This window comes from Adiantum capillus-veneris, chromosome 3, assembly GCF_014529385.1.
Source record: "Adiantum capillus-veneris isolate H3 chromosome 3, ASM1452938v2, whole genome shotgun sequence".
In the NCBI taxonomy this organism is placed as follows: domain Eukaryota; kingdom Viridiplantae; phylum Streptophyta; class Polypodiopsida; order Polypodiales; family Pteridaceae; genus Adiantum; species Adiantum capillus-veneris.
Window position 1 is genome coordinate 45,663,661 of NC_140933.1, and position 144,179 is coordinate 45,807,839.

A 144,179-nucleotide genomic window follows, 5' to 3' on the forward strand; every position below is an offset into this window, starting at 1 on the left:
AAAACCTTATTACTAGATGTAACCTTTTCGTAAGCGTAGCATAATTTTTGCCATAAAGCATAAGCAATTTCGCATTCTAACACTGAAAAGTACACCGACTAACCAAGGTGCAGTCTAGTCCTACACGTGCATAGCTCATCAAGCTCCTCCCACTGAAACTGAGTCATGTGCATATCTTCAGTTCTAACCGGATAGGCAATAGGTAACTTTTGCTTCTTTTGGACAAGCACATCATGCATTCGGTTCTTCGAAAGCCGAAAATTAGTGCCATCAAACTTCTTTATGTCATAAATGTCATGGTCTTTATTAGTAGACATGGTGACAAAACTACCAAAAGATTCTGGGAAAATTTTGGCAGAGTCTCCTTTGTATTTGGGACTATGTCAACCAAAATACGAGATAAAATGACCAAGTATGTCACTCACAAAGCATAAAAGAGGGCATTGCCTCTCAAAACCACAGTATATAGAGACAAACTGAGGTGCATAAACTGTCAAACTGATCATAGACCGCCAACTCGGCATCAAAAGCACCTATACCAGTCTATACATGTCCTATGGCGAGGCCTCCTAAGGGATGCTCTAGCTACTTGTATCACCAAAGGTATCTCCACCTTTGAGAATACCCGAGCTTAATGAAAACCGCATGCTATCGACCCTCAACAATGTAGGTTATACAACAAAACGTATAGCCAAGTCTCAGAAATGGCTATCATCCGAACCAAGTCTCAGAAATGGCTGGGACTGCCGTACTAGCCAAAAGATGGCTCCACAAAAGCGTACAATGGCCGTATCCACAAAGACAGACAAGTCTATTCATGACACTCAAACAGGCGCCAAAAGCATGTGCATGCAAAGAAATATCCTTGCGGGGAGTCAAACTGCTCTCAAAAGAGCTCAACCACTGTCAAAAGTGCCAACATATGCATGTACGAATAAAAATTTGCTCCCACTCGAACCAGAATATCGCAAGCATTGAAACATGTAGATTGTGATTCGATGCCGATGCCGATGCCGTTGTTGAAGCCGAAGCCGAAGCCGAAATTGAGACCGAGAAGCACAGAGGAAGCTAACCAAGCCGCTCTATGTACCTGTATCTATACTTGTAGTCGAAGAAGACAATGCCGTCAAACTCCCACTCTATGTGTGTGTATGAGGCCACTTCAAAAGAGGCTACACACTTTCGAATGAACCATGGGCTCTCGTAGATGGAAGAGACTGCAACAATGGTACTTGTAATGGCTATGGAAGCTCTACAACACAAACTACCAAAAGAGAGCTAAAAAATGCAGCTCCTAAACCGTAGCTCAGAGGAGGTTTCTGATGGCATGAATGGTTTCAGAATGCTGAATTTGTTGATGCCAAAGTTGAAACCCTGTTTGCACTCTTAAAAGTACGCGTGCGCACGAAATCGATTTCGAGAATGAAACAGCTCTGATACCAAATGAGGGAGAGGAGCCGGGAGCACAGTGGAAGAGGAAGATGAATACGCACACACATACCACCATAGCCACACACACACAGGTTGGAGGGGGATAGCCGACACACAGTGTGTGCCCCCTTTCTTTCTTTTCTATCTTATGCACTTAGGCACAATACACACTCTACTTTGTGTTAGTGGCTCACACAAGTGTATAGATGTACACTTAGGGTTAGTGGCAGTTAGCAATGGGCAGTCGGCCACATGGCAATTAAACCTAACACCTTAGATTTTCCATTCGGGTTCATTTCGACATCCGTTTCCACTACAAGCAGTACTACGCATGCAATTTTGTCATTTTGTGCAGAATTTTTGTCATTGTCATTTTTTGCATAATAGGTCCTTACATTCTCCTACGAGTTGTGCTAAATAGCATGTGTTGGTATTGCTTTGTTTCTTCTCTTTTCGGGTAGTTTTTACGTCAGGTGAAGGCATTCACCATGTCTGACAACAACACATATGTGTTCAAGCTGTTTGTTGCTGAGAATAAATTGGATGGGAACAATCACCCAATGTGGGCTTAGATGATGCAACATGTTCTTATGTCAAAGGGCATTTGGAATGTTGTGTAGGGCATTGATGTACGTCTTGGTTCTGAGGATGCAGACAATGTTGCAGGTTTTGGTGGCAGGGTTGTACTACGAGAGTTGTTTTGCCTACGAATGAGCAAGCTCGTTGGGACGTTAGAGATGCGCAGGCTCATGCATTATGAATGAAGCGCACTATTACTCCTCACGTTTGTTCAACTAAATGTGTAAAACAGGCTTAGGAGATTCTCACTGGTCTTTATGCAAGTCGCAATGAGGCTAAAATTGTGTTGTTGCATAAAGAGTTGGAGTCGAGGATTATGCACGAGGAAGATGAAATGGACACTTTCCTTGTTGGTATCAAGGATATTAATGAGCAACTTATTTTTGCAAGCAGTCATTTCTTACAGTTCCCTTGTGCATACTGTTCTTGATGCTTTGCTAGATTCTTACCAGAATTTTGCTAGTACTTGGAGACTTATGACCCAAGGAAATCCAGAAGTTGTCAAGTTTGATGCATTATGCACATTGTTGTTGCAAGAGTCACTTTCAAAAAAAAAACAAAGGGCTAAAAGGTATGCAGTTGAACATGCCTTCATTGTTGCTTAGAGGAAAAATTGTAACAACAATATAGCCACTTCTCATGGTTCTTTGGTGAGTGGCAAATCACCCCTCGTTTGAGAATTATTGTGAAAAGGGTTAATAGAAGATGCGTTTCCATTATTATAAATCGAATGATCACTTGATCAAGCAGTGTCCAAAATTGAAGGCAAAAGAGGCTAAGAAGAGAGAGGTTGTTCCACTACAAGTGCAGGAATTGTAGAGTCTTCAGTGAAGGAGATTTTAATGTTGATGTAGATGCAGAATGGGCTTTTAGTGCAAAGTGTACTTATGATCCTTCTGTTCATGATGCATGTATATCAGCTGCTGCTGCAGCAGATGCTCATGTGTGGTACTTTGACAGTGGTGCTACAAAGCACATTACCTCTCATCATAACTTGTTTTCCTCTCTCAAGGATATACCTCATGGGAATTCACACACTTGTGCCAACAATGCCTCTTATCTTGTCAAGGGAGTTGAAAAGGTTTTGCTGATTGCTGTGAATGGAAGTTCTTTCACACTTGTTGATGCACTTTATGTACCTGGGTCAAAAGAACCTTTTGTCTGTATTTGCACTTGCTAGACTTGGCCTTGTTGTCAAAGTTGTGGATGACAGATGTACAATTCATGATCTCAGATTTGGTGATGAAATTGTTGCATGTGGCATTTTATGATGTGGGTTGTATTGTATGATAAGTGTGGGCAAAATTTTGCAAATGCAATTGTGGATTCAAAGGCTGTTTCAAATGCAAAACTTTGGCATACACGTTTTGGGCATCTGAATTTTTCTAATTTGTTGTGTCTTCAAAAATATGATATGATGATTACTCCAAGCATGCATGGGTTATCCGCTTAAATCTAAGTCCAAAGTGTTTATGTGCTTCAAGAAATTTTTGGATATGACAAAAAATGTCTTAAAATGTACTATGAGCACCCTCTGTTCAAATCGAGGGAGTATATGTCTCATGAGTTTAATGCATTTCTGGCTAGTCGTGGGATAAAACACCAATGTACAATGTCATATACACCTTAGGAAAATGGTGTTGTTGAAAGGAAAAACAGGTCACTTACAAAGATGGCACGATGTATGGTAAAGAGTCCAGCTTTACCACATGCGTTTTGGCTTGAGGCTATCATGTGTGCTACTTATGTACTTGAGGCTATCATGTGTGCTACTTATGTACTTAAAAAGTGTCATACGAAAGCTTTGAAGTCTATGACTCCATATGAAACATGGCATGATAGAAAGCCATCTATTCATCACATGCACGTTTTTGGTTGTTTGGCTTATGCTTTGGTGCCGCAAACGCAACGCAAAAAATGGATGATAAAACTGTCAAATGCATTTTTGTTGGTTATAATACTGGAAGCAAAGGCTATAGCTTATACCATCCATAAACAAAGCGTGTCTTGGTTTCACATGATGTTGTGTTTGTGGAAGATTCTGTTCAGCCTTTGATGTCATGTACTAAAGAAAATAAGTAAGCTCACATGACATTAATGACAGTTTGTTGCCTCTTTTCAGTGGTGGAAGTTCGAATGCGAATTCAAATGAGGCAAATATATTGTAGCCTATGGGAGTTTTAAAAAACGCTACGAATTAGCCCATTATTGATGCATATGTATATGATATACTTGTTGTGAAAAGGGATGAGAATGAGCAGCCTAGACTTATGCCAAAATGGTTGGGGCATACTTTGTGTGACTGTAAGTTGGATGCACCTTTGTCTAGTCATACTCGTTCAGGTTCTTGCCATGCATCTTATGCATTAGATTGTTATGCGTTGATTGTTTCTAGATTATGCATTAGATTGTTATGCGTTGATTGTTTCTAGCACATAATTCAAAAAATCATATGGTTGCCATGCAATTAGAATATGATGCACTTTTAGAAAATCACCCATGGACTTGATGTGATTTTTCTCTTGGAAAAAAGGCCATTGGTACGAAGTGGGTTTACAGGTTGAAATGCAAGCCGGATGGTGAGATTAATCGCTATAGGGCTCGACTTGTTGCAAAAGGCTATGCAAAACAGAAAGGCATAGATTATGAAGAGACTTTTGCTCCCACTTGTTGTATGACTACTGTGCATTTCTATGTGCATTGGTAGCTCATTTTGTTTGGGATGTACATCAATCAAACATTGTCATTTCTTTTTAGAACGGTGACATATTTGAGAAAGTTTATGTAAAGTAGCCTTGTAATTTTGTCAAGAAAGGATAAGAGGATAAAGTGTGCAAATGTAAGAAAGCTTTTGTATGGGTTGAAGCAGTCTCCTTGTGCTTGGTATGAGAAAGCTGACACTCATTTGGTCAAACAAGGCTTTGGTAACAGTCCAACAAAAAGCACTTTGTATGTAAAGAGTGAGAGTAAAATACTTCTCATTGTTGTTCTATATGTGAATGATTTGTTGATCACTGGTCCGAATATGGCACATATTGCTGAATTTAAGGCCAATTTGAATGCTACTTTCAAGATGAAAGATTTGGGAATGTTGCATCATTACTTGGGCAAACAATTTAAGCACTGTGATGGTGGTATTGCCTTGTGTCAAACACGTTGCATAGAGACATTGCTATGTAAGTTTGGACTTGAGGACTGCAAGCCTTTTCCCACTCCTATGGAAACATGTTTGAAGTTGAGTCTTCATGATGCTAGTGATCCTGTCGATGTCACTCTTTACCAAACTACTGTTGGATGCCTTATTTATGTATGCAACACGAGGCCGGATATTCAGTTTGTGGTCTCACAGGTGAGCATATTTATGCATAGCCAAGGGTTTAAGCATTGGCAGGGTGTCAAGCAGACCTTTTGCTACTTGAGTGTCACTTTACATCTTGGGTGTTTTATCCCAAGGGGAGATCATTGCTGTCAGATTTACATGCTTTTTCCGACTCAAATTGGGCTAGTTGTTATGACACGCGAGTGTCCACAAGTGGTTTTTGTTTCATGCTCAACAATTCACACATATCATGGCTGAGCAAGAAGCAACCTACTGTGGCCACTTCCAGTTGTGAGACTGAGTACAGGGCATTCCATAGCCAAGAGTGTTGGTGTAGCCAACCTACTGTGGCCACTTCCAGTTGTGAGACTGAGTACAGGGCATTCCATAGCCAAGAGTGTTGGTGTAGGCTTTCACTCTCACAAGCGTGGAGAAGGAGGTGGTGTTCCTCAACTTTCACCAAGTGAGAATGGTGTACCAAATGAGTGTGTGTGATGGTGTATATCCCCCTAGCACCCCCCTTCCTTGCTTTGGGAAAAATTTCTACATGTTGCAAGCTCATTGGACCCCTCTCCCCCTAGCCAATCACATGCAGCATGTAGTCAAGCACATGGTAGTCTTTTGACAAGTGTCCTCCTTACCCCTTAGAGAGAGAGAGAGAGAGAGAGAGAGAGAGAGAGAGAGAGAGAGAGAGAGCTTGAAAATATCTAGATATTTGTTGGATGGAAGTAGAAGCTCATTGGACCCCTCTTTAGCCCAACCAATAACATTCAAGCACACCATGTGGTTAAGCTTAGTGAGAGTCTGACATGTGTCCCATGTGCTCTTTTAGAATTCCCCTAACTTTGATATTTTTATGCATAGGAAGTTTCTTAAGCAACTTCCTCATTAAGTGTGTAGGTTCTCTTTTTGACTCAAGCATCTTACCCCCCATGCATAGGAAGATTCTCAAGCAACTTTCTCGTTAAATGTGACAAGTACCTCAAGTACCTTAGTCATCAAGCATAACAAGCACCTTAGGTGGAGTTTCAACCTCAAGCACAGCCCTAGCTTGCTTACGTTTAAGTCGGGTTCCCACCTCAAGATCAGCCCTAGCTTGCTTAAGGTCAAAGGACTTTTAACACTAAGTATTGGAGGTCTTTAATGAAGCTAACCCTAAGGTATTTTAAACTTCATTAGTTAACCTTGCTCTTTGACATACCATATCTCATTTGGGCCCCTTTACCATTGGCCCCGTGTTGAGATAGATCCATAAGCACATATCTATATTCCAACCCTTGTTACCGTTTATTATCCCACATTAAATGATTAGTTTAATATGAGAAAATCATTTGGGTTGGTTAGATATTAGATATTTTATGACATTACCTCTCTCTTGAAATCATAGTCGTCTTCGACTATGAGGTGGAGAAGATAAAGCCTAGTCATTAGTCCATGTTACTTAGCGGGTAGAGGATCCCTTTTTACCCTTCGACATCATTCCAAGATGGATGACTAATCCATTTGGTGCTTGGGAGACGTAGCTGCCGCAAGCATGTCTGCTCTTTAGTCCATATCATACTTCCAAAGTAGAGTGACAAGTTCTACTTGGTGTTTGAGAGACATCGTCACCACAAACATGATTTTAAGCATGCATACTTCTTAAATTTGTGCACAATAAAAACAGAACTAGTTTTATAAGACAAAAACATTTTTCATTTAAAATGCATTTTTATATGCTTACTCTAGTGCAACTTTGTAAGCATTGACAAGGTTCATATTATCCTTAAGCTAAGTTCCTTGCATCCATTTAGCATCTTTAAAAGGATAAATTAATAAGATATTGTCAGATAATCTTAATACTTTGTCTTCATGTCATAGGATGGACTCCGGTTGAAGTACTTCTTCTTGATCTTTGATTTTTGGAGGGTCTGCAACTATTGCTTCTTTTGATGGTGCTCCTTTGTAAGGCTTATGTAGGTTCTCATGGAAAACATTGTGCATGAGCCAATGGTTGGGCAACTTCAATTGATAAGACATCTCATTGACTGGCTTAAGAATTTTAAGGACCATAGTATCTTTTTGCTAGTTTAGCATCATACTCTTGGTGGTCCGTAGAAATCTTGTCCGTAGTATGCCTCAGATGAGCCTGAGGAACTTTAGCAAGACCCAATCATTTTCCTTAATGGCTAAGGCTCTTCTGTGCTTATTAGCAGCAACCCTTTTTGCCTTTCCTGTGAGATGGATATAACCTCTTTAATCTTTGGAAAAGATTCTTGTAGGTCTCGGCTATATTCATCAGTAGCGAAGATCTTCTCATGTACTTTAAGTAGTAAGGGACTTTTGGATCTTCCTTCTTTAACCTCAAACGGTACCTTCCCCATAGAAGTATGTACAATATCATTGTACGCATACTCTATAAGAGGTAGGTACTTCTATCATTGAGAACATTGATCTACTTCCATGACATAAGCTTTTAGTAGATCAAGAATCATTAGATTAATTATTTCACTTTGGTCATCCGTTTGTGGATGATAGGCCGAAAGAGAAATTTAATCTACTTTCTAGATTCTCAAAGAGACCCTTCTAGAACTTACTGGTCATTCTAAGATCTTTGTCCGACACTATGGGTGTTGGAAATCCATGATGTTTGAAAATTTGAGATTTGAAGAGGGTTGCCATTTGATGTGCCTTAATAGTCTCTTTGACAGGCATAGAGTGTGTTTTCTTGTTAAGCCTGTCAATCCAAGTTGCTTCCCTTGATCAAATTTCAACTTTTGGTATACCACGCATTGCAGAACATACTCTTGTATGTTTACTTTCCATGGTAGACCAACAGAAATACATTTCTACTCCTTGAAGAGTAGATTATAGATTCTCTCTTTGCCCCGCATAAGGAGAAGTATGGGATTCATACATGACTTTCTTATTGTATGGGTAACACATAGCCTATTGCCGTTTGGAAGATAACCATCCTTCAAGGTGAATGGTTCTTTTTTTTTCTCTAATGTAAAGCCTCTAATTACATACTTAAAGTCTCAATCGGTAGCATACTTATCTATAAAAGATAGATCATTGTGAGTTGCTATAGACACCACATTTATCCTTGGTCGTTGTGAAAGTGCATCGACCACTTGATTGTGCTTGCCAACAATATGAGCAATATGACGTTTAAATTGCAAAAGAAAATTTGCCCACCTCGTTTGTTTGTCGGAGAGCTTGGTTTGCGTCATGAAGTTCTTTAGGCTTTATGATCCATTCGTAGGATGAATGGAGTCCCCAAGAGATAGTGTTTCCACGTGTTTAGGGCATATAGAATAGCTACTAGCTCTTTTTCGTATTTGCCTAATACACACGTATCGAAGTTGAGTCTTTGACTCTCATATGCGATGGCATGCCCTTCTTGAAGCAAAATAGCTCCAAGGCAATTACCACAAGCATCACATTGGACCTCAAATGGCTTTGAGAGATCTAGTAGTGTGAGCACACGTTGAGAGATAAGATTCTCCTTAAGCTTCTTCAAAAGCTTCTTGCACTTTTGCAGTCCATGAATACTTAACGTTCTTTTTTGTTAAGTCATGTAATGGGCTTGCTATTAGCAAGATTTTTTTAAAAATGAAGCATCTATAGTATACACACATACCTATGAAGCTTCATACCTCCTGTAGATTCCGTGGATTAAGCCATCCTTCTTATTATCTCTAACTTTGTTGGATCCATACGGGTGCCATCTTTAGAGATAATGTGATCTAAATATTGAATCTCTTGTACCAAAAATTCACTTTTCTTTAGATTTATGAAAAGCTTATTCTCTCTCGCAACTTGAAAGATTACCTGGAGGTGTCGCTTGTACTCCTCAAGAGCATTTGAATGGCCTGAAGATTTTTGTCCATCATGAGTTTGAATGGGTCTGGAGCATTTGTCATGCCAAAACTTGTAAAGTATTAAATAGATCTTCTACCCGCGGCACGGGAAATCTATTTTTGATAGTAATCTTATTTAGTGCACTATAATTGACACACATGTAATATGTGTCATCTTTCTTTTGCACTAAAAGCAATGGTTAACAAAATGGAGAGGAGTTAGACCTCACCATCCCTTTTTTTCACCATTCATGCACTTGCCTCATGATCTCCTCTTGTTGAGCTTGTGAAACTCAATAAGGAGGCTTGTTAGGCTGTGAGCTTCTTGGTAGGAGTTCAATTGCATGGTCATTATCCCTCATTTTAGAGATAGCTCACTAGGGATTTCGTCAATGAAAACATCTTGGAATCCATTTAGGAAATTAGACAACTCTAATTTCTCTTGATTCCCTTTATTGCAGGGATATGGTGTGCCCCAACTCATTAGCATCTATGTACATGCTCTTTTCCATGTAGGTGAAGTAGATTCTCCTTTCAAAGAACTTCATGTTGGAAGCCATGCGGTTAAACCGTGGTGCCCCAACGATAACATTCTCATGTTTAAGAGGGGAGATGAAAAAATCCTTTTTGTCCACATAGCTTTAGACATGAAGCCTTAATTTCCAATGAAAGAAGTAACTGAGACATCTTGTCCCTTGATAGCTCCATTGGCTTTCAATGCATCTCCCATCTTGTAGGCTTGTATGCCTAGCTTAGTGGTGAACTCCGTGGATATGAATTTGTGAGTTGAACTAGGGTCAAACAAAATAAAGGCATCATGCTCTTGCATCTTTTCCCAAGCATAGGAAAGGAGAAATCCTTGGCAATGAGCATCCTCTTTTGGAGCTTCAAACATAGAGGCTCTGGGAGTCTCATTGCGGGCAATTCTCTTGGGGCAAGGACGATAACCATGGCCTTGCTCCCCACACTTAAAACATTTGTGGTCCTTTAGGAAATCTTCTAGCTCTTTGGGAGAGAGTTTATATTTACCTTTGTAAACTCCCTTCTCCTTGGACCGATTGTTGTTGTTGTTGTAATAGCCTTTGTAATAATTTTGGGCATTGGGTTTCCTCTTGGTATCATTTTTGTCTTTATTTTCCATGGGCTTGGCATTCCGTCTAGCCCCTTGTTGGAAATTGATGCGCAAAGCAACCATGGTGTGGTGAATTACTTTGGTGATAGAACCAGGCCGTTGAGAGTTGACATACTCGGCCATCTCTTTGGGTAATCCTGTACAAAATTGTTTCTTTTTGCACGGTAAAGTCTTATCTTTTGAAAGACAATAGCCTTGAGATATAAATCCCAAAACTTGTCCACATATTTGTGGATAGACTCATGAGAGAGAAGCTTTAAACTTCACCATTTGGTAAGCACTTTGTTGTTTGCATCACTTGCAAGGAATTGCTTCATGATGGAAATTCATAGAGTTTTCCATGTCTTTGGGGCTTTGCCGTTGCCACGAAGGCTAGCCCACCATTGACGAGTCAATTTTTGAAAGTGCATAGCTACATGGTGTAGCTTGGAGGACTATGTGAAGCCCTCGTTTCCAAAGGCGCAGCAAATTGTTGGATGAAGGCCAATACTTTGTCGGTAGCACCAAAGGTGCTATCATAGGTGAGAAAAGAGATACTCTGTCCTCCCTCTTTGAACTTCTTTAGCTTTTGTGGCCTTCGCTATGCAGGGTAAGATTTGTGATGTCCTCCCTTCTTGTATTCTCTAGGAGAATAGCCATAGCTTTCATCGGTAGAGGAGGAAGGTGAAGAAGAAGGAGAAGAGGGTGACCTCTCTCTTGCCCTTTTCTTCCTTTGTTTTGTCTCTTCCCTTTTGGAGTGACGAGGAGAAGGACTATGGGTTAACCATTTCTTCTTGGGAGGAGTTGGCGATCATCTAGACCACCGTCTTCATGGAGCCACATCTTTTGAGGAACTTAGGGAGTCATTACTTTCTCGTTCTTTGGATTCCTCCTCTCATATGGGAGAGAGTATTCTTTTGGGGGTCTCACTAAGAGGCCTCCTAAGCTCTCTCTCCTCTTTGAGAGGAAAGGAAAGCCCATAAGCACGAAGTTGTTAAGTAACTTCGGCTTGGAAAGAGGGGTTGCCCATAGCTTGTTGCAACCTAGTAATAAGATAATTAACAAACATGGAGGCATCATCATTAGCACCTTCATGTGCAAAATCAAAGTTATCAATGTTCGTTCCACTGTCTTGGTTATTGTCAGACATGTTAATTAGACTTATGTGTTTACTTAGTGTATGCTTTGGCAATTCAAAACCTTAGTTGCTATTCCTCTTAGCCTTTGAAAATAGGCACTTAAGTATCTACACCCACGGCTCGAATTGGTTAATTATAGAGAGTAGTGGAGTGAGTCTAACATAGCGAAGTTGCCGAGGGATAGCTCCTTTCGATGGCTCAATAATGGTAAAGCCGTAGGCAAGTCTAAAAAGACTCCATTATCAAGACCAAAGCTCACGAGGTGTGCACCATATCCCACATAGTGGGCTCAACAAAACCAATAATAGATCCCAGTCCCACTTACCCTAATATAATTAACAAAATCAACCATTAATAGGCTACTTTAGGACCTCTCTTCTTAAGCAAGAAAAGAGAAACCAAATGCTATGATACCAATGTAATGGAAATGGCCTATGAACTTTGAGAGTAGTGGAATTAAGAAATTAGGTGAAGCACTTTTGAGAGATTACTTTGTGAGCATATCGGGTGAACTTAATTGATGGTAGCAACATAAACATGGTACTTAGTTAACTAGGCATGAACAATACTTTTGCAAGAGAGAGAGAGTTTAGAGAACATGACAATAGTTGAGGAACGGATTCATATGGAGCCGGTCCCCCCTCCAATAGGCATTGTATTATAGTTTCTCCCATCAAGAGAGACTTGGTACAATACAATTTTTGTGTTCCTTGTGACCTACGTGATGCAATGAAGATGGAAAGCTTCATGCATCACAAGCATAACATAAACTTGTAGAAAGCATTAACTATCCCAAGCCTCAGTCCCAAGGCCTCAAACACCTTCGAAGGTGGAGAGAGCTAGTGGGGAATGAGGATAGGGAAGAGGAAGAAGAAACATTCCATAGAAGAAAGAAATCGTTCCTCATTTATCATTACTCTCTTGCTAGCATACATAATAGCATAGTAATGAAGATGGAGAAGATGGCAAGCTTAAGCATTGAAGCATGATTCTTGGTTGGATTTGCATTCCATAGCCAAGAGTGCTGGTGTAGGCTTTCACTCTCACAAGCTTGGAGAAGGAGGTGGTGTTTCTCAACTTTCACCAAGTGAGAATGGTGTACCAAGTGAGTGTGTGTGATGGTGTATATCCCCCTAGCACCCCCCTTCCTAGCTTTGGGCAAAATTTCTACATGCTGCAAGCTCATTGGACCCCTCTTCCCCTAGCCAATCACATGCAACATGCAGTCAAGCACATGGGTAGTCTTTTGACAAGTGTCCTCCTTACCCCTTAAAGAGAGAGAGAGAGCTTGAAAATATCTAGATATTTGTTGGATGGAAGTAGAAGCTCATTGGACCCCTCTTTAGCCCAACCAATAGCATTCAAGCACACCATGTGGTTAAGCTTAGTGAGAATCTGACATGTGTCCCATGTGCTCTTTTAGAATTCCCCTAACTTTGAGATTTTTATGCATAGGAAGTTTCTCAAGCAACTTCTTCATTAAGTGTGTAGGTTCTCTTTTTGACTCAAGCATCTTACCCCCCATGCATAGGAAGCTTCTCAAGCAACTTCTTCATTAAATGTGACAAGTACCTCAAGTACCTTAGTCATCAAGCATGACAAGCACCTTAGGTGGAGTTTCAACCTCAAGCACAGTCCTAGCTTGCTTAAGTTTAGGGCGGGTTCCCGCCTCAAGCACAACCCTAGCTTGCTTAAGGTTCCCACCTCAAGCACAACCCTAGCTTGCTTAACGTTAGGTCGGGTTCCCACCTCAAGCTCAGCCCTAGCTTGCTTAAGGTCAAAGGACTTTTAACACTAACCATTGGAGGTCTTTAATGAAGCTAAACCTAAGGTCTTTTAAGCTTCATTAATTAACCTTGCTCTTTGACAGACCATCTCTCATTTGGGCCCCTTTACCATTGGCCCCGTGTTGAAATAGATCCGTAAGCACATGTCTATATTCTAACCCTTGTTCCCGTTTATTATCCCACATTAAATACTCAATTTAATATGAGAAAATCATTTGGGTTGGTTAGATATTAGATATTTTATGACACATTGTCTCGTGAGAAGTTCGAAGCTTTTCGCAAAGATTTGGGTTTACTCCTCTTTGTGGACCGATCCTATCCTCAAGGCATGGCACTTTCCTATACTCTATGTGCCATATCTCGTTCACCGTATCACTCCTAGGGGGGATTTGTTACCATATGTATGTGGTTGTGATGTGTGTGAACACACTTAGTGCCGGGGCATTTTTTCCTTTACTAGGAGATTTGTTTCCCGGTGCATTATATATACGCCCATATTCTAGGGCTAACTTATCTTTCAGTGCACACTAAGTAATACTACTCTCTGTTGTCTGCCTTGAGCTTTCTTCGTCTTCTCCAAGCTGTGTGTGTTTCCCTTCAACCCTATTTCCAACACCCGTTGTATGATTTGACGAAGAAGAATGTGAAATATATATGGATTGCAAAAGAGAATGAAGCGTTTGAAAATTCAATGGCAAAGTTTACCTCTCAACCGATGCTAATATTACCAAACATTTCAAAGTCTTTTGAAGTCTAGTGGGGTGCTAATGGACCAACTAATCAAGGCTTGGGACCAAAAGGGGAAGTCCATGAAAGAGCAAGGGTAATGCTAAGCAATTATCTCAGTCATAGGTACATGTCAAGGAAGGATAAATGTATCGTGGGCAGCCCTGATCAAAGGTACATGACAAAGGAGATGATCGAGTGCAATTATAGGAGTCTAAAAATAGAAAGTGACTGTGCTAAGCTTAAGTCATTAGAATAACTCTTTAGACTCCAAGTATGTATTCTGGGAAGACTTAGGGTGAAATTCCAACTTGCCACAACCTATCTAAATTTAGCAAGTTTTGGGAGTAACTTGGCGGCACGTCCAAAGCATTGTGCTAAGGTTTTGCACAGGAGGTGAAAGTTTTAAAGCCCAAATGGTGAGTTTCATTTTTGCCAAAGATTATCCTAATTTAGCAGGTCCTAAATTAGTAGGTAGATTGTAGCCCCAAGTCAGCTTCATAAGTCTCCAAGGTTTGTACAAAGGTCTTGCACCCGTGCTAATTAATGAAAGGATAAGTTAATGTTTTTTATCAATCGAAAGGAAAAAGCTAAAGACTAAGGTTGGATCAACTTTTTCTCATTTATTAAGTTGACTCTAGTCTTTGTTTAGTAAGCTTGACTAAGCCACATGTCCAAAGTAGCACATGCTTGCTATGAGTGAACTTAACAAGTGTGTGTGGTGTTTCCACTTGCCAAGGAATTTTAATTCTACCATGCAAGGCAAGGAAGCCGCTAAGTTGCTTGGGTCATGGAGATCTTAACCTCCAGATCGTATGTATACTTAAGCTTCTCTTGGTTATAAAGAGCTTCAAGAGCATGAGTAATGAAAAGCCTTTTAAGAGGGGGTCGGAGCCTTATAAAATTTTGCCATGATTCTTGTGTTGTTTCATGTTAATAATCGTCTCCTTAAATTTGGTTATTAGCATAATAGTTTGAATATGCATGTGAAATTGATGTTTGATTATACACTAAAAAAATGTAAACTATGCTAAGGTGAAATTATGCTTTAAAAAACTAAAGCTAGTTAAGGTAAGTCCTCTCTATATACAGAGAGTACGTGCCTTGTGTGGTTAGCTTTCCCTTAGCATTTTCTACTCCTTTGGAGTTGCTTTGCACAATGTTACATATATCTATTGAATTTATTTTCTTCATCAAGCCATTGACTACAATGTTTTGAATGATATTGGTTGATATTGGTTCAACTTCTTGTAACATTCTTATCATTAGTTTGTATGTATTCCTCTCATAGTAAAAATAAACTTGTGACACAAATTTAATTGGATCAACGATAAGTCTATGCTGCGATAATACTATATCTCATATCTACTTAGAGAGTTGTTCAATCAAGTCATTGGTAGAGTAAAAAGGGGACAAATTGTTTGCTTCCTTCTTCAACAAGTTACTCATTTCCACTTATGAACTAAATACAAAATGTTACAGCATGAAGCATAGTATCTTAAAGAGCAATCAGTTCTATTGTTGTGATGCTAATAGTTTAACAGCAAATATAGGTGGTCCACAAAAGCATAAGAATTTGAGAAAGAGTATTAAGAGGTTTCAATTTAAGGGGAAAATCCTCTTTTGACCGTCAAAACTTACCTAGTGATTCTCACGATTTACTAGGTGGTTGGATTAATTTGATAGCAAGAAATAACGGAAGTGTACGTTGACTTTCCCTCCAAAGATTAATACCATACAAATATTTGAAAATTTAAATGATCAAAAACACATGCTCCCTTTGTTCAAGAGGATCATCAGGATCTTGAGATTCGTTTTCATCATGTTTAACATGTTTTTCTAAACGACAGTCTTGAATGGACAACGGGGCCATCTTTACACATGGACCCCCCGAGCGCGACTAACTTCCATAGGGTCTTAAATCAAGTGACAATCATGGGATCGACAATGTTAAACTTGGCTAGGAATCGTGATAAATGGATAGTTGTAGGACTTTTTGAAAAGTAAACTTAAATGGGCAGAAGCAGACAAAGGGGGAGGGGACAATCACGTGAAGTTTAAGTTATATAGGGTAAAGGGGCCAACAAAAAATTGGGTCTGTGTGAAGTGACCCTGGCTCCCTAACTTTATGACGTTAAAGGACCAGATGTGGGACATCACAAGTCTCTTGGTGAGGCGGTTAGCTGAGTGCAACGTACCATCTACATCGCTAGATCAGGGCTCAAGTCCCACTGGCTGCAATGTCACCGTCGGAGTTCTATTCGCGGTGTGATTTTTAGGGGAGGTAGGCGGTGTTGCACTCTTTGGATCACGCCCATCTAGTCCGAAAACAGTCCAATGTGCCAACGACAATATAATGCCCACCTTAGGTGGCCCTAAGTTGGCCTCTTTACCCCTATATGTTTTGTTTTCCCATGGGCCCAATGTGCACGCGTAGAGAGATTGTTGTCATTTTTTAAAGGGAAAATTACCAAAATACCCCTCTAATTTGTGGAAATTCCTAAAATACCCACGATATTTCGTCATAAATACCCAAAATGCCCTTCAAATTTTCCAAATTTCCCATTTCTCCAAAGATAAAAACATTTCTTTCTTGTTATAAGGAGACTGATTGTGTATCAATACAAGATGCTAAAACTAGAATTTGAGCTGGTTACGTAGGCTTTGGAGATGAAATGCTTCAATGTTTTTTGACATAATTGCCTTTTTTTGTGAGGTAATTTGTGACAAATTACGTGTTAAGCACTAACAAACGGCTCTCAATCGTCAAAAAGGAATATAGATTAAAAAACTTTGAACTATCCAACCAAAATAGATACGAGGGTATTTTGGGAATTTTTGAAATTTGAGGGGTATTTAGAGAATTTTCACAAATTAGAGGGGTATTTTGGTAATTTCCCCTTTTTTAAACCATTTATCTTGCTCGACGTGGGAGGTTCACCGTCGTAGATTTCAGTGGCCCCATGGGCATTCATTCATCACGTTCTCTTATCACACTGTCTGACGGTGTTAGCAGCCAAGTGGCAGCAAGATGGTAAGCTTCCTGAAGCTGCGGCCCGCGGTAGCCCCCGTCTCCAGGCCGCCAGTGGCGCCCACTGGCTGGCAGCGACTACGCTGCTGCGGCGATCAGCAGAAATCAAGCAGCGAGGGCGCTTCTCCAAGCCCCCGGCTAATTCCATTAGGTGTGCATCGCTTCTTCGTCTTTAACGTTTTCTACAAAGCCGAGAGAGAGAGAGAGAGAGAGAGAGAGAGAGAGAGAGAGAGAGAGAGAGAGTAGATAAAGATTATCAACATGCTCACCGCTAATTCTTTTCATATAGAACAACCAATGTTATAAGGAGAACCCTACTACGGTAGGACATAATGTCATCCCTAAGTTCTACCATACGATCACTCATAAAGTTGTCATACTTTTTTATTTGGAATATATCTCATATATTGATGCCGATAACTCAGACATTCGTGTCGTCTCCTTGCTAAAAAGGAGTAGCATGTGTGGATGTATGTCAACACACTCTATGACAAGAGTGAGAGGGACCCTCATAGAAATGCGTTCCACACTGTGTTTATCTGGCTAAATTGAACTCTATGAGCTCTTAAACCATGTTGTCCACCATTTTGATTCATAAGAAGTGCCATAGAAAAGATCTACCTTTTTAATCATGTGATCTTCATAATCCTATTTTGATTTGGAAAACATGTACTGTACAGCATAAATATAAAAGCATTGATTCTTATAGCTACGTGGAAAAAATGCTAGTAGAGTAGAGATCCTTGTACACTGAATGTTATGCCTTCCCTTGGATGCTACCTTTGTAGCTATGCATGACTTTTTCATATCGATAGACATTCTATATAATAAAACCTTCATAAAGAATTCATCAGCTTGTCATAGTGATGGGTGTGCCTGTACACATTGTCTCACAGTTTATGCTCATTTCAAGCTTTTACTTACAAGTTTTAAGAACTTTGATAACTTAGAAGAATCATAAAAGCTCCACTCATACATAATTCCAAAAAAAATTCAAAACTCGTGTCTGTCGTGATTAAATGCTGCCTATGCTAGTTTCAACAACTGTAGAAAACCATAGCTTCCTCTTTAAAATCTTCGATGACATACATTCAAGGAAGCTTCAACACTTTCATTGGAAGCTTGCAAACTTATTTGAGGAGAGAGAGCCCTAATTTAGAACCCTCACACACTTGAATATTGAGAAGCAGCAGAGGCTCGCTCTTTAGTAAACCACAGTATTCATTCGCAGTGAGTGAATTTTTTGATATTCTGCCACAAGCAAGCACCCCCTCTCTTGTCTTCACGGCACAATGGCTGATGTGGCATTTTTAGCCAAATTTTACGCTTTTTGGTCATTTTAATACTTTTTTTGCCCGTTTTCTACTCATTTGAGCATTTAAAGCCCCAGACAAGTTTGGAAAATTCCCTTAAATTGTGAAAAAACTCCCTTGAGCTCAAAAATTATGTTGATCTTCATTTTTTCACTTGTCATGAACTTTGGAAACATCGTTGAAGGCTGCGCACGCTTGTTACTATTTTTGGATAGTGATAGCATGCGTTAAACTTTCTAAGCGTGCTCCATGATGCACTTGACACATGTACATTCTAAAAGTAAAGTACATAATAACAAACTGCAAACTGTTTTTCAAATATGTCACTGTATGTACATTGCAGTATCCATTTCCATATACCAAGTCGCGTAAGAGTAAGAACTTTTATTTTACATTATACACATTCCATGGCTCGACACTACTCTACATTGTGCATTCTCCTCCTTGCGTACTATTCGAATAATGCGATGCAAAGCCTCCCGATACAAGACTACAACACTCCCTGATCCTCTATTCCTGAAAGCTGTCCAAATCTCCACGCATTTGAGTGCAGGATTTTGTATCCCCCTTAGCCGCCCTAATGTTTGCACATCCTCTTGAACTGTCTTCCATGGCTTTAAACCTGTTTCCACATATGCAATGCTCTAGGTCTCGTCCTCTGCTCGTCCTCCAATGTTGCATTAACAATGGCTATAGGTGAAGGAAGTGTGAGCTTATGTTTGCCTTTCTTGGGTACGTGTATCCATTGATCGGCCTCCTCCACCTGTCTTTGCGTCCTCTTTAGCATCTCTACCCGTGAGGAGGTTTCCTCCTCCTCCATCTCCTTAGCTTGTAGGTGTTGCATGTCCTCCTGAATATTCGTCATCTCTTCCAACAGTGTCCAGGCTCTCCCTGAGAGAGAGAGAGAGAGAGAGAGAGAGAGAGAGAGAGAGAGAGAGAGAGAGAGAGAGAGAGAGAGAGAGTATGGCGAGGCCTTGCAACAACCCTAGCTGTGAGCTTTGCTGCAACCCTAGGCGCCTTCGGCCAGCCTCCAAGTTGTGGCCACATGCTATCGACACTTGCTGTTACTGCCTTGATCCCGCTTCGTTGTCATCAGGTTTCACACCGTCGTTGTCTACACATCGTCGCCACCTATCTGCGCTGCATCTCTCCTCGTCCTGCCCGTTGCCGCTGCATCTTCCCTCGCCCTATCCCGTTGCCATTGCATCTCCACCTGCCCTGTCATTGTTGCTGGTGCTACGCCCTCTTCTCACCCTGGTTTGCTGGGCATCTTGATGAGATTCGTGCAATGTTTGACAGGGTTTACCCTTCTCTCCTCAACTTTAAGATGCCTCAGCTTTCGGTTGACAGCTGCCTTGTCCTACCTCAGTTCTCAATAGCCTTTTGCCTACAGTCACCCGGTGCTTTCGACTTTGTTGGGTGGATTTTGCTCTACAGTGCATGCTTATCTAGAGCATTAGGTTGTGTCGATGCCAGATGGCCTTCTCCGTGTAGTGTAGAGGAAACAGCTTGGAGGGGCTCTGAGTCTTGTTTTAGTCGGACGTGCAACGCGAATCTTGCAAAGTGAAGGGCCCTACATCGACTCGGGTTTGCTGGTCTTTGTGGAGGTGCCGAAGTTTCTCAACGTGGCGAATATCCGATATAGGTCGATGGGCGGGGTGGTTTGTCTTTGTTGCGTTCTTGTTCTTGTTTTGTTTAATTTTTGGTTTCTTTCAGCGTACATTTCTTTACTCTGGTTTATATGTGTAAGGTGCAGCGGAAGTGAATGTTGAACTTTGCTCAAGATGAGTGCTTCGAACTGTGCTCAAGGTTCCTTTTACTTACGGAAGGGAGAGCCTTCCGTTCCTTTAATGAGAGAGTGCAAGTGATCACAAACAAAGTGGATAAACATTGTGAATGAAGGTGCTGAGACTGAGAGATAGAGAGAGAAGAATACGACACTTGTCAAACCCTCCTCCAAGGGCCCCTCTCTCGATGGCGAGAGAGGTCTATGCTATTGATTGCACAAATCTGGTACAAGATGCTGATGTAAGTTCGTGAGCTATGATGCATTGTGGATCTAGATTGTAGACCACGGCGATGATGAGAGCGGCGAAGACGACGGCTGGCTGAATTTGCTAGCTTCGTGCTGTCCTTTATCTGCTGAAAAACGCTGGATCTACTACTGATTTTGCTGCTGAAAACGCTGAAGTCTGCTGCTGCAAAAACGCTAACTCTGCTGGTTCAAAAACGCTGATTTGCTGCAAGTGCAAAAACGTTGAACTGCTGGCTTTGAATCGCTGGTTCGTATTACTGAAAACGCTGATATTTCAGGCTGAAAACGCAAATGTTTCAAGGCTGAAAATGCTAGGGTTTCTTGGGGGGGGGGGGGGGGGGGGGGGGGTTTCTTGCTTGAAAAGTTTCCAGAGGGCCTGCTGCAACTTGGTGCCTGTGCTCTCCTTTCTCTTCTGCCAGATTCCACTAGTGCTAGGTTTTCTTTTATATTTGCTTGGCTCAATTGCCCTACCCATTTCCCAACAAAAGTCACTTAAAAATAATAAGTGAAAAATGGCTAAAATAGGGAAATTAGGTTCTGTGCACTGGAAAATGCTCCCGATGGATTATGATGGTAATGCTGATGATCATGCTGTGTGCAACTAGAGGATATGCATCTACTCTAAGTGCCTGGGCATGCACGGTCCGCGAACAGACTCACAAAAGTGCCTGAACACTTCCTAAGCTAGGCTAACTGAACCCTTGTCTTGAAGTAGCTTGTCCACATGCACATAGGGTTAGATGTGCACGTGACATCCCCTCCTATTTAAAGTGAGGTAGTGGTACTGAGCTGCATGGCTTCCTTGTAGTCTGTCAACAACTCTGGGTAATCTTTGAAAAACTCTTCGTCGATCAACACTGTTTCTGGGTTCCTCGATCTTTGAACTTCAAAAAGTATTGTCTCAATTGCTTCTTTGAACCATGTCGAAATCGATGCAACAACACTTGCTCTGGCTCCATGACTTCTGCTTCATCGATGATCCCGGGTTCTTCTTCTTCGGAAATGTCTTTCGGAGGTGTGCCCTGAAACACTTTCAACCAATAAACATGGAAAACGTTGTGCATTGACCATGAGTTAGGCAATTGCAATTTTATCGAAACCTCATTTATCCTTTTAATGACTGGAAGTGGACCATACATTCTAAAAGACAACTTTGGATACTTCTTTTCAACTTGCTTAAGACGTTGCTTCATGATTCTTAATTACATCCAATCCCCTTCCTTGATCGAAACATCCTGACGATGCTTATTTGCCTACCGTGAATAAGATTCCCGAGGCTTGCTTAGCCGAAGCTTCACACACTCAGGAATCTCATCCAATGACTGATTTTCAGCATTGGCATCAAGCATTTGACTGACCGAGCGAGTCAAAAGTGATTGTAATGGACGACCAAAAGTTGCCTCATACGGAGTTCGACCAATGGTAGAGGAATAAGAGTCATTCAAAATAGCTTGAACCATTGGGAGATAGAGCTCCCAATGAGACCGCTTATCGTGCACATGATTTTAAAACATCAAAAGTCAATTGATTGTAAATCTCTGTCTGACCATCTTACTATGGATGAAAAGTCGATGGAAAATTCAATTTAGTGTCAATTTTCAAAGAGTGCGCGCCTAAAATTGGACGTGAACTTAACATCCCTATCTGAAACAATCGATTTTGGCAAACCATAGAGGGGTATGTCACGTGACACATCAAACCCTATGTGTATGTGGACAAGCTACTTCATGACAAGGGTTCAGTTCAGTCGAGTCAGTCTAGCTTAGGAAGTGTTTTGACACTTTTGTGTCTTTGCGCAGACCGTGCATGTCCTGGCACTTAGATAAGATGCATATCCTCTGGTTGCACACAACATGATCATCAGATTTCCATCAGAACATGAGGAGCATTTTTACAATGCATAGACCTATTTTTCCTATTTTAGCCAATTTTCACTTATTATTTTTAAGTGACTTTTGTTGGGAACTAGGTAGGGCAATTTTGATAAGCAAGTACATAAGAAACCTAGCGCTAGCACTGTCACGTGACACATCCAACCCTATGTGTCCGTGGACAAGCTGGGTTTAGTTCAGTCAAGTCAGTCTAGAATAGGAAGTGATCTGGCACTTTTGTGAGTCTGTTCGCAGACCGTGCATGTTCAGACACTTAGATTAGATGCATATCCTCTGGTTGCACACAACGTGACTATCAAATTTCAGTAAGAACCCATCAGGAGCATTTTTACAGTGCATAGACCTATTTACCCTAATTTTGATATTTTTCACTTATTATTTCTAAGTGACTTTTGTTGGAAATTGGGTAGGGCAATTTTGCTAAGTTTGTATAAATAGAAACCTAGCGCTAGCACTTTCTGGCAGAAGAGGTAGTAGGAACCAGTGTGTTCACAGGCAATTTCTGAGCAGGACCCCAAGATCCCTAGCGTTTTTGCTCCACAGCAGCTGGGCTAGCGTCTTTTGGACAAGAACTCAGATCAGCCAGTGTTTTTGCTTTTGCATCGGCCTGGCGACAGAACCACAGCAGATCAGCCTAGCGTTTTGCATTGCAAGACAACCGGCAGAAGCAAGACGACAAATCCCCTAGCATTTTTGCATCAGAACAAAGATCAGCCCTAGTGTTTTTTGATCAGTCTGACGTCTCGATGTTTTGCAGCTCCATTGCGACAAAACCTCAAATTAGCCAGCGTTTTTGGTTTGACAATAGCTTGGCGATAGCAAGAAGCAGCAGACTCCCCAGCGTAGCAGATTCTCCATAGCAAGACCATTTTCAGCCCTAGCGTTTTTGCATCTGCAAGACACTCTAGCGTTTTTGCAGATCTTCGCCACGGAATCTCCACAAGTCCCAGCGTTTTCAGTTTTCAGCAATCAAACATCGCAGTAGAACCCCCGAACCTCGCATATCTCACCTTCCCACAGCAGATCCTTGCCGCACGGTCAGATCGAGCGTAGTTTGCAGCTTCAGCCCCGAAAACGCAGATTTCAGCATCTGCGTTTTCAGCGCATCGTTGTCGCATCGTCGCCATCGACATCGTCACCGACATAGAGTAAGAATTCAGCAGATAAAGATTTGCAGATTTCAGCCATTAGCATTTTCAGGTTTCAGTCCGTCTCGTCGTCGTCCTCATCGTCGGCAAGTCCAAGCATTGTAGAGAATTGTGCAATCATAAGTAGACCGCTCTCGCTATAGAGAGTGGGACCTTCGGAGGAGGGTTTGACAACATCTTCAGTGTCGTATTCTCTTCTCTCTCTATCTCTCAGTCTCATGCACCTTCATTCACAGTGTTCATTCACTTTGTTTGTGATCGTTTTCACTCTCTCACTAAAGGAACAAAAGGTTCTAAGTAAAAGGAACCTTAAGCATAGTTCAGAGTACTCATCTTGAGCACAGTTTAACATTCACTTCCGCTGCACCTTACAAGCACTTTCTGGCAGAAGAGGCAGTAGGAACTTCGCGTTCAACAGGCACCTTCTCAACAAGATCCCCTCCGGCAATAAACCTAGCGTTTTCAGCCATGAGAAGGCCCAACGTTTTTGCATCAAGATCAGCCTTTAACGTTTTTGCATTGCAGATTAGCCCCGGCAGAGCACAACAACAGATCAGCCCTAGCGTTAGCAGATTCCACAACATGACAGTAGATTAGACCTAGCGTTAGCAGATTTTTCCGCAAGATCAGTTTTCAGCCCTAGCGTTTTTGCATCAGTCTGGCAGTCCAACCTTTTGCAGATCTATCGCGATGGAACCAACACAAGCATCGGTGTTTTTAGTTTTCAGTAGTTAGTCCCGGCAGCAGAAGCCCCAAACTTCGTAGATCTCACCTTCCCGCAGCATTGCAGTTGCAGTGCAGAAAATGCAGATGCTGAAATCTGCATTTTCAACGCGTCGTTGTTGCATCGTTGTCATCGCCGTCGTCACCGACATAGAGTTAGAACTCAACAGATAAAGATTTGCAGATTTCAGCCCTTAGCATTTCAGATTTCAGCCCGTCTCGTCGTCGTCCTCATCGTCGTCGACATCGTCGGCAAGTCTAAGCATTGTAGAGATTTGTGCAATCAATAGTAGACCGCTCTCCCCATAGAGAATGGGGCTTCGGAGGAGGGTTTGACAACATTTTGGTGTCGTATTCTTCTCTCTCAATCTCTCAGTCTCATGCACCTTCATTCACAGTGTTCACCACTTTGTTTGTGTTCATTGCACTCTCTCACTAAAGGAACGGAAGGCCCTTCCTTCCATAAGTAAAAGGAACCTTGAGCACAGTTCGGAGCACTCATCTTGAACAAAGTTCAACATTCACTTCCGTTGCACCTTACATTGGTATCAGAGCTTTGGCAGTGTTCTGTATCATTCAAGGAAAGAACCACATGAACCACATAATTTTTTTTGCTTGTTGCGGTGACACGTAACCCAAAACCTCTTGGGCGTGTCGATTTCTAATCGTGTTTTTGAAGAGTGACAGGAAACCCAAGAAAGAAGGGCTTGTCCAGCCTCCCCTTGTTTCTCTTTTCACTCATTGAGAACGGACCGTGCACTTAGTGGCTGGCCAATGGACGTGAGGTGGAAAAAAGCAACCTTGGTGTGAGCGCAAGGCCGCCAAAGGGTGTGCCCGCGGGAAAGAGAAGAGCTCGGGTGAAGAGAAGATCCTTCTCTAACATAGATTGCAAGCTAAAGAAGAACCTTAAGAACCTCAAATCTCAAGACCCTCAAGAACCTCAAGAACTCAAGAACCTTAAGAACCCAAGTTCCTCGTGAACTTAAGAACCCAAGACTTCAGTGGATGGTCATCACTAGAAGCGGCATGGATACTTCGCATGGAGGTGGTAAGCATGAAAGTGGCGAAGAAGAATTTTCTCCACCAGGAGGTTTTTCCGACCCTCTCCCTTCCCCATCCACGCCAAGGATTGCACTAACTCTTATGGAGGCTTTCGACACGATGATGACGGACAGGAAGTTAGAATGTGAAGCAAGAAGAAAAGAAAGAATGGCAGAAATTGATCGTAAGTTCCAAGAAAGAATGGCAGCCATAGCCCGTGAAAGCAAAGAAAGAATGGCAGCCATAGCGCGTGAGCGCGAGCAAGCACGCTTGGAAGCCAAAGTAAGAAAAGCCGAATTGGATCGTGAGCGCGAAGAAAGAGAAGCAGAATTTGATCGCGAGACCAAAGCAAGAAAAGCAATGAACGACCGACACATGAAAGAGATGTTGTGACTCTTTTCTCAAGTGCAGGCACAGATGCAAGAGATTCGGGAAAAGGAGACTCTCTCCGTCTCTTCTTCTCCCAAGCATGACGCACATGATTTGCCTGATTATGATAAGCATGATGATTTGAATGATAATGACAAGCATGATGAATTGCATGATAATGACAAGCATGATGATTTGTATGATCACGATGTGATTGTTCACAAGGATGATGGGTTAGTTGATGCTTTTTCTAGTGAAGCTAACCTCATTGCATATTCAATCAATCACGAAGAACCGATCTTGGCTCTCGAGACCATGTCTACAGAATTCCCTCAGAAAGAACCGATCTTGGCTCTCGAGCCTAGGTCCAGAGAACCCCCACAGGAAGTATTATGTGTTCGAATGATCAGTCAGCAGCCATTGTTCGAGTGTCTTATTCGTGATCGTTTCTTGTATTTTAGTCAGCGTCTTTATGTGATCCCTTTTCATAGGCATGCCATATTGTACATTGAGCACGATTCACTCATGAATGAGCACGGATGTATGCGGATTTCTCATGAAAAGCTGAAAGTATGAATTCAAGGAAGTCACATTCCATGACTCTTCCCTGGCATGACATAGTCGTAGAAAGAGCACAAGAAGGATTGAGCATCAAGCATCGGCATTTCCATTATGATTTGCCACAGTTGATTGATTTAGATCAGAAAGGAAAGATTCGATCTCATTGTTTGCATGTGTTTGATGAACGGTTTGGCACTCTGTCTCTTTGTTCATCTACATTGCATGCACAGTCTTTAAGGAAGACTAGAATTTTTCCAGTCACTTTACATGGAATGAGTATGTTCATGTTTTTGTGTTGGAAGTGGTTTCAATAATTTTCATCCTCGGAGATTCTTGAAGAAGGTAGAAGACGAAGTTGAAGCATTGAAGGAACCACAGATGACTTTGTCGCTTTCGGCGCGGCCCAAAGAAGCAAGCGTTGCAGACCTTTATGAAGTTCAAGTATCGCATGACCCACGCATCAGAGTGGGCCGGCAAAGAGTCCTTTCCAAGATTCCAGACGTTGTTGGCGATCTCCCTCGACGCCATACAGTTCGGTACCAATACCTCACTTTGAAAAGGAAGGGATGTCGTGTGACACATCTAACCCTATGTGTACGTGGACAAGCTACTTCATTACAAGGGTTCAGTTCAGTCCAGTCAGTCTAGCTTAGGAAGTGTTCTGTCACATTTGTGAGTCGCAGCCGTGCATGTTCAAACACTTAGATTAGATGCATATCCTCTGGTTGCACACAGCATGATCATTAGATTTCCATCAGAACCCATCAGGAGCATTTTTACAGTGCATAGACCTGTTTTCCCTATTTTAGCCAATTTTCACTTATTATTTTTAAGTGACTTTTGTTGGGAACTAGGTAGGGCAATTTTGCAAGTACATAAGAAACCTAGCGCTAGCACTTTCTGGCAGAAGAGGCAGCAGGAACTTCGCGTTCAACAGGCACCTTCTCAACAAGATCCCCCACTGGCTGTAAATCTAGAAGGTCCAGCGTTTTTGCATTGCAGATTAGCCCCGGCCACAGCACAACAACAGATCAGCCCTAGCATTAGTAGATTCCACATCATGACAACAGATCAGACCCAGTGTTAGCAAATTTCCCCGCAAGATCAGTTTTCAGCCCTCGCGTTTTTGCATCAGCCTGGCAGTTCAGCGTTTTGCAGATCTACCGCGACGGAACAAACACAAGCACTAGCGTTTTCAGTTTTCAGCAGTTAGACCCCGTAGCAGAAGCCCCAAACCTATGGTCAGATCCAACAAAGTTTGCACTTTCAGCCCACAAAACACAGATTTCAGCATTTGCATTTTCAGCGCGTCGTCATTGCATCGTCGTCATCGCCGTCGTCACCGACATAGAGTCAGAATTCAACAGATAAAGATTTGCAGATTTTAGCCCTTAGCATTTCAGATTGCAGCTCGTCACATCGTCGTCCTCATCGTCTCTCACCGTCGGCAAGTCAAAGCATTGTAGAGATTTGTGCAATCAATAGTAGACCACTCTCGCCATAGAGAGTGGGGCCTTCGGTGGAGGGTTTGACAATATTCTGGTGTCGTATTCTTCTCTCTCTATCTCTCAGTCTCATGCACCTTCATTTACAGGGTTCACCACTTTGTTTGTGTCCATTGCACTCTCTCACGAAAGGAACGGAAGGCCCTTCCTTCCGTAAGTAAAAGGAACATTGAGCACAGTTCGGAGCATTCATCTCGAGCAAAGTTGAACATTCACTTCCGCTACACTTTACAACGTACCAATGCTTGATGAACAACCATGCTACATCTTGTGCTGTGACTTTGGCCAAGGAATTAACATGCAAAACTTGCTTAAATGATCAACAATTGTCAAACATTGAGTGTTCCTGGAATGCAAACTAGATGGAAGGTTAGTCTTAAAATCCATGGAAATATCTTGAAAAGGTCCATCGAGAATAGGCAGCGGAAGCAAGAGGCCTTGCTGCTCACCCCGAGGAGCTTTTACCTTATGACATATAGTGCACTGTGTGACATCACGAAACACATCTTTCTGCATTTTAAGCCAATAAAAGAATCTTTCTATTTTTTCCAAAATGGTGTTCATGCCCTTGTGCCCACCCGTGAGAGAATCATGTGCATGATGCAATATGGTTGGCCTGAGAGAGGGCAACACACATAGATGTTGACGAAAATACAATAATTCATCACGAATGAGATAGTTGCTTGGCCCTTGGGAAGCAAAAGCCTGCAACCATTGCTTACCAAACTCGGAATTCGCATACTGGTTCTTCATGCTGTCGAAAGACACACCCTGAATAGAAACTGTGGATCTTGACTCAAGAGCCAAAATCTGTTCTATGCGACTCAACGTATCTACAACAGGGTTAGCTTTTCTAGGCACATACTCAATCAAACCTTTAAATTGCTCAAAAAATTGTGACAGCAGATTCTGGTGATCACTCCAATGTGCACTAGGCATAGACTGGAGCCACTTGAGGGCTTGGTGATCCATGTGAACTATAAACTCTCTACCATACAGGAAATGCTTCCAATGCTTAAGAGAGTGAATGACAGACAAAATTTCTTTATCATAAACTTAATAGTTCTTTTCTGCACTATTGAGCTTCCTACTAAGAAAAGCGACGGACGACCATGTTGCTGAAGCACAACGCCTATGGCGACATTGCCGCATCCGTCTATACCTCGAAGGGGTCATCCCAAGAGGCAAGGATAAGACATGATGCTTCTGTCACCGCAACCTTGAGAGTTGCGAAAGTCTCAATGGTTGCTTCGTGCAAGTCTACGCGTTGATGGCGAGACTTTACCCCTTTCAAAACATGAGTCATAGGTGCGGCATTGCGTGCAAAATTCTCTATGTGCGAACTATATGCTTGACATAAACCAAGAAAAGAACGCATGTCATATGCAGTTTTGGGCAAATACCAATTACTTACCTGTTCCACCTTTGCGGGGTCTAGCTTGACGTCTTCTGCAGAAATGATATAACCCAGATAAGTAATATCAGTGAGAAAAAACTCAGATTTCTTATCTGCAATGTACAATCGACACTCATCCAAACGGGTTAGTACCCTTTCGACATCCTTTTCTTGTTGTTCTCACGATGCAGAAAAAATGAGAATATCATCAAGAAAGATGAACACACATACACTAACCATATTACCGAAACGGCCTACCGTGAGACGATTAAATGTACCCCACAACACCTGTCAATCCAAAAGGCATAACAACATACTCCCATTGTCCTCGCTCTGTGCGAAAAGCGGTTTTGAAGATGTCGCCTTTGAATACCCGTACCTGATGGTATCCACTCTTGAGATCGACCTTGCTGAAAACCTTTGCCCCATTGAGCCTATCAAGGATATACTCAATGCGAGGCATCGGAAAGTTGTTCTTGACGGTCATCTTGTTCAATGCCCTCTAATCAACACACAAACGAAACAAACCATCTTTCTTGCAGACAAACAAAATAGGAGCAACAAAAGGACTTACACTCGGACGTATGAATCCTCTAGCCACCAACTCCGTGAGTTTCCGCTCTAACTCTTCTTCCCGTATCTTGTTCAAACGGTAGGGAGTCTTACTGACAGGCTGTGCTCCCTCCGTAAGCTCGATGCGATGGTCCTTCGGCTGCTCGGGTGGGAGACGGGGTGGACGATCATCCTGCAAAAAGAGATGCTTAAACTTGGTAAACAAAGCTAATTACCTGTCTGGAGCCTGAATACTCTTGGTGACCGGAGCAGCATAGATGAATGCCGCTTGTGCTCCTCGTCGTAATTCACGCTTTACCTACATATGAGAAATGAGAGGCAAAGAATGCAAACCCTCTTCAACATGAATGATCATGGGAGAGTCACTCTTGGCATTTAATGTGAGAGTGTTGACCTCCCAATCAATGAGAGGGTTATGCTCACGAAACCATCTAATGTCCAAAAGCATATCATATCCTGAGAGAGGAGCCACGAGAAATTTCCTACGGAAAGCAGCCTGTTGAACTGTAAATAACACATCAAGGCACTTTTTCGTGATGAGAGAGTCCATATTGGGAGTGAAACAAGATACCTCGAGAGGAGATTTGTGACTAACCTCTAGGCGGGCTCTCTCTACAAGAGAGGCACTAATAACATCATGCATACTACCTACTACCTGGATCAAACAATATGATGAAACGTTGACCGTTTACATGACCATAACACTTTATGAGAGACTCATCAATGTGTGTGTCAGAGACATGAGAAGATTCAACTTGGTTTATTAAAGTGCTCGTGGTTGCTGTAGGTGGGGCTGTCTTAGGACAAGCCTTCTTAATGTGACCCTTGACATGACATGGATAACATCTACCTTACTTAGCATAAATCACTTGTTCTTCAGCCGTTATGTATCCTCCTATAATTCTTTGAGCTGCTTTTTCATATGGGGTTAGCTTGGGTTTTGTAGGTGTTTTAGCTTTACCCTTAGATTCATTTTGAGAGTTCTTTTCCGAAGGATTAGAGGAAGATGTGCTAGAAGAGTTACCATTCTTACCGTTCTTACCATTCTGCGGGTATTGAGAAGTCTAAGAGGTTCCTTGAGAAGTCTTTTTCTCCTTAGGCTTTCCCTTATTGTGCTTCATCTCCTGTGCAAGAGCAATCCCTACCGGCTTGTTGAGATCGATTGGATCAAGTACCTCAACATCAAACTTGATATACTCGTCCAATCCATAAAGAAATGTCTCTTTTCGCTCCGCATCCGATTTGCGTAATTGAGTGCCGAGCTCCAAAACACGATTAGAGAAAGACATAACTGGCATACCATTTTGCTTGAGACTGTGCCAATCGTCCTTCAATCGTGCGAGCTACTGGGGTGGCATAAACCGCGCCTTGAGCTTGTCTTGGAAGTCTGTCTAATTGAAAGAAAGGGGCACGCCTTCCTCGGCTTCCTCTAGGTGTGCTGTCAACTGTGCCTCTTGCCATGCGTGATACCAATGAATGGCATCACTGGTAAGGTACATAGCTGCCATCAAAACCTTTCTATTTCCTGTCTTCTTAGTTGTCGCAAAATAAGCATTAAATTGATGCAACCAAGAATGAAGAATGAATAATAGTAGCATCCATCTTACCATCATACTTACTGAAAGTCAACTTCTCGGTGAGTGAGTTGTTGGAGTCTGAATCTTGGCTTGCGCTACTTGATGAACCACCAACATCTTTGGCCGGCTCGGGTTTCGAGGTGAGAACCTGTCGGACCAACTCTTGCACTCGTAGGTCTCTCTGTACCTCACGCTCTATCTCCAAGGCTCCTCGTCGGTCTTCGGACGCCAAGCGCTTGCTCCATAGCTGCCTTTGGTTCAACTTTTCTTTCTTTTCTTTCCTCGGCCGCCAAGCGCGCTTCGCGATCCAAGGATGCTTGTCTGTCTTGGTGTTCACGGTCCACGGCAGTGCGATTCGCTTCTTGTTGTGCCATCATGTCCATCATCGACTTGACCAAAGTCTCCATAGGATTTGGTGCAATCCGTGGCGTAGATGGGGAAGGGGGAGGGTCAGAAAAACCTCCTTGTGGGGAAAATTCTTCTTCGCCACTGCCATGCTCATCACCTCCATGCGAGGTATCCATTCCGCTTCGGGTAATGACCATACACTTAAGTCTTGGGTTCTTAAGTTCACGAGGAACTTGGGATCTTGTGGGTCTTGGGTTCTTGAGTCTTGAGGTTCTCTTCTGCTTGCAATCTGTGTTAGAGAAGGATCTTCTCTTACCCAAGCTCTTCTCTTTTTCGCGGGCGCACCCCTTGGCGGCCTTGCGCTCACACCAAGGTTGTTTTTTCCCACCTCACTCGATTGGCCGGCTGCTGAGTGCACGGTCCGCTCTCAGTGAGTGAAAAGAGAAAAAGGGGAGGTTGGACAAGCCCTTCTTTCTTGGGATTCCTGTCGCTCTTCAAAAACACGATTAGTAATCGACACGCCTAAGAGGACTTGGGTTACGTGCGACCGCAACAAGCAAAAAGAAACTTTAGTTCTTGTGGTTCTTTCCTTGAGTGATACAGAACACTACCAAAGCTCTGATACCAATGTAAGGTGCAGCGGTAGTGAATGTTGAACTTTGCTCAAGATGAGTACTCTGAACTGTGCTCAAGGTTCTTTTTACTTACAGAAGGGAGAGCCTTCCGTTCCTTAAATGAGAGAGTGCAAGTGATCACAAACAAAGTGGATAAACACTGTGAATGAAGGTGCCGAGACTGAGAGATAGAGAGAGAAGAATACGACACCAGATAAGTTTCAAACCCTCCTCAAGGGCCCCTCTCTCGATGGCAAGAGAGGTCTATGCTATTGATTGCACAAATTTGATACAAGATATTGATGTAAGTTCGTGAGGCTATGATGCACTGTGGATCTAGATTGGAGACGACGGTTGGCTGAATTTGCTATCTTCGTGCTGTCCTTTATCTGTTGAAAATCGCTGGATCTACTGCTGATTTTACTGCTGAAAACGCTGAAGTCTGCTGTTGCAAAAACGCTAACAAACGCTAACTCTCCTCGTTCAGAAACGCTGATCTGCTGCTAGACAAAAACGCTAAATTCTGCAGGTGCAAAAATGCTGTTATTCCAGGCTGAGAACGCCAACGTTTCAAGGCTGAAAATGCTAGGTTTTTTTTTTTGGGGGGGGGGGGGGGTTTCTTGCTTGAGAAGCTTTCTAGAGGGCCTGCTGCAACTTGGTGCCTATGCTCTCCTTCCTCTTTTGCTAGATTCCACTAGTGCTAGGTTTTCTTTTATATTTGCTTGGCTCAATTGCCCTACCCAGTTCCCAACAAAAGTCACTTAAAAATAATAAGTGAAAAATGGCTAAAATAGGGAAAATAGGTTCTGTGCATTGGAAAATACTCCTGATGGATTTTGATGATCATGCTGTGTGCAACCAGAGGATATGCATCTACTCTAATTGCCTGGGCATGCACGGTCTGCGAACAGACTCACAAAAATGCCAAAACAATTCCTAAGCTAGGCTAACTGAACCCTTGTCATGAAGTAGCTTGTCCACATGCACATAGGGTTAGATGTGCACGTGACAATATGTGTGTGTGTCGGGTGCGTATGCAGAGTTTGGATTTTGCATGCTTTGTTCTTGAAATCAACTTGTGTGTGTGTGTTTAAGTGGGTGCGTGAGTGTGTGTGAAGTGTGTTTTTAGAGCATGTTTTTCGTTTGATTCCTTTGTTTTCTTTTTTGTCTTCTTTCATTGTGTTCTTCTTATTCTCCTTGCTTTCTTGTGTTCTATGCATTGGGTCGTTTGAGTTTGCTCTTGATGGCTTGCAACTCTGCTCTCTACTTGCTCTACGAGGTTTCAACATCAGTCAGGTCTCCACAAGGTTGCTCTCATCAGAGCCTCCTTCCACTGCCTCCTTGGAGTTCCCTCCTTAGCTCTAGTTCTCAGGAGCCACCTTCAGCAAGTGGATTCGTTTCCATCCTGTCTGATAGCTCCTCATTAGCTCCATGCATTACTTTATTGCTCATCTTCTAGCGCACCCTCTTGCATTATCTTGGTGATTTCAGTTGCTCTCTCCCTTTTGTTTACATTGCCTTTTGTTGTTAGATCATACCAGTTGGTGGACAATGCCCGACGATTTTGCCACCAAATTCTAGGGCTGATCTGATGCAAAACACTATGCTGATCTGGTGCAAAAAGGCTTGGCTGAATTGATGCAAAACGATGGGCAGAACTGATGCAAAAACGCTGATGATGTTGGGGTGCTGGCGATGGAAATGCTAGGTGCTGTGGGCGTTGGGTGCCCATGTGATACTCGGATCTGATGTCCAAAAAATTGAAGGCCAAGTGACTCCTTTATAGGGTTTTTTGCTATTTGCCCTACCTACTATTTAAAATTGTCATGTCAAAGTCACTTATTAATAAATGACTTAAGTGACTGTTCATATACCTATATGCTTAAGTGACTACTGTGCAAGTGAGGGTGTGCAACTATGACCTGCCTGATCATGCACGTCCTTCTAGAGGCTCACATAGTGCTAGGCTAGATCCTAAGCTATACTAACTAAGACTGATACTGACCTGTAGCAGTAGCTTGTCCACGTGGCTCAAGTGCAATGCACACGTGACATCCCTTGGTAAAGGTGAGACACAACTGCTGAATTTCTGCATGTGGATGCTGTTTGTACTTTGATGCTGAATGCTTTCGATGTTTGCAGATGCATAAACCGATGAAAATTCCTTCAAACCGGTGCGTACTATGGATGTAGGGGTAGTGAGAAATAAGATAAATTAATTATTGGAATTTTAAGTGAGGGTTTTCCTCACTGGAGACATTCGAGTACAAATATTCCTAGTGTGTGTTATTCAGAGAAATGACGGAAGCATTGTGAATGGGAATATTTGTAAGGCCACCAGGAACGGGTACTTTTGATGTGTCGCATCGGATGGGTGACAAGGAGAATCGGGAAGAAGTATTCGACCATCCGGGAACGGATATCTCTGATGCGTCATAGGATGGGTGACATCGAGCATCGCGAAGGCGTAAGTTCGGTAGGAGAAACTAGGTGATGGGTATTCTTGATGCGGCTCATGGTGGGTGGCGGGGGCATTGGAAAGGGAATATTCCATAGTCAGGAGGAAATTCCGAATTGTGTTAGAATTGTGCACAAGCATGAGCAAGCACTTAAATGAAGATGGGTTCAGAGGAAACTTTGAGGAAAAATAGATATGCTTTCTAAGACAACAGGTTGTTGTTTGGAAAAGAAAATGATGTTCCGTAAAGAGGTGTATGTCTACATTGCATCTGTGCATGTGGTTGCATTCATGAACACCTGTGTTGTGATTGTGTAAGCATTTTCAGCTTATTAGGTTTTAAGAGTTCTTAGCAGGTTCATACCATTTTTAAAAGAGGCCGGCCACCCACTTTATAAGTGGGCAGCCACTTGGTAAAAAATGCAAGAAATCCAAGCGCCTTCACTCTCCCTCTCTTTTTTGCAGAAGCAAAAGCGATTTCTCTCTCTTCAGCCTTAGGCGCCCCCAACTGCCCTATTCCTGCCTAGAGGGACTCTTCTATTCTTGCTGGCTGCCAGGAGTTACAAAAAGCGAACTCTTCCCCTCTCAGATATAGAAAAAGAAAGCGCTAGCAAGAAGGAGACGCTACTGCAGATTTCAACTGCGAAGACGACACTACTGGTGATGCCCATGGCTGCCCCGTATGTACGTGATGTCGCCAAGACCATGTAGGTGAGTTCCATCGCAAAGAAGTGCCTATGGGGAGTGTTTCCATCGCGACAAGTTGCTGTTTTTCTCTGTTTACAGCCCATAAACGTTGTAGATGGGGCTCATTTACGAGAAGGAACCCGAGAGCACACCTCTTCTGTGTGTAGGATTGGAAGAGAGACTTCTCCACATAGGGATCTCTATGAGGGAGTAGGAGTAGAGGAAGGCACGAGTCTTTGCAGGAGAAAGACGCCGATTAGCCCAAGGGTTTAGCACCCTGAGTTTGGGAGTAGATCCACGGATCTGAAAGTGGTAGACTCTCGAGTTGGGATCCGCAAGTTGAGATTCCCAAGGAAGAACTAGGAGTTTTTTTCGGTTTTGAAGTGGTTTCCTTGGGCTAAATTTTGGAAATTGGAAGCTTTTGTGCATTTTTTGATGATGTGAACTTGATTTTTGATGTGTGAGGGGCTTCAACTTTCAAGGCCTTGATGCAACATGGTTGTGGCAAGGAAGCTTTAGGATTTTTAACAAGATGTGAAGAGTTTTCGACTATGCTACTAGCAATTTGATGAACCAATCTCCCGAGCCACTCACTTGGCTCACATACAACACCCGAAAGGGCATACATGAGGGCTCAGGACACTCCGGTCAAGTTCGATGAAGTTGTCTTTGCAAATGGCAATTTCTTAGAAGAGTCGAAAATGAGACGCGTGACCCAAACAAGTGAAGGGGATTGCGAGTACCTAGAGGTATACCAAATCTTTGCAAGGAACTGAAAACAAGATTCGAATTTAATTCAAGGCTGAGTTTTCCGAGATTTTTTTTTTTTCTCGCTTCTACACTTTGAGGAAGGTATTAGAGAAGATTCGGATCAGTTTGTCCAATAGGAGCATGAGCAAGTCACTGATTACGTAAACAGGTATTGGTTCACTCTTCCAAAGGTGGCTCCATCCTTGAATCTCTCTCAGGAAGAAAAGATGAAGAAGTATAATGAAGGACTTGTACCCGAACTTCGTAGAAGCATGCAAATATATATTTGCAAGAAGCTTTGTAGCGGATGGTGGAGTCAGCCATGCAAGCTGAAAGTGTACACTTCAGTGTACGAAGAATCTAATCCCCACAGTGGGATTGGAACCATTGAACACGGACACAACAAATTTTTGTTACCTCTCCTGAAGGATACATTGCTATCCACAGAAAGCTTTGGAGTAAGAGAATTCACTCTTTACTTCTGAGGTTTAGAACAGAAGACCCTCAACCTTAAGTGAGAGGGCAGGTCTTTGAGCAAAGCTACATCTTTGAGGAAATTATAAAGTGCGTTTTTTTGTTTCGCACGCAGTGTACATATGTCTAACCAGGACTGATCACTCTCGAGTGATAATGAGAGTAGAGTCAAGTTGGAACATTGTTTATATGACAAATTGGTTCGATCAACTATCTGGACGATCATTGATTGATCTAGTATATGGTAGTTCTCCAACAAACTACCTGCTACTGCTGGTAGGACATTATGAAGGAACCATTCCGAGCTTTCAAGCAAAAGAAAGCTTTCACTAATCTTGAATACCCTATGAGCCCATACCCCCTACCCTGGAAGGGCTTGGAATGGAAGATATGGTAGTGCTTTTTGCACAAGTGAATGAACACTCTCTATTTGAGGAAAGGAGCGATAGTTGGATACGGTCTGTGCTCAAGGATTTCCAAGATTGAAATCCCAGTTTTCTTGATGAGCGGGTTTGCTCTAAGAACGAGTCGAGGGATCATCAAGTTGAGCATTTTCGCTCTAAGGATCTTGAGAGGGAAGGAAATCTCCCGAGTTCATTGAAGCTCTAACATAGCATGAGTATTATGTACACCTTTGGATACATGGGAAACGCATAAGATGCAGACCTTGTTGTCAAGGTGACTCGACTACCAATTGAATTTTTTAATGCTAACGAGAATGAGATGAGCCAACTTCCTTTTCAGGAAGTGGAATGGCATGCGCACATGCCATTCCGAGACGAGAATCTCGATGTGAGATGTGTTCGATTACTCCGAGTTTCTCTACTGAGAAGGGGTTTTCTGATGGTCGTTGATCATCGAGTACGTGATGTGGATTGATCCCTAAAAGTAGCAAGTTATGGTTGCAGTATACGTGAAACCGGCCCTTAGGGCGGTGTCGTGCTGTTGCACGTGTACAATCTGAAATAAAAACATTCACCTCACTTTTGACACCTTTTAATGCATGGAAATAAAAGCAATTATGTACATATTGTGATATATGCTCAAGCGACTACTACGATCGCTATTATGTACATACCTATTCGGGGAGTCGTGGCCCTGGATGTGGTGCTATTGCGTGTTTTTCCACTTGCTAAGATGCCTAATTTGGTTTTATGATGTACATATTCCAAGTGATCTCTACAGTTAAGGACAACTGTCTATAAGTGAGAGGGATGTTGCTAAATTAGCTTTATCTGACAGAAAAATAATTCCAAATGAATTATTAGAATTCTAAGTGAGAGGGTTTTTCTCATTAGAGACATCCGAGTACATATATTCCTAGTGTCATTCAGAGAGATGATGGGAGCACTGTGAACGAGAATATCTGTAAGGCCACCAGGAATGGGTACTTCCGATGCGTCACATCGGATGGGTGACAGGGAGCATTGGGAAGAGGTATTCTACCATCCGAGAACGAACATCTCTGATGTGTCATAGGATGGGTGACATTGAGCATCACGAAGAAGATTGCACCGTAAGTTCGATAGGATAGGACTAGGTGATGGGTATTCGTGATGTGTCTCACGGTGGGTGACGGGGTATTGAAAAGGGAATATCCCATAGTCAAGAGGAAATTCCAAACTGGGTTAGAATTGTGCAACTTGAATGAAGATGGGTTCATAGGAAACTTTGAGGAAAAATAGATGCTTTCTGAGAAAGCAGGTTGCTTTTTGGAAAAACAAATGCTCATATAGAGGCCTATGTCTGCATTGCAACTATGCATGTGGTTGCATTGAGGGACGCCTGGGTTATGATTGTGTAAGCATTGATTTCAGCTTATAAGGTTTTACAGAGTTCTTAACAGGTTTATACCATTTTGAAAAGAGGCCGGCTGCTCACTTTATAAGTGGACAGCCACCTGGTAAAAAAAGCAAGAAATTCAAGCGCTTTCAAAGTTCACTCTCCCTCTCTTTTTCGCAGAAGCAAAAGCGATTTTCTGTCTCTTCAGCCGTAGGCGCCCCCAACTGCCCTATTCCTGCCGAGAGGGACTCTTCTGTTCTTGCCGGCTGCTAGGAACTACAAAAAGTGAACTCTTCCCCTCTCTCAGATATAGAAAAATCAAGTGCTAGCAAGAAGGAGATGCTGCTGCAGCTTTCAGCTGCGAAGATGACACCGCCTGTGATGCCCATGGCTGCTCTGAGTGTTCTGGATGTTGCCAAGACCATGGAGGCGAGTTCCATTGCGAAGAAGTGCCTATAGGGAGTGTTTCCATCGCAACAAGCTTCTGTTTTTCTCTGTTTTCAGCCCATAAACATCGTAGACGGGGCTGATTTACGAGAAGGAACCTGAGAGCACTTGTTCTATGTGTAGGATTGGAAGAGAGACTTCTCCGCGTAGGGATCTCATCCAGGATGTTTGAGAACCGAGTTGCATTCCCAATGTTGAGACTTCGAAGGTAACGTTTTTATGTTACGATCTCTGAGTGTTTGTTTGCAGGTGTACTTCCTCTTCATGAGAAAGTAGGAGCAAAGGAAGGCATGAGTCTCTGAAGGAGAAAAGCGCTCTGAGGAACTAGAGCAGGATCAGCCCCAAGGGTTTCGCACTCTGAGTTTGGGAGTAGATCCACGGATCTGAGTTTGTGACTCTCGAGTTGGGGTCCGCATGATTCCTAAAAAGGAAGGACTTCGCGTCCAAGAAAGTAGAGCTCTTTTGCAGGAACAGGACTCTGAGAACAGAGTAGGAAAAGAGTTGCAGGGATGCCATGCCCTAAGTCTGGAAGGTGAGATCCAGAGGTGAGAACCTTGGTTCTTGAGGATTAGCAATAAGGAATAGAAGTTCCTTCCAGGAAGGTGGTAATACGCTCGGTTTAAATACTTGTATAGACTTATTCCCAGTGATGAAGATACTTTTACGGGGGGGGGGGGGGGGGGGACCAGCCCAGCTTCTGGTCTCTAGTATTGTGTCGATCTTCTTACTCACTTTCTCTCTCTATTTCTCTCTATATGCTGTGGCTTCAGTATTAAGTGATAGATTCAATTTATCTGAGTATATTTTATATTGTTATGCGCTCCCATTTGTGATGATGGTATCAGAGCATGGTCTCCTCTCATTGTTTGCAAAAGAGGATGACTACGGGAAGATACGGGAAGAAGCCATGACAAGCCAAGAGAGTAGTAAGCAGCGGAACTCTTAAGACCTGCAAAAAAAGCTCGCAGAGTTTTAATTCTTTTTCTCTTTGCAGGAAGTCGACAAGACTTGGAATTCTCTGAGGAGGCGATAAGAGCATGATGCTCAAGAACCTAGAATCCAAGGAGCTGTGAAATGAACGCGGAGAAGGATCTCTCGGCTACACAGACTGCCTACAGATACGCGTTGGACGAACCACCCGACCATAGCCACCATCCGGCAGCTCCCTCGTGCTATAGCCAGCGTTCGAGGACGTAGGCGTGCACCTGTAAGACCGAGCGTCCCATACCCGGCCTCACCTCCTCGAGGTGACTCGCGCACTCCTAGCCTCGCGGGCTAACCACTGGCACTCTGCTAGTGGGAGTCGATAACTGTAAATGAGGCCTTGGCCTCCCTTTTATAATAATGGCCGGCCACACTGGCCGTGCTCACACTACGTCCGCCCGGACACTGGACGCCCATCTTGACGGCATTTTGGCTAGATCCACTCTCTTGTGAGCGGGACATAACATACTTCCCCCCTTAAGAACCATTGATGTCCTCATCAATGAAGTGGGGATACTGAGCCTTCAAAGCTCTAACAGGTTCCCAAGTAGCAAACCTTTTAGATTGATCCTTCCATTTAATTAAGTACTCGTCATAAGCCTTTTGACACGAATGACGGTGTCAGGAGTTTTTTGGAGCAAGGGATTGCGCATATGTACATATACATGCATGGTGCATCGAATAAAGGATTGCTCATTTTCTAGAGCCAGGTGGTTATGTGGGGCCCACATGTGTACAGGTAGGACAGCATGTACATAGTGCATCGATTTTCACTATTACCAGTACCACTGTGTTTTTCTACAATAATGAGGAGTTTATAGCGCGTAAAACTTCTCAAGGAAGCTATCCGCGGGCCGACGACATGAGGTAAGCAGGTGCGTCAGATGGCATCGAGTGGCGTCAGGAGGTTGAACGGGGTCAATATTTGCACGTGGATGAATACGGACACAAAGTGGTGTTTTCTTGTGAGAGTTATGCAGAAAGGTCATCATTAGGACCACTTTTTGGGGCCACTTCACGTGGTGGCGAGATGCATTATTGGAAAAAAGCTGAGTGCCAGATGTGCGAATGATGCAAAAAGGTGACAACTATGCACTGCGAGGTCAGTTTTTGGCCTGTTCGGGATCCGTTTGAGGTCATCTAAAAGGCCAAGGGTGCCCAAGTAATAAAGCTAAGAGTGGGAACTGAAAAAACAGAGAGAAGACCAGAAAAAACGTGGAGAAGAGAGGAGGAACAGCCGCAGGTGTGTTTTTGGTGTTTTTGGAGCCTGTTTTGGCCGTAAACTGCTCATCCGAGGTCGGATTTGAGCACTTTGACATTGTAGACTGGGGTTTTGGGCCGTTCCGGACGCGATGGTGCTGTCCATTTTGCCAAATTCCTCACTCTTTTCCTGCTGTTTTTCTGTGTAAGTTTCTCCTATGAGCGAAGTTTCTGCTCCAGTTTGTGATTGTATCTGGTATCTTTTACCCATATTGTGTGAGTTGTTTGCCCCATTGGTGTTGGCCCAAGCTCATTTGTATCTAAAAATCAGAAATTCTCCTCTTTTGAGCTGAGTTTTTTGGGTGTGTGTGCGTGTGTGTGTGTCTGTGTGGAGTGGGCAAGTGGATAGTCTCTCTCCTCTCACTCCAGAGGTGTGTTCCCTGCCTCGGCCAGGTGTGTTGTCTACGCCGAGTGGTGCCCCATAGTGTGTGTGTGTATCTTCCCAAGAGTGTGTGTCGGGTCGTTATAGAGGCGCTGTGTGTGTTTTCATCCCGCTCACATTCTTTACGATGATCTAAAACTGCTTCTGGTTCTCGAGGAATATACTGAGTTTGCATATCTTGCCATACATTTTCCTCGATAGACACAACAACGTCGGCTTCGCCTAATTTCACTTCAAGGCGGCTGACATGAAAGACTGGATGTACACTAACATCCGAAGGAAGAGCCAGTTTGTAGGCAACTTGGCCAATTTTCTTTGTGATCAAGAACGGACCACAATATCTAGCTGAAAGCTTATAATGCTTTCCTGTTCGCATAGTCTTGGAATCCTTGGGGATCTTCAGATAGACCCATTGTCCCACATCTAGAGTCCTTGGAGACCTCTTTTGATTAGCATAAGTAGTGACTCGATCACGAGCCATTCTTATACTATCCTTAGCCAATTCGAGCATTTCTTGCATGTCATACAGGAAATCACGAGCTTGGCGTTCCTTGACTTTCTCTAAGCCAATGGCAATTGGGAATTTAGGTTCAAATCGATACATCAGCATGAACAGGCTACATCCAGTAGCAGGATGCTTGCTACTATTATAGGCAAACTCTAACTGTGGAAGATACCTTTCCTAGTTAGACTGCTTATGAGAGACATAGGCTCTCAACATGTCCTCTAATGTCTGATTCATTCTCTCAGTTTGTTTGTCGGACTCAGGATGGTCAGAAGACGACATACTCAACTTCGTTTGAAGATGAGCAAACACATCTCGCCAAAATCGGCCAGTGAACTTAGTATCTCGATCACTGACGATATCCTTCGGCAGACTATACAGCTTATAAAGCTGATCGACAAATAAAACTGCCAACTCATGGCTTTTTACTGTCGACTTTGTTGGTATAAACTTCGCCATTTTTGTGAGTCTATCGACCACAACCCAAATAGCGTCATTGCCCTAACTAGTATTTGGTAAACCAACGATGAAGTCCATGGAAATACTCTGCCACTTGGCATTTGGGATTTCCAATGGATGTAGCAAGCCAGCTTTCCTAAGGTGCTTTGCCTTATTGACCTGACACTGAGCGCATCTCTTCATATAGCTCTCTATGTAAGAGCGCATTCTTGGCCAATAGAAATATCGCTTGACCAAAGCCAAAGTTCTCTGGATGCCTGGGTGCCCAGCGCTAGGAACATCGTGGCATTCGTACAAAATCCTTTGTCGAATCTCATCGATTTCCGGCACGCAGACTTTACCATTTCTGAACAATAGTCCATCTCTTATGGAATATTGTCGCTGTCTCGCCTCTCGAGCACAACTCACTTGAGTCTCTGGACCACCCAAGCTTGTATGCAAGTCGTGCCCCGCTTCGACCTCGTTCCATATCTTGCCAAAATGGCCATCGGAATGACATAGCCCTCGAAGAGAGAGATAGAAATCCGTTGAGATTTCAGCCATAGACAAGGCATTAACCTCAGGAGTCCTGCTGAGCGCATTGGCAACTCGATTGCTGGATCCTTTTCTATAACGGATCTCAAAGTCAAACTCTAGCAATAGCTCAACCCATCTAGCCTTCCGGCCTCTGAGATCACCTTGATCATAGATATAGCGCAAGGAGTGATGATCTGTCCATGCAACAAACGTAGAGCCATACAGGTAGTGCCGCCATTTCCTCAGGTTGTGGACTACAACATAAAGCTCCTTTTCGTACGTTGAATAACGCATTTCAGCGTCGGAAAGCTTCTTACTTTCAAACGCAACAAGACGTCCATCCTTGTATAACGCCGCACCAATAGCATAATCACTAGCATCCGTTTCAACCACAAATGGTTTGCTAGGATCCATAATGTGCAATATTGGCGCAGTAGTCACCAAGTGCTTTAGTGTCCGAAAGCTCTCGTCGAGACGCTCATTCTAGACAACAGGGGGATTATCTTTACGATGAGGACCCGAAGTCTTCGGCCCTTTCACCCCTCCTTTTAAAAGTTGCGTAAGCGGAGCAGCAACTTTAGAGGAATCCTTGATAAACTTGCGAAAGAATCCAGTAAAGCCTAAAAAGGACTTCACTTGGCGTACATTCTTCAAAATGGGCCAATTTCGCACTTTATCCAACTTTTCAGGGTCAACGCAAATTCCATAGCGAGTAATGATATGACCCAAATACAGAAGCTCTTTTTTAAAGAATTCACACTTAGAAGTTTTAGCGTAAAGCTTCTCAGTTCTCAATACTTCGAGAACAACGCGTATGTGCGCTAGGTGCTCAGACAAACTTCGGCTGTAGATCAAGATATCATCGAGAAATACAACAACGAAGTTGCCTAAAAATAGTCTCAGCAGATCATTCATCATCTGCTGAAACGTAGCCGGAGCATTGGTCAAACCAAAAGACAAGACCAAAAACTCGTATTGACCATAACGCGTATGAAAGCCTGTCTTAGGAATATCTTCCAGTTTGATCCGTATCTGATGATAGCCTGATCGCAGGTCTATCTTCGTAAAATACAATGCTCCATGGAGCCGATCTATCAAATTGTCCATGCGCGGGAGCGGATACTTGTTCTTGACAGTGAGCTTATTCAACCCCTTGTAATCCACGCAAAAGCGCATAGTGTTATCCTTGTTTTGAGAAAGTAGCACTGGCCCACGGGGATTTGCTAGGCCGAACAAAACCCCTGTCGAGATAATCTTTGAGCTGTCGCTGAATTTCGTCCTCCTCGGTTTTACTAAACTGATAGGGTTGCTTTGAGAAGGGCTGACTACCAGCCACAAACTCAATGCCATGATCTACTCCTCTCGAAGGCGGCAAGCCAGGAGGTAGATCATCAGGAAAAACATCCTTGAAATCAATCATGATTTCTCGGATAAGGTTGGATTCATCGGAATCCCCAAGTTCAACAGAAGAACATGAAACATTTTTACGAAATTCAGTGATAGAAGTACTAAGCACTAATGAATCAAACCAAACAGAGGGTACACATTGATAAAAGTCAACATCAGAAGACTTTATTTCTTTATACATTTCCAAAGCAGTAACAACTGGTATTGCAAAACCATTATTTACAGACTTTTGATTACAAAGTGACACAGATACATGAGGCGTTTCTGCTTAACAAAAACAAGAGAGTGATGTACATAGTCTATATACAATGAGTCTTGTTTATCATAAAACCATGGAATTTCTAAAATAACATCTGCTCTGTTCAGGCACATGATGTGGAAATCCAGGCTCTCTTTGTAATCAGCTAGCTTGAGCGACAAGTCTGGAAGCATCCGATTCCATACATCCGTATCCACGCCACGAGCCATCTTCACGTGATACTCATGGTCACTGTCCCGCGTCCGCAGGCTCAGTTTCTGCACCAATTTTGCATCCACAGAATTGTGTGAGCTTCCATTATCAAGGAGTAAGGTCACGTGGTGAACATTGATCTTCCCGAGGAAACGGAGAAGATCGTGCTTATCAAACACTTTGGTGCTAAAAGTACAATTAGTGCATGAATTGTGCGCTAAATGATGGATTTCAACTTGAACAACATCAGAGTTACCTGAGATCTCGTGAATCTGAACCGAAGGGCGACCTTGCGGTTTCTGTGTCTTCTTCTTCTTGGGACAATCCTTGATTTGGTGACCCATCTGGCCACATCTGAAGCAAGCCCACTTCTTCACTGCATTAGCAACTGAAGCATCTGGCTTTCTTCTTCTCTTGAGAAGATCTCGGCGGTGATTTGAATTTATGCTGGAATCGGGGTCGCTTCCTTGAAGCACCCTCACCGGATTGATGGTCTGCAGTTCTTTTCTTCTCATAGTTGGCTCCATTTATCAAATGGAAAGTCTTGGCCTTTGCCATTGCATCCTCGACATCAGTCGGGGCTTTGTCCTTAATTAAGGCCCAATGGTAGTCCTCATGCAATCCCAACAGATACATGTGCACTGCATGAGTAGAATCCATCTTGCAGAAGGTGAGCGCCTCTTTGAAAGCTGTTGTATATTTATCAAAAGACAAAGTTTTCATCGAAAGACTCTGCAGTTTAGCATAAGCTTTCAAAGGGTCCATTTTAGCGAAATCCCTCTTGAATTTCACACAAAAATCAGCCCACGTCGTAGGCTTCTCTGTCATGTCGCACCACCAGGTAAGTGTCTTACTGCGCAGATAGAGAGGAATCGTTTGAATCCTCCGTTCATCATGCTCCCCATGAAGATCAAAATATGTGGTCCACTGATGTAGCCAGTTATTTACGGCCAGTTCCGTACACTCCTCTTCACCCGAGAAATTTGTAGTTTTGTACGGAATTGTGGCAGTCGGACCACCCTGTGAACGCCCAAAAGAAGCAATCTGTATCCGCAATTGCTGGAGATGGGTTTCCTCCTCGGAAATACGTGCAGTCGTCGACTGAGCCATATTTTCGAGAGTAGAGAGTTGGGAACTGAGCCCCTGTACGACCCCTTCGAGAGAGGCCAAGCGAAGGTTCGTCAATACATTCATGTTTTCTAGAGCGGTAATACGCTGGTCGAAACTCTCGAAAGTACTTGTAATCCATGTGTAGAGAGCATGCGCGAATGGAATTTGGATGTTACTTGGCGCGTTGTCACGTTGCACATCTGAGCTGGAGGAATCCATGGTGAAGTGCGTGAAAAACTGGAAGTTTCACGCGAAACGGGCCTTTTCTGCACTTTTTGATCGCGAAAAAGTGAAGTTCGAGGAGCTCCACGCCTCGGCATAAGCGTGTGAAGGCGAGCAGGTGATGGCGGGGGCGCGAGAGCGCGAGCAGGTGAGAGAGAGCAGGCTCGGGGAAGAAGCAAGAGAGTTTAAAACTCAATTCTCTGCAACTTACAAGTCTCTGTAAGTGAGTTTTAACAAAATTCAGGTTTCATACTTATTGAAAAAAAACAAAGTGTCCTGGCCACTTTTAAATTAAAAGGCCCACTTAAAATTAATAAAATGTAACGAAGAGAGAGGGAAGCGTAAAAAAAAGTCCAGCGCTCGGAAAAAATTAGCCGTAGGCTGTGGACGCGTGGAGAGGAATTGGGTCCCTGCACTCAGCGTGCGTGCATGTGCCCCTCACGCTCATCAGCGCCAGCCTGGAGCTAACGCATAAGGCCTTTTTGACGTCGAGAACCAAAGTCCACGCTCCCCCTCAGAATCCCAACGCAGCTCCATGCCAAGCATACATACAGAGAGAGGTATCTCTCTCTCTCTCTCTCTCTCTCTCTCTCTCTCTCTCTCTCTCTCTCTCTCACGTAGGCGTGCACCTGTAAGAACGAGCGTCCCATACCACCCGGCCTCACCTCCTCGAGGTGACCTCGCGCACTCCTAGCCTCGCGGGCTAACCACTGGCACTTTGCCAATGGGGGTCGATAACTGTAAATGAGGCCTTGGCCTCCCTTTTATAATAATGGCCGGCCACACTGGCCGTGTTCACACTACGTCCGCCCGAGCACTGGACGCCCATCCCAACGGCATCTGGGCTAGATCCCCTCCCTTGTGAGCGGGACAACATAAGTCGGGTCCGTGCACTTAGCATGCGTGCGTGTGCGTCTCACGCTCATCAGCACCAGCTTGGAGCCAACGCATAAGGTCCCAACGCAGCTCCATGCCAAGCATACATACAGAGAGAGGTATCTCTCTCTCTCTCTCTCTCTCTCTCTCTCTATGCTTCGAACAGAGGAACTTACAGAGAGAGATTCGAAAGGATACAGCATGCTGAATTTTAATCTAAAACCTGCAATTTAATAGACAATCCTCCGATTTAATAAGTAACCCACTGAAAAATTCCATTTTTCTGCACTGTCACCTGCGAATTTGCTGAATCTTGTCAAAAATCAGCAACTGAACATTATTTTCATACTTGAAAACATGTTTTCGAGAAGAATACTAGGTAATTTCAGCAAATTAATCACTAACAATTACATGAAATTGAGGTTCCCCGACTCAAACGGATCCGTAGGTGTGCACACGGTCCATTCCGTAGCCAAGCCGGCTCTGATACCATGAAATGAACGCGGAGAAGGATCTCCCGGCTACACTGACCGCCTACAAATACGCGTCGGACGAACCACCCGGCCATAGCCACCATCCGGCAGCTCCCTCGTGCTGGAGCCAGCGTTCGAGGACGTAGGCGTGCACCTGTAAGACTGAGTGTCCCATACCACCCGGCCTCACCTCCTCGAGGTGACCTCGCACATTCCTAGCCTCGCGGGCTAACCACTGGCACTCTGCGAGTGGGGGTCGATAACTGTAAATGAGGCCTTGGCCTCCCTTTTATAATAATGGCCCGGCCACACTGGCCGTGTTCACACTACGTCCACCCGGACACTAGACGCCCATCCCGACGGCATTTGGGCTAGATCCACATAACAAGCTAAATGTTCGAGATCGTTTAAAACCAAGATGTGAGCCGAATTCTTCGGTTGTAATTCAGAGAAATCTGAAATTACTATCATCTATAGTTTCACCTCACTCCTCTTTCAGAATACCCATGAACACCAAGTCAAGAATCATAGCCAAGAAATCCCGTCATTTGGGAAGGATATGACGAAGGTCTCTAGACTTGAGAACACTCCGATTAAGTTCGATACATTTGACGGAAGGGGAGATGTCCAGAAAGCTATCGCTTTCATTTGACAGTTTGAAGTTGTCTTTGCAAATGACAATCTCTTAGAAGATTTGAAGATGAGACGCGTGACCCAAACACGTAAAGGGGATTGCGAGTACTTGGTGGTATACCAATGCTTTGCAAGGAATTGAAAACAAGATTCCGATTCAATTCAAGGTTGAGTTTTCCGAGAAAATCCCCCCCCCCCCCCCCCCCCGCCTCTACACTTTTGAGGAAGGTATGAGAGAAGATTGGGATCGGTTTGCCCAATAGGGGAGTCAGCCATGCAAGCTGAAAGTGTACACTTCAGTGTACGAAGAACTTAATCCCACAGTGGGATGGGAACCATTGAATACGGACACAACAAATTTTTGTTACCTCTCCTCGATACGTTGCTATCCGGAGGAAGTTTTGGAGTAAGAGAATTCACTCTTAACTTCTGAGTTTTAGAACAGAAGACCCTCAACATTAAGTGAGAGGGCAGGTCTTTGAGCAAAGTTACATCTTTGAGGAAATTATAAAGTGCGTTTTTCTATTTCGTACGTAGTGTACATATGTCTAACCAAGATTGATCACTCTCAAGTGATTATGAGAGTAGAGTCAAGTTGAAACATTGTTTATATGACAAATTGGTTCGATTAACCATTCGGACGATCAATGATCTATCTAGTATACGGTAGTTCTCCAACAAATTACCTGCTATTGTGGGTAGGAAATTATTGTTAGATTTACACCACTCTGTTGCTTCACAGGTCTAGGGCATACATGTACGGCTAGTGTGCCTTTGGGTTGGCCACCCTTTGCATAATGCATTTAGAGTGCACTGTTTGGCCGCCCAACTCTGGGCGGCCACGTTATCCGGCTGCCCTCATATTTCATTTATTTCTTGTTGGGTCGTGGGGGATTTTCTAGGCTTTGTTCTCCCTCCCCTTGGGCACCTATTTATGGGGCCAGGGGGATACCCACTTTCACATCTCATCACACAGAGATCATCTGATGTATTGATGGGGTCTTCTGCTCATGGTAGTCATGGGGGGCTGATTGCCCCCTCTTCACCATCTCTGGCGTCTCTCTCTCTCTCTCTCTCTCTCTCTCTCTCTCTCTCTCTCTCTCTCTCTCTCTCTCTCGCGTGCGCGCTTCTGTACACGGGCACTCTCACATGGTATTAGTCTCCAACACATGGTATGAGCAGCTTCAGGCTCTCCATGGACCAACGCTTCTGCAAAGGTTCTCTCCTCAAGCTTCAATAGCCAGCGTTTCTGAAAAAGGAGCACAGATCTGCCAGCGTTTTTGCATAAGCCAGGCACCCGATGGAAATTGGAGCGTTTTCATCGCGGAGGACCTCCCTCCACGTGTTTTTGCAGATCAGGCCAGCATTTTTGCTTCTGACTGCGAGCGCTACCTCTGTTGGGGACTTTCGTCGCCGGAACAGCCCTCCCTCTACTTGCGTTTTTGCAGCCCATCTGTGTTTTTGGGAGCATCAGCGTTTTCAGCATGGAGGGGCAACGCTTAGCTTTTGGACCCTACAAATCTTGCCTTCCCACCCAACCTTGCATCCGGTGCATTGCCGGTCCGATTCCTTTTCAAAATTTGCAGATTTCAGCCAGCTACCACTGCTGTCTTCTCTGTTTTCAGCCCACCAGGGGTTGTCACATTGATTCCCCGCCCTCCCTACACCCTCTCCACCGCTCCGGACCCTGTCGGGAGCGTACGAGCACGCTGAAAATCTCTGGACAGCAGTGTTTTCATCTCCTTGTAGTTGCATTTTTTGGTGGAGAGTACCATAAACTACCTGAAATTCCACATGTCAGATAGCAAAATACATAGGATGCTTAAAAGTCTACATATTACACACCATGTTTAAAACTTTATACACAAACACAAAACCATAGAAACTTTAGAAATTAGAATTTAGAGACTAGCTTGTTGCTCAATCTGCACACGACACAACGGATACACCAATCAGTCAATGACCATGTGTCAATGAGGCATGTAGACAAAGAACAAAAAGTGGAGAGATGGAAGCTCAAAGTAATAAAGTAACCTTCAAACAATAAGGATTCAGGAGTGTAGAACAAGCCAAAAAACATTCAGGAGTGTATTCTCCTGAATCCAAAACATAAGTAGAGACTAGAGGCTAGAATCTAAAGTGTAGAGTCAACAATGAACACCATAAGTAGAGGTCCAACACCATAAGCAGGCGGCCAGGCGCAGTGAGCTCTAACTTTCACCATAGCTCACATCCTCATCGTCATCACCACCATCCTCGTCCTCGTCCTCATCCTCATCCTCATCACCACCAACTGAGCATGATGTCCCAATCTGACTAGTACCAACAATGGAAATAGGCTCTATCGCATCTGTAGTACTCTCTGCAATGGCCTCCTGAATCTCTTGCAAGGCAAGCAAGCGGTCCTCATCTTTTTCCTTATTGAGCATTTCCAATGTGACCTTCATTCTCTCATAGCCACGCTCTTTGATTTTGGATATGAGCCTCAAGTTCGTGTGTATGTACACAAGCTTCTCTGTATGAGATGGGAGTAGCCTATTTATTCTCTTAATATGAATGAGAGAGAAGGTGCTCCAATTTCTCTCACATGGAGAGGCACATGTCCTTGAGAAAGCACCCTCAAAGCAAGAGCTTGCAAAGCAGGTGTGCAAGCCCCAAAAGTTTCCCATCATTTCACTCCCTCCTGCATCCTATTTTGATCTTTTGTAATGGGATGAGCAAATGAGTTGCTTTCAGCTTTATTAATGTCAAACTCATCAATTAGGGTGCCTTGCAAGGTCAAATCACCCTTGGTGTACCTGTCCAATGCGATCCGTAAGCTTGTACATAAGCCCCATGGTGGCTCCTTCCCTATCAACCAAACGGAGAATTTTCAAAATGGGAGCACAAATTTTTAAAATCAGTCCGGCCTCTTGTTAAAAGTATGCATTAAACACAATTTCCGAGACCTCGATAGCCTTTTCAGTCTTGGATCTCTTCATCTTCACAAATTTGTCATCAATCATAAGCTTGCGTATACCTTGCATGCATCTCTCATCCACAAGATTGGCCAACATAATAAAGTAGTATGCAAATTGAGTGGCTGACGGCTTCACCAAGTCCTTCTTACTAAGTTGCCGAAACAATGCCAACACAGTAGACTTTCTTGTCACAAATGTGACAGTCTTTGTTGCATCCTCCAGCACTTTTGCAACCCAAGCAATCTTGCCAATGTCCTCAAACAAAAGGTTCAAGCAATGGCAGGTACATCTAGTAAAAAAAATGTGTTTCCACTCCCTTTGAATCATCTCCCCAGCACCAACACAATTGGTTGCATTGTCCATGCATACTTGCACAGCATTTGCTTGACCAACCTCTCTGATAACCTGTTTGAGATGCTTAGAAATGAATTCTGATGTCTTTGTTTTCCCAAATGTGTCTACAGCTTTCACAACACTGACCTTTGAATAGAGCATGCAAGAAAGTTAATGATAGGCCTGTGCCTAGTGTCTGACCATCCATCACACACAATAGAGCATCCATATCTTTTCCATTTCGCATGTACACCCGTGATCTCAGTCTTTATGCTTTTGATCTTCTCATTCAATTGTGTGATGCGCAAAGCATCGTGCTTTTCGTACAAGTGAATGAACACTCTCTATATGAGGAAAGGAGCGAGAGCTGGCTACGACATGTGCTGAAGGAATTCCAAGATTGAAATCCCAGTTTTCTTGATGAGTGGGTTTGCTCTAAGAACGACTGGAGGGATCGAGTGTTTTCGCTTAAGGATCTTAAGAAGGGAAGGAAATCTCTCGACACAAAATAGAGTATTATGTACACCTTGGATACATGGAAAACGCATGAAGATGCAGACCTTATTGTCAAGAAAAGTTGACTACCAATTGAATTTTTTTCTACTAGCGAGAATGAGATTACCCTAATTCCTTTTAGGAAGTGGAATGGCATTTGAAATACCTCTCTTGAGCACCTTTTTGCGCACATTATATTCCGGCACAAGAATCTTTATGTGAGATGTGTTCGGTCGCTGTGAGTTTCTCTATTGAGAAGGGGTTTTCTGACGGTTGTTGATCATCGAGTACGCTATGTGAATTGATCCCTAAAAGTAACAAGTTATGGTTGCAGTATACACTTCTCCGTAAGCAAGTCAAGAAATTAACTCTTCTGTCAAGTCAAGAAATTAACTCTTGTGTTCCATGACGGAAAGAACTACCTTCGCCATATATGGGAGAACATCCCTGAGAATCAAAGCGGGTTCGCTCTATTGTGAACCGAGTTTGAACATACGTTCAAAGAATGCCATGGCTAGAATCTTATTTGCCTAAGATTTTGCAAGCCGTCATTGATGCTTACAAAGTGAAACATTTTTTTGATGACCTCCGCAATGAAGTAATGTCAATGGGTGTAAAAAAAAAACTGCTGGTGGTAACACACGTAGGAGGAAAATGCGGAAAGGAGTGCTCCCGTGCACAAGGGATCCTCAAATCGTAACAGTCGGCCTACCTTGAGCAAAAGCCCGGAACAAGAACTTTCTTTGATGAGATGGTAGACTCTGTTGCTAGAGGGAGACATCCTCACATGAGATTAATGCTCTATGATTTGGACATACCCTATGCGGGAGGATACAAGAGGCAAAATCAGCCTCAGACCTCTCACTCTGCAAAGCATCTAGACGCAGAGTCTGAGAGCAGAGGACCATTGGGAGTTGTCCTTTGCAGTGATCAATAATAAAGAAATACCAAAATGGACGCCAGTCTTTGGGGCCAGTGCTTCTAGGCGCCGAACTCCGTCGTGCCGCGTCGACTCTCTCCCCCTCTCTAGTAAAGTTCAGTGATTTTGCAGTTATTGTTCATGTGTCGCTATTGATTTCTTGCTTGCAGTGTCTAAGCTTGTAACAGTGGTATCAAAGTCATGTCAGATTCTACTCCTACAAAGGATCCGATCCCTTTTGCAGCGCACACAAGTTCTCGAGGAGAATCTGATAGAGCAGTCAAGATTTTGTTTGTCAAAGAATTTTCATGTCCCTGCCCCGGACTTACTGATAGAGCAGTTTAGATTTTGTTTGCCAAAGAATCTTTGTGTCCCTACGCCGAATATGTCCCTGCCTCGGACTTATTAGCCACCCCCACCCTTAGTCTTCATTGCTCCGACTTAAGGGCATAAGCCACAAAGAACCCAAGATCACACATGGGTTCTCGTGGAGAATCTGACGGAGATAGCACCTCTCAGGGTGGAGGCGAAGAAAAGTTAAAACCCGGTGCGGAAACTGAAGAAAAGAATAAAGAATTGGGCAAATTTTCGGCGGGGAAGTTTGCCAGAGCGGAGTACAAACGTCAACTGCAGGTTGACACATGGGTGAAAAGATTGATCAAGTACTCCAAAGACTTGAAATTTGCAAAACACTTGAAGAATTACCCGATAAATGAGAGTCACTCGAGATGGTGTAAGGCCTTCGATTCTCTTCTTAGGTCGGGAAGTAAGCTGAAAGGACAGACGAGTGCAAAAAAGCGAAAACTGTACTTGGAAAAAAAGGTATGGACAAAGCTCTTGACAAGAAGATAAACCAAATAATAAAAGGCTTGAAGCACTCTCAGAAGAAGAGGAAATTGGTGGGTTGGATGTCGACTTTCGAGGTGGCAAGCAGATCCAAGAAGCGTGCTCATTTCGAGGATGACTTAGATTTTTCTTCGTCTTCAAAGAGCCCACAATGGATGACCCAAACCAAATTTCACTGAAGCAGCCACATAAGATAGTACATGACCTGTGCCATTCAGAACATCCCTGATAAAATATACTCCTTTTTTAGCCAAGAAATACACCTTTCTAGGTTCTTGCAAAGCTAGAGGCACATCAAAGACTCTACTTCAATGGACGCTTTCCAATGCGAGCGAGTTAGGATCAGTTGGCATATGAGGAGTCCATTGGAGAAAATGCATAATCTCTTTCCAAGATAGAATAAACTTTATAGCGAAAGGACATCAAGAAATTTTGCTTGCAAACTTGCTAAAAACTGCATCCCAATGGGTAATGGTCCAATGCCCAAAAGATGAAGACGACATGTGAACACACATATCTGCCAACATGATAGCCCAGGGTTGTTTTTTGGGAGACGAAATCAAGTAGCAGCATTGATATCCTGGCCAGTACATGATAATGGATATTAAGATTATTCAAACCCCCATGCCGCTTAGGAGAGCACGCTCGATGAGTAGCCATAAGGCAAAGGCTCTTTTTGTGAATGGATGTTCTCCACAAAAGATCCATTGCAAAAGACATGAATCGAGCAAGCTCTGATTTTGTCCACATGACTAAGGGCAAGAAGAACTGAATGTATGCCATAATAATTGCTTGAACAATCCTTAAGCGTACACGCAATGGCCAATTAGAAAGCTTCCAATAATCAACCTTTTGCCTTATCTTCTGCATTACCCATCGAGCCATTTGCGAACAAGTGACCTGCCAGCCTATTGGGTAACCCAAGTGTCGGACCACCGTCGAGGAGTTGACGATCTCCCCGGGCCATATGTCCTTATGCCAGCAGAGTGCATTGAGAGCCAAGAGTTTTGATTTCTTAAAGTTCACAAAGAGGCCAGTGGTCAACCCAAGTAATTTTAAAACTTCCATTAACTTAACATCCAACGGATCATTGCGATCATCCACATATGCTTGTGCTATGAAAGACTTTCCCGCAGGCAAATTCAGACCATGAAGTTCCCCAATTCGCATTACATTATCCAGATACAGCAGCAAGGGATGCTTGGCCACCTCATAAAACAACGCACTCAATGAACATCCCTGTCTTAGCGATCTTGATAACTCCCAGCGCTGAGTAAGTTTGGAATCAAGAAGCGGCGAAGCATAACTGTCTTGATACAACCAATAGACCGCCCGCTGAAACCTTTCACCAAAGCCTAAACAAGCCATTGTCATAGCAATGTAATCCCAATTAATTGTATCAAAGGCTTTTGCAATGTCAACTTGCAGCACTAAAACATCCTGCTTTGTGTACTTAGCATACTCCATGCCGATGTATACATTTGCCAGATTATCATTGATTTGTCTACGAGGAATGAAACCATTTTGTGCTAGATGAATGCCATTATAAAGAAAACCTGTAATCCTGTTTGCCAGCATTTTAGCAACTATTTTGTAAATAACAGGCATAAGGGTGATAGGATGCCAGCTGGCAAATGATTCACATAACTGCTTCTTGGGAAATAGCTTGACTAGACCTTGTTTCCAAGAGTAGGGCATAAATCTGTCCACCCATGCCTTATTAAACATAAAAAGAAGGGGTTGTTCCAGTATAGGCTAGAAGGCGTGGAAAATTTTTTAGCGTCAGACCATCCGAGCCAGATTGCATAGCAGTATTCAGCTCTTCTTTTGTAGAAGGGGCCTCCAAAGCCAAAGCATTAGCATCAGAAATAATTGGGCACACAAATTGGAGAAGCTCTAGGCGAGCTTTGACGACATCCGAAACATCATCACTGCGCGCTGCAACAATGCCGAAAAGTGCTGGATAGCAGTGTCGGCAAGCTCCTGCATGTTGCGAGTCCAATGGTCATCAGACTTTTTTACTCTGCAAATGTTCTCCTTTTGTCTAGAATTATACAGACTCTTGAAGGATTATTTAGTAGAACAACCTTTGTCTAACAAGGCCTTATGTGTGGAGCGAGTCATCCATTTCTGTAATTTGCGTTGATGATTTATCTTAATGACGCGTTGCGCTTCTACCATTTGATCTTGCTTCATTGTTGTAAGAGGTCGGTGTTGCACCGTGTCGGCCAGCAGCTCACAAATATGTTTAGCTTCCGTTAGCGCCACACAAATTCTTGCAGGTAAGATTTTCTGTAATCTGCAGTGACTGCTTGCATCCGTTGAACAAATTGAAACCAAGCAACATCAACATCCTCAAAGACCTGAAGATAAAGAGGAATGGTTGCATGCAAAACCATTGATATTCCCAATGCAAGTGTCATATCCTCCCAAGCAGCACGCTCTGAGCCAAGCATGTGAATACGACCAGTAGAACTGTATTGCGGTGCACGAGTATTATTGAAATCCCCACAAAGAAGAGCATTGTGCAACCAAGAATAATGTAGAAGCTGTCGCCAAAGCTGTGCACGTTGTGTAGAGCTATGAGGTGCATATATAGTGGCGAATTCAAAGATCTGGCCATTGAGACAACATTGAACTACCAACCAACGGCCTGCTTGATCATTATGCGTCATGACCGGCTGCAGATCATGTCTGATCAGTATTGCTGTTCCAGAAAGTCATGAGTACCAGCATAAAAAATATCATATCCAGCAAAATGACCCGTCAAAACATGTTGATTATGCTCCTGTATGCAGACAACATACGGGTGCATAGTATTTACATAATGCCAAAATAGCCTCCATTTATGCGAATCACAGAGGCCTCTGACGTTGTATGAAAGACACCTTTTTGGAGCTTTAAACACGATAACAAAGCGGGTGGTATTTACAAGCTATTTACAAAAGAACTAAATTCTTTAAGCTTCTAACATCGCCTCCACCTGATCAGACTCTGAAGTTTGAATCTCAGGCATTAAAGAGCTATGCTGTGGAATATCAAAATTCATGCCCGAAGAGCCACCGCTAACAATATCTGACCATAACTTGGAGGGAGAAGCCGAGGAAGAAGTTGAAGCATGAGTAGATGCTGTCCAGTTTCGCGATAAGTGTTATTTGACGACGAGAGCGACGGCCTTCCTTGGGACATTCCTTGGGACAGACCCCATCAAAATCTCTTTGCCTTTGCCTTTGTCCCTGTGCATGGAATTGGAAGGGCCGGCATGTTCATTTGCAGAAACCACTTTTGCTTTTCCTTTTTCTTTCTCCTCTTTTTTGTTTTTGCCAACTTGTTGGAAATCCTCCTTGTCGAGCATCATAGTGTTTTTAGTTTCTTGAGGTACGGCAGAAGGTGGCGGGTGATGCAGCACTGTTGGACATTCGGATGCCATGTGACCAAATTTGTAGCAACTTAAAATACCGTGTCCCCATACCTTTGACATTTTCTACTTCAATCACCAAGACTGGTGGCCTTTCTTTATCTGTATCCCATAAAATGCAAAATCTATTTTTACTGCCGGTTGGTCCAGGAGGGCAGACCACTTTCCCCAGTGCCGCCGCAATTGATCACGTAAATATTCTTGAAAATCCACCACCTCAACCCAAACAGGACAAGGATGCTTTATGAGGGATTGATAATCTTTGGTAGGCAACCAGGGGAGGACATGCACCAATTGAAAACCAAACATGAGAGGAGACTTCAAGCATAGCCTGCTTATGATGGGCATCTGATAACAGCACATCATAAAAACCCCAGGCTGCAAAATGCACTCAATCCACGTAAGCACCACCCAAAAGGGATTGAATCCATTGCGCCACATTCTGTGCCAGCGGCATTTTGCCCAGAAAGAAAGTGATAATTCCTTGCTCGGAATACTTCCGAATACTATGGATGGAAGCTTTATTTTGAAGTTAAACGTAGGCGGGACATCATTCCACTTCTCCCTGCTATCCAGAAAGTCGTAAAGAGCATCAAACACAAATTGCGCTGCCTCGGAATCTTGGTGGAACATGTTGCCGTCATCCTCTTGCACACGGTGTCGTTTGCAGGACTCGACAGAGTTTTTGCGCCGTGAATAGGCCATTTGATTTGAAGACATAGATACTCTCACACTCACACTCGCTGTAGCACACGTACACACACACACACACACACACACACCACAGAAGAGAAAAAGAAGGGAGACCCTAAGCTGAAAAACACCTAATATCGCTGTACACACACACTGTGACGCACACCCACGCTCAAATGAAGGAAAAACAGAAGCCCACACACTCACACTCAGACCCACCCACACACGCGTGCACACACCTGAGTGCTGGGCTGGCAAAGGCTGTTTCGCGCTGTCGATACTGATGAGGGCGACTGCAGGAACAGCAGACAGCAGCCAAAGGAGTGGGCACGCGCCAAGAGAGAAAGTACACACAGTAGACACGGAGTGGTGGAAACCCACTTCCAGATGCATTGTCCCTAAAACCCTGGCGCCCCTTTCGGTATTTCTTTTATATTGATTTACACAAGGTACAATTGCCGAGAGGAGAGCTCTCTCGAATCTGCAACTATGTATTTTTTTAATATCGATTTACACAAGGTATAATTACCGGGAGGAGAGAGCTCTCGAATCTGCAAGTGCAAGTCTATCAAAACTTTTCCCCAAGGCTCATATTTAAAGGCCCCAGGCCCTGAAAAGCCTTAATTACAAAAGCTGGCGCTAATTCTAAAAGCTCCTGCTAGTTTAGGCGCCCAAAAGCTTCTCTGTAAAATCTGGCTGGCCTGCCACGTCATCACTTGCGATCTTGCCACATCATCACTTTTGTGACAGTGTGATTGGTTGCTCTCCCATGCTGTAGACTTTAGAGCAGCCTCTGGGCGATGCCCAGTCCAGTGTGAAGAATTGGGGGGTTTGTCTGGTACATGATATAACCCCTCGGCATTAGTACGCCAAACTGCAAGTCTGCAGGATCCTTAGTTTTGTGGGGGAGCCACTCCCAAAATCTGCATCAGGCGATGTTGTCTCTTTGCCATGACCATGCAAAAGAGGTCCCACTGTTGTGCTGCCTCATAAGCGCATCTCTTACATGTAGTAAGAAGCGTATCTCTCATCTAGCATGGTGGTGTGATATCTATCCCAAAAGTCTCTACTCTATGATAGGAAAGCCACACCTCTAGGAGGAGCTAGCTGAGGAGTCCCATACATTGCACAAAGTGGAAATGAGATAGGACCAGAGGAGCGCAAAAGTATTGGAAACTCGATACTCAGCCATGAGAACAGCTTGACTTCCAAATATATTAGGTAGCAGGGCAAATTATGACTTTAAATGGCTGATCTCAAGGAGTGGCTGAAAACTCAAAAGGGCTGATAAAGGCAGCATCTTCAGGCAGGTGTTAGCTGGAAATCAAGATCATCCACTTTCCCCCAAAAGGTAAGCAACGAAGCCAGCTGACTGTATCCCATGAAACATAGCGGGTATCCATACCAGCTCTGAAGAACGCAGATAGCTCTTGATACCAAATTTCTTTTTGTGTGTGTCTGTGGGTAGCACGGGGGGACTCCAAGGAGGACGCCTTTCTTAAAGTTTGACAAACGCTAAGGCTGCTTGAGAGGCATTAAAAAAAGATCAAAGTTGAGGTACAGGGAGGAGGGAAGAACACAATAAGAAAGGGTAAATTCAAAAAGGGATCGGATGGCAAAGTTCGGGGGGGGGGGATCTGTTGTCTTTTTTGTTGTTGTGCGTGTGCGCGAATTGCAGCTGCAACAAGCAACAGAGTGCTTAGTTAGACACTCACTGCTGGGACATTTGCGTGAACCTATCCTGTTTCTCTAAGTATTGTGTCCTTTCTTTTCCAAGTTGTATCTCTACGAGCTTTTCATTGAGGGATGACTCCTTTATTTGTTATTATAGTCTGTATTACATGTTGACAATTTTTGTCTGAAAGACAATTTTAAAGATTATCTTGGTAATTTTCAAGGATTTCCACGAAGGTGGCCCAGCATTGGCATAGCGCTTTCGAGTTTGGGGTTCATCATAGGCCCTGTTCTAGATGGTATTCATTCAAATGCACAACTACTTGTATACGATAATGGAGCAGTCAATATTGGGCCTCTACAAACTAATGTTCTGGTATACTTTTGGTCCCTGCATCGTCTTGCTTTAAATCTGAGCTTGTGAATAGACATTAGTACTCATTTCACCGACCTACAAAATGTTCCTTCTTGTGGTTTTACTTCGCATGTAATTGGAGGCATTCACTTCAGCCAGTATTGCTGCAAGTCCTCTTGCTCCTAGGAAGAGACTCCAAAATTTATACCGCTAAGGTTTCCTCATGTGATTGGTCCTTCTAGGAGCTTGCTAGGAACTTAAAATTCCTTGTAGTGGTGGCTGATATTATTGCTGCATTTCCTAACTTCATTGACAAAGTGGGAGCTTTCTTGAGACCAAATAAACATGATAAAATAGTTACGTCTTCAGCATGTGATCACACACCATGGACAAATTGGTGATGATGGGTGATGGGAAAAAGAACCGATGACCCTTTTTGGTATGTTCTCATGCTTTGACAAAGGACCTTATGGTGGTCTTTGAGCTCATTTTTTGTTAATGACTGAGGAAGCATGTTGCAGGTGTCATTGTGTAGCCGCATACGATGAGTTTTTGTGCCCATCTGCACAAGATGGACCAAGTGTGCCGTTAAGCCTTATCTTATCAGGAGGTCATCTCCTGATGTGGGTATCAGCCTCCTAGACTATGTAGGCTGGCCATCTTATGTAGGTTACCCATTATCCTGCAATGTGGCTGGAATTAGAATCATAGAGGAAAAAGGGATGGAAAATCGGGTCGAGGGCAGGGCTTGGATGGCACCATATCTCATTCCTTTTGACTATACAGTGACATGAAATGGGGAAAGAATCATTCTAGGGATCAGGAGTCACACAGAGGGCCACTCCATGCAAAGAGGGCTCGGATCGAGGATAAGGTACTTCTCTTGCTTGGGTTTTCCATATCTGCAAGGGATACGATATTGATGCTTCACTCTACGAAACGAGAGAAACCGGCGGTGTTGTGGCAACCTGGTATCAAAGAGGTAAACAATACCAAGCCTTGCCATACGGTTGAACTGTCAGCGAAGGTGCTCTTTGCCAGGCCAAGTAATAATTCTAGAGGTGGCAAGCACCTCAACTGTGAGAATTTGCTGGCTCTCTACAAGAGGGTTGATTTTAGTTAACAAACTTCAATACCTATTGCCATGAAGCACCAAGCATGTGAGCGAAGATGCGTGCTTACATTTGAACGGCCGGTTCGCATTTACAAAATAACACCAAAGTGGCTCTAGCAGAGTCTTACTATGCAGGAGACCTGTTTGGCTTATGAAATGCTCAAACAAAAACTCATGGCTGCATGAAACACACATATCTTGAAGAAGATTCCAACGCTTAGCTGTCATATGTGTCCATCGCCGGGTAGCTAAGTTGGTAGGGAAGAACCGCTGAAAGCATCTAAGCGGGAAATGCAAATAACTAGGTTGCAGGTTGTCATTTTGGAAATGGATGCATATGAAACTACATCCAAATTTGTTATTCCACCCATTCTTTTAGGGGTGGATAAGTGCTGCCATGAGACCCAAACCATCCTTGACTTGAGGTTATATTTCTTCCAAATCATGAAACACATGGGTTGAGTGATTTTTGATTTTTTTAAAGAATTCTAAGGTAGCAAAGGTATGAAATACAACATCATAGGAAGCATGATTGCTTGAGCTTACTTTTAGTCGCACATGAAAAGGCCATGGCTTCAATTTTCTATAAATAACTTACCCATGATCTTTCTAGAGACCAAGACAACAATTGATTGACATTCACACCCAATGGATAGCCAAGGTGCCTAAACACAATATCTTTGTGCATCACATGTCCCTGCCACCCTGAGGCCTCCAAATGCTCCTCTTTGCAACTATTAAGGGCAGATTTACACATGTTTATACACAAATTGGATGCTAGTGCATAGTAAGACCGTGCTTGCATTGGTTTTTCCATTTTTGCTTTGTCTGTCTTGAGGAACATAAAAGAATTATCAAGCCAATGTTTGGCCTATAAGTTGTCGTCCCGAAGGTAAGGAAAGTGCCACAATCTTATTATTCCTTGCCAAATAAGAAAGAAGCGTTAATATAGGGTGCGTAGCAATGGCAAAAAGTAAAGGGCTAAGAGGATAACCGTGCATCCCGAACAATCAGTGATATACTAACAGTGACACCACCATTCATCATGATGCACGAGAGGTGGATCTTGCACGGATGGTGTGTATAATATTTGACATATGGGGGTCAAAGCTCATAGCATGCATCAATGAAAGACCAACTAAGGTGATCAAAGGTTTCTCCAAATCTAATTGAACCATGATGACCTGTTGATTAGTATCTTTAATCGGTGCCCACCTGAACATTAAGAATATAATGCAAACTATTGTGGTCTTTTATAAATCCATGTTACGCTAGGTGAATGACTTGTGCCAAAGTTTGATGCAAGCGGTTAGGAATGAATTTTGTGAAGATCTTTTCGATTCCATTCATCAAAGAAAAATGTTATCATTGCTTAGGGTTTCATGGGGAGGGAACCTTTGGTAACAACTTTATAAGACTAATCTTCCAAGAATTGGGCATGGTGCCAAAAACTTAAACATGCTAACAAAGCATTGTAAGGGGCTCTGCTTCAAAGTGTAAGCATACTGAGAGAATAATTCATAAGTCCGTCCCATCGGAGGCTGTTTTCATGGGCAAGTGAAGCAAGACATCCTCATCCGCATTGTAACCGGCTTGGCATTGTCAAGGCGATAATCTCACAGCAACAAACGAACAGAATTGAAAAAATTCAATACTTGAACTTGAAACAAACAGTAGTCGCGTCATTAAGTGGCGGAGTTGACTCCCAAATGCACTGGCCCTAGGGCCAAAGTCTGGCGTCCCTTTCGGTACTTCTTTTTATAGTAAAAGAGTATAACTACTGGGAGTCACTCTGCAGATCTGCAACCATGCACTGATTTACCGAGTATGACCCCCTAGCACCTTTTAAAGGCCCCTAGCCTAAAAGCATAAGATACTGGCGCCCAAATCTCTTGTGCTGAGTATGACTCCCTAGGCACCCTTTTAAAGGCCCCTAGCATAAAAGCATCAGATACAAAAAGCATCAGATATTGGCGCCCAAATCTCATGTGCCGAAAAGCTAGTTCCACATCAGTGCATCGTACGGCCTACCCTGCATAATTTTGCAGCTTAACAATGTTTTGACGGGCATGCACGGGATGCAAACCGCGCTAGAAACAATGTGTTTGTAAATTATTATCGAGTAATAACTCGGTGATAGTTGCCAGCGTAGCTTTTTGATAGCTAGTCTTGCGCAAATAAACAATATATTTGTCTATGCATTCTGTAACGGAAAGCAAAGTCTCATTATTGGTATCTACAACAACCGTGGCACAAGTAGCATCCAACAAGGCCAATAGTAGCGTCAACTGTTGTAATTATTTCTTTATATGGATCCAAAGAATTTTTAAATAGAAAAATTTTCGGAGTGGCGCACCATACGTGGGATACCACGTGTTTCGGGCAATATGATACTAAAGGATTTGCCAAACATAGAGTAGAGTGTGCTAGTACAAACATATAGATGAAGATAGATTTCTATATATGCACAAAGATTTATTTAATATAATTTTGTTGTTTTGTCCGCACTTGGAATGCCCAGACACGTGTTTGCACATGATTTTCTTGTCAAATTAACTTTTTAGTGGTTTGGGAAGGTGAGAGCAGCTAAAGTGGTTCAATGAGAGTCAGTTTGGGTGTCTTGTAATGGGTGGGAAGGGGGGTAAGGTTTTAAAGCCCCGGTCAATATTTCAATATTTTAATTGTCCTCCTTAGTGTGAACAAGGTTAAAAGTGACCTTTCAGGGTTAAAAATGTGGAATGCTAAAAAAACAGCAACGTAGGTTGTTTTTAGTCATGCAACACCTCTTTCTCTATGCCTTCCACTCAACAACTCACTCCATACCACTTCGGGTGAAATCAACAAGGAAAGCGCTTCTTTCGTGGTGAGAAAGACAACACTAAGGTAGAATGGCCTCATCTAAAGAAGGATACACCTCCTCCCTCCTTTAACTCAGTTGTTGTGACCGATACACACACACTTAAACACACACACACACACATACATGAATACACACTTTTCTTGTTGAATATAAGCATTAAAGTTTAGTTTGGGTGGCATTCTTTGGGTGTCTGCAGTGGTTCGAAGTTGGTTATTAAAATGATCATATTTTACTTTTTCTTCTGCTAGGGATAACGTTTAATCTCTCGTCGAATGTGATATGGGTTGCATTCTCTGGTTGTCTGTAGAGTGCTTGAAAAGGTTTAAAGCTGGTTATTAAAATGATTACATTTTACTTTTTTATTTGCTAAATATTTATGATGACATTCCATTTTAATTACAAAAGAAATAGGGTACTCATGTGCAAGAAAAGCCTAAATATATTCATAAAGTGTATTTGAAGTTATTTGAGACTCTTTGCGAATTGTCCATAGAGTTTTTTTTTAAAAATTTTCTTGAAAAAACAGAATTTTAATGATTGCCAATATGAAATGCATACGTGTCTGATACAAGAATCAAGCAAATTAAGGATGATTGTAGTGATAACTAACCGAGAGAAAATTAAAATAATTAATAGCAAGTCAAATGACCAGATTGGAACACAGATCACCATGTGTAGAACCATGTAGGATTAGAGAATTCTTGCGTAGAAAAGCTAAAGCCTTTGAAAAACCTATCATTGTAATTGATCGTAAATCAAGATAGTAGGGGGTTGTTCGAGGGGATGTGACAACGATAACAAGTGACGGGAGTCACTTGGTACGTGTTTACCTATTCATTGTGTATTCTAATAAGCTTTGATGTTTGGATGGTGTTAGGTACGGATCTCTACTTCACCTACCAAGAGATACACCTACTCTTCTTCGATGGCCAGTTGTACTTTGTGTATTGATGAATCAATTTTTTAATTTATAGAGTTCGATCAATTTTTCATATTACGTTTTTATAATTGAGTTATTTTTTGAAGCTTACTTGTTAAGTTTAATAATATTTGGTACAATTCACTATATGATTTTGTAAAGATAGAAAATAAAGTGTACACACACTATGTTCCAAATGGTCCTTGGTTGGATTGTTACTATATAGTGAATTGTACCAAACAATTGGCATGCACTTAGTTTTTTGTTCTGTCATATCAAGTTGGATGGATTTCAAAAATTGACTAAAATCAGCTATGTCGACATCATGGACCTTTCAATTTCACCTTTAGACACTTAATGCATACTGTTTGTTTTAAAAGCCGCGACTTTCATAAAAAGATTTTAAACTTTGAAAAAGATGCCATTTTAAATCACTCTTTATCTTAGCATAACCTCTGTCAATGGTTAGATTTTGCTTTTGGTTGTAGTTACGAAGAACCTTCCCGTGCTTCTCTCTTCTCTATATAATTTTCTTCTCTTTTTGTTTCATTGATTTCGAACATCGCACATACTTGGAATTCTACTTTGCTTTCTCTCTACTATTGTTAATGAACTCTATCTCATTAACTTCTGTTGCTCCCTTTGAAATCAAACATAATGAAAAATTTGTTAACCTCTTGCTTGACCTTGATCTTCTTGACCTTGAAGAAAGAGAAGCCATAGCATCTTTAGCTATCTCGAACTCTGTTAAGATCGAAAAATCCATCTTTAAGGTCTTTTCAAATTCTATTCCTCTTCTCCCTCCTACGCAAGTCGAACTTGATGCTATTCATTTTGATAATAAACTCTGAGATTTCGAGCTCATTAATCATAGTGCCGCTTTTACTATCTCTGCTATAGCTCTTTTGTGTAGCTTTATCCCTAAAGTGGTGGAGCAATGTCAGACTTTAGCTCTTCAAGCCCTTTTTTTTAAATTTATCTTTTGATCTCCTTCAAGTTAAGCTTCCAGATGTGGATTCTAACAAACGCTTTAGCTCTAAGCTCATTGTTAGGACCTAAGGATTGGCATTAATTGACAAATTGAAGAACCTCAAGAGATTTCTAAAGAGCTGCTTTAATACATATCGACCTGTTGTCAAGTGCCAGTGTCGATATGTGTTCGAGCAGCTCTTTAAGAATCTCTTGTGGTCCTTTAGTTTGTTAGTTTTAATGTTAATTCTTTGGTCGTAGCAATGAGCTTAGAGTTGGAGTAAGTGTTAGAATCCACATGTGAAAGCTTGACTTGAAGGAGATCAAAAGGTAAATCAGAAGAAAGGAAGTGCTTGGCTTGAAGAGCTAAAGTCTGACATTGCTCCACCGCTTGAGGGGTAAGGCTACACAAGAGAGCTAGAGCAGAGATAGTAAAAGGGTCACTATGGTTAATGAGCTCGAAATCCCAAAGTTTATTATAAAGACGAATAACATCAAGTTCGACTTGCCTATGAGAGAGAAGAGGAATAGAAAAGACCTTAGAGATGGATTTTTCAAATTTATCAGAGTTCAAGATAGTTAGAGATGCTCTTTCCTCAAGGTCAAGAAGATCACAAGCTCAAGCAAGGGGGTGAACAAGTTTTTCATTATGCTTGATTTCAAGGAGAGCAACAGGAAAATTGTTAATGAGATAGAAACTTATCAACAATAGTAGGGAGGAAAGTAAAGTAGAATTCCAAGTGTGTGTGATCTTGGAAATCAAAGAAACAAAGAGAAAAAAGAAAATTATATAGAGAAAAGAGAAGCTTAAAAAGGTCCTTCCTAGTTACATCCAAAAGGGAAATCCAATCATCGAAAGAGGCTATGCTAAGAGCAAATAAAGAGTGATTTAAAATGGGCTCCCTTTCAAAGTCAAGAAGCTTTTTATGAAAGTCAAGACCTTAAAACAAGACAATATGCATTAGAGTGCCCAAAGGTGAAATCAAAAGGTTCTTGATGTCGGCATAGCCAAGTTTAAAAAAGGATGAAGTCCATCAATTTTGATATGAAGGAACAAAAAAGTAAGTATATGCTGATTGCTTGGTACAACTCACTATATAGTGAAAGCTCGACAAAGTACTATTTGGAACATCTTTACAAAACCATATAGTGAATTGTATCAAATTTTATCAAACTTAATAAGTAGACCCAAGTTTAAGAAAGGATGAAGTCCATCAACTTTGATATGAAGAAACAAAAAAGTAAGTATATGCTGATTGCTTGGTAGAATTCACTATATAGTGAAAGCTCGACCAAGTACTATTTGGAACATAGTGTGTATGTATGCGTTATTTTTTTCATCTTTACAAAAATATATAGTGAATTGTATCAAATTTTATCAAACTTAATAAGTAGACTTCAAATAATGATTCAATTGTAAAGACCCAATATAAAAAATTGATCGCACTTTATAAATTAATGAATTGATTCATCAAGTACAATTGGCAATCCAGAAGGAGAAGGTGCGTCTCCTTTTAGGTGAATGAGAGGTCGGTAACTGTCACCGTTCAAATATCAAAGCTTATTAGAATAGATTATTATGAATGGGTAGACAGGTACCCAGTGACCCTTGCCACTTATTATCGTTGTCATATCCCCAAAACAACCTGTTACTATCCAGATTTACGATCAATTACAATGACAGGTTTTTCAGAGGTTTTAGCTTTTCTACACAAGAATTCTCTTAGTTCTACAAAGTTCTACCGGTGGTGATTTGTGTTCCAATCTGGCCATTTGTAACTCTCTATTAATTGCTTTGATTTTCTCTGTGTTAGTTATTACTCTAATCCGTACAATCATCCTTAATTTGCTTGTTTTCTGTATTAGAGAAGTATCCATTTCATGAGAATTGACAGTTGGTCAGAATTCTGTTTGTTTTTTCAACAAAATTTCAAAAAAAAAACCCTACGGATAATTCACAAAGAGTCTTTAATAACTTATGAATATGTTTAAGTTTTTCTTGCACATCAGTACCTTGTTTCTTTTGTAATTAAGATGGAATGTCATCACTGGTATTTAGCAAATAAAAAAATAAAATTTAGTCATTTCAATAACCAACCTTACATTTGTCCAGCCACTCTGCAGACAACAAGAGAATGTAACCCAGATCACATTCAAAAAAAGATTGAACGTTATCCTCAGCTGAAGAAAAAATAAACTATGATGATTTGAGTAACCAGCTTCCAACCACTTTGCAGACACCCAAAGAATGCCACCAAAACTAGATCTTAATGCTTGTATTTATCAAGGAAAGTGTGTATTCATGTAATGTGTATGTGTGTTTAAGTGTGTGTATATCGGTCACGGTTAATAAATCCCAAAGTCCATCAACCAGTTCTTATTTTAAACTCAACGAATGTGGATAATGCGTTATAAAATCTACAGAGCGTTTTGTGTGTTTCACTTATGCATGCCATAAAGCACTGTAAGAATGAAAGACAGTACTTAGTTGTCAGCATATTAGAAGGGTCCCGATGATGTCCTTGTGTGTGTACTTATAATATCAAGCGTGATGAGTTCTTTATGTAGCAAGTGATAATGTGTGTGTGTGTGTGTGTGGTTTGTAGCATCTCTCTCTCTCTCTCTCTCTCTCTCTCTCTCTCTCTCTCTCTCTCTCTCTGTGGATAGTTTTCTACGACGTTAAAATTCTCTTCTTCTCGGGTGTGTGTGTGTTTTGGGAGGGGGTGTGTGTGTGTGCGCTAATAAAAAGAGGAAAACGGTATAACCTTTCTATCACTAAGTCTGGTAGATTGGTTATGCCATTTCCCTCTTGAATAATAGGTCTTGAGTTCAACTCTCCTCGTCAGATAGATTTTTAAGGTCTCTTGGGATAGTTTCCTACGACGTTAAAATTTTCTTCTTCTTCCCCTCTCTCTCTCTCTCTCACACACACACACACACACACACACTCACACACACACACACGCGTGCGCACGCGCACACACACATACTTGGATCACTGATTTAAAAAAAAGAATTACCTAGACTGAATATTTTTTACGAAATTCCTGTTTTTTTTCAAAATATATTCCCTCCTGCTCCTTTCTCATTACTAGGCTCTAGGTATAACTACAACCTTGCCACTATGGGAACCACCCTCGGGTAAATACTTATACTAATTTTGTGCCGTATTGGTGGGAACTTACCTTAAATAGATTATTTTACTTCATATGAGCCCATCTTGTGGGAACTCCTCTTACCAACTACCGCTTTAAATTCGGGGTACTAGGGTAAAGGGGCCAATAAGGGGACGGGTACCAGAACAAAGCTGCACCTCCCCCCAATTTAGAGCCAAAAAATTGGAATATGCTTGGAATCTTGGTGATGTGTCCTTCTTTGATTTGCTGAAAAACTGATTATTACTGAGTCTTGCCTGTCTCTAACACGTGAGAAGCTTCATTTTGCATTGGAAAATGCGCTACGCTATGTATTATTCTGCAATCGTAGGCAGATTGGGCTTAGATTTTTGCTATGAAACCCTCTCTTCAGCGCGCATCTTTTGCACCTCCTCCGTCTCAAATCTGATAACGAGGGAGGGAGCTATGGCCAACGCCTCTTAGCTGGTCCACCACTGGCCCCTTTACCCTAATGGTGATTATTCCTCTTCCCTCGTGCGGTGCATCTGTGCTAAGCCCCTCAGAATCCGATGCTTGCATTTGTCTCTGTATCCAAGCGTGATATTTTTCCTCTAGACCTAGATCTCTATCGCCCTTGAGCTATGACATTCCCTTCTCCTTCTCCCGCCGTGTTGAACTGATGCTGGTCTATCTCTGTTCCTCTGAGGCCGCTGATAAACTTTGAAGGCAGCTGGCTTACTGTACCTTTATGGGGAGTCCTACTATGTATAATTCTCTAATGCATTCACTACCAACCTCGGGTTTGACATTCCCTTCTCCTTCTCTATCTGTGTTAAAGTGATGTTGGTCTAGCGCTGCTCCTCTGAGGCTTTCAAGGCAGTTGGGTAACTTTTATAACTTATTGTACTTTGTTAGGGATTTCTACCATGAATATCTCCTGTTTTGTGGATATACACTCAGACTCACGAGGTATGGAGCAATAACCGAGGAGGGGGTTGGTGGTGCCCAACTGGATTCCATCCTTCGTATGCAACTATTTAAGTGGTACATTTCTCCCTCACTTAGACTCGCGATACTATTAAAGAGAGAGAAGGTCATGTGGTTGTTCTTATTCATTGTGCTTACAAGCTATTGATCGAGTTTGAATATAGAGATCATTGAGAATCCTCCCTCTCAGGTTACGTCTTAAGTTGCTTTTTCCTTTGTAGATGATAATAGGTCACTGTGCTTAAATATGTTTTGTGCTTGTTTAATCTACTATGGAGTACTGTGGTCTATTTTGTTTTTATCACTCAGAATGGTAATTATAGCCTACATGGCGGTCATAAATGGTTGATTTTTGGTTCCTAGCTTAGGAATATAACCCACTTTTCACAAGTAACTATCATAACCTTGGATGAGGAATGCTCAACCGTTTTTGTTTACAATAAATGTATCATAAAATCACCCCCATAGATAATATTTGGTGCTAAAAGCTGCTGAAATTTTCGATTGTGTCTTAAAATATCCGAGAATCTCGACCTTTGTTTGAAAATAATGATATTTTGGTAGTATTAGTTGAAATTACCGTTATGCCATAACTGTTTTGAGGCCAAGTATAAAATATTTTGAAGGATGGCATCTTTCCGTGTGATAGGCTGTAGAATTTAGAAATACTTTTGGGAACACCATATGGGTCTCGGATGATTGACTAGATTTTGTATGATTTGTTGATGCTACTTAGATGCTTCTTAGCATTCTATTGTTTCATGGAAAAGTTTAGATTTTAGTGCATGATCCTTACTGGTCTTTGGTTCATACTTCTCCTCTGGCACTGGCTGAGATATATTGGTTTGGTATGATCTTAAGATGGATTCTCGATCATTTAAGACTGTAGACTTGTCGGGAAAAAGATATGAGCTTACTTAAATATTGGTCAATTAGCCGATGCTTTACCCGAAATATGATTTTTGAAACTTTAAACTCTTGGTTCTAACTAATTCACTTTATACTTTCAATATTTGGGCTTGGTAAGGTGGTGGGCCTAGCTTTTGACCTAAAAAGTTATTTTTTTACCTTTTGGAATTTCTAAGCACACAATCACAAACATAATATTTTTCAGCATAATGTTTCGAGATGGTTTTAAGATGGGATTCTTGACCCTCAAAGACTATGGATCGGAAGGGAAAAAGATATGAGCTTAATTACTCACCTGTTATGTAACTAAAGACTGGCCGTTAGTTATGTAACTAAAGACTGGTCATTAGCAAATGCTTTACCCAAAAATTGCATCTCTAAAAACTCCTGGTTCTAACTAATTCTTTATATGCTTTCAATATTTGGGCTTGGCAAGTTGGTGGGCCTAAATCATGGCCTGAAAATTGAAAAAATTTGTAGTTCTAGGTACATAATAGTTTTTTCCTAATCACTTTAAACAAACATAGTAATGAAAATCTGCATAGATCTTGATGATACTTCTTGAAGAATATGGATTAAGTTGGATTATGCAAAACTTGAAAAATGCTTAAGAATGGATTACAATTTGCCACTTGCATGAAAAGGGGTAACGGCCTTCGGATGATTTAGTGCATTATATATTCAAATTTCTTTTTGCAAATAATACTTTTCTAGATGGTAGTTTAAGTAGGACAAGGATAACAATTGATAGGTTCGTAAACACTTGTAATATGTTTTCAAGGCTAACAAATCTGTTATCTTGTTTATATGGATGCAAGTGAGAATGTTATCTTTACGTAAAAGTATTTTGGCTTATAGCTACCGTCCGACTTTGAAGATTTTGGCTCTTTTCTTCTTAGATGACCTTTTAGCTCCACTATTTGCATAAAATCACTGAAATGATGCTTCATTCTTACTGTAATGTACAAAAATGAATCTAAGACTGAGTTATTTTTGTACTAACCATTGTCCATTTTTCTAAAGCCAGCTGTCTTTTGAACGTTATGTTCTTTTGTGTATAAGTATTAAGTTAATACAGCAACATACACACACACTCAACATGTAGTGTTTTCTCTCTCCAACAATTTGAGTTTATTGTGTTTTCTCTCCCTCTATGTGCAATCCATATTCTCTCTCATCGTCCACCCTCTCTTTGTAGTGTCTTGTGTTCTTGCAGGTTCTACACCAAAAGGGGTGGCCCTAGATGGTGTGCATTAGCATAAACGGCTGCCCATAGTACGGGGCTGATTCGGAGGAGGTTTTTTTGCAGCATCTTCGAGTTTTGGTGGCTGTTCTGATTGAGAGAGTCTTTCACACTAGTTGCAGGCTTTGTCCTGACCTGTCGATCCACTTTTTCTCTTGCCATTTTGACATGGTATCAGAGCCATGGTGTGTAGTCGGACATTGATTGGTGCAAGTTCTAGGTGCTGATTTTATGCAACCAAGAGGAGTGTATGGCTGTTTGCTGCTGTTTTTCACCTTCTTGAGTCTGAAGTGGTGTTGCTATGGGCTAATTTAGAGTATTCTCTTCATTTCTCCCTGACCTAGCCTATTCACACACACAAGTTCTTTTCAGAGACCATGGAGAGGGATGAAGGTTCAAACAAGGATACAACCTATGAGGAAGTACTACACGAGGATGGACATGATGAGGCTGGAGGTGATGAGGGATGGGGCGACTGGTCGTAGTTCTACTCCAGTGTAGCAGACAAACCAATCAAGATCCCTACTCACATTCCCGACAGATTGACAATTGAATGGTGACAACTATGCCATCTAACATGCGTCCATGAGAGAGAGAGCGGAGATTAGAGCACATCGAGAGATATAGGAGAAGTATTCACTTGTGCAGGGAGGGGATTAAGCCTCTATGAGAATGCTCAGCTAGTGAGAAAGGGGAGAGGGATATTATTACTTTGGAAATTTCTTCAATTCTTTTGATGTAATAACAAGAGATCAAACATGATATGTGGTTGCATAGACTATATGTGCACTTTGTTGCCCAAGAGGATTCTCAGAAAGTATTGCTAGGAACATTATACTTTCTAGGAACATTGGGGGTGAAGCAAGGCTCTCCACTGACTCCGACTCGGGCAATATATAGATGAGGTGGATGTTGTACCTGTCACAAGACGGGCACCACATGCAAATAGAAAAGAAGAGACTGAACAGACTTTTAGCACTTCAATAACAACCGAACTGAAAGAGGGAGAGAGAGCATGACACGAGACGGGGAGTGGCGAAGTTCCACCCCACAAGAGCATTGGCCCAAAACGCTGGCGCCCCTTTCAGTATTTCTTTATTATTGATGATTCACAAAGTACAACAGCCGAGGAGCACCTCCTCTACAATTTGCGCACTGAAGAGTGCCAAAGAGGGCCCCCAAGACTCATATTTAAAGGCCCAAAGCCTAAAGGCATCAAATATGAAAAGCTGACCCCAACAAAACATTTAACTAAAATTTTGGGATTTTTCTAAAAATCCATCGCGAATTGCGGAATGTGTGTACAGGTGCCACGTCATCATATTTTTTGTTGTGCAAAGTCTTCTGGTTGTGTTTTGCTTTATTTTTAATGCCTTTATGTCACTTGGGTCCCATCGGACGGGATCCCGTAAGTTGGTGGGAACTCTTCTTTACAAATAGGCCACTCGTCAAGACTTTGTAAGTCTATAAAACTTCTTCTTCTTCTTCTTCGGTTGCTATCGCTTCTTGGGTTTTGGTCCCTTGGCCGAGATCTAAAGGTTTGCTCCGTTCTTCAGTGGCTTGACACGTCAGCAGTTTGTGACATCCCTCCTCCTTGAAAGAAAGTAATCGTCCGCGATTACAACATATCTGCAAAACAACTCAAGTTAGCTAAAAAATTTCCAAGGGTCATTCCGAGGGACAATCAGTTTGGTCTTTTTTTTGTTAAGGAGTTGGCTTCTCCTTTCGTCCAGATCGGAACTCTTGATATTCCGACGTCGTAAAATTAGCCATCACACCCCGATCGTACTTATCTTCCACGGGTGTCTTGATGCACTAAAATTACATACCTAGGGAATCTCATCCAATTAGGAATATTCAGTGGTTGGCACATCACAATGCAACACAAATGCTCACGTATTCATGTTACAAGACATAGAAACATACAGTCGTCGATGAACACTCCCCCCGCAAATAACCATCCAGGTCTGAGCCATGAGCTGTTCAACGACTCCCTCATCACTCCTCCGCAAATAACCTAAAAAGGTCCGGGCCATGGGGTATAGAGACCGTTTACAAACAAACGCCCCCCAAACTGCAGCCTGCGTCGTTTGGAGGTGTTGAGAGTAACCATTGCTCAGACTTCTTAATACTCCTCCCACATAACCATCCAGCTCTGGGCGAGGAGTAACAACAACAATATTTTTCAAGCATACAACGAAACGCTCCCCAGACATCCGGTCTGCGTCGTTCCGAGGTTCAAAGAATACCAAAACAACATTTCTCACTACTCTACCCGGGAGTAAAATCACCAATCATTGAAACCAGTATTAAAACCAGAGTCAAACATTTCAAATCGACGCCAAGACAGGTTCAAAACAGATACCATCTATTTCAAACAAATTCCAAGCAGGATCACCAAACAAATTCTCAAACAGAACGCAAACTTAAAAAGAAATCTCGACATCAGTCGAGCTCGAAAAGTACAGACTGAACAGACTTTTAGCACTTCAATAACAACCGAACTAGAGGAGGGAGAGCACGACATGAGACGAGGAGTGGCAAAGTTCCACCCCAAGAGAGCACTGGCCCCAAACTCTGGCGCCCCTTTCGATATTTCTTTATTATTGCTAATTCGCAAAGTACAATCACCTCCTCTGCAATCTGCACACTGAAGAGTGCCAGAGAGGGCCCCCAAGAACTCATATTTAAAGGCCCAAAGCCTGAAAGCATCAAATATGAAAAGCTGACCCCAAAAAAACACTTCACTGAAATTTCGGGATTTTCCTAAAAATCCACCGCGAATTGCGGAACGTCCGTACAGGTGCCACATCATCATATTTTGTTGTGCAAAGTCTTCCGAGTGTATTTTCTTTATTTTTAATGCCTTTATGTCACTTGGGCCCAAATCGAACGGCCACTCGTCAAGACTTTGTAAGTCTGTAAAACTTCTTCTTCTTCTTCTGCTGCTGCTACTTCTTAGGGCTTTGGCCCCTTGGCCGGGATCTGAAGGTTGGCTCCGTTCTTCAATGGCTTGACACTTCAGCAGTTTGTGACAGTACCTAGGTGCACATCATGTAATATGCTGAAGATTTTACCTCGATCTTGGAGTCATGTGAGACAACAATCTATACTAGCATTGGAGATGTCTCTCCGTTTTAGTTGCTGGGAACGAAAACCCCCATACATTCCATTTTCACTTTCATTTGTAAAAGAAGACATTTAAAGCTGGGTGCTGCTTTGCCTCTTGAGTTTTGTGTATGTATATTCAAGGTTGCACACACCTCTTTCATGAAATCTCCTATGGCAAGGGATTCTCCAATGGTAGGTACTACCTCAATTCTCAAAAGTAGACGATTGTTAAAAAGCATGGGCTTTGACCTCCCAGATACCATCTGTCACAAGCAGTAATTACTGTACGGCTCCTATCAAATGAAAATCACACAGCCAGATCTCGACTTTGTGCCTTTTTTCCAGGTTGATTGCATGTGGTAAGCCTTCTCTTGGCAGCTTGTTTGGATGGAAGGGGGGAGGGTCATGTCCTCAGATTATGGGTTGACTGTTGCAAGAGACGCCTTTTTTAAAGGTATGTTTTACCACTTGTATTAGAGCCGTGAGTTAATCCTCTTTCAAATATTGCTCGTTTGAAGTAGCTGCTTTTGTTTTTCTAATACAAGATCTTGCTATTGTTTCTGTAATGGCACATTTTTATTTATTTTAACTTTTTAGTGGTGGTGTTGGTTTAAGAAACTGTTCTGAGTCATACTTTAGATTCCTCCCCGTTTCAGGGTCTTGTATGGAGATATTGCTCCTTTTTTTTAATCTAAGCAGATTGTGTTGTGTTATACCCTAGGTTCCTCCTTTTTTGGGAGTCTTCTACGGAGTAATTGGATTGCTACAGTTGGTGTTGGACAATCAGTTTGCATCAAAGGGTCGGTTACGTAAGACGGGCTCAAAGCGACTACTGTTCTCATTGATGTAAGAGTGCCTCATCTTAAAGATTATGTTTTGGATGCAAGGCCTATAACTATTTTATGGTGTTTGTATTCCTCTGTTCTCTCAAAAGCAGTTTTAAAATTGGGCTTTGGATGGAAAGCCTAATTCATTTTGAGTATATTTCTGTCCATTTCTTCTGAAAGGAAAATTTGAGAGCAAGAAACTTTCAACGTCATCATGTTTTTCTCTTTGTTCATCTTTGTGCAAGGAATAATTGATAGCAGTTCTTCTTTTTTTCTTTTTTGAGATTTGTTTAGCCAAAATAATTTGTTTAACTTCACAAGTTTTCTCTTTCAGCCACTCAATTATAGCACTGCCACTCCACCAGCGTCCTTGTTACCCTGGGCCTAACACACAGTAGACTCCCATCCAACAATCTTGGTAGTAGGTCCCCAATCTCCAAGTGGTTGTGTGCCTGGGTGTTTGGATGCCCATGAGCTTGCATAGCTTCTTTGTCTCCTCATCTATGTTGTCCTTCCTCTTCAATCCTGTCACCCTCACATGTGCAGCTTTTGCTCGTTTCCTTGGCTTCTCCTCTAGAGTGGCGTTAATAAATGATGTCGGGGGTATATGCTAGCAGCTGTGCTGTTACCCTTCCTGGCAACTGGACTTTTTAATCTACCTCTTTCATACGCTTTGGGGTCTTTTGGAGCATCCCAATCCAAAAGGTAGCCTTTGCAGCAGTCTTGTCATCTTTCTCATTGGAGAGGTTCCATCTGATCTTTAAAAGTTCATCCACATTGTTGGGCTGGATTCCCTAGTCTGGGGCTGATCCGTAAAATCTCCACCTCAGTTTTAATTCCTCATCCTTCTTTTGCACTGGTAGCCTGAATGTACCGCATTCTGATCCTATCTTTGTCCTGTCGACCAGCCCTGAATTGATGATGCTGATTGCATTGTCGGCTTCCCTATTCTGTTGAGTATGTTTTGCCTGGCCCACATGCACACCCCCATTGCTTCCTATGTATCCCACCCTTTCATTTTCACAGCAAGAGTGAGAAAGTGTTCAGCTTTTCACTGCCTTCAGGGATTTTGGTGTTGATTAGGTGCAGTTTTGGTGTTGGTCATTGAGATTTTTGCTGCAGGCTGTAGTAGCTGTGCTTTTGATACAGCGTATTCCATTGGTCACCTTTCATTGACTTTCTTGGGTTGTATTTGGTGCAGTATTATCATATTTGGAGGTGAGACAATTCCATTTCATAGATTCAGATGGAGTTTCCGTTGGGGTCAGACTTTCAGCAGATACTCTTTGCTTCGTTTTACAATGCAGCGATTTCTTTTGAGGACTGTTACTTGATATGCAAGGTAGTGGGATAAAGGCTAGACTATCTCTTGGCTACCTTAGTCAATAGTCCATCTGTCAGGATTGTAATCGTTTCCCTGTTGAGGAGAGGCTACTTCGTTGTTCAGTTTGAGACATTGGATTAGCTAGTCGAAGATCTTGTCTCCCCTAGATGCTGGTAGAGCTTACTGTTTTTCGTATGGATGGAGACTTAGGATTGATCTTGCTAGCTTCATCGAGGATCTTGGAGTTATAGATAGATTATGAGGCTATTACTAGAGTTTTTACAGCACCATTTTAATGATTGATAGTAGTTTATGTGTGGTGTTAAGTGAGGGTGGAGCACCGTCAGATGGTGCACACACTCCTACTCTGCGAATTATTCTTCACTCTCTCTCAGAGAGGGTTTTGGTCCTTTCTCTAGGGTCACGAGTTATGAGGATTAGAGATGTCTTGGGCTATATCTACTTGAGTTACACAGATATAGAGACACTTTACTGGGGAGAGATAGAGAGAGACAGTCCCAGAGACGGATTACAGATTTCTTTTCACTAGATATGGGACAGCCAGAGGAGCAATCATCATTGCAGAGCTCGGCCCACACTCATTCTACCACTACCGGCACTCTCATCGACCGAGCACTGGAGCTACGGAGATCTAGACGACCGCGATTGAGGAGAGGGGTTACACAACATCGACGGAGACTAGAGCAGAGGATTCGAGCCATACTCTCTCGATATCCAGAGTGCAGATGAGGATGGATTCTAGTAGTAGTATCTAGTTCTTTTGTACCTAGACATGGTATTAGATTCACCATTTTGTAACAGATTGGTCTCACAGGTCATTTTCGCCTTTTGAAGATGTTAATATAACATTTCATTTCATTTTCATTTCTCATGAAGAATCCTTCTCGCTTTACCTCTCTTCCTACTATCCATGGAGGGGATATTCTTGAAAGAGATTTCTTTATGCGGCTTCCACGACATTGTTTTGTACGTTGTTAGAGCAGAACATATTGCAGCTGGACGCATGTAGCATGTGGGGCGTCATGAGCATAGACAACCAAAAGGGACAGGAGACTCGACAATAGTTCTTATGTGTACATGTAGCAACAGATCAAAGGCAGTGAGAGGGAGAAGGACAAAATCCAAGAATGTAAGTTTCAAATCCAAATGTTTTCCAAAATATGCCTTGAGACTTTCAAAATGGTTTTCCTCGTGCCTCCCTTTTTCCCTCCAAGTCATACCACCAAAAGGTTGAGGTGCTTGTCGTGCTTGATGACTTAGGTGCTTGAGGTGGTTGTCATGCTTGATGACTAAGGTGCTTGAGGTGCTTGTCGTGTTTGCCGACTAGGGAGCCTGAGGTGCTTGTGGGAACACTACCCAGGCTTGAGGTGCTTTGTCATGCTTGCTGACTAAGGTGCTTGGGGATAAAGTGTGCAAAAGTCAACAATGATCCCTACAAGGAGGGGGCGATTCCTACAAGAGGGGGAATGAGAGAACACACACACCCTCACACAAGGTAAGCTTGGTACAAAGAAAGCAAAAGGGACACTTGTCAAGTTCCTCCTCATGTTGCCCTCATGGTGTGCCTAAAGCCTATTGGTTGGCCACCCAAGGGGTCCAATGATATTTTAGAAGATTTAATTAATTGTTTTCGCATTTATCAAGTCCTCTCTCTCAAAGGGGAAAGGGGGACACTTGTCCCAAGACTACCCTTGTTGCTTGTAATGCCTCCTGCTTGTGATTGGCTAGGCCCGGAGGGGTCCAATGAGCTTCAAGCATGAGCTACAAGGGGGGTCGACCAAGGAAGCTAGGGGCATGCTTGGGAGGTATACCCCCCCCCCCCCCCCCCCCCCCCCCCCCCCCCAACACACACACACACACTCATTGTGTGAAGTGCAAAGTGCAAGAGCTCCATCTCCTTCTCGAAGCAAGTAGAGCGGTTGAGAGCCTACACCAACACTCTTGGCTATGGAATGCAAATCCATCCAAGAGCCATGCTTCAATGCTTAAGCTTGCCATCTTCTCCATCTTCATTACTATGCTATTATGTATGCTAGCAAGAAGAGTGATGATAAGTGAGGAACTAATTCTTTCTCCTATGAAATGTTTCTTCTTCCTCTTCCCTACCCTCATTCCTTGCTAGCTCTCTCCACCTTCGAAGGTGTTTGAGGTCTTGGGACTGAGGCTTGGGATAGTTAATGCTTTCTACAAAGTTTATGTTATGCTCGTGATGCATGAAGCTTTCCAACTTCATTGCATCACCTAGGTCACAAGGAACACAAAGGTTGTTTTGTTACAAGTCTCTCTTGATGGGAGAAACTATAATATAAATGCCTATTGGAGGGGGGACCGGCTCTACATAAATCCGGTCCTCAACTGTTGTCATGCTCTCTAAACTCTATCTTGCAAAAGTATTTTTTTTTTCCAAGAAAAAGATCCTTCTATTAGTTAATGAAAACTGCCCATAGGGCTACATCCACCTCTGCAAGAGAGGGCTACAACAAGCATGATGGGGAGACTCTCCCAATGAAAAAACAGCATATATACAATGGGGCTAAATCAAGAAATGGGAGGAGGGAAGAGCCACACAGGTGGACAGTAGTGCCATCTGAGCACCCCCTGGACCATCGTGTAGAAAGGCCCAGGGCGCCAGAGTCGAAGGAAAGCCTCGCGGCGCTCCCGCATGCGGTCGGAGCTGCCCTGTAGTCCCTCAAGCTGTCCTCTGAGAGTATGGATCAGCTCTAGCCAAAAGTCACGAACAGTCTCTGCTGGTGGCACAGGGCGAGCCTCAAAGATGCGGAAACAACGGGCCCGCCAGATGAACCAAAGAGCTAGGCCGCTGATGAGCTCCCAGCACTCCTCTCTCTCACTGCACCACTCCTGTGGAGTAAGGTCTGTAGCAGGCTAGAGTGCAGGTCGCCCCCCCTGTATCACTATCATCCTGCTGGTGGAAGATAGCTCAAACTGTAGTGCCGGGCCCGTGAGGGTGGACCAAGCCGCTGCCCCCCAAGTGTACTGTCGAGCCGCGGAGAGGGCAAGTATCAGCCGAAGAACTCGTAGCCACACCTGCTGGGCCGAAGGACAGTCCCAAAGACAGTGTCGCTGACTCTCCACCAACTGGTCACAGGTTGTACATGCGGCCGAGAGACCACTATGCACAAGCCAGCTCCCTATTGCTGTGGCTCTGTGTGCAACCAACCACTGGAACAAAGTGACGCACCTCGGCTGTCTGGAGTCCCACAGCCTCTGCCGATCTTGCAAAAGTATTGTTCATGCCAAGTTAACTAAATGCTATGTTTATGTTGCTACCATCAATTAAGTTCACCCGTTATGCTCACAAAGTAGTTTTATAAAAGTACTTCTCCAATTTCTGCTACTCCCAAAGTTAATAGGCCATTTCCATTACATTTGGCACTGGCAAATCGTGGCCTCTACTGGTACTCTCCTAAATCTACTAGTCTCAATCTCTAGCTGGTGTGATGATGTGCACATCTGACCAATAGCACACCGATCCCATGGGATAAATGAGTGTCCACACATGCAGATCTGATCATATATCCCTCCTCTGTGAGCTGGAGAAGATTCTCTGTGTGTAGAGAGAGAGAGAGAGAGAGAGAGAGAGAGAGAGAGAGAGAGATGAAATGAAATGATATTTTATGAAATGTTATATTAAACGTCTTCAAAAGGCCAAAATGACTTAAGAGACCAAACTGATGCAATCTTGGTGGATCTAATACAATGTCTAGGTACAAAAATAAAATGAAGTAAAGTGAAAAACTAAAATCCTAACTGCTAGATGTGAACTAAGCAGTTCGCTGAAATTGTGTAGGATATGAGTAGGGGGGTGAAAGTAGTGACTGGGGGCTAATTCAACACAATGTGGGTGTGCATGTGGGAATATAGTGGGTGAGCTACAAAGGCTGATACAAGATGATGAGCAGGGTGTACAATCCTCAAAAGAGCTAAATCCATCATCGGTCGTTGGTTCAAGAAAAAATGTACCTAGACATCTCTGGTCCTCATAACCTATGACTCTGGAGAGCAGTCCAAAGCCCTCTCTGAAAAAGCAGTGAAAGTGGCCTCGTATCTCACAGTAAATTGGGCAGTGGCATGTGTAGTGCAACTCTGTCTTAGGCTCCATGTGACATAGGGGACATGTCCTAGCCTGTGCTGGTACTCCGCTGTATCTACTAGTCTCGATCCGAAACTGGTGTGAAGATATACGTATCTGGCCAATAGCACATCGTATCCCATGAGAGAGAGAGAGAGAGAGAGAGAGAGAGAGAGAGAGAGAGAGAGAGAGAGAGAGAGATGAAATGAAATGTTATATTAAACGTCTTCAAAAGGCCAAAATTACCTATGAGACCAAACTGATACAATCCTTGTGGATCTAATCCAACGTTTGGGTACAAAAATAAAATGAAGTAAAGTGTGAGACTAAAATCGTCAGATTGAAAATCGCCCTCTGTGATTGTTTCCCACTACCTGGTCTCCTCAAGAGACTTCCGTCTGTCTACGCAACTCTAGCAAAAACAACCCGAGACATCTCTGATCCTGATATCTCATAAGTCTAGCCATCAATCCAAAGCCCTCTCTGAATAGACAGTGGAAGTGGCCTTGTATCTCATAGTATAACGGACAATGACAATTGGATGTAACTCTATCTCTAGCTTTATATGGCATAACTGGCATATCCTAGCTTCTATTGGTACTCTCCTAAATCTGCCAGTCTCAATCTCTAGCTAATGCGATGATGTGCACATCTGACCAATAGCACATCGTATCCCATAGGATAAATGAGTGTCCAAATAGGCCGATCTGATCACATATCCATCCTTCGTTAGTTGAAGGAGATGCTCTCTATAGAAAGCCATCTTTGTGCCCAACTCTTGTACCAGCTGTATCTGAAACCGGTCTGTGGGGCGGTAGGTGTTGGCTTTCACCCGTAATTCTTTACTTTAGACACACACACAGAGCACTTTGCAAAGGAAACCTGCGACGGGAATTAACACTTAGTCACACACACGGCTCGGAAGCTAGAAAGCTCCGAGCAGACACCGACAACCTGTAGGCCCCCAAATTGGCGCCCCTTTCGGTATTTCTTTATTCTTTAGGAGGATAAATTACAAAGAAGAGTCCTGGGAATCCTTTATCTGTATCAAGCTAGATACCACTTGTTTTGGCCAAATTTTGGCAACATAACAGCCCCAAACCTTGCGCGAAATCAATTCCCCTGCTGGAACTCTCTTCCACTGGCATAAACCCTCTGATTCTTGCCCAAAAACAGTAAATTCAGCACGCTGTATTTACTGGTTTTTGCCCTGTTTTCAGCCCCAAACAGTCCCGTAAGTGTCCTCTGCCAGTGGGGCACTATTCCCAATGGTTCTAGCGTCCGTATGGCCGAAAAACAGTCAATTTACAGCGCATACACAGCGCTGAAAATGCACCTGTACGGTGAGGTTATGACCCTCACCGGTGCCTGCTTTGGAGTAGCAGTTAGCTATCCCTGTTCCTGCTCAAGGAGGCTCTTGCGTGAGCACAAAAGCATGAAACTACACAGCTGTACATCAGTCAAATGAAGAGCCCTCTTGTGGGGCATCACATAACTGCACGTAGGGGAGAGAGAGAGCAGTGTGTAGTGTGCAGGTCATCACTCCTAGCACCACATTGTGCGTGATATCTCCCTCCACAGAATGAAAACACAAAGATAGAAGACAAAGAACAACAGAGCAAGAACAGTATGACTCAATAGATCATGAACAACGCGAACATAGACAAACTCAAAGAAACCGATACAGACTCTGGCATGGCAACGCACTCAGCTCCATCCCAGATCTCATAGGTACAATGGGGGTGTCGAGGCTCAACTGTGCAGGGATGGTGCAGACGTGCTGTGTACAACTTTGATGATAGACTCTAGATGACTGACCACACAAAAGTAGATCATCCATAAAACCCAAACAACTACGCATATATACAACCATAACGAGCCACCAACGGCTCACCAATATGTAATCCAGCTAAGCCTATCTCTGAATTGTGGTGGTGGTGCGCTGGCCACAGTGTCGACTGGATCACCGCCCGTATCCCTGCCACGTGTCACCGACCCGACAAGAGAGTTCGTCCAGTGTGAAACCTGACCAACTGCAACTAACAGTCTGTCCGTGCCAGTGACACTATAGCCCTGCTACACCAAGGCAGATCTGGTGCACTGATGGATGGAGATGTATAAAGCGGCCTCTAGTCTCTATGATCTCTCGGAGATGATTCGGGCTAAGGCCTCAATGCCACATGAGATTATTTGAGCTGAGCTAGCTGCCCCTCCTCTCTGGTTGAGGCCCATACTAAATAAGTTTCCTTCATGCATAATTTATGGGACCTTCCCAGAGACAGATATGCTTGGCTAGCACTTAAGTCATACCTACAGCTAGAGCTACAAGGGGACATATCATGTTGGTATGGGCAGATGACATCATGGTTTCACTCACATGGCTTCAGCATGGATAGACTGCCTCCATTCTAGTACTCCTTGGATGCACCCTCCCTTTCTCTCACATGGACAGAGATCATTCGACTTATACGTTAGGATTTGATTCAATTAGATACCAGAAGCACATGGATACTGTCACGAGGACGTGGCAACTGCTAACCTTAGTTGTTGGTTTCTTTCCAATGATTTTTGTTTAATTTTTGAGACCCTCTTTTTGAAGTTGCAAATGGTCGGACATTGTATGGCCAATGTGAACGGTAGTTTCACCCGCAGACGGGAAGTCGGTTGGCATTGGAACTCGTAAAGTAAAAGGATGTCTAGGCTCAGTTCACGATCATGTAGGGCCCCCCGTTGCACTTAACAAGTTGGTGGATGCTAGGAAGTGAACTCAATAAAGGCATAAAGTCAAGGTGGGATCACCAACAGAAAGTATTCGACAGTTTGGCCACATTGCGCTTTTGGATGCAATCCCAATGAGGATAGATGGTCAGAAGACCAGTGTGAGCCCAATGGAAGCATTTCCTAAAAATTAGGGAACTGCTATTTTGGGCCGTGAAATGTGTTCGCGTCATTACCTTCGGTATGCCCAAGGGAACGTTTTATTACTCTCCTGTAAAGTCAAATGATGCACCAATTGAGAGATTTTTAAGCAGGAAGCCCAATGCGGGGAAATTGCATGTATGAGTGCCAAGTGGCACTTTTTGGCCAATTTACCAAGTTTGGGAGAACACAACTCGTAACTGACTTTTAGGAGCAGTTTTGGAGGCTGTTAACACTGATTTTCAGCCATTTCTCTCCATTTTTGAGCTTCCCATGACTTTGCCTAGGTCCACGGAGCTCATTTTCAGCATTGGAAGGCATCAAATGCGTGTTTTCAAGGCTGTTTTGCTGCGTTTTCAGCGATACGCAAGTTTTGGCAGCCAAATCTTCCCCTTTTTGCATCTATTTGTTCACAGATGCATTACAGGTCAAGGGCAGCAGAGGGGGCGCTCGATTTATGCGGGGGGATGCTTCATTGAGAACCGGTCACATGTTAAGAGCTATGGAGTGCTTTCTTTCCACTCTATGTACAGTGTGGTGCTAGGAGTGATGACCTGCACACTATACACTGCTCTCTCCCCCCCTACGTGCAGTTATGTGATGCCCCACAAGAGGGCTCTTCATTTGACTGATGTGCAGCTGTGTGGTTTCATGCTTTTGTGTTGAGGCAAGAGCATCCTTTGAGCAGGAACAGGGGTAGCTAACTGCTACTCCAAAGCAGGCACCAGTGAGGGTCATAACCTCACCGTACAGGTGCAAATTCAGTGCTGTGTATGCACTGTAAATTGACTGTTTTTCAGCCATACGCACGCCAAAACCATTGGGAATCGTGCCCCACTGGCAGAGGACAGTTCGGGGACTGTTTGGGGCTAAACACAGGGCAAAAACCAGTAAATACAGCGTGCTGAATTTACTGTTTTTGGGCAAGAATCAGAGGGTTTATGCCAATGGAAGAGAGTTCCAACAGGGGCATTGGTTTCGCGCAAGTTTTGGGGCTGTTATGCTGTCGAAATTTGGCCAAAACAAGTGGTAGCTAGTTGGATATAGATAAAGGATTCCCAGGACTCTACTTTGTAAATTTACCCTCTCAAAGTATAAAGAAATACCGAAAGGGGAGCCAATTTTGGGGCCTACAGGTTGTCGGCGTCTGGTCGGGGCATTCTAGCTTCCGAGCTGTGTGTATTCAAGTGTTAATTCCCGTCGTAAGTTCTCTTTGCAAAGTGCTATATGTGTGTGTGTCTAAAGTAACGAATTTCGGGTGAAAGCCAACACCTACCGCCCCACAGGCCGGTTTCAAGGTTCCATTGCTTTCCTCAAAGAGCGAGCCTCGGTTGTTTTGGGTAAAGACAAAGTACACGAACACGAGATTACACTATGGCTGACAAAGGGAAGGGCATTATGTCAGAGGGTTCCTCTTCAGTGGACATACAGGAAATTCCGCATGTACGCCCTGCTAAAAAGTGGTCAAATTAGGACCGATTTTCTGCTGTATTTTTAGGGTTTGCAAGTATGAACCAAGATGGGATAGGGAGAGGTCTCACGGTGGTAGATTGGCCACTAGATCTCCTGTGGGAGTGATGTGGGTCTGCCAGGTGACACGCTGCTTGCCGATTCTCTGAGGCGATTGCTTGGATTCTATGACGCATTGGTAAATCATCTCGAAATACATGTGAGTGAAATAAGTATGAATGCGTAATATGGCAGCGACAATCCTAAGCTAAGGAGCAGTGAGCTGAGAGGGTTGGGCACGCTGTTTGGGCAGGGCAGGTTCCATAGAGAGAGAGAGAGAGAGAGAGAGAGAGAGAGAGAGAGAGAGAGAATCTAAGTGTGTATGTGTATGGGTATGGGGATGCCGGTGTGTGTGTGTGTGTGTGTGATTGCTTCCTTTGTGTTTTCTACATTTTCTGCATAGTATGTCACCTTGCTGAGTGTGTGTGTGTGTGGCGTGCGAGAATCAGTACAAATAGTGATCTTATTAGAGCTTGTAGTGTGGATTTGTGAGTAGTGTGAAAAAGGCAGTGATAGTTTCATATGGATTCGACTGGGTCCGTCAGCTTCCGCCTCGAATGTTTATTTGCCCTAGTCACCGTCATGACTAGGGCGAATAAAGGCAAAGGAAAGCAATCACAATTGTAGACGCCTCTCTTGAGGCCTCCTGGTTCAGGTTATGCTACGTCTCCTCGTGTGCCCACTGCAGATGAGGATGTGGCAATGGGCACCAATGCTAAATTTCCTTTTCTGGTTTCCTCGGCCACTGTATATACTATACAGGATGCATAGTTCTTTAAATTGCATCTCATATAATGTGTGTGGGTTATGCAATCATTAGTGGCAGCTTTCCTGGCAGTATGTACATACATGTAAAGCAGACATAGTTATTCTTCAAGAGCATAACCAACATCATTTTGCCGGACTAACTTCTTACTTTGCGGGCTATTGGATAGCTTATGTAGGATCAACTGGCTTTTCTGGAGTGCTTATGCTCGTTCGACATGAGCTCTTCCCGACCTTGGTTTTCAATGACCCGGATGGGAGATGGATGGTTATCCAATGTATTGTGAATGGGAAAGTCTTTGAATTTGGTGGATTATATGCATACACAACGTTTGCTGATAGGGCACGGTTGTGAAGTGTCGTCTCCTCATATTCTTGGCATTCCAATGCATTTCTTTGTGGGGATTTTAATAATGCTCCAAATTTTGCGGACAATACTACTAGGCACTCTCACATGCTTCATGTCGAACACCAATCATGGTATCATTTTATGTTGACTTGTCGTGGATTGGATCTATGGCCCTTTCTGCATGCGGATGACCCAAGATTCACATTCCAACATAATGCTTGATCCATGTATTGCGCTCGACTGAATTGCTAGTATCTTTTCAATATGCAGCAGTATGATGACTTTATATGTGATATGAGGATTGATTATACCGTGTGTCTCTCGGATCATGCTCCCATTTTCTTGAAACTACACTTTGGCTCCTTATTGTTGATGACTCCCTCCCCAAGAAGCGACTTTTGCATGTCAATAGTGCTTATCTTAAGCATGACCTTTTTCACTCTATGATGCGGAAATCATCCCACCTTTGATTTCTCAGTTGCATGTTGATATGGACACAGATTGGTTTCGATTCATTATGCGTGCTCAATGTGTCGGCCAATATTATGGCAAGTTTTATCTGTCGCAATTGAGAGACCAAGTTAAGCAGGCAAAAGATACTTGTCAAAGGTTGATGCACTTGGCTAACACTTCCTCTCTTACTGAGACTTAGATGAATGAGTTACTATCCACTCGCACTATGTTACGACATAATGATGAGAGGAAATTGGCCAAATGGCAGACTCGCGCTTGCCAACATGCTTTTACAGATAAAGGTTGTGCTTCGAAAGAATTCTTCCAGCACTTGCATCATTCTAGGCAGGCTCAAGCTATCAAGAGAATTAAACTTCCATCAGGGGAGTGGACCTCCTCCTTACCGGAGCTGGCACCTGCCATGCACTCTCATTATGGCAAGATCTTTGAGGCCCCTTTACCTCCTACACGAGAAGCTCGCCAAGCGAGTCAATTGTTTCTATCGCATGGTACTCCCATTCTTTCACTGCAGCAGGTTCAAGACTTAGAAGTTGTTTTGACTGAGTCGGAATTTTATGCGAGCTTTCTTGACTTGGGTTGTTGGAAAGCTCCCGGTTGGAATCGTCTTACTATGGAATTTTTCTTGTCATTTTGGGATGACCTAAAGTTTCCATTGTTGATAATGATGAATACAGCTTCGGAGTAGCAGGAACTACCCCCTCTTGGAAACAAGGCCCACTCAAGTTGATACCCAAGCATGCGCCATGTGAAAAGTTCTCTCATTGGAGGCCAATTACGCTCATGTATATAAAATTGATGGCTAAAATCCTTGTTAATCGACCCAAGTGCTTTCTGTATGACTGCTTACCTCAATCTCGATATGGCTTCATTCCATGTTGTCACAAACGGGAGCGCATAGCAATATAAAATACATTCGGATAAATAGGATTTATCACTTATTACTGAAGCCAGAGGATATAGAGAGAGAGATAGAGAGTGAGAAGATCGACACAGTACTGGGGACCAGAAGATGGGCTTGTCCTCCCCGTAATGGTATCTTTATTACTGAGGAGAAGTCTATACAAGCACTTGAACTGAACGTATTACCACGTTCATTCTAGAATAAGACTTGATGGTTCCGGAAGCCTCAGCTTCCTATTCCTAGGGCAAAACCCTATTCCAAGGAACTTCCGTTCCTTATTCAAATCCTCGAGAACCAAGGTTCTCGCCTCTGGATCTCACCTTCCAGACTCATGGCATAGCATCCCTGCGACTCTCTTCCGACTCGGTTTTCAGAGTCCCCTTTGCTTTTCTGGACACGAAGTCCTTCCCTTGGGAATTTCAACTTCCGGATCACAACTTGAGAGACTACCTCTCTCCGATCCGTGGATCTACTTCCCAAACTTGGGTACGAAACCCTTGGGCTGATCTGGCTCTAATTCCTCAGAGCGCTTTCTCCTGCAAAGCCTCATGCCTTCCTCTGCCCTTACTCCCTCACTAAGAGGAAGCACACCTGCGAACAAATACTTAGAGATCATAACATGAAAATTGTCACCTTCAAAGTCTCGACACTCGAAACGCAACTCGTCTCGAAAAGCAATTCCTCGGAAGAGATCCCTACATAGAAAATCTTCTCTTCCAATACTACACAGAAAAGAGATGTGTTCTCGGGTTCCTTCTCGTAAATCAGGCCCGTCTACGACATGCTCCGTAGGCTCTTCTTCTCGAGGGAACTTGCGCACTAGGTCCTGGCGACATCTGGTACACTTGGGGCACCCATGGGCATCACCTGCAACGTCTTCTTTGCGGCTGAAATTTGCAGCAGCATCTTCTCCTTGGAAAAACTAGTATTCTCCCTAGGAGAGGGTGCGTGATGCTTTTATAGCTCCCTAGCCACGAGATAGCACAGCATTGGCTCCTCGTGTAGAGATCGCGGCCGTTTTTTGGGCTTTTTTTCTTGTGCTGTTCTGCCAGAAAGAGAGAGAGAAAACGCTCGCTGATCTAGTGCCTTATTTATCAGATGGCTGCCCACTTATTAAGTGGGTGGCCGGCGTATTTTAAAACATAGTCTGAATCTGCCCAAAAACTCAATAAAACCTTACAAGTTAAAAGCAATGCTTTCACAGCACTTCCCAGGCATCCCTGGATGCAATCACATGCACAATTGCAATGCAGACATAGACTTCCTCGCGGGAAAGCATCTGCTCTCCCGAAAAGCAATCCCGCTTTCTTAGAAAGCATCTATTTTTCCTCAAAGTTTCCTCTGAACCCATCTTCATTCAAGTGCTTGCTTTTCCTTGTGCACAATTCTAAAACAGTTCGGAATTTCCTCTCGACTATGGATATCCCCTTTCCGATGCACCCGTCACCCACCTTGTGACGCATCAGGAATACCCATCATCTACTCCTTTCCTACCGAACTTATGGTACAATCTCCTTCACGATGCTCTATGTCACCCATCCTATGACGCATTAGAGACGTCTGTTCCCGGATGGTCGGATACTTCTTTCCGATGCTCCTTGTCACACATCGGATGTGACGCATCAGAAGTACCCGTTCCTGGTGGCCTTACAGATATTCCCGTTGACAGTGCTCCCATTATTACTTTGAATGACGCACTAGGAATACTCTGTACTTGGATGTCTTCAGTGAGAAAAACCCTCTCACTTAAAATTTCAATAATTCATTTAGATTTATTTTTCCTTGGTGTTCCAAGCGAGAAAACCCTCTCAATTATAAATCCAATAATTCATTTAGAATTATTTTTATGTCAGATAAAGCCAATTTAGCAACACATGCCGTCAAATTACTAATAACGTGGCAAACATCATCATTGGCATGGAATATGCCGAAATACACTCGGCAAGATGTATTGGTCATGCAGATTGACATTGAAAAGGCCTTTGATACTGTTCTTTGGGACTACATTGCAAACACCATGCAACAGTTGGGTTTTGGGAATAAACTCTCCGGTGTGGTTTTTTTCTTATATGCACATAGTTCTTTGCTAGGTTTGTTGGATGGATTTCTCACAGACTCTTGGCCTCTAGGATGGTCCGTCAGGCAAGAATGTCCTCTCACACTGTCTCAGTGCTTTGCTTTATGCAAAGCACTGAGAGTGGCGATTGCTTGACTTCCACTAGTAGATTGCATGGCCTAGCATTACCATTTGGGAAACACTTTGCTGGCCAGGCTTATGCAGATGACTCTTTATTTATGCCTCGCAATCACTATGATGATGTGGAGAAAATTATGCATATTCTTAACTTGTTTGGATTGGCGGCAGGTCTAAATATTAAGTTTTGTAAATCTAAGCTGCTTCCTTTGAATGAGTATGATTGGCATAAGATGTTATGGCCAGGGAAGATTGTTCCTCCACACATCATAGTTCGCTATTTGGGTTATCCGCTCGCTTGGAATGCATCTTCTGCACAGGAAATGGATTGGGTTCTCCAACGTCTGCATTCCAAGTTAAATTATTGGAAATTGTCCACTTAGCCACTACTTGTGCAACTTAGAATTGTCCAGTGCATTCTCATGGCTTATGTGCAGTTTTACTTACCCTTGTTATCTTGGTCTCAATTGTGCTTGCAATCCCTCGTGTCTGGTATTTTGGAGCATTTATGGCGCACCTCGTCTTACAGAAAGGGTCTCTTGTTTTATCTATGGACAAATTCTGTTCTCCCAAGTGCCTTGGAGGGCTGAATATTTTGGATCTGCGAAGTCATGTTCTGGGTCAGAAAGCTACACACCATCCTTTGGTCATTGGCAGCCAACATATTGGGAGGTTATTTTTGGCAAGCTTGAAGGGCACATTCCTAAATGTCCCTTTACTTCTCCCATTGTTGATTGGAAGGCTATCACCTTGCATTTGGAGTGGCATGGCCGGCAATCCTCTCTTGAAAATTCCCTTCGATTGGAGAGCATGCAGTGGAGCAAGGCTTTCTCTTCGACTTCCAACGGTTTCCTCGCCAAGCATACTTTCTTTCTCACAAAGGAATATGCCAAGAACATTAGGTGGTGGATGACACGGGTCATGTTCTTTCGTTCTCTGATGCGGTGTCTCATTTTCGATTGGGACTTCATTATTCTCCTCTTTGGTGAGAGATTCGAATGATGCTTTCTGATCTCTCATCTATTCCCGTTGTTCCGATTGGAATCTTGCCAATGCCAGCCTGGAATGCATTTCAATTGGCAATGTTAATGCTCTCTTGCAATCTGATGTGTGGATTGTGCGTCACCGTCATCAACTGTGGTCACTCTCCAAGTCACCTTATGGTGGAAGCGAACATTGTCTAGCATTTGGCAGAGTCATCTCCCTTCAAAGGAACATATTTTCTTGGGGCGCTGCTTGGTGGGAGCTTTACCAATTGGCAGCATATTGCATGCACGGCATATTGCCCCTTCTCGTTGTTTCAGATGTCGTGAAGCTGAGGAGACTGTGCCACACTTATTGTGGGGTTCTCGCTACTCCAGATCCTTCATTCGGCAGGTGTTGGCTGCTCTTCAGCGATATTTTCCTTCCGGCACTTTTCACAGATGGTTTTGGCTTTTTGGGGTGCTTCAATCTCGGCAGTCTCAGTTTGCAGTCTTTTTTAGCTGGGTCAAATTTTGGGTTATGTGGGCCATCTGGCGACATCGTAACTTCTTAATGTTTCAAGGCACTAATGTTGATATGTTTCCCTATTTTAAACTGTCGCTTGGCCAAGTGCTGCATTTTGCTTATGATGTTGGGGACATTACTCTTGATGCATACAAGATTTACTTTTGACTGTTTCTAGCCCTTGGAGCCTCATGGTGCTCCATTTTTTGTATCTCTTCTTTTTTGTGGGTTTCCTTGCTTTGAGGTTTCCCAGTTATAAATTATATCAGAAAGATTTACAAAAAAATGTGTGTGTGTGTGTGTGTGAGGTCAAGTTGTGATTGTAGCTCTGTGTGTGGGGTTCAAGCACACCCCTTGCTTGAAGCAGGCTCCCCCTACTTGAAGCAAGGCCTCTACTTGAGGAAGCTTGGACAAAATTTAATGTAATTAGCTAATCGATGGACGCGCACGCGTGAGAGATATCAGATGGCGGTTGCGTGCGTGTTGTTGGGCGTGAGGTTGTGCGTGAGACAGAATACACGAAGCTGAGTGCTGTTGTAAGAGAGAGAGATTGCGTGTTGTTGAGAGAGAGAGAGAGAGAGAGAGAGAGAGAGAGAGAGAGAGAGATTTGTGAGTTGTGATTGTCTCCCCCCTCCCCACGTCCTTTGTAGGTGGCTATAGAAGTGTATCTCTGTGCCCCTATATCTCCAAGAGGTAGCGCCCCAACTGTCTCTGATTTTGAGAGTGCATGATCTCGCATAGGGTAGGCTTCGACTTTTACTCTCAGTCAGTGCTTGTTCCCTGGCAGGGACCACACCTGCATCGGGCGTCACAATGGTTGCTCACGCACCCTTCACTTGGGACATATGACTCGACTACGAAGGACCCGACCGGTATCGATGTAGCCACCAGACATTGCCTGGGCTGGACACTGGTGGTTGGGCGCATGGTGGGCCTCTCCCCTTCAAGCGGCACTGAAACCGGCCCGTGGGGCGGTAGGCGTTGGCTTTCACCCGAAATTCTTTACTCTAAGCACACACACAGAGCACTTTGCAAAGGAGACCAATAACGGGAATTAACACTTAATCACACACACGGCTCGGAAGCTAGAATGCTCCGAGCAGACGCCGACAACCTGTAGGCCCCAAAATTGGCGCCCCTTTCGGTATTTCTTTATTCTTTAGGAGGGTAAATTACAAGGTAAGGTCCTGGGAATCCTTCACGTTTATCCACCTAGATACCATTTGATTTGGCCAAATTTCGGCAGCATAACAGCCCCAAAACTTGCGCGAAACCAATTCCCCTGCTGGAACTCGCTTGCACTGGCATATACCCTCTGATTCCTGTCCAAAAACAGTAAATTCAGCACGCTGTATTTACTGGTTTTTGCCCTATTTTCAGCCCCAAACAGTCCCCTAACTGTCCTTTGCCACTGGGGCACGATTCCCAATGATCTTGGCGTCCGTACGGCTGAAAAACAGTGAATTTACAGCGCATACACAGCGCTGATTTTGCACCTGTACGGTGAGGTTATGACCCTCAACAGTGCCTGCTTTGGAGCAGCAGCTAGCTACCCCTGTTCCTGCTCAAGGAGGCTCTTGCCTCAGCACAAAAGCATGAACCCACACAACTGTACATCAGTCAAATGAGTAGCCCTCTTGTGGGGCATCACATAACTGCACGTAGGGGAGAGAGAGAGCAGTGTGTAGTGTGCAGGGCATCACTCCTAGCACCACATTGTACATGAGAGGGAAAGGAAGCACTCCATAGCTCTTAACCTGTGACCAAAAGCTGAAATGAGGCCTCTCCCAGCATAAAAATCAGCGCCCATTTTTCTGCAAGAGGAAAGTTCACGAAAATGTGACACTTGGCGCATTTTCAAGCATTTTTCCGTTTCGGGTTCGCCGCTTAAAAATATCCCAACCGACGCGTCAGTTGACTTCGCGGCAGAGTTATAAAGTGTTCCCCTAGTCATACCGGAGGTAATGACGCGAACACATTTCACGGCCCAAAATAGCAGTTCCCTAAATTTTAGGAGATGCTTCCGTTGGGCTCCCATTGGTCTTCTGACCATCTATCCTCATTGGGACCGCATCCAAAAGTGCAATGTGGCCCAACTGTCGGATACTTTTTGTTGGTAGTTCCACCTTGACTTTACGCCTTAATTGAGTTCACTTCCTAGTATCCACCAACTTGCTAAGTGCGACGGGGGGACCTATATGATCTTGCTCTGAGCCTAGACATCCTCTTACCATACGAATTCCAATGCCGACCACTTCCCGTCTGCGGGTGAATCTACCGTTCACATTGGCCATACAATGTCCGACCGTTTGCTACTTCAAAAAGAGGGTCTCAAAACAAATAAAATAAACCCCATTGGAAAGAAACCAACAACCAAGGTTAGCAGTTGCCACATCTCTTTGACATGGTTAATAACTGCCACGTCCTCGTGACATACCCCCCTCTTGAAATCGCAAACGTCCTCGATTGCATACCATAAATACACGCCATTGATGATCTTGTGCTATTAACACTCTTTTATCATCGCATGTATCCGCAAGAAAGGTCGTAACATACATAGATACAAATGACTTAATGAGGCCTTCATACTTTTGCCATTTTCATCTATGGCACTGAACTCATATGTACATTTGATGTACTAGCTCTATCATTACCCCTCCTTTGCACACGTTGGATTGGGGCATAAGTAGGCTGTAACCCAAAGGCTTCAAGGTAAAGCTGCAATACATTTGGTGACTCTTAACAGTTCATGCTCTTCCATTCACTTTGCATCCATAGGTGGATAGTTCTTGAACTTCACCAAATAGCGTCTTGCAACTTGTCCTTTAACTTTTCTGTCCTTATGTGCCAAAACTTGCTCAGGTACCAGGATCTCATCAAGTTCCTCAACTTTTGGCTGATCCTCAACTGGCATATCTTCTGGCACATCACCCACGAAGGGTCTTAGAAGACTCACGTGAAACGCATTATGAATCTTCCACGTATCAGGCAGTTTCAGCCTGTAAGCCACATCGCTGATCTTGTCAAGCACTTGAAAAGGCCCATAGTAACGCATGCTGAGCTTAGGAAACAGCCGTTCCTTGCCCTTCATCTTCTTTAATCTTGCCTTTTCGAACCTTAAGAGAACCCAATCACCAGGTGATAGTAGCAATTCACGACGGTGACGATCAGCAGCCTTTTTCTGTTTTGCCTGAGTCTTCTCCAAGGCAACTTTAATCTTCTTATACATCTCATCCATGTTCTCAACATATCGATCTGCCTCAAAGATCTTGTCCTTTGTGTGCAAAATGGGAGGAACTTTTTTGCCGCCTTCAACAATTTCAAAAGGTGCTTTGCCAGTAGACGAATGCACCGTATTATTGTATGCATACTCAAGCATAGGCAAATACTGTTCCCACTTGCCCTTATTATCTGACACATAGCATTTCAGCAGATCTAAGACAGTAGAATTGGCCTCTTCTGACTGTCCATCAGTTTGTGGATGAAACGAAGACGAGAACTTGAGCGTAGTACCCATGTTCTCAAACAATCCTCTCCAGAACAAATTGGTCATGCGAGGATCGCGATCACTGATGATCGATTGTGGCATACCATGGTACTTAAACACATTGTACATGAACAAGCGTGCCATCTGATCAGATTTTATCTTCTTCCTGACAGGGATAAAATGGGCCTGCTTGCTGAACCTGCAGATAATGGTCCATATACCATCATTCCCTGTTGGTGTCCTTGGAAGATCAAAGATAAAGTCCATAGCAATGCTTTCCCATGGCTTATCCGGAATCAGGAGGGTTGTAACAACCCTGGTGCCTTTTGCCTGTCAAACTTGACCTTTTGGCAAACTATGCATGCTCGCACAAAGGCATCCACATCTCTCCTCAAGGTAGGCCAATAGAAGAACGTCTCTACCGCTTTAACTATTGCATCAATGCCACGATGCCCTGCATACGGTGGGACATGACTCTCTTCCATGACCTTATGTCGCAGTGGCCTAGTGACACAAAGTCTGCCATGCATCATCATAAAACCATCTCTGAGGAGGTAGTGCTCGTGATGTTGCCTCTCTTGTAACTGTTCAAAGATCCTTGCAAAATCTTCATCAGCAGTATACTGTTCCTTCATGTCATCTAACTCATGATGATAAGGAATTGACACAGCTGAAATTTGTGGCTTTCTTGATAACGCATCAGCCACAACATTCTTCTTGCCTTCCACATGCATAATCTGGAAGTGAAACATGGAAAGAATGTTTGCCCATCGCATATGCTTTTCGGATAACTTTGACTGTGTCAAGAAGTATCGCAAGGTCTGATGATCTGTTTGGACAACAAAATCAGCACCTAAGAGGTAGTGCTTCCAGCTAGAAAGCGCATGAATCACGGCCAAGAGCTCTTTCTCATAGACTTGCATAGTCCTCTCTGGCCCTTGCAAAATTCGGCTTTCATAAGCTACTACCCGTCCATCTTGCATTAGCACTGCTCCGATGCTACTGCCACACGCGTCACACTGGACCACAAATGACTTCCTGAGATCTGGCAAAACAATAACTGGATCTGAAGTCAACTTTTCCTTTAAGAGACTAAAAGCTGAAATCTCTTTTTGGGTCCATCTGAAAGTGACCTCTTTCTTTTGCAATGCGTGAAGAGGTGATGCTATCTCTGCAAAATTTCTGATAAACCTTCTATAGTAGGAACACAATCCCAAGAAGCTTCTGACATCGTGCACAGTCTTCAAGTCTAGCCATGTCTTGATAGCTTCGACCTTTGCGGGATCCATTCTAACACCATCCTTTGAGACTATGTGGCCCAGAAAGTGGATCTCTTCGAGGAAGAATTCACTTTTCTTAGGATTGACAAGTAACCTGTGATTGCACAGCTCTTCAAACACAATGGTCAAGTGACGCCTATGCTCCTCTTCATTCTTTGAATACACAATCATGTCATCGAAGAATGTTCCAACAAACTGTTGATGCGAGCGGAAAATCCGGTCCATCATTCTGTTGAACGTGGCAGGAGCATTTGTTAGCCCAAATGGCATCACTAGAAACTCATAAAGACCAAATGTCGTTCTAAACGCAGTCTTGTACACATTCTCTGGCCTTATACGAATCTGATGGTACCCACTCTTAAGGTCTATCCTGTTGAAAATTGCAGCACCCTCTAAACGATCGAGAATATCATCAATGCGAGGAATAGGAAACCTATTCTTGATGGTATTCTTATTCAACGCACGGTAATCAATACACATGCGCCATGAGCCATCCTTCTTCTGCACTAGGAGCACTGGGGAGCAAAAAGGTGAAGAACTAGGCTGGATAAGCCCCTTCTCTAATAACTCCTCAATTTGGCCCATAATCTCTTTCTGCTGCGCCGCACTAACCCTGTAGGGAGGTTTATTTGGTGGGCTACACCCTGACACCAAATCTATCCGATGGTCCTCAGGTCTCTCTGGCGGCAATTGCGACGGTAATGAATCAGAAAAACAGTCACTAAACTTTTGCAAAAATGTTGACCTTTCTTTATCTAACACAGATAAATTTGACTGATCATTATCTGAGACATCACGTGCAAAAATCAGGTACACAGAAAGATGATTCTTTATTACAGAAGTGATAGCAGAAGCAGATACAATAGGGACTGACTCTCCTTTAAGCTTTACATCCAAGATGTGAGTTTTGCCCTATGCTGTACAGTGATCTTTTTGTTGTAGGCATCCAAGACTCCATGCACTCGGAACATCCACGGGATCCCCAACAAGGCGTCACAACCTTCCAGCAGCATGATGTAAAACTCTTCAGTGTCCACATACGACTGAATATGCAGACGCAGTTTTCCAATGATGGGAGTAACACACTCTGAGTGGCTAGGACATGCCAACCCTGCCTCTGCGGTGTACCCCATCTCTTCAGCTCTGATGCCCAGCTTCATAGCTAACTCTGGTGAGATAAAGTTGGCTTTGGCACCTGGATCAAAGAAGATGAGTGCCGTCTGATCCCTAACTTTACCCCATGCCCTGCATAACTCACTGGCATCTGTGCTGGGCCTGTCACCCACCATGTCTGGCACTAAACCTGCCGTGGGTTTAGGCTTCTTGCCTTTTTGATCTTCTTTATCCTCTGAGTCAGCTGGCCTTGTCCTTTGTGGACAATTGATAGAAATATGACCAGGCTGCTCGCATATAAAGCATTTGTTCTTAGCCATTAGGACCTTCTTTTCCTCGAGCGAATTGCGCACAAAAGGCTTCCTTTTCTGTTTATTTGCCTGCGCTCCAGAAGTCCCAGCTGAATCCTTATCTTTGGTGGCCTGTTCTGACCCCTGTGACGCATCAGGAGCCGTTTTCACAAAGGGCTTCTTCGCTGAATTTTTCTTTTGCTGCCCTCCTTTGTCACTGCTCGGAAATCCACTGTCCTCTCCTTTCAACAAGGCAAGACCAGTGTTCGCAACTTCCATAAGCTGAGTAAGGGTAGCTACTATGTTCTTTGTACAGTAATCGCGAAGCCCTTTAGGCAGCCCACAACAATACTTCTCTATCTGCTCTGTCAATGGCACAAATCTGTAGGAGGTCACTGAGAGTAATGCTTTACAAAACCTCCTATTGTACTCCAGCAAGATCTTGCATAAAGCTGCCGTAAGCTGGTGCCAATCTGTCAGGACATCGGCTTCAAATTCATTTGATAGCCAAGCAGATGCAAACATTTGTTTGAAGTAAACCCAAGTGGCGGGTGCCTGTCCTTGCATTAACAATGTCGTCCACCATGTAAGCGCATTGTCCTTTAAGAAAGTGGCAGCTTTCCTAACCTTCGAGGCCTCTGTAAAATTCCCTCCCGCATAAGCTGTATCAAACTGCTGGAGGAAAGTGAGTGCCTTTGTCTTGTCCTCGAAACCAATGAAGGTACTGAACTTTACCGCTGCACCACCTTCTTTGTAAGCCTTCGGCTTCTCTAGTGCCCCCAAGTTGTCATACGGAATGGTCTGCAACATGGGCACATTACTAGGCATGATCGGCATGCCTTGGCCATTCACATTTTGCGTCAGAGGTGCGATATTTGGCTGCTGTCCAGAAAAACCAGCCATGCCAAAATGACCCTGTGGCACCCCAAACTGGCCCTGGTTGCCGTGGAAACCTTGCTGCATGCCGATAGTACCATACATGGGGTTTGGCATAATGCCTTGCATACCCCCGAACACTGTTCCTGGCATGTACGGCTGACTTCCAGACGCTTAACCAGCCATACTTTGGAACACTGAGTGCATAGCCTGGTATCCAGCTATCTGTCCATTCAAGACAGCATGCTGGCTCTGAAAGGTGGCGGGCTGAACTGGCATACCTGTGGAATAGGCGTTTTAGCCACCTGTTCAAGCACGGGAGGAACCTGCTTTGGAGGCCCCGACTCCGCAACATGCGAGTGTTCCCTTTCCTCTTGCGCCTCATGAAGTACCTGGGCTTGAGCTTCAACAAGCTCCGTACGCGGTGTAGGTTGCCTATTTTGCTGTTGCACTGGTGGCGCTTGCAAAAATTCCATAAACCTCGGGTTCTGCACCAGCTACGAAAAGACATTCACCGCGGCAACTAACTGAGTCTTAAACACATCATCCTCAAGTTGCCCTGTCATAAAGCCCTGTACTAATGGAGGGACATTCACGTTGACAGGAGGTACAGACTGACGTGGCCGTGAGCTCTCGCCAATCTCAAAAACCATAGGAATCTCCTGCCTGTCCTTTGGAGAGGAACCCTCTTCCATAATTCCCTTCCCCTTGTCGGCCATAGTGTAATCCCCGCGTTCTTGCACTGTGTGTCTTTACCCTGACCAATCCAGGCTCACTCTTTGAGGAAAAAGTGATTGATGTCCCGGCAACGGAACCATGAAACCGGCCCGTAGGACGGTAGGCGTTGGCTTTCACCCGAAATTCTTTACTTTAAGCACACACACAGAGCACTTTGCAAAGGAGACCAATAACGGGAATTAACACTTAATCACACACACGGCTCGGAAGCTAGAATGCTCCGAGCAGACGCCGACAACCTGTAGGCCCCAAAATTGGCGCCCCTTTCGGTATTTCTTTATTCTTTAGGAGGGTAAATTACAAGGTAAGGTCCCGGGAATCCTTCACGTGTATCCACCTTGATACCATTTGATTTGGCCAAATTTCGGCAGCATAACAACCCCAAAACTTGTGCGAAACCAATTCCCCTGTTGGAACTCGCTTGCACTGGCGTATACCCTCTGATTCCTGTCCAAAAACAGTAAATTCAGCATGCTGTATTTACTGGTTTTTGCCCTGTTTTCAGCCCCAAACAGTCCCCTAACTGTCCTTTGCCAGGGGGGCACGATTCCCAATGATCCTGGCGTCCGTACGGCTGAAAAACAGTGAATTTACAGCGCATACACAGCGCTGATTTTGCACCTGTACGGTGAGGTGATGACCCTCACCAGTGCCTGCTTTGGAGCAGCAGCTAGCTACCCCTGTTCCTGCTCAAGGAGACTCTTGCCTCAGCACAAAAGCATGAACCCACACAACTGTACATCAGTCAAATGAGTAGCCCTCTTGTGGGGCATCACATAACTGCACGTAGGGGAGAGAGAGAGCAGTGTGTAGTGTGCAGGGCATCACTCCTAGCACCACACTGTACATGAGAGGAAAAGGAAGCACTCCATAGCTCTTAACCTGTGACCAAAAGCTGAAATGAGGCCTCTCCCAGCATAAAAATCAGCGCCCATTTTTCTGCAAGAGGAAAGTTCACGAAAATGTGACACTTGCGCATTTTCAAGCATTTTCCCGTTTCGGGTTTGCCGCTTAAAAATATCCCAACCGACGCGTCAGTTGACTTCGCGGCAGAGTTATAAAGTGTTCCCCTAGTCATACCGGAGGTAATGACGCGAACACATTTCACGGCCCAAAATAGCAGTTCCCTAAATTTTAGGAGATGCTTCCATTGTTCTCCCACTGGTCTTCTGACCATCTATCCTCATTGGGACCGCATCCAAAAGTGCAATGTGGCCCAACTGTCGGATACTTTTTGTTGGTAATCCCACCTTGACTTTACGCCTTAATTAAGTTCACTTCCTAGTATCCACCAACTTGCTAAGTGCGACGGGGGGACCTATATGATCTTGCTCTGAGCCTAGACATCCTCTTACCATACGAATTCCAGTGCCGACCACTTCCCGTCTGCGGGTGAATCTACCGTTCACATTGGCCATACAATGTCCGACCGTGTGCTACTTCAAAAAGAGGGTCTCAAAACAAATAAAATAAACCCCATTGGAAAGAAACCAACAACCAAGGTTAGCAGTTGCCACATCTCTGTGACATGGTTGATAACTGCCACGTCCTCGTGACAGGCACAGTTCGGGAGTGGTTTTAGTTTGTGCTTGCTCGGTGGCTTTGAGGGCAGCATGTAATGTGCAACAGAAGTGATTAATGGTGAATGCTTGACAAGTGTTCTGCATACTCAAGGTTCCTTTTACTTCATGAGAGATGTGCAAAAGATTAGACAGAGAAGAGAGAATGATAGTGTGAGTGAGGGTTCTGAGAGAGAGAGAGAGAGAGAGAGAGAGAGAGAGAGAGAGAGAGAGAGAGAGAGAGAGAGAGAGAAAATGAAATGAAATGTAATATTAACGTCTTCAAAAGGCCAAAATGACCTATGAGACCAAAAGGTTACATGTGGTGAATCTAATACCACGTCTGGGTACAAAAAGTACAAAGAACTAAAAAGAAAATAGTGGGTAGGGGTGGGGTGAAAGCTGATACAAAGGGAAGACAAAGGGTGAGCTGATACAATGGAGCTCTCTGATAGTAGAGGCATCATATATATATACATCAATATCCGGGACGGCTCCTATGTCGCACCAGTATGGTATGGATCCTCTGTCGCAATCTGCGTCAATATCGAGAGGGTCCTCTCATCCGTGGGCGACGGGACCGCCCCAACTCTATCGCCCGATCAAGCAGTATGCCTCTGGTACCTCTGGTGTTGTTATGCTGTGGGGACTGCTCGAACTCCTCTATCTATGACTAAAGAAAACTGTGATCTTCCGTTGTCACAGGATCTCTCTCATTGTGCCCCTCTTCAAGAGGTCCTCTCTATGTTTGCGAATCTCCAGTAAGTATAATCCGAGGCATCTCTGATCCTGGTATCTCATGACCATAGAAAGTGGCCCAAAACCCTCTCTGAATAGACAGTGAAAGCGGACTCGTATCTCATAGTATACTGGTCAGTGACAGATGTAATGTAGCTCTATCTCTGGCTCTATTTGGCACATCTGACAAATCTTGGACTCAGCGGGTACTCCTCTAAATCTACCTGTCTCGATCTCTAGCTAATGTGAGGATGTGCGTATCTGACCAATAGCACGTCGTATCTCGTGGGATAAATGAGTATCCATGTATCCTAGTATCCATGTATCCTGGTCTGATCACAAAACCTTCCTCCGTGAGTTGGAGAAGATGCTCTCTATAGAAAGTCATCTTCGTACCTAGCTCATGTGTAGGTTGTATCCATGTCCTCTTCGTATCCAACTGAATCAAGTCCTGTCTGATGAGCCTGGTAATCTCTGCTCTTGTGAGGGGGATGGAGGGTGCATCCAGAGAGTACTAAAATGGGGGTAGCCGGTCCATACTAAAGCCATGTAACTGAAACCAAGATGCCATCTCTGCATACCAACATGATCTATCGCCAGCTGTCACGAAGACTCTAGTGCTAATCGAGCATATTTGTCTCTAGGGAGAGCCCAAGTGCTATGCATAAATGAAACTGATCGAGTGAGTGCCTCCATTACCAATGAAGGAGCAGCGAGCTCCGCCCTAACAATGTCATGTGGTATTGAGGCCCTTGGCCCTAATTATCCGAGAAATCATAGACACCAATGGCTTCTCTATACATCTCCATCCATCAATACTGCCAGCTCTGCTATGATGATCAACTGAGGGGCCCCATATCTCCACTCCATACAGCATGGCCGAAGTGACCAAAGTGTCAAAGAGCCAAAGCTTTGTCCGAGGTTCTTGGAACTGAACCTGCGAACATATCCTCCCAAGTCTCCCCAATGTTGCATAGGCTTTGGCCAATCGCATATCTGCTCCATGCCTCAGGGAAAATACTAGACCACTGAAAACCGCCCCAAGATAAGTGTATGTATCTACATACTCCACAGTCTCTCGACCATATGTGAAAGTGGGGGCGGACTTCCTTACCCACTGCGCCATGGTGTTAAACACCATTACCTTGGTCTTACCAAGGTTCACAGACAATCCACTGTCCCGTGCAAATACATGCAGTGCATCAAATGACGTTGCATCCCTTCTAGAGAATCGGAGATCAGCACGATATCATCAGCATATAGTAGCAACGGAATCCATGTCCCTGCAAGCTGAGCTCCTCTATCACCCTCTGTATGTACATAATCTGAAAACTCATCTACATATATCCCAAACAGAGTCGGAGATAGGGGACAACCCTACTTCACCCCAATGGTGGAGTGAACCATGTCGGACATGCCCTGAGTAGTGCGTACCTGTCCTACCACTGTCCTGTATAAAGCTAAGATCCCCCAGATCATCTCTGTGGGTACCCCCATGTTTTGCAATCTGCGTATGAGTCTGGCTCGTGGCACTGTATCAAAGGCTTTGCGTAAATCCACAAAGCTACAATATATCCTCCTGCCATGGTGTCTACCCTCCTCAATAATGGCTCTGAGTGTCAAAATCTGGTCAAGAGTGGAGAAACCTCTCCTGAATCCTGCCTGTCTTGCTGCCCGTATGCCCTCTCTCTCTGCCCATCCACTTAACTCATGCTCAAGAATTGATGCATATAGCCTAGCCAGAGTGTGACCAACCATGATGGTTTGGTAATTGCCGGGAAGCATAGGATCGCCCGACTTGAAGATAGGCACATACATGGCTCTATTAAACATCATAGCAAGAGGCTGTGCAAGCATATCTCTGGCATGGACAAAGTGCTCTGCTACCCGACCATCATGATCATTTGCTCTTCTTGTCTTCATCTTGTCAATGGCTTTCCTTACCCTCTCAGTAGTAAAGAAAGTACATGTTTGTGGGCATGCCTTTGGAAAGCATAGGTGGCTGCCCCGATGCTGTATAGAGAGATGTAGCATATTCCCCCCATGTCTCTGTGAAAGGGTGGAGAGTGCTCGTTGAAAAGCCTCCATGCCTCACTAGAGTCCTGACTCATAAACAACTGATACAGACCACGCTCTAATTGAGATAGGTAAGCCCTCTTCTTTCGTCGCACTAGGTGGCGGACGTGACTGTCTATGTGTAGTAGTACCCATGAGCACCTCTCTCTGTAATCTGATCCTCGTCTCTCTACACTCCTCAGCATACCAATTGTCCTGAGGCATGCTTCCAGATCGTCTGCGTGTGGGCTGGCTGTGGGGATATGCCTCTGATGTTGCATCATGCAGCGTCTCTGTCAGAATCTCGGCGAGCTCATCTAGTGGTCGTCCTGGCTCCTGAGTGCATAGCTGCCTGTATATCTCATCAGTGTACATGTTATCCATCTTCCTCGTGAAGGTATACCGAGTATGTGTAGAGGCCTCTCCCAATGGAGCTGAGTTGAACTCGAACGATAGAGTGAAAGACAAGATAGCATGATCGACAGCTACCCCAACCGGTCTAGTTCCCACCACAAAATCCTGAAAGGAAGGAATGAGTCCTGGCGGAGCCATAATAATCCACTGTACTAGCGCCATGCCGATGTGGAAAGCATGTAAAATCACCAGTTGCAGGGAATCGCTGTAGGCCATTCAAAATGGCCAATCCATGTGCAGTCCCCATATCAATCAAGTATCTGTCATACTCAGTGTGCTCCTCATCCTGTGATAATCTAGGCAGCCCATTTCTGTAATATCAAGCTCCCGCATCAACTCCTCTGAGGTATCATAGAATATTGTCTGGTGGTGGGCAGTCCTAGCATTGAAATCCCCCAAGATAATAATGTCGCCGTCTCTGGAAAACTCCCATATATCATCATCTAAAATAGAGAAGGAGGATTGTCCTCTAGGTGATGCATATACTGACGTACTAGGAGGAAAATAGCAAATAGCGATGTGGAGATATCTGCCTCTCTCTGCCTTCAGTCTCACCCACATATACCTCGCATGCTCATCCCTCCGAGCTATATGTATCAAAGACTATAGCTCCTCCTTGAATAAGACTGCCACTCCTCCTGAACCTCGTCCTCTGCACTTTGATCGAGTCTCCTGTCTGCAAGTTGTCTCCCATCTGTATTCGCCCACATGGGGCATGGACTGCCCCGAGGCTTGATGCGTCTCAGAGTAGAAAATGATGTCTCTCCCTGTGAAACTATCCTCAAAGGCCCCTACATCAAGGCGCAAAGATCCATTACAATTCCATGTAGCCACTCTGAGTGTGGTCCCGAGGTCTCGCGCCGTCATGCGGGGAGCTTCTCCAGAATAACCACTCGTCCATCCCTGTAGAAGGCCACTTTCCCCTTCTCTCGAGCTGTCATTACCTCGGGCGTAACTTCTTTCATATGAGCAAGCTGTGTGAGTGTGAGGTCATCTCCTAGGAATATGCCCGTTTTCTTTAGTGTAGAACGTGTCTTCAAGAAGTCCTTTTTTGCCTCCATGGGTGGGAAGCGCATGATTAGAGCTCTTTCTAGAGAGAGAAGACTAACACCCGATGGGGTCCCAAACCCCCCTCCAAGGGTCCCCCCTCTCTATCGCTAGAGAGGTATTTGCTTCAGATTGCATAAATGCTGATACATTGGTCCTATATGCTGAGATGCTAATGGGATCTTGTGATAGATGCTTGGAGTTGCGAGGCTAAGGATTAGAAATTGAAAACGCTAGGGTTGATTTGGCTTGGAATTACGATCTAACGATGAGGCTAGGGCTGAAATCTAAAAATGTTGGGCTGGTTCTTCTACTAATACTCACGATGGGATGATGGCTGTATAATGTTGAAGATCCTTGTGCTGCGGGTACTTTTGATGATGGAGAGGTGACCCCTAGGGTCTCCTATATAGGTGCAAAAGTCTGGGTTGAGCAGTATTAGATTGAGTCCCACGACTTTATAAAATGATGCTAAAATGTTAGTTATTAATAATTTGATGAACTACTAATAAGAGGTGCTTCGTATGCAGGTTTTACCTAGGTTTGGTTCTAATGGTGTTGTATGGGAACACTCCCCAGTGCCTACACCTAGTAGACACTGGTTGTGCTCATGTGCAATCAGAGGGTATGCAACTACTTTGAGGTGCTTCAACATGCACATCCTGCGTCAGGCTCACAAGGGTGCCAGAACACTTCCTAGGCTGTCCTAAACTCTAGAAATAGGAGTTAGATTGTCCACATGCACATAGGGGTCGGCGATACTTGAACTTCCATGTAGTTTGCCAACAACTCCGGGGAATCTGTGAAGAAATCTTCGTCGGCCCACTCTGCTGCATGGGTTCTGCGATTCTTGAACTTCCAAGGACTGCAGTGCTTGCTTCTTTGAGCTGCACCGAAAGCGATGCAGAATAATCTGCATGGGTTGTATGCTTGCTGCCAATTTGTCTATGATCTCGAGTTAGAATCTTCTTTGGGGGATCTCCTTGAAAAAACTTCAACCACAATTTCATAGACACATCTTTTACTTTACAAATGACTGGAAAAGAACTATGCTTCTTAAAAGAATGTGGATGAAATGTAGATGAAAAATGTGACGGTGTACCAAACCTTTTAAAGAGTGCTTGCAAAAATTGTGATCTAAACTTTATATTTCTACCTAAAACTATCAACAAAACTTTACTGTTACCGTTTTTCTTGTTAGTCGCAAAGTAAGCGATAAGTTGATGCAACCAAGAAAAATCGGGAGTTATCAATTGTATAATGTTTTGGACAACTGTGGTTTCAAAATTTTGAATCTTTATCAATGCACACAAATTGTGTGTGTGTGTGTGTGTTTTATTTCTCATGGGGTAGGGGCAATTTTTGAATCTTTGCATGGCAGTTCCAAGGAACCCTCCAAAGGCATGAGCCATTTGAAGGCTCGAGATTGGATGATCATCAGGACAACCATAATCCATGACATTTTGGCATGCCCACGTTTTATATTATGCTTGTCTTGTTATTACCTCTTGGATTACTGGTTGGTGTGTGTGATACGCGTACAAGCTATTATTGCTCAATTGAAGTGTTCACACAAATGTTGGTATGCTTACTTTTCTGTTTGGCTGAATCTAGAGTGGTAATCAATTCTTAAATAATTTTGACTGGTGTGTTCCTTGCAAATGCTTTTTGCAGATTTCTCATACTGATCCTTGAACTTAGTGCTGAAATGTACAAAGCTGGAACTCCTTACAACATTGAGGCTTATGTTCTCTTTGCATTGGCAGAATTGAATTGGTATCTATTTGATGGTACTTGGTGGGGATTTGGACTCGCAGCTTTTGTTGGAGTATGCTGCCCTCTTGCAGAAATTCCCCTCATGAAGTAAGTGACAATTGCCTTCGGATTCAAGTACACACATATACCACATAAGCCAGCTTTATGTTTTAGAAACAGAAGTTCTTGTAAGAAAGAGCTTTGCCAATTTTTTTACTACATGTTAGTGCAAGTTTTTAAGAGCAAAGGAAACCTTTGCAGCTCTCTTCAGACTACTACCCTTTTACTTTCAGATAACAATATGCTCTTGCGCATCCAACATAAGGATTGCTGCACTGTATCATAATGAAACAGTGAGATCATTTTCAAGGTGGATAGATATGATAGATTATGTATGTGGACGCATATAAAGGATGGCCAATCAACATTTAGGTCGATAAATATTGAGACGTGCATGCCTATGTGTGCGCGAGCATACACACACGTGTGTGGTTTTGTACGTTTCTTGGGTCTATTCCAACTCCACAAAGCCTAGAGGAAGGATGCAGGTGGAAAGATGATTAACATCCAATGCTTCCATGTAGCAAGTTCACATTGCACCACAAGTCCCCAACAACATGCTGATAAAAGTGATGAGCTTGAGTTTTTTTTTTGGTTTTATCAATGAGGTCAAAGGACTGGCTGAAACTCTCTCTCTCAATCTTTTCCATGAGACATCATGACATCTTACCTTTAGGGTTGTTCACTTCCACCCTTCTGTGACTCCTCAAGGAGTCTAGGACAAAAACGGTCCGTCAAGAGAGCATTTCCAGGTAAACATGGACCTAGTCTTATGTGTATATAGCTCAAGACACATTCAAATTTTTGAAGGTTAAAGAAGGGTATGTCTCCACCATTACTGTGCGGCAAGCTTTTCTAATGATTTAAAGATTGGTACGTGAGTTTTGCAAATGGATCATACAGTATAGATAGATCGGTAAACAAATGCATTGCAATTGGATTGTTTAGTGGTCAGGTTGGTAAACAAGTTTATGGGATGCAACCTTGCCATGTTACACGTGCTCCGGTAAAAAATCTTTAAAATTGTTGTGTATAACAATCTGCAAGCTTAGCTGCGAGACGGACATGAGGGTAAGCAGCACATCCCTGGCAGAGTCCTACATTGTAGAAGCTGATAATTTGCATACATGCCATGTCAATCTTTCTGACAAAGGCGAGATGAGATTTGGTACGTCTTAATCCAATTGCAAGTCCGTTTAGAGTGCGAGTTGAATTTGCGTTACATCACTTGTTTTAAGATTTCAGAAGACACTTCCAAGATTCGAAATTAACCACTTGCTGATTTTAATCTGTAGATATTTTGACCTTTGGCATTACCCCAAAGCTAATGTTGCTATCTTTGATGAGGTTGGCTCTTTATACCTTCGATATACCTGTTTAATATTGATTTTAATAAGGGCCCTCGATTAATGTTGCATTTCTGTGCAGGGTCTGGTAACTTGGGTCCTTGCCTGCTACTTTTCTTATGTACCTTTCTTAGCCAATCTGGCACGGTGGCTTGATTTGCAGTTGAAGTCACAAAAATATGATGCTATCAGAGATTGAACTCACTTGTTGCAACTCATATCTCATTCTTTCCATATCACCAGCTTGTTTATTGTGAGTAGTCCTTGCGATCCTCAATCATGTAAAAGTATTTCTATGTTTTACCATAAGATTCGCTGTCCATACACCTGCCTTTTCCCAGCTCTATGGTAATCCCCTTACTTTCTAACATTTTTTTCTGATATTGCCTTGTGGTGGATTGTTCGCTTGGATGTGGTTCTCTAGCTATACAAGTGGGTGGCTAAATATTCTGTTGTTCCATTGGTTTGCCGATTTTTTCAATTACTTCTTTATTATTGGTACTTTGCCATGGTGATTAAATATATTTTTCAAAAAGAGGATTCTTTTTGGAGTTGAAAGCACACCCTAAGATGCCACAGACGTTCCCTGCGCTCGTACTAGCCATGGAGTGTGTGCATTAGCTGGGAGCATAAGGGGTCCATAGGTTCAGGAAGAGGCAACCCCTTGAAGACACAAAAGCAGCAAGCCCTCCAGATCTACCAAAGAGTACGGTGGCCCTCGCTCTGCCGTATCCAGAAAAACACCTTGCTGTGCTATCACAATTTTCCTGTCCCAATCGAGCTATATATTGGATGAAGGGAATCCAAAGAGCAGTGTAGGTGTTTTTCCAAAACCATTCAGCAAGGAAATCCCTCTTCCTCCTAGTTTGAAATACCCTTCCCCCACTTCAGGAGTGCAAATTGACATGGCAGCCATTCAATACATGCCTGCAATAGCGATAATTGCTCTATTGTAAGCTATCTTGTCACTTTATGCAAGATCCTTGCCATGAAACTTGAAGAAGCTCAAACTACTTCTATGGTTTACCAAACCCAATGAGGATGTCATTTGTATTGTATGTAGCTGCTCCATCTGCAAGACCGCCAACAATGGATGGTCGGTGTGCTGTCAATTACAGGGTAAAGCTTGTCTTAGGGTCATGTTGAATTTGGTCAGAGGATCAATACCTTAGTGCAGTAAACTCATACTTTTTGAAGTCTACTTACCTTCAAAAGGAAATACAGAAGACATAGCGACAGCTGCATTCGAAGGTATATTGCGTCAAAAGATTGATTCAAGAGGTTTTGTCTGTGAACCCAACCTGTTTTTTCTTCAGCCATAAGTAATATTGCATTCTATTGGCTTATAAAGTCTGACCAAGCAAGTAAGCTAGAGCACATTGATGTGAAGTATCGCTTCTTTTGTGACATCATTGGAGGTAGCCAACTTTATTTGATGTACAAAGGCAGACAAGTCTGGGACCATTGCTCCATATGATTGATGGTGTGATAGTGATATAGAATGCCATATAAACAAGACAGCTGACTTCATTATTTGTTGCAACAAAAGGAATGGATTTCTTAGGTCGCCAGCCCACATTATGTTGTATGCTTGTAATATTATTTCGATCCCTTAGTCTCGCAGATGCAACTATAGCTTTGTCTTAAATCAAGCCATGACTACCACATAGAGGGGACTTACCAAAGCTACCTTGAGAAGACTAAGGTCATATCTCACAGTAGATCGGATGACCTCCAATGACAGACCCATGCTTATTTTAGGAGAGACCGATAGAGGTGGTAGACCCATATGTTTACTCAGGGATTATATTTTTTACTTTACTAGACCGCTTTACTATGGCACAGGCAGCCAAGAACAACCAGGCCAAGATGGTATGCAGCTATGGAGTGCGCGTCATCCTGATACCAAGAGGTGGGCATTTCACACTTTGGTCACGCACTCTTTGACGTTTGTTGCAGCAATAGGGACACCTGGGTTCACTACTTCCACATGGTCTCAAATAGAGGCGGTTTGTTCTCATGCTTTAATGGTTGATGCACAACAATCCCTTCGTCCAACATGACATTTATGATTCTTTCAGAGGAGTTTGCTGTAACTCCTTTATCAGTATAGGCTCTATTCCAAATGATCCCTTCTTTTAAAGGATCAGAAACATGCCTTCTATCACCCAAGCGTGATAGATTGGTTATCCCAGTTCCCTCTTGAATAGTAGGTTGAGTGATACCACCAGACTTCATTGGCTTGGCCTTCCTACTCATAGTGATGGCCACTATCTTGCCAACTCAAGTGTAGAGGGTGCTTCAAATTTACTTTTCTAGTTGGCCCTCTACATTATGACTGGTTGCTGTAGGTCCACCTCACACTTTGACCTCTTACAAAAGGTTTCCTTTTTGCCTCTTCTCCATTTTGCATTTCCTTATGATGGGTTGTGCTTAAAGAGAGCTAGGTTGCAAGGAGGTCTTGGAAGCAGGTCCCTTCTTACAAGAAAGAGAGCAGCTTGCCGCTCTCTCTTGTAGGAGATCGGCACCTACATTTGCATATGGCCAGGATACAGTAGAGTACACAGATGCATACACATACCTTGGTGTGGTATTTACAGGACCGAAGTTTACTCTTCAGAAAGCAGCGGATGCTAGATTGTCCAGAGCCTCTGCGGCCTTGGGAGGGTTGGAGAGGATGTGTTCACAAGTGCAGTTTCAGGAACCATGAACAAAACTTTGGCTCTTTGATACTGTGGTGGCTTCGGCTATGCTTTATGGGGTCCATATTTGGGGACCATCTGTGGATCAGGATAATTGGAAGTCAATGGAGAGACCTTTGGTATCCATGATTTCCCGAATGATTAGAGCCAAGGCCTCCGTACCACACGCAATTACCCGAGTGGAACTAGCTGACCCTCCGATAGAAATTGAAGCTCTTACCAGATCAGTGTCCTTTATACATGGTTTATGGGATACAAATAATTGACGATATACTAGATTGGCCCTCGAATCCTCTCGACAGTTAGCAATGAAAGGAGATACATCATGCTGGTATGCGCAATTGTCCTCATGGTTTCAGAGACACGGGTTCAATATGGAAAGATTACCCCCCCTCCAATAATCTCTTGAGGCTCCATCACTGGCAATCACACGAACGGAGAGTAATAAAATCATCCGCCAGGATCTTATACAGTTGGATACTAAGAGGACATGGGTAGACCCTACACAAGAATTGGGCACGAAGATGGCCGACTACAAAGAAAACTTCCTACAGCTATCTGAAGGTGGTTTTGCGATTCGCCCGAGCTACATGGATACCCACCTGTCTCATGGTTTGAGATGTGCTGTTGGTCAGATTCGTACATCCTCACACCAGCTGGAAATTGAATTTGGCAGATTTAGGGGAATCCCACCTGAGAGCAGAATTTGCAAGTTATGCGGAATGGAGCCGGAGACAAAATTACTCTACATATGCCACTGCACTGTATACTATGAGATACGTGGGCGTTTCCATTGCCTATTTAAAGAAGGCTTTGGACCTCTAGATAGAGTCATGCAATACCAAGATCAAAGGTGCTTAGGCCTGTAACTACTGGAACTACATCGGCACAGGGATAATCTAATGAGAAGACAAAGAGCACTACAGCCTCAGAGGCAGATCACAGATTTCTTCGGATCGAGAGAAGCAGGAATGGAAGGAGAAGCAAGAGGCCAGCAGCGAGCACAAAGGAGTACCCACATTCATACCAAAGGCACCCTCATTGACAGGGCGATTGAGCTTAGGAAATCGAGACGACCACAACCGAGATGCAGAAGCACACTTCACCGGAGGAGACTACAACAAAGGATTAGAAGCATTCTAGCCAGACACCCAGAATGCTCCTAAGAAGTTTATCTAATACATTGTATTTAGTTTTTCGCATTTATTTTCACTTTCACACTTTTCAGACATTGTAACAGACTCACCACTTTTGTATCAGTTTGGTCTCATAGGTCACTCTGGCCTTTTGAAGACGTTAATATAACATTTCATTTCATTTCATTTCTCTCTCTCTCTCTCTCTCTCTCTCTCTCTCTCTCTCTCTCTCTCTCTCTCTCTCTCTCTCTCTCTCTCTCTCTCTCTCTCTCTCTCTCTCTCTCTCTCTCTCTCTCTCTCTCTCTCTCTCTCTCTCTCTCTCTCTCTCTCGCTCAGAGATGCTTGGGCTTGTTTTTGCTCGAGCTATGCAGACACAGAGAGAGTCTGATGAGAGGAAGGCTAGCCAGTCTCAGAGATAGATCACGGATTTCTTTAGAGCTGCCACTGGACACCCAGAGGAGTTACTACCACAACAGAGCTCATCGCCTCACACCAGAGGCACACTGATCGACCGAGCGACTAAGCTGGGGAGATCAAGACGCCCACGACTACGGAGGACTACACGGCATCGACGGAGGCTGCATCAGAGGATTCGGATCACTTTGGCTCGACATGCACGACGCCTGATCAGATTACTAACCATGGAGGAGATTGATGAGATCCGCCAGTGACCGATGCTGGATCTCTTGTGATCTAGCTATCCTAGCTAGCTGCTTAGTTCACACCTAGCAGTTTAGGACTCCATAGTATTTTATTTTGACATTTGTGATTTTATTTTTGTCATCTTGTTACTCTGACCTATATCAGATCCACCACATTGTAACTTTCTTGTCTCATAGGTCACTTTGGCCTTTTGAAGACGTTAATATAACATTTCATTTCTCTCTCTCTCTCTCTCTCTCTCTCTCTCTCTCTCTCTCTCTCTCTCTCTCTCTCTCTCTCTCTCTCTCTCTCTCTCTCTCTCTCTCTCTCTCTCATGATTGGACACACATTGGCACGGTTGTATGCATCTATTCTTGAGCAGCAGCTGAGTAGATGGGCAGAGAGGGAGGGGATACGCGCAGCCGGGCAGGCAGGTTTCAGGAGGGGTTTTTCTACTCTTGACTATCGCACTATCATGATTGGACACACATTGGCACGGTTGTACGCATCTATTCTTCAACAACAGCTGCGTAGATGGGCAGAGAGGGAGGGGATACGCGCAACCGGGCAAACAGGTTTCAGGAGGGGTTTTTCTACTCTTGACCATATCTTGACACTCAGAGCCATCATTGAGGAGGGAAAATCGCGTGGGAGACGGATCTATTGTAGCTTTGTGGATTTTTGCAAAGCATTTGACAGAGTGCCCAGAGCTAGATTGATGCGCAGATTACAGCAGATGGGAGTACCCACAGAGCTCATTTGGGGGGGCATGGCATTATACAGGTCAGTAGTGGGGCATGTACAGGGTCTATCCACACCGGTTTACTCCACTATTGGGGTAAAGTAGGGCTACCCGCTCTCTCCTACTCTATTTGGTATGTATGTAGACGAGGGTTCTAACTACATTGAGAGAGATCGTGATAGAGGTGCACAGCTGGCAGGGACTTGATTCCACTATTGTTATATGCTGATGATATTGTGTTGATCTCCGACACCCCGGAGGGGATGCAACGTCACTTGGATGCTTTGCATAGGTTTGCCCAGGAAAGTGGTTTGTCCGTCAACCTTGGTAAAACCAAGGTCATGGTATTTAATACCACCCCACAGTGGATCAAGAGGTCAGCGCCCGCCTTCACATACGGCCAGGAGAAGGTGGAGTATACAGATGCTTACACTTACCTTGGAGTGGTTTTTAGTGGGCCAGCATTTTCATTGAGGAGGGCAGCAGAGACTAGATTGACCAGAGCCCATGCAGCATTGGGTAGATTGGAAAGGATGTGTTCACAAGTTCAGTTTCAGGAGCCTCGGACGAAGCTCTGGCTCTTTGACACATTGGTGGCTTCTGCATTGCTTTATGGAGCTGAGATTTGGGGACCTTCACTGGATCATCATGGGAGGACAGGCCGCACTGATGGATGGGGGGACATGGAGAAGCCTCTGGTCTCTATGATCTCGCGGCTCATTAGAGCTAAGGCTTTAGTACCACGTGCTATTGTACGAGCAGAGCTAGCTGCCCCCCACTGGTGGTTGAGGCGCTCACGAGATCTGTCTCCTTCATACACCGCATGTGCAGATATGCACGCCTTGCACTTGAGTCCTCTCGACAGTTAGCCATGCAGGGAGATACAGCATGCTGGTATGGAGAGATGACATCATGGTTTCAGGCACATGGGTTCAGCATAGACAGATTGCCTCCCTTCCAGTACTCTCACTGGATGCCCCCTCTCTGACTCTTACATAGTCCGAGATCACCAGGCTCATTCGCCAGGACTTGACTCAGCTAGACACCAAGAGGACATGGATACAGCCAGCACAGCAGCTGGGCACGAAGATGGCTTTCTACAGAGAGCATCTCCTCCAGCTTACGGAGGATGGTTTTGTGACGAGGCCCAGATACATGGACACCCGCTTGTCTCATGGGATACAATGTGCTATTGGCCAGATACGCACATCGTCACACCAGCTGCGGATCGAGACTGGGAGATACAGCGGAGTACCAGCAGAGGCCAGGACATGCCCCCTGTGTGACATCGAGCCTGAGACAGAGTTGCACTACACATGCCACTGCCCCGTCTACTATAAAATACGAGGCCGCTTCCATTGCTTGTTCAGAGAGGGCTTTGGACCATTCTCTAGAGTCATGCGGTACAAGGATCAGAGATGCCTCGGTTTGTTTTTGCTCGAGCTGCGCAAACACAGAGAGAGCCTAATGAGAGGAGAGGCTAGCTAGTCTCAGAGACGATCACAAACTTCTTTAGAGCTGCCACTGGACACCTAGAGGAGTTACTACCACAGCAGAGATCGTCACTTTACACTAGAGGCATACTGATCGACCGAGCGACTGAGTTGGGGAGATCCGGACGCCCACGACTGCGGAGGACTATACAGCATCGACGGAGGCTGCATCAGAGGATTCGGGTCACTTTGGCTCGACATGCACGACGCCCGGTCAGACTACTGACCATGGAGGAGATTGATGAGATCCGCCAACGACCGATGCTGGATCTTCTGTGATCTAGCTATCCCAGCTAGCTGTTTAGCTGCTTAGTCCACACCTAGCAGTTTAAGATTCCATAGTTTTTTATTTTGTCATTTTGTCATTTTGTCATCTTGTTATTCTGACTTTATATCAGATCCACCACATTGTAACTTTCTGGTCTCATAGGTCACTTTGGCCTTTTGAAGACGTTAATATAACATTTCATTTCATTTCATTTCTCTCTCTCTCCCTCAATTTCACCAACCGTACACTCGTACACGTGCATTCCATGCAAACACACACACACACACACACACACACACAAACACATCTCCTCCCCCACCTCTCTCTCTCTCTCTCTCTCTCTCTCTCTCTCTCTCTCTCTCTCTCTCTCTCTCTCTCTCTCTCTCTCTCTCTCTCTCTCTCTCTCTCTCTGTTGAGTACACAAATGCATACACTTATCTTGGGGTAGTCTTCACTGGGCCAAAGTTTTCTTTGAAGAGAGCAGTAGAGACTAGATTGACCAGAGCGTATGCGACCTTGGGAGGATTGGAGAGGATGTGTTTGCAGGTGCAGTTCCAGGAACCCCGAACAAAGCTGTGGCACTTTGATACCTTGGTAGCTTCAGCCATGCTCTATGGGGTTCATGTTCGGGAACCCTCTATGGGTCAGGATGGTTGGAGAGGTATGGAGAGGCCCACAGTATCAACGATTTCTCAGCTAATTAGAGCCAAGGTGTCCGTGCCACACGAGATAATTAGAGCTATCAGGACTAGAGATGTCTTGGACTGTATCTACTTGAGTTACATGGACACAGAGAAAGTTTACTAAGGAGATGTGGAGAGAGACAATCCTAGAGACAGATTATTGATTTCTTCACACCAGACATTGGACGGATAGAGGAGTAGCCACCATTACAAAGTTAAGCTCATACTCACACCCACGGTACTCTTGTTGACCGAGCATTGGAGCTAGGGAGATCGAGATTCCTGCGATTGAGGAGAGGCTTCACAACATTGATGGAGACTACATCAGAGGATTCGAGCCATACTATCTCGACATCTAGAGTACATATGAGGATGGATTCATCACACATTGTATCTTTCTCTTGTATTGGGCACCATCAGTGATCACACATACCCCACACAGTTCCAGCTAGTAGCACTTCTAGATTCATTTAAGTATCTCTTTTTTGTACTCAGACATGGTATTAGATTCACCAGTTTGTAACGGATTGATCTCATAGGTCATTTTGGCCTTTTGAAGAGGTTTATATTGTGTGTGTGTGTGTGTGTGTGTGTGTGTGTGTGTGTGTGTGTGTGTGTGTGTGTGTGTGTGTGTGTGTGTGTGTGTGTGTGTGTGTGTGTGTGTGTGTGTGTGTGTGTGTGTATACATATATATATATCACGAACACACAGATATTCTTCTGGCTCGGCTAGAGGAGTTGTACAAGCTATTATTGAGCCAGGACGGAAGAAGTTGACTTACCTTGCTCGGCTAGAGGAGAAGTTGTACAAGCTATTCTTGAGCCAGGACTTAGCCGAGGCACAAAGATTTTTTCATAAGCATATACCCCCCCCCCCCACGACTATCACATCCAGTGAGATTTGGGGCGCATATATAGCATCTCTTTACACGGTTCCAGGGTAGCAGTCTCTACCCGACCTTGAAGCCTCTCATACAGACATATACTTTCTTTACCGCTTAGATGGTAAAGAAAGCCATCAACAAGATGAGGACCAGGAGAGCTTATGATAATGATGGATTGATGGTGGAGCACTTCATACATGTTAGAGATATGCTTGCAGGGCTTCTTGCAACAATGTTCAATTGAGCCATGTATAAGAGTTTTCCGGATATTTGGAGCATGTATACTATTGTGCTTGTCTTCAAGGTAGGAGATCCCATGATTCCGGGGAATTATTGTACTAGCATGATTGGGCACACACTAGCTAGGTTGTATGCATCCATTCTTGAGCAGCAGCTAAGTAGATGGGCAGAGAGAGCAAGCATTTAAGCATCAAGGCAGATAGGTTTCAAGAGGGGTTGTGCGCGTATGTCGCACGTGTCAATGCAAGGAACTTGCCAATACACCGTGTGCGAGCCACAAATGGCTCCAAGCACACAACAAGCCTAAACTAGTAAGCTCAAAGATGGCGTTGGTGTGTCACTCACCGCTCTACGCTTCCTGTCGTGGAGGATTCCTCGCCGCGAAGAAGAGGGAGACGCCACTACGCCGCTCTCAACCGCCTCGCCGCCATCGTGCCGCGGCAATGCTCAATCGCGCGCACTCTCTCTCTCTCTCTCTCTCTCTCTCTCTCTCTCTCTCTCTCTCTCTCTCTCTCTCTCTCTCTCTCTCTCTCTCTCGCATACACACACACAAGGAGATGAAGAAGAAGAAGATGGAGATGGAGCAAGAGCACTCTTCAATTGCACAAATGAGAGAATGAGTGAATTTTAGGTTTAGTTGACTTTTATATGAGCTCACCCCATTCACACTTGGGCGCCCATGCTTAGCCAACTAATCCCTTGAATGTTCCAGTTAGAGTGCACCTCTCATCGGCGATCACTCTTACCCTTTTCTTATTGGACCGACCAGCCTGGTACCTGACTCTACCAAGTAAATAATACAACGTCCGTTGTAGGTGATAGGGTGTCCGTGAGCCATGAGGATTAACAGAGGTTTTTCTACTCTTGATCATATATTGATACTTTGAGCTGTTATTGAGGAAAGTAGATCCAAGGTAGGAGGATTTACTGTGCCTTTGTGGATTTTCTCAAAGCATTTGATACATTTCCCAGAGCGCGACTGATGCAAAGATTACAGAAGATCGAAGGCGACAAAGAAGCACAACTAGCAGGGGCATGGATCTCATTATTACTGTATGCAGATTATATTGTGTTGATCTCAAATTCGCCAGAGAGATGCAACGACACTTGGATGCATTGCACACATTTTCAAGTGATAGCGGCTTGTCGGTGAACCTTGGCAAGACCAAAGTTATGGCGTTCATTTTAGGGGTAGCCCCTCATTATTTCATGCTCATACCGTACATTGGGGTATGGGGGGCTCTACATACAACTACCTGGTCACCTTAAATACAATGGTTTTATTGAACAAATTGAACTAGTACACAGGTAATACACTTACTAGACATTTACCACTATCTAGAACTCTCTTCTTCCCCTCCATATCTTGCCCCCAAACCTCATCCTCTTCCTACCCTATTGTGTTCTTGAGGTTGATTGTTTGATGTGGTTTTTTGAGAGGAATGGGGTGTTATGATTCCAATCGAACTACCGAGAGACATGTGGGTGTTGTCGAGTGTGTTTCCCTTTTCCCCCCTTCCAATGTAGCTATAAAACACACATACATGATGGTAATGAGTGAGTTTTTCTAAATATTAGTGCATTGCCGTCTTCGTGTTTATAAAAAGGTGTTGATGAGGATGAGTATATTTGCTTTAATGTCATTTACAGTGATATATAAGTATTGGCCATGTCTCCAAGAAGATTACAATTGCCACAGTTTTTCTTTTTCCATATTTGTTTTCTTTAAATGTAGGTATGTATCAAGGGGGACATGAGTATGCCTAGATCTACGTCCAATGTGGCATCTTGTCATGCAGTTCAGGAATTCTTGGGCTTTGTAGTAGCAAAAGGTGGAACAACATACTTCTTTCAGCAATATGTCACTACTAATGGGCGCTAACAACAATCAATAACCGATGAATGAGGAACTTGTGAAGCGGGCTAGTTGGCTACCATAAAGGGGGGTGGGGCTAAGTGTTTGCTCGAGTTTTGTCTTTTTTATGTGGCATGGTCTATGGAAAAAGTAGTGCAAAGATTCATTATACTTGCCCCTTCTTGCGTGGACTCTCTCTGTTGATTTTAAAAATGGAGTGTATCTCACACATCATTCAACGAGTCTCAGGCTTCATTCTTGCAGCAGCTTGATATCCTCGCTGCAGAGGCCAACATGAGTGAGGTGCATGTAGGTGAGAGCAACAAGACGAGAGCGCACAAAAGAAGAAGCAAAGGGGACACTGCCCCTTTGTCATGTATCCTTCTAGGTTTTTGCTTCCATTTAAGTTTCGTGTTGCTTTCCTACAGCTTTTGTAGAGCTAACTTCTCTCAAAATACCACGCTTTTCCTTCTCAAGAGAAGATAGAACATGATGACGCTCTTTTATCTAGTACATTTAAATGTGGACCTTATCTTTTAATCTTCGCGTTTTTTATGCCCCACCTTAGAGAAGCAAGAAAAAAAGAGAAACTTTTAAGATCGTCTCCTTTCTCTTGTTGTCAAGTGACAAGAGACAAAATTTGTTATTTCATGTATCCAAAGCACAAGTATGCAAGTTGTCTCATTACAGGGGCACTAGCTTGTTAGCATTGTTTACGATATGTTTGTGAGTTGTATGTATTACATGGTGTCTTTGAAATGTTTCTAAGTGCGCTTGTTTGTCTAGTCTTAAACTTTTGTGATGGTTGAAATTCTGGAGCTACACCTAAGCCCGGGTTGGTCATGCTTAATCTCGTAAGTACTTAGTTTTGATAAATGCTTACATTGACAGTGTTAGTAACTTAGATTAGAGTGTATAGTCCATGTAGTGGATTATTTGAGATGTTCTATAGCTCTTTCACATCCAGTCAAAACGCTCAAAGCAAGTAGGCTTGCTCTCCATTGAACATGTGTGCATGTTTTATGAGACACATTTTAAAGCAGGCTGAGGTAGTCATGGAGGAGTTGTTGCCAATGATCAAGTGAGTTGGAGTTCTTTTGCAGATTTATGCATCATTTAGCTTCTTTTCTAAAGATCATGCTTTCAATTGCTGAGAAGAGCTCTCATTTCACAAAAGCTGTGCTATGGACATTAAATACCAGCTAAACTAAACTGTTTATGGTTGGAGTAGACCAGAGAAAGATTTCAACATGTAGCAAGCTGAGAGTTCGAGATGCTTGGCCTCACAGGTTGAGTTGGGCAAGAGAGGGACTGGAGAAGAATGGCAAAGATATGAAGAGAGGGACGACACTAGCAACTTGCATTGCGGACAAGAGAAGGAGTGTACGAGCAATGTATATCTGTTTAGGTGTGTGCACAAATGTGTGGGGGTGTGAGAGTGTAGCAACATAAGAAATAGGAGGAAAAGAGTAATGTGCATGCACACACACTTGTTTTAAAAGACCCTTATGGTGTAGGATAGTAGGTTATTAACAATTGTCGTGAGTACTTTTACTAAGTACTCTTGAAACTTTGAGTGGTCACGTGTACAATTCTAGGTTTCGGATACTAATGAGCTTAGCAAATGTTTGCTTAGGTGAAACGTCAAAAGGTGTGCATCTTTCTTTTGTGTTGTGCATGTAGCTCCTCGCTAGTGGCTATTGTTACTTTTACATTGTCCATGAATTTGGCATGTTATAAATGCCTAATATAACATAGGATGCTCCTTGAAGATCCAAATGTTTTTTATGATCAAAAGCACATTGCATTGTGGAGAAAAAGTCGATTGGTAGGCCAAAAACATGTCAAGGAAACAAGCATTAGGAGTGAATTTGGTAGACTTTATTGCTCACTTTATTGGTGATACATGTAGCGACTTCTAACCTCAATTAGAGACTGTGATTATCAACATTTTGAGTCGTGTTTTCCTTTTAGGAGAAATGGATCTATTATTAGAGGGTTAATTGTGGGAGCTCCAGCTTTGGAAGAATATGTTATTTGGATCTAGTGAGGAGGATAACCACATAAAGCTTCTTACTCTTGAAGGTATGATTGCATGTATTGCAAAGCCCATCTCTAATGACTTTCTCTTGCAAAGCTCACAAGGGTTTCTTTCTCGGCCTTAGAGCATAATCCATCGGGTAACTCCGCAACTAGGGGGTACGTCTCTAAAGGATCCAATGGTCACTTTAATTGGAAGCTTTAAAGGAACTTTTTAACATTATCATAGGTTTGGTAGCATGTATAGCCATGTTCATAATCAACAATTTGTGGCTTTTACTATGACAAAGATGTTGAAAAGAGAGCACACTGAGGGAAAATGAAGTTAGTGGCTATTACTCTGACAATGGGGATGGTGAGGGGGATTTAACGAGCCACAACATAGCAATGGTCATTGGGAGGAGTCAGACCTATGTAGAGCAGACTCTGGCAACCAATGTGTTTTGAATAGCTTCTAAAGATCTTAAAAAACTTCACATCAAGATACACCCACGAACATAGCACCCTAGCATGGAGGTTTTGTGGGTTCAATTAGGAGCACAGGCATTGAAGGCGGTTGGTAATTTTGGCAATGGAGTGGTTTTGAAGGGACCAAAGGAAAATCGGATCAAGGCACATATCAAGGGATATTCTTGTTCCAAGAAGCTCTTGCGGATGGGCTGCAAATAGGCTCTACCTATTCACTTTCCCATTTTGGTAGCACAGTGGGTGAGGTGGAGTAATTGGCGTTGGTGTCTAAACTCCATGATCTGTCGTAGGGTGGGCTATCCTGTGAAAAGAGCTTCATATCTATCTCTAATACTCTCATATGCTCTACATCTACACACAAAGTGCTCCTTGTCCTCAATCACCCAATTTGTTTAGCCATCTTGGCTTTTCCCTTCTTTGCAACCTCAATCCACTCTTTAGCTTCAGAAACCTTCTTTTGCGTTTTGGCAAGGACATTCGCTCATGAAGCGGTTGTTCTCGACTTTTGCTCTTCCTCTTCCCAGAGAGTGTCACCTGTTCTTTGACCTTCTCGAGCTGACTTTTGCTCTTCCTCTTCCCAAACAGTTTCACCTATTCTTTGACCTTACGATTGGAGCAGCCCAGTAACGTGGAACCTTACACAAACAATTTGAGATGGGGCGGTGGAGATGTCGCTATCGCTGGCAGAGATTCATTGAAATGATTTCAGCTTATGCCTTTGTCGCAATTGGTTTTTGCCAATTTTTGTGTTGCATTCTGCCCATGACGAAGGCTCTTGGTTGCATACGGGGTTGCACCCTCTGTTGCATACTGTTGTTGAATCCCTAATCGTGCCCTCTTCTACTTAATTCGTCTACAAAGAGAGAGTGAAATCAATTGTTGGCACTGCCTGCTGGCAGGTAGTGACATAGGAGTGGTGCCTATCAAATCTTGTACACATTTTTTAGGCTTTCTTTTAGGCTATTTGTTAGGATTAGTAATAAAAATAGCTTCTCTCTCTCTCTCTCTCTCTCTCTCTCTCTCTCTCTCTCTCTCTCTCTCTCTCTCTATAGCAGCAGGCAGTGCCATCGTCTATGCGTTAGTGTCAGCCTTGTTATATTAAATGTCTTCAAAAGGCCAAAATGACGTATGTGATACAATCCTGATGTCTCTTATACAATGTCTGAGTATAAAATAAAATAAAGTAAACTAAAGGCTAAAATGAACATCAGTGTCCGACAATGTCAAACCCCGGACGTTGTTCGAGCATGTACTACATTGGTAGAATATCGTCAATGTCCGTGCTTGTAAATAGACGAACTGGATGTCTCCCATGCCGTGCTAAAATAGTCCTTATACTCTGATGGAGCCTTTGTTGATATCATGGTGGCCCTCGCAGACATGGGAGTCTAGCTCTCCCAAGCTCAATGGCTCTGTTAGTCAATATACCTCCGGTATAGGTGGACTTTGAAGTTTGTTGTGAACTCGGGGGATTCACTATTACCTATAAGGGGACGTCACCTGCGTGCAACCCTTTTGCCAAAACTCCCCTATATATGGAACCATGCATACTGATCCAACCCCTATCTACGGAGATCCTATAACTTACATAAACCCCTACATACGAGTTTTTTAGTATTTGCAAGTCCCCCCTACTTTACATGTACTAATCTTATTTCTATCTTAAATGTAAAGGATTGCCTATTTTGGTTTCAGGGTTGCTCCCTGGTGATATCCCCTCATAGATAAAAGTAAATCCCCCGAGGAGGAGTAGCCTTTTTCTAGTGATACATAGACATAGAGAGACACAACTTGCACTTGTAGCAGCTTTACAGAGTAACAGAGAGTCACCGTTTACAAACTTCTACCAAAGGACCACAATCCTGTTGGCACTCATGACACAGACATAAGAGGGGTCACCCTATAGCAAGCTAAGACGGTCAAAGCTAGGAGACACCCCCGAGCTTGAGGATGCATAGCTTCGAGCCTCCATCGCGTGCAAATCGAAGAGATTCAGACACATTGCCACCAAGCAACCCATGAGAGATTTGCTTTGATGCTAGCAAACCCAGCAACGATCATACACGCAGCCCTTACACCACACCGACCATGTACTAGATCTTACTCCCCCAATTTCAGATAGGATGGAGCTAGTCAGCTTGATGCACTTCATGATTATACTTCCTTGAGCATATAGATGTCACCCATACCCCCTAGAGATAGAGCTCTATCCCCCCTCGTATATTGTGTATCTTGTGTCCTACTTGACCACAATTTGTTACGTGGTACTTTTGTTCTTTCTCAATATATAGAAGGACACCACGTATGTACATTTGATTTGTCTCAGAGGTAGACTTCGGCCTCTTATAGACCTAAAAAGATATTCCTTGCTTTCCTTACCTACTATGAATGGTGTATCGGTCTCCTCTTTTAATGAGAAAATTTCTTTGCCTAAGTCACATGAGCATGGGAGGGTGGGCTCAAAGGTCAAATGAATTATAGCCATAGGTCATGTTGCCAACCAATGTAAGTATGTAAGCACATTTTTGAAAAAAGGAAAGACTTGTGGCATCTGTTGAGATGCTGTGTGTGTGTGTGTGTGTGTGTGTGTGTGTGTGCGCGCGCGCGCTCATGCACAACAATGGAATGATGGCCAGTGTCGCTTTGAACGGGAAATCCGGGCCCTCTCCTTGTTGTTTGCTTCGGTTGTGAGGCGGTGGGCAACGTCGGACATGTGTCTATAGTTGGGTTCACATCAAGCAACGGAAGCTCGACTGTGAAGGCTCAACCAATCAAAGCTTAGGAAAAAAGAAATGGGGTTAACATCAAGTGGTGAAAGAAACAAAAGTTTTTTGCCACGTCATGGAAGAAAGAGATTTTCTTTCTTCCACCCCCCTCTCACTCTTGCGGGCTCCCCCCCGCCCCACCCCATCCCAAACTCTCTTCCACCCCTGATTTAGCAAAAAGGAACCAATGGGATGCCTCCACCATCTCTGGCCCACACTAGCAGGGTAGCAAAAAGAGAATTCATTGATTTCCTCCTAGAAGAGGCTTCTGCTGTGTTTTCTTCCACCCAATTGATGTGAACTCTCTCTCTCTCTCTCTCTCTCTCTCTCTCTCTCTCTCTCTCTCTCTCTCTCTCTCTCTCTCTCTCTCTCTCTCTGATTTCTCCAACTCGCTCTCTCTGCCTCTCCATCCCTCTCGAATGTTGTGGCAATAGCATCCACCTTCCAAAATAGCATAGCTTGCATTGTATGCTAGAGGAAAATCTTGAGGCAATGCCTCTCTCTCTCTCTCTCTCTCTCTCTCTCTCTCTCTCTCTCTCTCTCTCTCTCTCTCTCTCTCTCTAAAACAGATCGAACTCAAACTCACAAATGCAAAAGAAGAAGTAGAGACGACCGTCAAAAAGGAGGTCAAAACTCAAGTACAAGAGGTAATCTCTCGCAGGGTCGAAGATCGTGTGGCTTTCACGCTACGTGAACGGCAACGACAGGAGGATATCGCCCTCAACGTTCGCATTGGTGGGCTTCCAAGCGATTGGAAAGGGGAGGGGGATCCCAAGTTTAGCGAGTCATTTGCCCGCATCCAATCCGCAATCCCTATGGTACAGTGTGATCCAGCAACAATCACTTCTCTTGCACACGAGAATCGCACCAATCATGCAATCTACACTTTCAAAACCAAGAGGGACCGGATCAAATTTCTTGAGCAATCAAGACTTCTAAAGGACACCAAAGTGTGGTTTGCAGAAGATCTTACACCCGCTCAACTCAAGCAAAAGAAGGCAGAACTACAGAAGATGCGAGAAGCGCGCATAGCCAGAAAATGGGCAGTCTACCGAGGAGGTAGAGCCATTATTCAAGAGTTTCGAACTCCCAAACCAGTTCCCTCCTCACCTCCTTCTGAATAGATTTTGTTCATCTTATCTTATCTTAACTTTCTTTTTGGACCCTCAATCCTTAACTAAGGTGTATCCCACAATTCCCTCACGTTTGTAATGTTTTGTTTTTGGTCCCATAGGTCATATCTGACCTCCATGGACGATAATACAATCTCTCTCTCTCTCTCTCTCTCTCTCTCTCTCTCTCTCTCTGTGTGTGTGTGTGTGTGTGTGTGTGTGTGTGTGTGTGTGTGTTTGCAAGGCAGGGACTGTTGGATGAAGGTGCAAGGGCATGGAGCAACAGGGGAAGGCTAGGTGCAGGAGCGTGGTTTCTCTCTCTCTCTCTCTCTCTCTCTCTCTCTCTCTCTCTCTCTCTCTCTCTCTCTCTCGTGGAGCTCTGGTTTGCAACAACTGGTTGCCAACCAGTTTGGTTCCCGTGAGGGGTTGCAAACTGGTTGCGATGCGGCTCTTAGGAGAGGAGGTGGAGCAGGCTCAAAACTACAAAAAAGGACAAAACTATTCACTTTTTAGCTTCGCAGTGGAATGCATTTTTGAAATTTGTACTATTTGTGTGGATTGAGTAATTGTTGGTTGTTGGTTGGCAATCGGTTGCCATGGATCGATGTGAACTGGCTAGCTCTCTCTCTCTCTCTCTCTCTCTCTCAAAAAACGCAGCCGTTTTTTGACCTAGTAGACAGCAGTCCACTCTTTTGATCATAACTTCTTCATCCGAACTCCGATTTGGGTGATCTATAGCCTCAATCGAAGAGCACGAAGTCCTCTACGCATTGATGTAAAGACAAAAATTTTCAGAGTTATGGAAGGCATTTCTGTAGCAGCATTTCCGAAGTGAACAGGTTCAACAAAATTGATTCTCATCTCCTATTTTACATACAATGTCTTCCGGCACTCGCAAGGGTTCTTCTTCTTCTTCAACAAGGTCCACAACCATTGTGGAAAATGATCCAAAATCTCCTAAGTGTGGAGATAGCAACACAACCACCCAACCAACGACATCAGAAACCATGATCATGGCGTACTTAGTATCATTGCAAGAGACCGTAAACAAACAAAGCGAAGACTTACGAGCACTTGCAATGGAGAATGGCACACTAAGGGTACTTGTGGTTGAGAATGAGAATCTCAAGAGGACACTTGAGATGCAAACAACACGTTTGATGCAACTTGAAGAAGAAGTCAAGGAATGTAAATGCTCTCTTGTGGACTTGAATGCTTTGAAGGAGCAGATGAGCAAAGTAGAGCATGACCATGTATTGAAAGAGGAGAAATTTGACACTATGAGCCGGAATGTATGCGACATGAAAAATGTATACACAAACAAGTCTTGGGTTGATGTATGTGGTAGCAATGTGGTTTCTAATTCCTCACTCATGCAAGCTATGGTTCAAACAAAGAATGTTGAGAATGTGGATGCGGAGGAGTTGAAGGAACGGGAGCGACGTTCCAAGAACATTGTTATTCATGGAATTCCCGAAGAGAAGTTAGAGACACCTCCTTCTCTTGCCATTGTTATTGAAGATTTCTTCAAAACCCACTTTGGCATGTCCGGAGTTATGGTCTATGGAGCACATAGAGTGGGGAAGCAAGGAGCTCCTCGCTCGGGAGAACGGCCAATTGTATGCACCATGCCGGATGAGACCAAGCGAAAGATTATCCTTGATAATAGTTGGATCTATTTGAGGGATACAAAATATTTTGTATGTGAAGACCGCACTATTAAGCAACAAAATATGCGTCGCAAAGCATATGAGGAAAAGAATAATAAAAACAAGGAGATCTCTCATGAAGATAATGTGCCCAAGGAGAAGGCAAGTCTCTCAAGCAAATAGGGATGCGTGACCTATGAGACCGAGTTACAATTGAAAATATGCTTTTGGAATTGTAATGGATACCCATGGAATGCGGGGGTTGGCATTGATGAACTAACAAGCAAAGCCGATGTTGTACTTCTTGTTGAAACTTGGGAGCATGATACACAAAGGATTAATGGCTTGGAGGATTACAATGTACATTCATTGATGTGGTCAAAGAATCTCAAGCAACGAAGAGGAGAAGGAGGGTTAGCATGTATGGTTAAGAAAGGATTGGAAGATTTTGTATCAATTGTGAAAGATGACAAGTACAAACGTTATGTATGGCTGAAAATTATGACACCAAAAAGAGCACCCATTTTTGTAGCCGGTTGCTACATTCCTCATCATGATTCTCCCTTTTATGCTTGCATGGATAGAGATCAACCATTTTTTGATTTGGAAGAGCACATTTCTTATTTCAAAGGTGAAGGTGATGTTATTGTATTTGGGGATATGAATGCTCGCACAAAAACATTGCAACATGATACTCAACAATTTGATATGCCATACATTTCAAGGGAGTTGGAGGAAGTTCACTTGTATGATCGTACTTCAATGGATGAGAAAGAGCCGGATCACTATGGAAAGTTACTTTTACACATGTGTAATAGCACGGGTATGCTCATTGCCAATGGTGTATCTTTGTGGAGTGGAACCAATGGATTTACATGTAGGAGACATAATGGGGATAGTGTGATTGACTATATGCTACTCTTTGAAGCCATCATGTATCGCATAAAGAGTTTTATGTTTGGTCAATGGACCCCGGAATCCGACCATCGCACCTTATGTATTGACCTTTCATGTGGAGAAGCAACTAAGCATGATAATCTCAGCCAAAGAAAAGAGAAGTTATCACTATGTATGGATTTCAAACGGGCACCAATGTACATTGAAATGGTTGAGCAAAAATTATGGATGACAAAGCTTCAATGTGATGCACCATTGGAAACTAAATGGGAAGCTTTCAAGAAAGCTATTTGTTCTTGTGCGGAAGAATGCTTTTCCATAAAGCATCTCCATGGTATCAACAAAGATAGATCACGCAAAAGGTGGTTTGATAAAGAATGTCAAGATGCTCGAAAGTCCTTGATAAAGCTTGATGCAACTATGGACAAAGACAACTATCAAAGTCATTTGCATACATACAAGGCATTGATTCAAAAGAAGAGAAGAAGATGGGAAGTAAAGCAACAAGAATTTCAAGTCCAAGAAAAGGCACATGCATGTGGAAGATTTTGGAGAAACTTGAGAGGCAAGCGGGTTGAGAATTTTGGTAACTTGAGTCTAGTGGATATGTACACACATTGTAGGCAATTATATGAGCAAGCAAATACTGAAAAAATACCATTTTATGGTTCACTCCCATGTATGCCGTCTTTTTTTACTATTGAGGATGTATGCGGTGGGCTTGAAAAGTTGGTCACTCGCAAAGCAGGAGATCTTCAAGGTATCAAGCCGGAGATGATCAAATGGACGGGAGATTTTACCCATGAGTGGATGTGTGATATGTTCAAGCTTGCACTTCAACATGGTATGCCTTATGATTGGAGTACTAATTGGGTTAAGCCTTTGCATAAAGGAGGGGATGTAAAGAATGTAAGCAACTACCGGACTATAATGATTGGGTCTCTTATGGCAAAGTTGTTTGGGTGCATAATGGAGATGAAATTGAGTGATTGGGCTGAAGAGAATGACAAGCGTGCAAAGGGACAAGCGGGTTTTCGTCGATGCCATAGCACCATTGATCATCTTGTCACTCTTTGTGTTCTCATGGAGGAAAGTCGGTTGAAAGGCAAGCGATTGTATTGTTGTTTTGTGGACTTTAAGAAAGCCTTTGATATGATTCCATGTAACAATTTGTGGAGAAGGATGGAAGAACTCCAAGTGCCAAGTGAGTTTATGTTTGCGGTTTCTCGAATCTATGAGAAGGTGATTCGTCAATTGCGCATGGGAAGAGAAATTTCAGAAATTTTGTTAAGCACTATTGGGGTTAAACAAGGATGTCCATTGTCACCAACTCTCTTTGGTCTATGCATCGATCAATTGGAACAAATGGTACTTGACTTTATACAAGAAGAAGGCATTGAAGAGGTCACTATTTGCAATGCGGTAATCATGCTTTTGTTGTATGCGGATGATGTAGCGCTTCTAGCACACACTTTAGAAGATGCACAAAGGCTTATGGTTGTCCTTGAGAACTTTTGCTTGCATAGTGGGCTGATTGTAAATGAATCCAAAACAAAGGTTATGCTTGTGAAAACCAATCATAAGGAGAAGCCATGCATTGTGTACAACAACGAGACACTTGAAGTTGTTGAGAGCTTTAAGTAACTTGGCCTTGAGGTTCCATCCAATCACAAGTGGCATGAATGTGCTATGCGTCGTTTAAAAGCGGGAAAGAGAGCATATTATGCATTTGAGAACATGTGTAATGCAGGAAACATCAAGTGTTGGGTTCTCAAGAAGTATCTTTTTGATGCATTGGTGACACCGGTTCTTCTTTATGGAGTTGAAGTGTGGGGCGGGAGCATCTCAAAGTCTACTTGGAAAGAGTTTGAGAATGTCCAAAAGCGTTTTCTTACAAACTTTCTCCAAGTTAAGACACAAATACCATAAATGCTCCTACTTCTTGAGTCGGGATCTCTTCCAATTGAGGTTATGGGCATGGAAAGGGTTGTGGAGTACATGATAAAGATGCGTCAAAACCCCTCACATCGACTTCCTACAATTGCATGGGAAGCAAGCAAAAAAGTTCAAAAGACGCATAAAAGCAAGATCTTGAGCACGGGATGGATGCAAGACATAAAGAAGTGGTTTGGGAGATGGGATGCATTACACTTGCTACATGATGCTTCAATTGACTCTCAAGTGAATGAAGCTTTTCTACAACGCCAATGTATTACGGCTTGGGAGAAATCCGGTGGGTCACACTTCATACATTACACCACCTATATTGCCCCCAACTACAAAACCATGTTCTTCGCTAAGAGAGGAAACCATACTCACACTTACATGCTTGAGCCTATTCCCTTGTCCGCGATACGCACTATCGCAGCAATTCGGCTTAGCTCCCATTTCTTTCGATGCGAGATAGGGCGTTGGGGCAATGGAGAAGAATCAAATCGATTGTGCACGTTATGCTTACTGCAAGTTCGAGAGTCTGAGTACCACACACTACTAGAGTGCTCAGCTTTTGATCACATCCGAACTTGCTTCTCTCACATTTTCAGCCATAACTTAGACCTACACACTTTCCTCTCCCAGCCAAAGTGTGGGCTCTCCATTGCGACTCTCATCACTACAATTTTGGAGAATCGAGAGTCACTCATCAGCCATACACATACTACATCACATGTAACTTTGGTCCCATAGGTCATATTTGACCTCCAAGGACGATAATAAAATCTATCTAATCTATCTATCTCTCTCTCTCTCTTCCAATCCGTTGCAATTAGTGTGCAGCCCTTGCAAAGGAAGGGCAGGCAGAAGGGGAGAGAGGGGGGGGGGGGGGGGGGGGGGGTCTCAGATGTCGGGTACCCTAGAAGAGTAGGAGAAAAGACGCAAGCAAAATGGGCCCGAGGAGGGGGTGGAGGAGAAATATGTCGCTCGTAAGAGGAGGGAGCTATTGTGAGGAAATAGGAAGGGGAGGGGGGATTAATTGATAGATTTTATTTACGAGCGAGGTAAGTAGGAGCTGAAATTAATTCAAATAAAAGAGGAATAAATGGGAGATTCTCTCTCTCTCTCTCTCTCTCTCTCTCTCTCTCTCTCTTGCAATCGTTTTTACATAGGAGACAGCGGTTCACTCTTTTGATCATAACTTCTTTATCCGAACTCCAATTTGGGTGATCTATAGCCTCCATCGAAGAGCACGACACCCTGTACAAATTGATGTAGAAACAAAAAAAAATTAGAGTTATGGAAGGCTTTTCTGCAACAGCATTTCTAAAGTGAATAGGCTTGGGGAAGTTGACTCTCATCTCTTATTTTACATACAATGTCTTCCGGCACTCGCAAGGGTTCTTTTTCTTCAACAAGGTCCACAACCATTGTAGAAAATGATCCAAAAGCTCTTAAGTGTGGAGATAGCAACACAACCACCCAACCAACGACATCGGTAACCATGATCATGGCATACTTGGTTTCATTGCAAGAGACCGTAAACAAACAAGCTGAAGACTTACGAGCACTTGCAATGGAGAATGGCACGCTAAGGGTTCTTGTGGTTGAGAATGACACTTGAGATGCAAACAACACGTTTGACAGAACTTGAAGAGGAAGTCAAGGAATAGAAACGCTCTCTTGTGGACTTGAATGCTTTGAAGGAGTGCATGAGTAAAGTAGAGCATGATCATGTATTGAAAGAGGAGAAATTTGACACAATGAGCCGAGATTCATGCGGCATGAAAAATGTATGCACAAACAAGTCTTGGGCTGCTGTATGTGGTAACAATGTGGTTCCTAATTCCTCCCTCATGCGAGTTATGGCTCAAAAAAAGAATGTTGAGGATGTGGATGTAAAGGAGTTGAAGAAACAGGAGCGACGTTCTAAGAACATTGTTATTCGTGGAATTCCTGAAGACAAGTGAGAGACACCTCCTTCTCTTGCCATTGTTATTGAAGATTCTATGAAGCACGAATGCGGTGTGTGTGCGAGGAGTGAGAAGGAAAGAGACAGAGAGAACACGGGATGTGGGTGGAGCAGCTCAACACTATATGTGTAAGAGAGCTCCTTATTCTTCTATCTAAGAAAGAATAAGGTGTGTACAAGTAATGGACGGTCGGACGTCTCTAACGTGTTCGACCAAAATAAGAGAACACCGTCTTTACCACAACAATCTCCTACTGAAAAGCGAATGTATCTATAAGTGGTACTACTGTAGGACCTAGTAGTATGTAGAGTAGGTAAGGGAAGAAACTTATCTTAACCTATGTCCATTGACTCTCTCGAAGCTAATGCATGCCAACGTGTAGGCTCTAGTGGTGTGCGAAAGCGTATATCCCTGCTAGAATCAGCATGCATACCTTCCAAGTATCCTGTAATGACCTGCCCTGCTCCATGATGCATCATAGTATTGTCAGTTATTGCATGACTAACTACCCCAACTGGAAACGTTCCCACTGCAGCTACTATATCGGGTCTCGACACTAAGAGGTTGTACATGAGAGTCCCGAAGGCTCATGACAAATACGTAATCTCTGTCAGCATATCCATGCCAATCGCATCAATGCCATGTGCAGTGCCCTCTGCCAATCTATCTGCAGTAGGTATCCCAACCCTCCGTGCATCACCACCATAACTAGTTGCATATGGACGCGTTAATCTTGACTCCAGGGTAGTTACTAGTCGTCACTCCCTCATCATCCATAGGGACTGTATCCTCATGTCTTGGCATCACCATATCAGCATCTAGCATGAGCATGTCAAAGAACTTCATATCGCTCATATTCATGGTAGGAGGCATCTCTTTCCTAAGAGGATCAATCCGTTGTGTCTCACTAGAGCATGGCCGCTCTAACTCTACATCTACAGACATGTCATGCACAGCACTCTGGAGCTCATCCGCAAAAGTACATGTATGTGAAGTCACTGAAACTACACTGTCTCGCACATGTGACTCATTTTCCCTGCTCTCTGACTGGCAAAGCATCAAAATCCGTCACCACCATCGGTGACTGCTCTAGTCGTGCACTCAAGGAGTTGTCCTGCTCTACATGTCTATCATCAGATGTTGCATGCACAACGAGTGAAGTGTCACGTTGCTCATCAGCAAAGTGTATTTGCCTAAACTGCGAATATCTGCATAGCAACGGACTCACAAAGACTATGGTGTCTCTAACATCAAGAACGTAGAGAAGAGTCGAACAAGAATCACAATGGCCTCTTCGCATCAAGTAAGACTCATCAATCAATTGAACATGACACGCATGATCTCTAAGCTACGGGATGGAGATCAAACTCCTATGAGCATCAGGCACATATTGACCATCTGGCAAAGTGCAAATGAATGTCACCCACACCATGAACACCATCTTGTGTTACAGCAGAAAACGTGCTAAACCACTCCCTACAAAAAGTAACATGGTGTAAAGCATTGTTGTCCAACTGTCAATTGTGAGACAAAATCCATGCATGTTTAGGTGAACCTGCAGAAGTAAGAGTGTCTACCACACTCGTACTTTCACCAATAACCAATAAAAAACTCCGCTACCTCCTACGCCTAAAACAGTGTCTCCTCATGTGCCTTGGTATGTCACAATGCCAGCAAACCACATGTTTGCTCCTTTAAGATCTGCTTGATACACCAACCTGTGTATCCAATGACAAACTGTCACTGTAAGATGCCATCATTGAGCACAAAATGAATTTATAAATCAACCCACACAAATTGCAAATGCATTGTCTACAAGAGCATAACCGCCCAACACAATGCAAAAGAAAACTAGTTAAAAACATCTGCCACCAAAACTATGGCAAACATCGCATAAAGCACATAACCCTCTGCCCAAACCAAGAACCAGGCATGCATAGTAGTGACCATATGCAATGAAAGCGTAAGCGAAATGACCATCCGCATAGGCACAAACCAAAATGTGGCTAAAATAGCTCTCTAGCACCTATCACAAAACCCATAAAACGTGGCAAAAATTCGACAGAGTTAGAGTAAACTCTCAATGAAAATCTCAATTATAAAACCGCATCCAAGATGCCAAAGTGGGAGAAGCTCTCGACCACTACAAACTAACAAAATTATGTCAACCAAAAGTATGGCAAAGTGGGAGTAAACCTCGACCACTATAGTCTTCGAAAGAGGACTCTAAACCATAAACCATAACACTACTCAATGTCAATGAGTAGAAATGCCAAAATGGCTCCACATTTTCACATACAATGGCAATCCGCACTCAACCGCTCACAAACAAGCACCAAAAAAGTTGCAATCCTGAAATTTGATCAATGTGAAAACAATGCTCTCAAGAAAGCTCACCGGCACTCAAAAGTGCTCGCCAAAATGCATGTATAATGGGCATCAACCATGCGCCATAACCATATGCAAACCCATTCACAAAGACCATGAATCTAAGCACAAAATCACTGCCAAAGTATTTTGTGAAAACCTGTAAAAGAAGCTCCTTCTGTGTACTCCAAAAACCATGTCTCTCAAGAGACCGCTTCGATGGTGTGTAAACACCTCCGTGACTCTTTGCCCAAATCTACCAAAAACCCTTAAACCACAAGCTAAAATTGCATCTTCAACTCAAAATTTGTGCACCCAACTTCGAGTGCCTTCCGTGCTTTCAAAAGTGCATCAAACTCACACAATATACAAAAACAAAAAGCCTGCAATTTTTGTATACAATGAGTCTGAGCTGCATATCAGCAAAACGGTGAGGAATTTGCAAAAAGTTTCTTCTACAAAGTTGTAGACCACATTGAAACAATTGAGCACTGCAGGAGGAATTCTCAGATCTTCATTCTATAAGGAGAAAATCAAATCTAAAAACAATGTTGATGCGCATATAGTTTTTAGGGCAGCACCTTCACTTACACACAATCTTCCACACACTTTTATGAGCTTCCACAAGAGCATACATCACTCTCAACTAAGCTCACAAGCTCCCACTGTATTCTCACAAAGATTTCAAGCTTTCTTGATCTCTTCATTGCCGAGAGCGAGCGAGCTATCGCCTCGAAGCTCTCGAAGCCGTCGTGCTCTCCGTGATCACCATGCGCTCTAATACCAATTGTGAGGCGCGAATGCGGTGCGTGTGTGGGGAGTGAGAGGGAGAGAGACAAAGAGAACACGGGATGTGGGTGGAGCAGCTCAACACTATATGTGTGAGAGAGCCCCTTAACCTATTATCTAGTAAAGAATAAGGTGTGTACAAGTAATGGGCGGTCTAATGTCTGACGTGTTTGATCGAGGTAAGAAGCACACCGCCTTTACCCCAATAGATTTCTTCAAAACCCACTTTGGCTCTTTCAATTGAGGTTATGGACATGGAAAGGATTGTGGAGTACATTATACAGATGCATCAAAACCCCTCACATAAACTTCCTTCAATTGCATGGGAAGCAAGTAAAAAAGTTCAAAAGACACAGAAAGCAAGATCTTGAGCACTGGATGGATGCAAGACATAAAGAAGTGGTTTGGGAGATGGGATGCATTACACTTGCTACATGATGCCTCAATAGACTCGCAAGTGAATGAAGATTTTCCATAACTCCAATGTATTATGGCTTGCGAGGAATCCGGTGGGTCATGCTTTATACATTACACCATCCATATTGCCCCTAACTACAAAACCATGTTCTTCATTGAAAGAGGAAACCGTACTCACCCTTACATGCTTGAGTCTATCCCCTTGTTAGCGATATGCACTATTGCAACCATTCGGCTTTGCTCCCACTCCCTTCCATGAGATACAAGGCGTTGGGGCAATGGAGAAGAGTCAAATCGATTGTGCACATTATGTTCACAACAAGTTCAAGAGTCTGAGTACCACACACTACTAGAGTGCTCAGCTTTTGGTCACATTGAAACTTGTTTCCCCCACATGTTTAGCCATGACTTAGACCTACACACTTTCCTCTCCCAGCCATAGTGTGGGCTCTCCAATGCGACTCTCATCACCACAATTTTAGAGCATCGAGAATCACCAGCAACCACGCATACTACCTTGCATGTAGTTTTGGTCCCATAGGTCATATTTGACCTCTGAGGACGATAATAAAATCTCTCTCTCTCTCTCTCTCTCTCTCTCTCTCTCTCTCTCTCTCTCTCTCTCTCTCTCTCTCTCTCTCTCTTTGTGTGTGTGTGTGTGTGTGTGTGTGTGCGCGCGCGCGCGCTCGTGTCCTTGGCAAACCTCTCTCAACCAGAGGTCTGCGGCGTTCTTTTGAGCAATTTCCAAGGAGGCTCCTAGGGCGCAAGGGGTTGTGTTCAACAATCTCTTGACGCTTCCCCTTCAGGTCTTTCTCAGGCGGGGGAGGAGCATTACGCTTTTGGTAGGGTTTTTGAGGTGGTTCAAACTTCACTCTTGCAAGTGTTTGTGAGGCGAGGAAAGGCAAGGGAAATAACTGTTTGTAGGGCTTCTGAGGTGCTAAAAGGAGGAGAGACAGGAGGGGAAGCAAGAGGATAGTAATAGCTGACTTTATTTTTCATGGAGCCATTAGAGCGCAATGATAAATTAACTTTGAGTAGATGAGAATATAAAATGTGAGGGATGCCTCACCCATTCCATTCATGAAGCTAGATAATAATTAAGCAAGAGGAGAATAAATCTGCTTAGTATAAATATGTAAATGTATATAGTGTGTCTTCTAGAAGTCCCTATTGACAATCAATTGCCTGGAAAATTCTCACCAATCAATTCAAACCAGCAAGCTCACACTTTTTGCCTAACTTTTGAAACCACGTATGCAAGTATTATGTATAGATTCCAGACCATGTGCACGATGTGTGAAAATGGTTTTGCAACAAACTGATTCTTTTGTCGTGCAGTTTGAGCCTGGCATAAAAGAGCTTTAGGAGGCTATCAGAGAAACTCTAAAGCTCACTTTCTCAATGGGGTGTTCTCTATTATTGCTCTCTTGCAATCTTAGAATCTCATGATGTGTCTAATGCTAGCAGTCTGAGAAAAGAGTGCAAATGATGTGCACTCATTTTCAAGTGAAGTGCTATGTTCTTATTGTTGTTTGCAATGTTGGAGTTTCCAACTCGTTTCCAACTTATGGATTGCCTTGTGTGCTCTCCTTCGCTCGGAATCAATATATGTGTGCATGATGTAAACATGCTCTCTCATACTAGTGTCCTCTCCCGTTTGTGTGCATCGATAATCGCAGTAATTGCTCATGTGTGAAAATCTCTAGTGACATGAATTCTCCCTTCGGCATACAAATATCTTTGACATAACTTGATATGTAACATTCAAAATTGTGAGAAACAAACACCTTAAAAAATGAAGTCTTTTCCTCTAATGACAACCACTTAGTAAGACCAAAACTAAGCACTCCAAGTACTTGGCCATGCAGTTGGACTCAAAGAAGATGGGATCCTACTGAATGAAATACCAAGTGAAATAATTGCAATCCCAAGGTAATCAACATGTTTTCATGATTTGAGCTTGTAGTGAAGATGGGGAATGCATCCCAAGAAGGCTCAAGTGCCCATGGATTCACATGCATGTACCCCTCAAGTAAACACCTAAATCGAGCTAGTTGTAATCAGGAATGCATCTTAAGAGCACTCAAGCGCCTATGGATTCCAATGCATGTAATCGTCAAGGAAACTCACAAGTGAACTAATTGTGATGAACATGCGAAGACTATGTGAACACAAGTCGAAACATCAAATCAACCTTAAATATTACATTCCAAGAGCACTCTTGTGGCAGTGAAGATTCTCATGAATGCGAGCCCCAAGAGAACTCAATGTTCTCCAAATGGGGCTCACATTCTCATGAATGTGAGCCCCAATAGAACTTAGCGTGGTAATCACCATTTAACCACAAGGTGAACATGAAGTGAGCATGAAGAATGATCCAAAGGCCTTCTTCAAGGACGTTAAGAGTTCACAAGAATGTGAACACTAGTTATCTTCTTGAAGCTCACCTATGGTTCACAATGTGAGCACAATTTGTCCCACCTCACTACTTTGATTGCAATGTGAGATGAGAGAAAGAGGGTATGGCAGTGCATGTGCATGACCCCCAAACTAAACTCCAAAAAGCACAGTGAACCTCCATCCATCCAACTCCTTACATAGCTTAATCACATCCTTATGTAAAGGACCACTTGCTAGATGTGTAGCTCCTAAAATAGAAATCCCTCTAGTCCCTATTCCCATAAGCTCCTAGCCATACGACCTCTATCGTGACATTATTGCCTCCTTGAAGAAGGCTTTTTGTCCTTGAAAACAAAAATGTATTATTACCTCTTAAGTGCATATATACCATCTTCCACGATAGGTCAACAACTAACATAAAAAACAGGATTAAAATGTGTATCTACACCATAGGCTCATAGCACTAGAAAAATTATGATTGCAATTAACTAATTGGTGAGCAGTTCATATGATTGACATTCCAATAGCCTTATTAAACGGGTATATGTGATAGAGACATGATCCCTCTGGCCCTAAGAAATCTCATATAAGCATGATAGGCTTACCACTTTGTCAAGTGAAAGCATGGGGTAGGGAAGAGAATGCATGAGAGGGAGAGATAGAGTGAGACTTTGTTGAATCAATCAACTTGGTAATGAATTAGATGAATACACAATGGGATGGAGGTATTCTTATATACTACCCATTAGGAATTGCCTTACCAAGAATCATGTCAAATAAGTAGAATAAATACCTAAAAGACGAAATAATAGCTAAGATCACATTGGGCATTCGCTTGAGATGCGAAACTTCAACACCCTCTCTACAACTCACAATGGCCATATGTAGGAAAACCAAGTTAATGAAGACGCCACCATGGACAGCTCAATAGCGGCTAACTATAGAATACACCTCGGATTTGCAACCATCTACTTGTCACTTGAAAAGAATGCCATGTTGAGCACCAGTTGCCTCATAAAAATTTGAAATGTGGACCACACACTGTACAAGAATCCCCATTTGTAAACTGTGAACACATCATGTCCAAACAATGATGAACTCTCAAACACATATGGCCAACAACAACGGATTGTCTGCAGCACATGCATAGTGTTTTGTATACATCGTGATGTTTCCTTGCTAGATGCAATGTGCTTTGAACTCCAACACATGGGTTTAAACACCGATGGAGTGAACTCTAACACATGGATCCAAATCAAGTATTGGGAGCTCTTATTGCCCCTTTCTATCGCTCACGTGCCTCTCTCTGGTTGTAGCATGTTGAAGCGAACACCACTGAGCTAGAAATCTGGCATCGAGCCCATTGTGGTCGTCGCCATGTGTCCCATGCGGATCTTCTTGGTGGAATCACTATCTCTGTTGTCCCTATCAACTTGCCGTTGCCTTTGTCTTTACGTGAGACTTGAACCTTTTCTTGCGAGACTAAGACGACTTTGTCCTCACCAAGAAAAGAGCTAAGATTGTTTAAATTTTGTTTTTCTTTTGTGAATTGCAAGCATGATGCTATGGCAACCATTTCGTACCCCTCATGCAACTCCAAGGTAGCTAACTGAGTACTTGTCAATGCACTTTCCTAAGCCAAGAGTTAATCTTGGTTCATTGTGGTTGCTAGACCAAAGCTTTTGCAAAACCTTGATCCAAACCAAGCCAACCTTCATTAATTGCCTACCAATGTTTCAAATCGCTACACAAAGCCACCCTTAGGGAGTCCACTTTCCCTTGCCCACTAGCCCACGTCACTTTGCCAATCCTACAGGTGTATCACGCACCCCTCATGGGGCAACAACCTAGCATGCACAACCTCTCTTTACAATAAGCATTTTAGACCAACATGGCTCACAACTCCTCTCTAGAATATTGGTTTGGATTGCAACGCAAGGCACCTCAAAAAAATACGGCTGATGGGTATAGCATTTCAAGTCGATATCATCGAAGAACCACAAAATGTAGCCATTATTCCAGCATTTTAAAATGCTATGATAAGCGGAAAATGCCGAGCATGTGACACTTAAGCAAACGCCTTCCACGATGTGGAAGTTTAGGGTTAGGGAGAGAATTCACAAGCGATAGACTTGCTAAATCAACCAACGTGGCAAAGAATTAGGTGAATGTACAGTGGGACATAGGTATTCTTTTATACTACCGTAGGCAATTGACCTACCCAAAATCATGTCAAATAAGTAAAATAAATCAACCAACGTGGCAATTTTGGGTAGGCAATTGACCTACCCAAAATCATGTCAAATAAGTAAAATAAATACCTAAAAGTTAAGATAATAACTACGATCACGTTGAGCATTTACTTGGGATGGAGATAAGTGTACCCGAGGGCATGGAAACAGGGTGCCGAACTTTAACTCATGTCACAAGAAAGTCTCGAGTACTTAGCCTTGTAAAAGAATGGAATTTACTATTTTTAGTAGATACTTGTCAGGTGCACTTATCACGATCTTCTTTTCACAAGGTGGCCTTCCTATGCAGTTCGTGTACTGCTCTCGAAATATTGAATCGAGGTTCAAAGGTCATTTTAAACTCGATTTGATCCCAAAAATTTATGCCATGTTTCTTAAATAATTTTCCTCCAGAATGAACATTCCTTGAGCTTTTGACATCCTCATTCCCATTCCCCTATTTATCAGATGCTTCACAAGTAGTAAAAATGTCATTTTGAAGTTGTTTTGCTCTTGAAAAAATCTGTCAAAATCCTTTAACAAAATCTTAGCAGCTTGTGAATGTTTTAAGGCTTCTTATCCTTGATTTTGTCATTCCCCCTTACTCTGTAGCCGAATTGAGGTCAAATACAGAACATTCATTTTGATCACTCTAAAACATCTTAAGTGATCAAAATGAACTACTATTGTTATTTGAGTAGTGTCGACTCATCAAATTTTTAATTTGGTGACACTTGTACATCATACTCACTTAAGTATTTCAAAACCCTTGTAAAATTGGATCTTGATGAAACATCAACCATAATGTATCCAATCTTCCCCTCGTAATGTCATAACAACTTTGTATGTAGTAAAAACTATGGAATGATTGTATCTTTTATAGAAGGCTCAATGAATTATAAGTGTACATGACACTTGAGATCCTTACCGTATGGTATCGTAGAATCAGTCTAAAATGGCCCGGATAGTGAAACTAATGCAACACTTAAGTGGCGTCGAGAGAAGAAGAGCATAAAGAATTTGTGGAGAGAAAATTTGTTTCGTCAATACCCTGTAGTGAGTGGCTCTCATACATAGTTCATTACATGTCGATGTCTCGTAGACACCCAAAAGCTATGGACATGTACTCCCACAATACCATCTAGGGACTTGTTGTGTCCCTAGATGGTATTGTGGGATAGCAATATATATATATATATATATATATATATATATATATATATATATATATATATATATATATATAGAGAGAGAGAGAGAGAGAGAGAGAGAGAGAGAGAGAGAGGCCAAATCAATTGGTGCCCCAAATGTGATCATAGGTGAACCTTGGAGATTATATAACACCATTTTTCAACAATATACCCCTTACTTGCAACATGGTAAGAACAAGTATGAATAACGAAAACCTCACCATCATGTGTAGTAAAAATATTGCAAGCCTCTATTGAGAGGCATGGCATAGAAAAACCCCACATAGTTTTTTTCATGCATTGCATGTACTTCCTCATGAAAATCACTATTAAAAAACGGAGTCTTTACATCTAATTGATGTACATTCTAACCATTATAAGCTTCCAAAGCATAAATGCTATGGGCATAGGAGGAATGGGAGCAAAAGTATCCGTAAAAACAATGCCTTTGTTTAGAGCATAACCTTTTGCCACGAGTCTAGCCGTATAGCATTCAACACTGCCACTTGGCCTACGTTTCAGAGTGTAAATATTCGAAGTGTGAAAGAGCTGGCACTCACAACAATAAGCACAAGTTTACCAACTCCTATAATAGAATAAGTGGCATTTCCAGCACATATGATGATATTCTCGTTAGGACACCCTAACTAGGCGTTAACATACCATGATGAGAGGTAATGTGCTACTATACATGTGAATTTCTAGTCATTGCCTTACATGCATCATGAACAAAAAGGGTTATATAACAATGTGCACTCAATGCCCCATTTATATCCAGCATAACATTTGTTGAAAATCTAGTACAAGAAGCATATGCAATGGCCACATTTGCCTCTCTCTTATGAACCTCTTCAACGTCTAGCTTAGGGAATTGCTTTATGGCATGATGATTTGCCTTATATTAATTGCATTTTATTTTTCTTGCCTTAGTTAACCTCTACGACTTAGTGCTATTGCAAGAAGAAGCAGTGCATGCCTACCGCTTGCAGAAGAAGCATTGGATTTGAGCAGCCTCATAGTTTGAGCTTCCTCTAGCAATATAGAGACATTGATAGTGTCAAACTTTACAGCATGTGCATTGGTTGCATGTGTCTCTTTCTTACGACCCTCTATAGCCTTTAGCTTAGGGCATTGCCTTTTTATTGAATCATTTGCCTTATAGGTACTACTTGGAAAAATCGCATTGGATCTCAGTAGCCCCAATTTTTTTATCAAGAAGATGCTACTTATCCCTATTTTTTTGAATTGAGCCTCCTCTAGCAATATAGCTACAAGAGTTTTATACTTTATAGCATCATATCTACTCTATATTACAAGTTTTGTGTTGGTAAAGGTTACCATGTTTTTGGTCAAACATGTCAGAAGATTAGTAAGGGTTGTATGGTCATAGCTCATGGGTCCAAGTCTAGAAACGCTTTATATCAGTTATGTTATGGTATAACAAGCAATATGATTTCCATAATTGAGTAGCCAAGTGTCTCTTTGTGCAATCATTGGTTGGGTCACATAAAAATAAATGAAAATATTGTCTAATTTTTGTTATATTCTTGAGTCCAATTTCTCAAAATTTAGCGTATGTGATCATTGTTTATCTAGTAGGAAAACACACTCTCCACACAAGAACGATGGAAAACACAAAAATAAAGTTAGATCTTGCTCATAGCAATGTTTGTGGGCCTACGCCTACTCGATTATTAAGAGAAGCTTTCTACGTTGCTACATTCATTAATCATTACCAAAGGTGTGGGTGTATCCTCTCAAATGCAAAGATGTAGTGATACAGGTTTTTCAGGTTTTTCAAAAGTTTGTTTCTTTAGTTGTGAATTAGTGTGGCAAAAGATCAAGATTTTGTGCACAGAACATAGAGGCTACGTTGCAGTGTTAGAGTTTAGCAAGAAAGCAACACGGCTTGCTCATCTAGGGGGACATTTGGGCACTACTAGGTTTACTTTTACATTGTGATGAATAGGGTGCTATCTAGTTGGCATGGAATGTGGTGTTTTGTGCAAGGACCAAGCACATTGATGTGAGGTATCAATTTATTTTTGAGATGCTCGAGGACAAGCACATCTAGCTTTTTCACATTCATAGAGGAAATTCTTGTGAATCTTCTTACAAAGGGTCTATCCTATGAGTTGTCTAATGCTTATGGGCATCGGGTAATAGAGGACATCTCCCTCTACTTTATGCGGGAGGTTTTTGGGTAGAGACCATTGTGCCTATGGTCGGACATGCCCAATCGCCCAAAACTAATCTTACTAATGCTCACTTATTCTTTATCCAAACTTAATACCAATGAAAAGCTAAGCTTGTTATTGTTGCTCTACCCCAACGATGCTCTCTCTCTCTCTCTCTCTCTCTCTCTCTCTCTCTCTCTCTCTCTCACACACACACACACACACACACACACACACACACACACATTGCCAATTGAAAAGTGACAAGAATTTGGTAAGGTATCAAGAACTATTTGCTTAAGAGAATTGTTAGACTTGACCTCACTAGCATCAATCAATCACTCCTTGAGATCTTTGATCTCCATAATAAATACTCCCATATCATTCTCCTCTTGCATGATACTTAATTCTAACTCTTTACACAGGTAGGTAGCTTCTTTCTCATTGTGACCTGCATAAAAAGGAGATAGAATATCCCACGCTTGTTTTGCAGAATGAGTGGAGCAATGTAACAAAGAGCCAATCAAGGCATGAGCTTGTGCATCTCTACCATCCTAGTGTGCTTGCTAAGCAGTGGGCAAAACAACTCTAGGAGCAAAACTCCTAGACCAAGTCTAGAAACGCTTTATATCAGTTATGTGTATGGTAGAAC

The 144,179-nt window shown here is 43.2% G+C and overlaps 1 protein-coding gene across 6 annotated transcripts; it reads left to right on the plus strand.

Annotated features, from left to right (window-relative positions):
• Positions 1 to 16,900: 16,900 nt before the first annotated feature.
• LOC147460846 (insulin-induced protein) lies at positions 16,901 to 119,883 on the plus strand. Of its 6 annotated transcripts, none has more exons than XR_015187536.1 (7): positions 16,901 to 17,116; positions 59,499 to 59,650; positions 75,579 to 75,703; positions 106,990 to 107,178; positions 108,426 to 108,477; positions 108,559 to 108,729; positions 119,065 to 119,883. XR_015187536.1 is itself a non-coding variant. In XM_086508534.1 (6 exons), the coding sequence occupies exons 1-6, from the start codon at positions 16,966 to 16,968 to the stop codon at positions 108,673 to 108,675; spliced, it is 786 nt and encodes a 261-aa protein (XP_086364660.1). In that variant the 5' UTR covers positions 16,902 to 16,965; the 3' UTR covers positions 108,676 to 108,936. The 6 variants fall into 6 exon arrangements, 1 of the variants encoding a protein (XP_086364660.1); XR_015187538.1 differs by having other exon boundaries at positions 119,385 to 119,883; XR_015187539.1 differs by having other exon boundaries at positions 119,388 to 119,883.
• The last annotated feature ends 24,296 nt before the right edge of the window (positions 119,884 to 144,179 follow it).

What these genes read in the sequence shown, in the direction of transcription:
- LOC147460846 (XM_086508534.1), top strand. Translation starts at nt 16,966, where the DNA reads ATGGTAAGCTTCCTGAAGCTGCGGCCCGCGGTAGCCCCCGTCTCCAGG. An exon ending in CGACTACTGTTCTCATTGAT is followed by an intron (nt 75,704 to 106,989) that starts GTAAGAGTGCCT and finishes TGCTTTTTGCAG; the next exon opens with ATTTCTCATACTGATCCTTG. An exon ending in ATGTTGCTATCTTTGATGAG is followed by an intron (nt 108,478 to 108,558) that starts GTTGGCTCTTTA and finishes ATTTCTGTGCAG; the next exon opens with GGTCTGGTAACTTGGGTCCT.